This window comes from Gigantopelta aegis, chromosome 3 (assembly GCF_016097555.1).
Source record: "Gigantopelta aegis isolate Gae_Host chromosome 3, Gae_host_genome, whole genome shotgun sequence".
In the NCBI taxonomy this organism is placed as follows: Eukaryota; Metazoa; Mollusca; class Gastropoda; order Neomphalida; family Peltospiridae; genus Gigantopelta; species Gigantopelta aegis.
In genome coordinates this window covers 38,416,416-38,560,594 of record NC_054701.1, presented here as the reverse complement: position 1 = coordinate 38,560,594, position 144,179 = coordinate 38,416,416, and the positions used below count along the sequence as shown (strand labels likewise).

Sequence of the window (144,179 nt, the reverse complement as noted above, 5' to 3'; positions counted from 1 at the left end):
AGTCATTCATACTGCATACAAACATCCACAATTATATTGTTTAATTGTATCTGCCACGTATAGCATTATGATGTCTTTATGTCTGGTATTCTTAAAGATAGGAGAATCCAAAATGTTTGTGCTATTAATGGGATCACGGAATGACATGACATTTAAAAGAGTAAATGTAACCAAACAGATTTCGAACTACTGCTTAATTCCTTCATGTTTTATACCAAACATCAGACACTGAGATAGAATTTAAACTACTCGGTTCCTTTGTTTTATTTTAAAATTTAATTATGAAGATGTGATATGTGCTGCACAAATATAAATATCTACCAAATGTGTCATTTGCTCGTTGTCTTTTTTTTTTTTTTTAAATTGGTTATTTGTCATTTTAAATATATATCTTGCAATTGCCATCATGGCGCTTTAGCAACAATTTAATGTGAGGATTTAAAATTGATTTGATATTTGTGACACAGTGTTATTCAATTCAAAACCGTGTTTACTGTGCCAGTCGCAATGTTGCACACATGTATTCGACCTTTCAAATGGGATTGTTTTAACAGTTATATATTAATTCACAAACCAACCCATGCCAATTTGAAGTTTGCTTTGTTTAACACCACCATTGGAGCACGTTGACAAAGTAATCATCAACTATTGGATGCCATGCCAATTTAAATGACAAAACACATTAATAATAAACTAATACTCGTAATAAAAATGGCAGGCTGTTGGTCCTTAAACAAAATAATTTAAATGTAAGACTTTGGTTTGTCAGAATTTAAGACGGACAAAAGACAATTGTAGAGGCAAATACAATGTGTTTTAGCCAAAAGAAAAAAAGTAATAATAAAAATAAAACAAAAGTGACAAAAGGGGCCCAAATTTTTAAAATTAGCTTTTTGAAACTTTTTAACTACATGTATTGGCATATTCATCATTAATTCATTGCTGGCTAGAAAACACTAGTTTAAATAGTGAAAGACTACTTCCAACACAATCCTTAGGATATATTAAAATAACACTGATATATTGACCCAGTATCCCATATAATAGTGTCCCATAGACACAGTTATTTCTGATATTGAGAATTGTGGTACAAATGGTAACATGGGTGAAGCTGCCATTCGTTGACGACTTAAAAGAGATCTGCACACATATCTAATTGATAATTGAGAACAACTGTTTATTGTAATTTAAACAAAGGTTCCGTCTTCAATAAGAACATTTAAAATGTTGGATCTATGCTTTCTTCTTATATTTGCATGAACAGATTTCTCCAAACACAGGAAACCAGTAAACCTTTAAAAAGTATTTGTGTAAATATATATATATATATATATGACCAAAATTAGCTGTTTAAAAGATAATACATTGTATCACATTCCATTTATGACCAAGCCAGCTTTGTACATAATCAGCTCATAGCTTATATTATTCTGAACTTAAAGGTATCGGTATTTTAGTAGCAAACACATTTTACTGTATTATTTACTACAACCTATATGGTAGCAACAAAAATAAATATAAACTGATTTTTGAAAATGAAGTGTCAATATGATCATCATAATAGGATGCCAAACCAAACTATACGTATCATAAATGGTAACAAACTAACCCGTATGAAATTAATCATATAAATAACACAAAGATATAGAAATTAGGATTTTTAAAAGAGCAACTGGAATAGTATCTATTCTGTATAATAAATATGCATCACGTTTCATCATCTGTGCAATTAAAAGTTAACAGATTAACTACTTATTCACCGTGTCCTCGTCGCACATTTCATAACATGCCAATATATTTAGCAGGACTAGCTCTGGGTGATCAGAAAATTTTGCCACAGTATCTCAAAAATGGAAAACCTATAACTATTTTCCAACAAAATATCAATTATTTCACAATTTTTTTTCACCAAATAAAAATCGCCAATTGTTCCTAAAATTCACAACTGGCGAATTTGGAGAGTGGCAGAGCTAGCCCTCTTTAGGGTAGAAACTGTGGCTTATACATGAAGTTATTTCCCTCCTCCAAATACTTCAATAATCCTCTTGTACATGACATTAAGACATCAAATACAGGGCTAGCTCTTGGTGAGCAGAAATATTTGCCAAATCATCTATCTAAACTTTAAAAAAATACAGAAATCCACAGGAAAAAACCAGAAGAGAAATTATTTGGCAAAATTAAAAAAATAAAATAATATAAATGTTTTAGTTGTTTTAAAACTTGCAACTGACAAATTTGAGAACTAGCAAAGACAGATCTGAAATGTTGAAATTTTGAGCTCACATTCAGTATTCTGTATTTAAAGCACTGCCTCGCAACAAATACAGAACATGCTGACATAATATTGACTTGACCTCGACAATAAACTTTCTCCAACCATTAGACTAAACCAGGTTTTAAAAAAAAATATATGCTGTAACCTTCAGGAATATTTTATATATAATATATATATATATACACACACATTCTTTAAACTTTATTTAAATAAAAATTTAAAACAAAACTGAAAAGAAAAAAACAGAAGAACAACGCAACCCACAAATTGCCTATCTATTGACCCAGAACAGGTATGGTTATTAGAGCAAAACATTTTTTGTTGGTTTAAAGATACCTGAAGGAAAAACTGACCTAGAGAGATTTAACTGTTGAAAAGTGTGACACTAAACATTTGATAAGATGAGCGAGAATAAAGCCAAGCTGAACGGTTATAATAGAGGGTGAAAACAACAATGTCTACAAGTACAATTATGAAGCTGCTTGTTCCTGTGCATGTGAAGAAGAAGAGTCTTGTGGCTTCATCACGTCTGGTAGTTCAGGTGGACTCGAAAGCTGTGCTATTTCCAAATTCTCCCATTCACCATCTACCAAAATCACAAAAAAAGAAGATAAGATTCAAAGATTCAAAGGCTTAAATGTTAAAAATAAAATGTAGGGAACCAAAAAGGAATTATGGGGCCATTTAACAATTACATAAAAGAAGCATTCTGAGAGTACCGCTAAAGCAACACATGTCCCCTATTGGGCCATACACATCTTTTTTTTTATCTCCCAAGGTCAAGGGCCAAGAGGTAAATCACTGAAAGTTGATCTGTAACAATACACAATAAGTCTATACACAAAATTTCAGATCAAAATTTTGAGGCACTGGGGGGGGGGGGGGGGGGGGGGGGGGGGGGGGGGGGGGGGGGGGGGGGGGGGGGGGGGAGAGAGAGAGAGAGAGAGAGAGAGAGAGAGAGAGAGAGAGAGGAGAGAAAGAAACATTTTTGTATCTCCAAGTTCAAGGGCCATAACTCTTGTGAAAAATGGGTAAATCTAGTTCAGGTATTACATCATGCCAATGTGTGAAGAAGGGTTGATAGGTGATGTCAATAAATATGACAATTATGGTAGTGGGTCTCTTAATGGTGTGGGAAGAAATATGCTGAGGTACTACAACCAATCTCTATCTCATGCTCAGAGGAATAATGACAGGAGTCTGTTACAGGGATGAAATATTGGATCCCTATATTTCACAATGTATCCAGGGACTAAAGGTCCACCGTCTTGGTTTCATCATAATAGATGACAATGCACATGGTTATTGGACTCTCTTGATACTTTGACAGCCGATGGTCCCAATTGTGATAACATGAAGATCTATCTTTTGTCAATCAAAACAATGAAAGTGTGCAATAACCATGCATACCAGAAGTAATTTCATGCTGCAACTGACTTATAGCAAAAGCAAATTACCTTCCTGTCTAAAAGCAAGACCAATTGTGGCTGGAGCTTGCGCTCTGGCTGTTGCTCCTGTGAAACCATAGTCACCTAAACTCTTATGATCATCTGACAAAGGCTGAAATTTAAAAAAAGAAGAAGAGAGAATACATTAAATATTATATAAAAGTAAGTAATTAATACATATATAAAAAAGGAGAAAATATGAATGACATGGCTTGTTCTTCACCACATCAGTAATTAGAATTTTGTAAAATGATAATTCATGTTTTACCCCAAGACCTGTTTTCATTAATTTGATTCTGTGTGCATTTCCATGAACACAAATATGCTTTTCCACATCTGCATTCTTTCAAGCGGATTACTATACAAAATTTTACATTGTTGGAGTGTAATTAATCGAGTGTATAAAAAAGATATGTATCGATGAACTCGCATTAATGGAAAACGGGCCTTACCCACAGCCACATAAAGACTGATCAGTACAGCAAACAACCTGTACAACCTGGGACAAATTACAAAATTAACTGATAAAACAATTAACAATTTCCTGTTATCTGACAGGTTGTATCAATAGTAGGCCTCTCCATTACAGGTAAGCAATGGGCTGGGGTTTTCTTCCACTTTGTACTTTAATTGTGATTATGTTATGGTATCGTGATAATATATAATTTAACATGAAATGTAAAGAGGAGAGAAAAAGAAGATGGAAAGGGAACAGGGTGCTAGATAGAGTATGAAAACTTATTTAGATGCATGTAACTGCTTTCCTTCTTTGAAAGTTTGCACGTCGTGTTATTAGTTATCTGACGAGTAATGGGTCTTGTGAATAATGGATTAATTTTTTGCTCCTTGATACGTAGGGAAAATGGTATATGGTTTTTAGAAGAAAAAAACAAACACATTTCATACCTGATCATCTTTGAAAAGCTTTTGATTTTCTGGCTCCACTTTGCACACACCTTCTATAATTTTCTTTACTTCACCTAGTGATGTCGTTTCTTTAGCGTCTGTGAAAATGGTTACCTTCTTTCGTCTGATCATTAAAAATACATCCTGCAAATAGAGCAAACACAGAAAAAAACTTAATACATTTCCAACAGCAACTTGTAATTATTAAAATAAATTGTTGATGAGGTAACAGCTATTACATCCTTACTCCATGCCATTCAATACAATTTCTATGTCAAAATATATTCTGTGAAAAATATAACACTGTTGAGATAGTCATGTGACTACTACTTTTAGGGAGTGCTCTCATCTGACCATCGGTCTTCCACTGTGTGGTCAATCTGCGACAGTTTGTTTGATGATGACGCCCGAAAAGCCTGTTGATGGTAGACAGGTGTACCCCAAGGTGCTGTGCAACTCTTGGCACACTCCATCCTGCTTCCAACACCCCAATGCTCTATTCCTATCATCTGTACTTAGGCACGGCATTTAAATAAAGTGATTAAGTGAGCATTTACAAAAATAAATCCAACTGTTCTAGCTTCTATTAAATTTCTAGTTAAAATTAATGTAAAACATATAATTAAGTTTTAAACCCATAACTACTCAAATAAAAAAAATTGAAAAAGAAATTCAGTATAAATAAACATATTTCTTTACAAATTACCATTAAATTATATAGATTAAATCTGTTTTAATACAGGGGTGGATACAAAATGCTAGAACAGCCAAAGTATGCAGCTTGAGTTGCATTTTCTTTGGAGTAAAATATAATACAGTACAAAGAGACTAAACGTAATAAACAAGTATAGGAGTGGCAGTCCTCTTTGTGGCAATACAAGAGGGATGAAATTTCCAGTAAAGGAGTGGTTGTACTCCTACAGACGAGGCACCAGATAGAGATCCATGGAATCATCCATTTGTTTGTCTCTTCCCATTTGAATCTGCACTGTGCAGACATGGCCCTGATCATGTATTACTGTTTTGTCATTCAAATTACCTTGGATAATCCATCCATTGCCTTAAAGTTACATTCTCTGGTTACCATATTATAATATCATGTACAAATGTGAAATACAAGCTCAAATGCACTTTTTAAAAAGTTGTGTGTGTTCACTATGAACGGATATCATCAAACGTATACGCTTGATTCGTCGCCTGTGCTGCCATAGCTTGGCAAAGCACAAACGACAGCCAGTTGTCATTTTCAGTTAACACGTGTGTTTGCCGATTTCAAATTGTAGGGTTCGTCTCAAAAAATTAAGAGAGAAATCTTGTGCTGTACGAAGAACGTTCAGTTGAGGATACGGTACTAGTCTTTAGTTAAAACCAGTTTGATCTTGACAACGTATTATCGACAGTCGTACCTTCCTATTTCAGAATTGATATTTTATAAAGTGTTAGTAGAACTTTCAAAGTTTAGTTTGTATACTAGTAACACATTAATCATGTATATATTTTTAAAATAAAATATACTAAAGTAGACAATGAATGTTTTCACTTCTTAATTTTACGTGTTAAAATCGACAAATTCAAATAAATATATATTATTTCGTTTGGAAAGGGTAAAGTTGATGGGGTGTGTGTGTGTGTTTAATGACATCAAAGATAAAGCATATTGATTTAATAATCATCCGACCCCATACAACCGTAAATAAAATGTGTTGAGTGCGTCGTTAAATAAAACATAGCCTATCCTTCCTTCCATCTGCTGTTGGATGTCTAACATTTGGTAATTTTGACATATAATCTTAGAGAGGAACCAGGTGCATGTGCAGGGGGAGGCTATTGGAAGTTGAAACCCTTACTTGCCCAAGCTTAAAAAAAATTGAAATGTATTTTTTGGGGGAGCATGGCCCCATATAAACTAGATTAAATCTAGACAATACTGAATATTGGGCACAAAAGATGATTTTTAATAATGACATTTTCCTGCGGTACACAGTAAATCAGGAAAATATGTTTGCTAGGTTTGTACTCGAATAAGAGTGGACATGAATATTTATGAGCAAAATGAAGCTGCATGTGCGACATATGTCTGTAAGGAGAAGCACGTGTGTGCATAGTTCATTCTAGCTTGTGTCTGAACCAGTAACAGCCAGATATTCGTGATTTAATTATTTACATAAATATATATTTTCCAAAGGTTTTCCAGTCTTTTTCTCTAGTTTTTTAACCTGGCAGTAAACTTGTTATATGAAAATAGATTGCGTTTGTTAGGAGTGGAATGCTTATGGAATTTATGAAGATTTGTTTATTTATGATGTACACAAAAAATAAAAAATAAAAAAATAAAAAATAAAAATAAGCCAGTTCCATGTAGTTTCTCGGTCAGCCTACAAGGCATTTTGGAGTGTTGTTTTATATTAAGAGGATGAGTTTTTAATCATATCTATTATACCACGAACCGGCAGTTTCTCGCTCAACAACAGTACCGTTTATTTATTTATTTATGTATTTATTTATTTATTTGGATTTTATTTGAATTGGCTTTTGCTATATTTTCATTGATGATTTATTTGCATATTTTCGACATGTGTATATCTGGTTCCAGTGTACACTGTTGCTCAATTTATCTATTTGTGTCCATTTATTTATATTTGGGTTGCCCAAATGCCCTATTTTTGGGTGGTAACCTTAAATTAAGCCGTGGCCAATTCAACCAATAAACACAATATTTTGAATTGTTATCTTTGATAACATATAGTCTTGAAAAATGTTACGTATATCGAACACAGTACCCTCTTCCTCTACCCCTAGAGCGTTACGTAATTAGTAACACACCCGTACATGTAATGTGTATGCCAACAGTGGCCACTGTCAAAATTTCAAGGCAAATCCCCCACTCACCTACCCCTGGAAAGGCGTTGTACCATACCTCTATGGATATAAATAAGTTTTGGAGATATGAGACGACCCCTTAATCAAGACAGTTAAATTTATTCAAAAATTGCGAAATATCACGTGATCTCTTGTTGGGGAATTCTATACTTGTGATAAGCCAATGAAAACCGAGAACGGTACGAGCCTGTCAAAAGTGTCCCACTTTCAAAATCACGTCTTTGTTTTTGACCTGGACAAGCCAGCGTAGTGAAACCAATGCGGAGTGCGGCGTCATATAATATATATGCACAAAACGTAATTGGATTTTCTGTTCTATATGCTTAAATAATAAAAATATTCCAGAAAAAAAGATTTAACCTATGCAGTTTGATGGTACTTTGTAAATAATTTTCTTTTTAATTTATACTGAACTATTTTCTACTTCAGTAAAATGTAATGTGTGTTTGTGTTGGTGCATGCACATGTGTTCGTTTAATTTGGATATTGTAAATGCTACAGCAGTAGTCTAGAATAAATATAGAAATAAAAATAAATCTGAAAAAACCCCCTAAACAAACATTTTACCAAAATATACAATGTACTCTTTTTTTAAAAATCATATTACAAAGCATAAAAACGTACTTATGGTTATTATGGTAATCTTTGGACGGGTATATCACCATGTAATTTTTGGTTTCAAGACTTTAGATCTGATCTGTTTTTATTTCATGTTCTATATCAGATCTGTAGTTCGCACCAGCACAGATGCGGTGTGTTTAGTCACATCTGATTCAGTGTCAGTGTCTTTCTTTTTTAACTTGCACTATACTTGGCAGACCCTAAAATCGATAGTCACCAAACGGACTATCTTTGTAAATGTTTTAGTCGCCTTTCACCACAGTTGGCCGAGCAACTGTTAATTTTCAACCCTGTCAATAGTAACAAGAAAAACAGTTATTTCTACACTATGCAGAATCATTGCTTATATGATCTGCTTCAGTCACTAATAAACACTGCATTATGATATTCCACAAAGAAAACTTGTGTGTGGTAAAAGTGCTTATCAATAATAAAAAAAAAAAATTCTGCGAGCTAAAAACAATGTGGTGTATATATGCAGTATATCCTTGTGTAATCGTGAACCGGTCTATTAATGGGAATTGGTTTCTGCACATGTATTTGCATTGTAATGTACAATCCATTTGATGAAATAATGTTTACCGTGTTCAATTTATTATCAAAATCAACCAACAAATGTTAATATCCACGCCACTTTCTGTTGTAATGCTTGTCATAGTCCGTTGACATTCTTCAGATACACCCGTTAACCAGGCTATTCTTTTTCAAGAGCGACGCGTGTCATGTGATATCACCAAAACCATATGCAATGAATCTACAAAGCAGACGAGAATTTGACCATGACAGCAGTGTAAGTTTGTTTAATATTACACGTTATTTAATATATTGTGTCGTGCAAGATAGAGATTGTGAATACATTTCCCATATTTTGAATGTCTCGCCTACTTGACTTGTCTTTTCCTCATTTGTGCACTTTGTTTTGGTGAAGGTTTTCTTAATTCAACTAAAGCATTCTAAAGCATTCTGATGTCTGGGATCACTCATATGTAGATTCCTTAAAAACAAGTCCTATGTAAATAGACCAGTTTATGGGGGTAGTCCGGTTCACGGTTGTCACAATAATCAATGATAAACTCGTTCATCGTTAATGCAAAGTTGGCTTTAAAATTATTAAATTTAGTAACCAGAACAAATTTAAAATGCTTTGAATAACCTATTACTATTTCTTTTTGTTAATTCCATATTACTAAAAGATGATCAAATACGAAATATATGTATTACCTATTTAGCATAGGCTTTATGAATTTTCGTAAGGTCCAAAACTAATTTTAAGCTAAACAAAAACTATTCATTTTATTTTATGTTTGTTGCCAACGACTGTGGTAACATTTTTGAAAGTGGATATCTGAGGTTTTATAAATTGAATTTATTTGAGGATAACATATATATTGTGCCATTTTTGGTTGTAAGAATAGTTAATGTTGTCCAAAGATCGTTAAAACGGGTATAATTTCTTATCCGATATATTTCGCTTACCATCTCCAAATCCGTGTAGGAACAACGACATCAAACGCCACTGGAGATAACGCATGCGCATATTCACAGTCATACTACCGGAAGTTAGAGGTTAGGACGCTCAGGCGTAGGCGGTTTCGGCCGTAGGGAGAGCTAGGTTTGTCCGGGGGGCTGCCCCCCCCCCCCCCCCTCGCCTTAGCAACACTAAGGTTACCAATACCAGTGTTGCACCTCCTTCAACTACTAAATATTTCCTGTGATGGGAACCCAACCTTTCCTACCAACCTCCCCTTCCTCCCCCACTGACTAGGGCTAATGTAAATAAGTATGAGACTCGGCCTTTTTTTTTTTAATTAGACCACCCGATCCAAAATGCTACCAAAAAAATTGGTTAAGTTTTATTATATTAGGAATGCGCACTAAAATTAATTAAAGTCCCATAATATATTATTTTGGCTGTAAAGTTTTAAAATTCTCCCCTATATTTCTGTCCCGGACCAGTTCACTGGCTATCCAGAGAACGGGCCTGGGATGGACATGCTTGAAACCCCTGTGGTATATAGCATGTAAATAAATATTGGAATAGAATAGTCATTTCGTACCATCATTTCGTACCATAGTCATTTCGTACCATAGTCCATTTTGTACCTTCTTTTTACCATCTCGTACCATAATGTTTGGTCATTTCGTACCATAGTGGTTTCATACTCTGTATCTTATTTTTGTCATGGTATGCCACTTCTTTTTATTGTTGACGAATAAACGTTGACATGTAAACATACCTTGTAAAGTGAGCAAAGGTTTAAATGAACATATGTATATTGCCACTGATGATCATTCATATGATACGAGACTCACCCCCCCCCCCATCTTATATAGGCTTACGTCCTTACCCACTGTCGACAGATTCTCTGCCTATGCTTGCCTTATTGCTGTTGGATAAACAATCGTTATAATCAAGTCACATCACCATGGCCTTTGTTTATTTTATAAAACCATAATTCGTTTGTTTATATCTTCGTGGGTAATTAAGGTTTTTCTGAGATCAGCTTGTCTCAGAAGATCTTGATATGTTATTCTAATACAAAGCGCTCGTTGGTAATTAATATAATGATGAACGGAAACGTTTGAAGATAAAAGTAATAAAAGTAATATATAATATTTTTCTTGTTATTTGTTTGTTTGTTTGTTTCTTTCTTAAGGGTGGGGCTTCAATAATATTTTTCTTGTTATTTGTTTGTTTGTTTGTTTCTTTCTTAAGGGTGGGGCTTCAATATAGCTGCATTAGCCTAATGTTTATTTATTAAATCAGTAATTCGACATTTTACTATCAATCAGTCAACTAAGCTGCACAATAAATTATTGAGGTACAAAATGACCAAGGTACGAAATGACCAAGGTACAAAATGACCAAACAGACATGGTACGAAATAACCATGGTACGAAATGACTAAGGTACGAAATGACCAAATAACTATAGTACGAAATGACCAGGGTACGAAATGGTAAAATTGGGAACGAAATGACTATGGTACGAAATGACAATGGTACGAATTGACTGGTTACCTTCACGGAACACATTCTTGACTTTTCAATTTATCTCCCTTAGACGTCCGCTGAAACCATTCGGAACACCTCGGCCGATTACGGATTATTAAAAAAAAAATCAGGGGTGCACATGACTGAAAAAGGATTTTACATGTTCCCAAAAGTATACTTTATTTAAACCCAAAATATCATTAGCACTATCATTGGTAAGCATAAAAACGAAAGATACTTTTTTTCAAAGCAGATTGCACCACGTTTTATAATGGTGGGATAAACAAAAAAGTTAATTTTGTTTAACGACACCACCAGAACACATTGATTTATTAATTATTGGCTATTGGATCTCAAACATTTGGTAATTTTGACATATAGTCTTAGAAAGGAAACCCGCCACATTTTTCCGGTAGTAACAAGGGATCTTTTATATATGCTGCACCATCCCATATACAGGATAACACATAGCACGGCCTTTGGTTTAAACAATATTTATTAGCAAATCGAATTTGGGATTGGCCAACAGGCAAGTGCCTATATTAAGGCCTCTCCCTACATTTAACAAATATACATGTTATACATCAAGATGGCTAGAACAATATTACAATAAAGATAACACGGATAGTTGGGGGAATAGAAGAGAGTGTGTCGAAGAAACAAAGAATAAATAGCAAACAGTTAGAATGGTTAAATGGTTAATTGATCTCGAAACGCTTACTATTAATAAGAAAATTCTGAACAGATTTAAATATAGAGATATTATCTTGGACACTTAAATTTGAATCTCCAAATAGCAAAGTATGACACTTGAGATTATAATAGTTCAGTAAATAGGTATTGCGAGCTGCAACATATATTGGGCAAAAACATTAAAAAAAATTCTGCATCTTCAACTGGATGGCCACAAATACAAGAAGGGTTATCTGTCACATGTCGTACAAATTTGTGACCATTCAAATCACTGGTACCCAAACGGACTCGGCTATGTAGAATCTGTTGCCATCTATCACCTTCATAAAAATAAGATGGAACAGCAGGGTCGTGTTTGTTCATTTGTATTTTAAACAATTTTAATGAAGAAGAATTTCTACTATCAGGCAACAGATTATTCACTAATGTTACTGCAGAAGGAAAGAAGGTGTTTGAAAACAATTTTGTTCGACAAAAATATGTTTGTAGGTTCTCCGCATTACGCATATAGTATTCATTACGTTCTGCAGCAGAGCGAGGTAGTTGTAAGGTTAAAAAAGTTGGTAACATGTTATTTGAAAGTTTATACATCATACAGAGTTTATGTCGCTTTCCTCCTTTCTAGTAAAGGTATGAAACTGGTTACTCTATATAACAATTGGTGAGATGTTCCTCTAACAGCACCACAAATTGTACGACGAGCATCTAATTGGAGATTTTCAAGGGTGTTTGCCTGATATATAGTACAGCTGTCCCAAATTATATCTGCATAGTCAAATATGGGAAGAATAAACGATCTGTATATTTTGTCTAATGCCTTTCTAGATAATCTGAATTTGAATGAACGAAGAAAATTTATCATTTTACTGGCCTTATCCACAATATCTTTTATATAACAGTCCCATTCTCCAGATTTTTGAAACGTTAAACCCAAATGTTTATGAACCTCAACCTCAGATATCTGAATATTGTCTAAGAATAATCTAGGATTATCAGTGTTTACATTTTTACGACTGAAAGTCATTGTTTCAGTTTTATTATGACTAAGTTTTACTAACAATGTTTTGCCCATCTATTAAGACACTCTAAGTCTGTGTTTAAAATTTTATAACATGCATTAGGATTTTTAACAGTTATATATAGCGAAGTATCATCAGCAAACAGTCGTATATTTGAAGTGATATCACTTACAATATCATTTATATATATCAAAAACAGAATAGGACCAAGGACGGAACCTTGGGGGACACCTGCAGGGACAGTCTTGATATGAGAAATAATACTACACGCTGTTCCCGATAGAATAGATAACTTTCAAACCATGTTAATAATTTTCCTTTTATACCAACATTTTCCAATTTGTGAATTAAACCTTTGTGCCAAACTCTATCAAAAGCTTTACTTATATCACAAAATACTGCTCTAACTTCCTTTCCTTCATCCATAGATTGACAAATAAAGTGATACAAATCCAGAAGCTGGTTTACAGTTGAATCACCTGGAATAAACCCAGATTGAAATTTTGTTATAATATTGTTAGTTCTGAAGAAATGTGTTTAAAAATGCATTTTTCAAAAAGTTTAGAAATATTACTTGTTAATGAAATTGGTCTATAATTTGAAAGTTCGTGAATACTACCTTTTTTGTAAATAGGATTTACATTAGCAAGTTTCCATACAGATGGAAAAAAAGGAGTGGTACAATGATAAATTAAACAGTCGTGTAAGGGGATAGGAGAATTCTTTAGCTAATAATTTCAGTAATCTATTGCTAATAAGGTCAGGACCCAATGATTTGGATACGCCAAGTGAATTTAGGATGTCCTCCACTTCAGTTTGCTCTAGCACGGCCTTTCAAGTTTGATATAGGTGCCTACCATCGTGGTGCACTGACTGGAACGAGAAATAGTCTAATGGGCCCACCGACGGGGATCGATGCTAGACCGACTGCACATCAAGCAAGCGCTTTACCACTGTGGGATAAACAAGCGAAAATGCTATTTTGGACGGAGGACAGAACGATCTTAACTACCGCATGTATACACTTTAATATTCCCTAAGTTTAACTTTGGATATTGATTCACTATGTTTCACTGTTGAAAAAAGATTTGGTCAGGCACTCTGGATCACGTGAATAAGTCCGCCATTTTGAATTAAAGATGTCGGCCATTCTTACAATCCCCCCCCCCCCCCCACCCACCCCCACCCCCCAAAAAAACAACCCAAAAAACAAATACAGATGAAATTAATATAATGTAATCGTCAAATTCTTCTTCACGTTCCATCCTAAAATAGACATCTATAATATTAACAAACTATACCAAATAGAATACCACAGGCGCCACAGTTAAAGTCCATGTACGGTTAAAATAATATATGCATTTTATGAACCAAACTATGTCCACAAATATGCCACCTGTATTTACCGAAGAACGTTTATGGATAATTTTCGATAACTTTTACGTCATGTTGTATGAAAATGTCGTATTGACTGGACATATTTCAACCACGTTGACCAAAAATCAAAATTTATCTCCTTGTAATTTGTTTAATGCTTGTGGTTTTATTATTATAAATATATATATATATATATATATATATATATATATATACAGTAGAATCTCATTGGCTCGAACGCCCAACGGTCGAACCTACCGGTATTCTCGAACCAAGAACAATGTCCCGATTTTTTTCTCTATTAAACCCTTTTATTTTGGTGCTGATTGGTCGAATACCCCTAGGGTCGAACAGAAGCTTTCTCTCGAACCACTTTATTAGTCCGAACTGTAAAATTAAACATATATAGCTCGAACGACTAAGTCTATCCGAAGAAATACAAAAATTATTTATAGTTATTTTAAAAAATTTCATTGACCCTTTCACGTCAGTCACAAAGTAAGTTAATATAAATTCGGAAGTGGAACGAATTAATCCTAGATCATATGCCGGCTTCTCATGTTGTTTATTTAGCACCTATCGGTAATTATCTTTCTAGTAAAGATAATAGTACTACGATAATCATGAGCTGAATGAACCTTGCATGTAACACTAATCAATTGGTGAGCCTAGTTAGGCCTCGCCGGTTTACTTTAATCATTTTAATCACTACTCTACGCATGAGCGTCGGCATATTTTGTTTTTAACTTGAAATACAGGAGAGATCAATGCAATGTAGTGATTGCAACAATAAAAGGTAAAGGGCCTCCGCCTGTGCTTCATGCACTTTCATTTGTTTCTCAACGTTCTCAATATGTCGCAAAAGATTCTACAACAGCATAATAAAGAACGATTTTTTAAATTAATAAATATTTATAAATACAGACTACCAGTGTGTTTGTTATTTGTTTATTTAACGGTGATAAATAATAGTTACAAATATGTATCTCATCCGACATTTGAAGGCGACTTCGTTACTCATGAGTCAATCGGACGATCTCGCCCAAGCCAGTTTTACGGAAATATGCGAGGTGTTCCGATTGGTTTTTGTGTCACAGAAGCACCCGACAACGACCGAATGCATGGTTCGAACTACTCGATGGGTCGAACAGACTTTGATGCACCGACAGAGTTCGAGCCAATGAGATTCTACTGTATATATATATATATATATATATATATATCTGTATCTATATCTATATCTATATCTATATCTATCTATCTATCTATCTGTCTGTCTATCTATCTATCTATCTATCTATCTATCTATCTATCTATCTATATATATATATATATATATATATATATATATATATATATATAATATATATATATATATATATACATGTATATATATATATATATATATATATATATATATACATGTATATATATATATATATATAATTTAAAGTATTTATTTGTTTGTTTATTACTATTACCGATATGTTTATTATTTTATTTTATGTTTTGCATACTTAAAAAACACATTTGCATGGACAGACCATCAACTGCAAATTTGATTAATTACACTAAAGGAAAGTCATTAGGTTTGACCCATATAGTTGCAAATTTAGGTGTCATATGTCTGCTATTCAGTATATTTAAAAAAAAAAAAAAAAAAAAAAAATGTCCTGGAAAGCTTTCATACAGATGTTTATGGCGTCATACTTAGTAACTGAGTTAGGTATAATTGGAATGAATCTGATATTTCTCAGTAGATGGTGCTCGTTGACTGACTGATCCATGCAAATGAAAGTATAGTCTTCAGTGTATCATTATGTACATTAGGCCTATAATATATTATTACATTCTTTAATGTATCATTATACAGAGGCGGATCTGGGGGTGGGGGTGGGGGTGGGGGCACAGGGGCCTGCCCCCGTAAATATTGTGACAGTTATCATTTAATTATATATTAATTTTCTTTTTTGTTTTACGATACCCTCCAAACCTCCCCCAATGGTCCTTTGGCATTCCACCTCATGTCATTGCCCCCCAAATCGATTTTCTGGATCCGCCACTGTTATATACATTATATTATTACAATTTTTGGATATGATCTGATGTTTTTCGGTACTCATAGAGAAGAACATCTGTGATTTGCTTTTGTACATTGGATAGGTAAAACAAATTTTGTCTTCAATGTAGTCAGTCATCATTTGTGTATCTTGTACTTGCTTATTTCATATTCTTACAAATTTAATTCATATCATGACGGGACATTTCAAGACGAAGCTCAACTAGCAATACTTTGAATACGTCTTGTTCATTGTGTCATCGCCATATTTCACAATCATCGTAATTAATAATTCGTCCTGCATTCCTTTTGTATTGTAAAATGTACTTGTCTGAACCTCATCTAAATTAATAGTAAAGCAGCAGACTGGCAAAAAATCCTCTAATTTTCGAGAAGGTGCAACCGGCATTACATTTGTCATCATTTATCAAAATGTTCATCTTGAGTCTGTAGATTATGAAAACCAATGATAACATTGCATGAATTTAGTGCGGGCTGAGATATTGACCTTTATTTGGGGGTACCCCCTCCCAGAATTTTAGGGAAATGAAATCTCATGAAATCAACATAATCAGTCACAGTATCCTTATTATTTAATTTAAATAGCTGAAATTGTATGATGTTATAAGTTGTGTACAATTAAATGTTACTGTGAAGCTTAATTAAAAAACTTTAGCATAACAAGAGTTATTGCCCTTGATGAAGTTCAATTTTATGATTTTAAGCGTTCAAATGCATACTGGCTGTGGCGTGGACCTACTCAAAATCTAATGCTCATATTGAGTTTTAAATCATATTTATATTGACAAGAAACATTGTTCTTAATATAAATATCAATAAAATACATTAAATATGAAGTTTTTTGTATAATAACAAATGCTGTAACGCCGGTTGCACCCCTTCCAAAAATATCGGTCTCAGCTGCTCTACTATAACTTATATTGCATGAAGGAAATCGCATTTTGTTTACATATCCAAGGCCCAGAACCAATGAATCATTGCAAACACTACAGATGACGTCTGTTAGTCGAAAATAACTCGTGTAAATTTGTAAACAAAATATGGAATTATGTAGGAAATATAACAGAACTAAAAGGATTTATACTGATTAACCAATGCACTACACACTATTAACGTATTTGCAATTCATCATGTTCCGAGGCAACTATCTATTAGGCCTTTTAACAATTTTCGTGTTAGAATAATTCTGGCGATCAAGTACATCAAAAAGCACCGAACATTAGGCTATTAATATGGAAAAATATATAATTGATTTCTAGATCCTGCTTTGACTTGGAAAGTCCATATATTCACTGCAACCAAGTTTGTTAGTGAGCACCACCAACTGACAGATATATCAGATTCGATGAGAGTGCGACATCTATATGAAACATTTCCAAGACATTCTTTCTTGGAAAAATCGTCAAAGTCATTATTTACAGTGTGACAAACAAGTATCTTGTATAGTGGACATCTTTACCGCAAGTTATGACAGAGCTGTAGCTAGGAATGTTTAAAAAAAAAAAAAAATTGGAGGGTGAGGGGGCATGCATGGAAAGAAAGAAATGTTTTATTTAATGACGCACTCAACACATTTTATTTACGGTTATATGGCGTCAGACATATGGTTAAGGACCACACAGATTTTGTAACAAACATGGAAGACGCAAGCTACTAAGGGGTCCGGTGGCGTGCCCACAGGACATTTTGAAATCTAGAGGGTCTGAAATACCATTTTGAAGCCATTTCAGGGAGATTACGTACTTAAAACGTTAATATCAATAACCAGTAAATAATTTTTTTTTTTTTTTTTTTTGTGTGTGTGTGTGTGTGTGTGTGAGAGGAGCAACTGCCCCTTTACCCCCCCCCCCACCCCCCACCCCGCTAGCTACGGTCCTGCATGATGTAATATTTAGTGGCTTTCCTATACACTGTTTTACCGTGTAATCGATCAATCATGACAAATGTCCAGTCGATGGTCTGCCCATATAAAAAGTGTATTTATTTTCTTTAACGACATCACTAGAGCGCCTTGATGTATTAATCATCAGCCAGTTAATATGACATTTTTTTCTATGCCAGAAAACACCAGGCTGAGTCAAAGTTAGAAGTGTACATAACTTTAAATAACAGTTAGTACCAGGTCTGGTCCTGTCATTGGTGACTGTAATCAGTGGCGGATCCAGAAAATCCATTTGGGAGGTGGTGTGTGTGTGTGTGTGTGTGTGTGTGTGTGTGTGTGTGTGCAATGACATGATGCGGAATACCAAGGGAACTTTGGGGGAGGTTTGAAGGGGGATAGCAAAAAAGAAAGAAAATTAGCCCCCCTCCTTAAATCCACCTATGGTAATTGTTGTAAAAATGGGTTTTTGTCTCGCCAATAAATGTATGTATGCATCCAGTACCTGTTAAATACCCTTGTTTGACATACGTATGAGATACCTGTACAATTAAGTAATACAATTTTGTGTGAAGCTATGGGTGTTGTAACAACATCATGTTATATAGATAAGAGCCATTTAAAAAAATTAATACATTGTAGATTTATATTTAAAATGTCCACTTTTCCTTCATTTGTCTCATAAAATCGCTATTTTAATTCCAAAATGACGTTTTTGCACCAAATTAATTTATTAGTTATTTTTATATTTTGTTTAGCTACTTTTATAGCAAGAAAGAAATGTTTTATTTAACGACGCACTCAACACATTTTATTTACGTTTATATGGCGTCAGACATATGGTTAAGGACCACGCATATATTGAGAGAGGAAGCCCGCTGTTGCCACTTCATGTGCTACTCTTTTCGATTAGCAGCAAGGATTCTTTTATATGCACCATCTCACAGACAGGGTAGTACATACTACGGCCTTTGGTATACCAGTCGAAGTGCACTGGGTGAAACGAGAAATAGCCCAAAGGACCCACCGACGGGGATCGATCCCAGACCGACCACGCATCAAGCGAACGCTTTACTACTGGGCTACGTCCCGCCCCTACGCAGGAAGGATGAAATAGTTTTGTGTCGTGCACGCATCGGTCATACATACTTGACTCATTCATTTAGCTTGAAGAAGGATCCTCCACCTCAGTATGAGCACTGTCAGTGTACTCTGACGGTACGCCACATTATGCTGGAGTGTCCTCATCTCAAAGAAACTCGAAAATATATATTTGGACAAACAAATGTGATGGAATCATTTCGATTCCATCGAGATTTTGTATTACAATTTTTACGCGATACTGACTTTTACTCTAAATTTTAATATTTTAGTTTAATTAATAAAATACCTTTCATTATATCATGGTTAAGGACCACACATATTTTGAGAGGAAACCCGCTGTCGCCACTACATGGGCTACTCTTCCGATTAGCAGCAAGGGATCTTTTATTTGCGCTTCCCACAGGCAGTATAGCACAAACCATGGCCTTTGTTGAACCAGTTATGGATCACTGGTCGGTGCAAGTGGTTTACACCTACCCATTCACTCAGGGTTTGGAGTCGGTATCTGGATTAAAAATCCCATGCCTCGACTGGGATCCGAACCCAGTACCTACCAGCCTGTAGACCGATGGCCTACCACGACGCCACCGAGGCCGGTACTACTACTGGGTTACGTCCCGCCCCTAAATATCACGAGAACGCTTAAAAGCAATTAGCTTTTACTTACGTGAGTAAATTTACTCATAAGCAAATTTACACATGGGAGTACATGTTATGCATGTGTTTGGGGATTAAGAAAATTATATTCACTTGAGCAACACCAATCTTTATCAAAAAAAATTTCCAATATTTTTTTTCATAGCATTTAGGCTACATATGGTTCATTAAAAAATATAATACAAGTTTACAACTGTAGTACCAATCACCCGTGCATGTTTCTGTGTAATAAGGAATGGAGTTATCTCTCTTGCACCAAGACGCTTGTACATTTAAGATTAGGATTAGTGTTCGTTTTCAGAATTTGTTGCTATATATTTTCACATTATGTTTACTTAATTTTATCGTTATATCGAAAAAAAAAACCCACATAAAAATATACTATTTTGTCGTAAAAACGTTTTAACATTATGTCGTTATGTCGATGGCAGTTCTGTGCCACCATAGACATCAAACAGACACTTGAGCGGGAATTTATGTAGAGGAGGGTTTAGATTCGGGGTTGGGGTGGGGTGGGTGGGGTGGGGGGGGGGTTTATGGGGGGTGTCCACCCCTGAAACATCCCCTCCCCTAAATACGCGCCTGCCACACTGGTTAGTCACCATTAATTTTGTCGTGTAAACCGCTATATTATATTGTATATTATATTGCTATGCATGTATTACATATTTACTATTGACTTTTATTATAACCCGTTGCTACTTGCCATTCCTCGCAATGTGCACATTATATTATTTTATTTATAAATATGTATGTATGCCTACAAAATGTTTTTGGCAAAATAAAATGTATCTAATTTTAAATTAAAACTCGCCGCTAATTTGAATCTAATTGAAACTCGCCGCTAATTTGAAGTAGGCCTAGTTTCAATTTAGGTGCGACTTGGACCGGTGAATTGAAACTCGGTTTGACAGTTTTAAATTTGCCGAAGCCTTTAAACCGTCAATTTGAAACTTGTCTAAAAAAATTAAAGCCTTAGAAAATTTTGTTTTAAAAATTAGCGGGTTTTCTCTGATGACTACAATTCAGAATGACCAAAATTTTAATGTGTGACATTCAACAGCCGATGATTAATTAAATAATGTGCTCTAAACAAACTTTAAATTTAATTTAATATAGTCCGGTAATAAATAAATAAATAATAAAAAAATTTACATTCTTAAATTTGTTTTGAATTGTTTATTTGATGATTACAAGAAGGTAGACCGAATATTTCTATAAAACAGACAAATCATTAAAAAATAAATATAAAACATGAAATAAACCTTTACAGAGACAGAGATATTCAGTCTAACAAGAAGGTTCACCTCTGTAGTAATTAAATAACTCAATGGTGTGAGGTCGTTTGTTATTTTTAGAACTAACTGATAACTGAAGAAGAAGAAGAAGAAGAAGAAGAAGAATTTTATAGCATCCGGCCAAACAAGACATTCCAAAAATTAAACATTCTAAAATATATAAAAGCCCATTGTGTAGACTTCTAAGTAAAAAGATACCAATTTTGGCTCTGGCCCATGGACTACTAAAACTAGCAGTTACGTAGTCCTCTCGATATTGTGGTAATTTGTTTTCAGAGAATATTTTTTGATATAGAACTTTCATTGAATTTTATGGAGTAGTAATTATTAATTAATAGTGATGTGTATCTTTAAGCGAATTAATATAACATAGACAGAAGGAACTACGTGTGTGTTGTTTTCAGGCGCGTGTGCAGGGGAGAGTTTTGTGTGGGTCGAAAGCTCCCCCCCCCCCCCCCCCCCCCGCTCGAGCAAATTTTATCTCTTTTGTTTTCAAAATATTTTCCGGGGTAGCATAACTCAACGCTACCCCTCCCCCATAAAATTCGTTCGTTAGTGTCGACCCTCCACCGCTGAAATCCCTGCAAACGCGCCTGATATTACGACACCAATAATAAAACAGTATTATACAGAGCACAATGAATTGTCCGACTACTGAATGTCAAACATCTGGTAATTCTGACACGTATAAGTCTTGAGAGGAAACCAGAAACCGTTTTCCATTAGTAGCAAGGGGTATTGTATAATTCCTTCTCACAGACAGGGCATCACATAGGCCTACTACGGCCTTTGATATACATGTGGAGGGTCACTGGTTGGGAGAGGGTAGATTCAGTCAGAGAAATGGCCAACCGAGGGGAATCGACCCTTTATCAAGCTTATGCTAGGCTCAGACTACCAACTGTCACGACGGAGTTGGACAACTCAACAGCTGAGTTATAAATTCCCACACTCCCAACTACTTACAATAGGTGCGCTTAGATAACGACTAATCTGTCGTGGGAATTATATACGACGAGAATCGAGTTGTAAGAGCGTTCAGACTAGCAACTAGACAGTTGTGGACGTCGTGAGAACGACGAGTTGGCAAGCTACGTCATGACGGTTGGTAGTCTGTTCCCAGCATTAGGCGAGCGCTCTACCGTCTGAGCTATAGTTCCCGCCCTACGTAGAAGGATGTTCGGACTCCTCTCTTGAGACGACTCTCAATCTGTTGTTAAATCCTATGAATTTGAACAAAAAAACCCTCTTACAATTGATTGTCTTTTAATACATGAAAAATAAAACAAAGCTGGGAAGTATTTGTAATGGGTTATTAGATTATGACAATTTCAAAGAATCGTTTTAGTAACAGTGTCTTGATAGTCCATTCCATTGTATGAGTAGTTACTATAAACTATACTAGAAAGCCATAATATCCCACCTCTCTCCCGGGCTCTATTTCTCTCAGTCTCTGTCTGTATGTATGTCTGTCTCTGTCACTCTGTCTGTCTGTCTGTCTGTCTGTCTGTCTGTCTGTCTCTCTCTCTCTCTCTCTCTCTCTCTCTCTCTCTCTCTCTCTCTCTCTCTCTCTCTCTCTCTCTCTCTCTCTCTCTCTCTCTCTCTCTCTCTCTCTCTCTCTCTCTCTCTCTCTCTCTCCCAGAGGAAGTGGACAGCGGTCGTTCCAATAAGTTCTTAATCAAATAATTTTAAAAGCAGATGTAGAAATGTTAGGGGAGGGGGTAGAAATATATGGTTTTAAATGGTCTCTGGTAGAAGAGTGTGCATGGGCGTACATAGGGGGGGTTCGATGGGTTCGACCGAACCCCCCCTGAAATCGCTTTTTTTATAATTTAATATATCTGGCATTGATATCTGACATTATTATATTTACTCAACATAGAAATATATGCCCAATATCTCTGCAATCTATTTTGGAACCCCCCTTTTCAAAACTCAACATAGAAATATATGCCCAATATCTCTGCAATCTATTTTGGAACCCCCCTTTTCAAAATCCTATGTACGCCCATGGTGTGGGCCAGTGGAGAACCGCTTTAACAGGCCTATGTATATTGCATATCCATTAACTTTTTAATGGTACTTTTTATACATTAAATATTGTATCATGTACCACATTAAAAGTATGCTATATATCAAAGTGAAAATTCTACCTTCAACATGGTTAATTATTTATTCTAACACAAATGGTGTGCGATGCCGAATATAATGTTTTGGAATTGCCTAACACCCAAATCCCACACCATATAGAGACGTCTCCAGAAAACAAAAATCCACCTGTAAACCCCAAAGGACACCGTTTCGTATTTTACGAAAGTGGGTGGCAAATCCTACCTCCCCCAACCCCCCGCTAGGACCGGTCCTCATCCAACTACACCTGCGTGGCCTAGAAATACTTCCCAGTGGAGAGCGTTGTTTTTCTCTACCGTTATTCAGCAAACAACTTGTGCGTAACAGAAATAGTAACCCAAACCACCTACCGTATTTCGATCGGTTCGCGGTTTGATCGGAAAGGTCATGGTCTGTTCCGGCACTTATGTTTCGCTCGAATCCTACATGGCCGTCCCATGAATACAGCACTTGGAGGTAAGGGATGGGTGTAATGCTCGTGAAGAACAAATCGTTTAGTTATTTCCAACCGTCCACAATATATGTACATGTATTAATCTTGCAACATTCAGCACATCCAAGACAAAAACCTAAAACCTCTTTTAAAATACTCTATTCCCCAGCAAATGATGCTAATTGCAAAATAATCGTTCACGGAGTATACCACAAAATTATGTCAAGGCTCATCTAATCAGTCAATCAATCAATCAATCAATCAAGCAAGCAAGCAAGCAATCAATCAGTTAATCAATCGATAAAATATGCAAAAATAAATAACAAACAAAGAAACGAACGAATGAACCAATGCATAAATAACTGAACGAAACATAACGGAGTTGCCTAACACCCAAATCCAACACCACCTCAGGCGCGGATTTATTAGGGTGTGTTGGCAGTGCGCACCCCACTCCTTTTAGATGTTTGATTAGTACCAGTCGATGGAACACTCATGAATGCTCGTTACGTTGTATTGTCTGTGTTCATATATATATATCGGGTGAGGGTGAGAGAGAGAGAGAGAGAGAGAGAGAGAGAGAGAGAGAGAGAGAGAGAGAGAGAGAGAGAGAGAGAGAGAGAGAGAGAGAGAGAGAGAGAGAGAGAGAGAGAGAGAGAGAGAGAGATGGAGAGAGAGAGAGAGAGAGAGAGAGAGAGAGATTGATGGTGGATGGGAAACAAAGATCGATCAAACACAGACCCCATCTTGCTAAACATGACAAATTTAAAACCTCAACATATGAGTGTTCCATCGACTGGCAGTAGTCAAACACCTAGACACTGCAACCAGGACCCGAACACCCATGCTACAATCCAGTGTTTAACGACTGAAAATGCTTATAGAAAGAAAGAAAGAAAGAAAGAAAGAAAAAAATGTTTTATTTAACGACGCACTCAACACATTTTATTTACGGTTATATGGCGTCAAAAATATGGTGAAGGACCACACAGATAATGAGAGAGGAAACCCGCTGTTTTGAAACACTGTTGGTGTTTTGTTTGTTTTTCCAAGTTGCACCCCCAGACTAGTCAGTAGAACAATTCGACCCTTGTGCCCAGTTTGGTGATTTCTTGAATAGCCGTTGATCGAAATGTCTGTTCATTGTTATACCCCCTATGGTGTCACCGGTGCCCAGTCTTTCAGCCGTTGGTCGAATACGTCGGGTGTCGGTAAACAGAAGCTATTCATGAATAAATTGTAACCAGATTTTACGACTGTTCAACGCGACTTCTGGAATTTCTCCGGGACAGATAAGTCGGCGGTGACATATGGTCGGCCTATTTCTAAGCCGCCCCAGTAAATTACCAAACAAGGTGATGAAAATATCAGTATAGTTTGTAGCAAGAAAGAAAACATGTACAGACTTGTCCAACCACAGCTATTAGAAAAAACAGCACGCACTAACGATAATTTTACATTAAAAACAACAACAATAACAACAGCAAAACAACAACAACAACAACAACAAAAAACCCACCCAAAACCCCACCCACCAATAACAAAAAAAACTCCACACCAACAACAAAAACAAAATTAAAAAAAACAAAACAACAAACAGCAACAGCAACAAAAAAAACCCTACCAACCAAACACTATCTAGACTTTCTGTTCAGTACAGAAATTAACTGTTTGTGGTTAACAACAAGGAGTAATATAAATGGTATGTGCTGTAGGTGGTACCGGGATGCGAACCGAGTATCCACCAGCGTTAAATATGATGGCTACGCCACCATGACCACACTGTATAAAATAACTAATAATAATAAATAATAATAAATGAAAAACAAAACAAAAGTAAAAAACCCCATAAATATCGGGTAATCAGAATCTTTATTTTGTTTTCACCCACTAAAAGCACTCTACATTTGCTGCCGTATGTTATTGTATATCCAGTCATTCAGTTAGGAAGGAAATGGTTTATTTAACAACGCACTCAACACATTTTATTTACGGTTATATGGCGTCAGACATATGGTTAAGGACCATACAGATAATGAGAGAGGAAACCCGCTGTCGCCACTTCACTGGCTACTCTTTTCGATTAACAGCAAGGGATCTTTTATATGCACCATCCCATAGACAGGATAGCACACACCACCGCCTTTGATGTACCAGTCCTGGTGCACTGGCTGGAGCGAGAAATAGCCAAATGAGCCCACTGACGGGGATCGATCTCAAACCGACTGCGTATCAAGCGAGCGTTTTACCACTGGGCTACGTCTCGCCCCTGTAGACATTTAGCAGTTAAACGATATATATATATATATATATATATATATATATATATATATATATATATATATATATATACATACAAATTGACAGAAATAAACAAACAACTGTCCCTTTCATGATAACACAAAAATGACCGTCTAAACGGAAACGAAAATGACTCTATATGATCGTGTCTTTATGTTGTGTATACCCCTCCCTCAATAATTTTAGGCCGAGTGCGTCCATGTAAGCATGCCCATTGGCCTGTTTCTCATTGCAGCCAGTGCACCACGACTGGTCTATCAAAGGCCGTGATATTATGTGCTATCCTGTCTGTGAGATGATGCATACAAAATATTCCTTGCTATTAATGAAAAATGTAGCGGGTTTCCTCTCTAAGACTATTTGTCAAAATTACCAAATGTTTTACATCCAATAATCGATGATTAATAAATCAATGTGCTCTAGTGGTGTCGTTAAACAAAACAAACTTTCCACGTAAGCATAAGCAGGATTTTGTATTGTGGGTTTTATATATAGACCAAGGCATTCAACACGGGACACTATCATCTCTTACTCTCGATTACGCCCGTGTAACCAACCAACCAAAATATTCCGTATTAATGTCCGAATAATTGTTTACAACAGCAGTAGTAAGTTACAAAACCACATATACGAATGTGGGCCATTATCGTTTATTCACTTTGATATCCAGGCCAACCCAGTTATATAAAGAACAAACCTAGATGTTAAATATATATTATGTATGGTGGGTGATTTGTACCAGGACGTTTTTTTTGTTGTTTTTGGGGGTTTTTTTGGCTCTTGTTACTTTTTAAGTACAACCCCTACAATGTCCCACAGCAATCGGCAATGCCGTGGAGTTTTTAATTCATTTTTTCTTCTGTGGACTATATTCGATTCGATCCCCGTTGGTAGGCCCATTGGGCTATTTCTCGTTCCACGACTGGTATATCAACAGCCGTTGTATATGTCAACCTGTCTGTGGCATGGTGCATAAAAAAACCTTGCTACTAATGAAAAAATGTAATGGGTTTCCACTCTAAATCTAAACGTCAAAATTAACAAATGATTAACTTCCAATAGCCGATGATTAATTAATCAATTTGATCTAGTGGTGTCGTTAAATAAAACACACTTTTGTCTCCTTCTGGGGCGAGACGTAGGCCAGTGGTAAAGCAATCGCCTAATTAGCGATCGATTTAGGATCGATCCGGTTCGGTAGGCCCATTGGGCTATTTCTCATTCTAGCCAGTTCTCTATAGATTGTATAACAAAGGCCGTGTATTTTCCTGTCTGTGAGATAGTGTATATATAAAAACAAAATCCTTCGCTGCTAGGGGGCGGGACGTAGCCCAGTAGTAAAGCGCTCTCTTGATGCGCGGTCGGTTTGGGATCGATCCCCGTCGGTGGTCACATTGGGCTATTTCTTGTTCCAGCCAGTGCACCACGACTGGCATATCAAAGGCCGTGGTATGTGCTATCGTGTCTGTGGGATGGTGCATAAAAAAAATTCCTTGCTACTAATGGAAAAATGTAGCGGATTTCCTCTCTAAGACTATATGTCAGAATAACCAAATGTTTGATATCCAATAGCCGATGATTAATAATCAATGTGCTCTAGTGTTGTCTTTAAACAAAACAAACTCCTTTGCTGGTGTCACGGGGATTCTATAATACCCGTAACTGAATAAAACACGATTGTCCAAATATCTCTCCTAACTGTATATCTATTAGATCTCTCTGTAACGGGCGGTTATACCCTAATGTGGCTCGTCTAGGTATGATCAGAGATAAGATCTTATATAAAGTATATATTATTATAGCACGTTTAGTTCACTAGAAAACATAACAAAAACACAATACACTTTGGAATCTGTATTAACCTACGCAGACCAATGTACTGCCGCAGTAGGTAGTTATTAATAACAACAATAATAACAACCAGGAACTGATCACTTAATTAGTTAATCTCTAGGTGTCTAGTTTACACAATATGCTAATCACTTCACCGTGACACAACAGACACGTGTTGATAATTGAGAAACGCTAACACACACACGTGCGATAATGGAGAAAGAGCTTCCAGGGGAACTTAATTAATAAAGAATTACCACACTATTCCTAACTGGTTAATTTTTATATTAACCCTAAATACTCATTCAATAACCTTGTAATACAGAATTAATACTGGTACCGATCACAATAAAGACAATAACCTACAGTTTAATAGGTCCTCTAGGATACTGGTTAAGCTTTTTATAAATTATTTAGGACAGTGAGCCTACAGATTACTGTACGTCAGATGACCGGCAGCACCGTCTAAAATAATATGGTATAATACAGTATTAAAATATTTAAAAGTCACATCAATCACATCAAGGTTATACACAGAGCAGAAAATATATATTTACCAAAGTCCCGTCTGAACTAATATAGATCGTTCAGTGGACGACGACCGTTCCCCTAGATACCTCCAAATGTTTCTCACTGATATCTCTAAAATCCTAGCTATTTATTCAAAACTCTCAGAGACAGCGAATATCGCCTGGGGGTACAAGGCGGTACCTCACGTATCATCTGAATTCCACAGCGACCAAGACGGCATATTTCTTCTCTTAGATCGCCAGACTCAATGACGCCAAGTCGCCAAATCACGGTTGTAAAAAACCGCACTCGCGGAGGTATTACGTAACTACTGGCCACAAGGCTCCGCATCTGGGCTGGGTGTGTATTAGAAGTACAGCTCGATGACCGTCGCGCAAAGGTATCACGTAACAAGTTGCCCACCTGGGCTAAGTGCATTTGGAACTGCACACGGCCCTCTAAAACAATTAATATCGCCACAGGCGAAAACAAATTAAGAGCATGTTCCGTCACAGCTGGTAATTAAAAAACGTAGCTCATGAAGTGGTAGTCCGACTCCAAATTATATAAAATGTGTGGAGTTAAATAAAACATTTCTGTCTATCTATTGTCGCTTTGGAATAGAGCAACGCCACAAATAATGCGACAAATCTAGGTGATGGAGTATTATAGCGAGAATGATACAACCCAAAGTGTCGTCTCCGACTAAGTTGTGTATAAAGTAATTAATCTTGGTCACCGCTACTCTATTTGTACAATGTATTTTATGTGTGTGATATGGACATCTAGCAGACAAACATTTGCACGATCTGAAAGACCTGGTGATAGAGAGAGAGAGAGAGAGAGAGAGAGAGAGAGAGAGAGAGAGAGAGAGAGAGAGAGAGAGAGAGAGAGAGAGAGAGAGAGAGAGAGAGAGAGAGAGAGACACACACACACACACACACACACAATTACCATCTCTATTTCTGAAGATCAACGTTTATAGACATTTGAATATGTATAGATAACTAATAAGAATGGTTTAATGAATGTCTAACGACACCCCAGAGAAAAAGAAAGTACATGAAACTGATTATTGTATACTAAATAAAATAAAATAAGGAATTACAAATAACATTATGTACTAACGGTGACTCCTGGTAACATAACTGAAAGATGTTACCCCAACTAAAATGTATCTACGTCGTATGTGTTTGTATAGTTAATTTACGTTTCATTAGTAGATTTCTGTTTCGATAGTATTAATTTCAGTTAACGGCCATCACAAAGGGGTAGCCAATAAAGTGTCTTTAAATTGATCACTAAGATAATGTGGAATATCGCCTTGTGAATAAAAAAACCCCAACAACATATAATTCAGAGACCACACAAGCTACTGGCATTTTCTACTTTAGATCCAATGATTTACACATTTTAAAGTTGGACCGCTGTATTTTAATTAATACTGTTATTATGTAACAATATGGGCCATATTTCAAATGTGGTTTTCATTTCATTAAATGTGTATACAGTTTGTAAACTTCCACAGTAATAAACCTGTTTTCTGCAAAGAGATAGGCAGATAATTGATTAAAGTTTCACCTCATTACAATAGAGTAAAATGCAGCATATACATGTACATACAAGCAATATACATTATAACAATGTAATGAGCCACTCTATACTGAGTTATGAGGGACTGTTCGCTAAAAGTATCTAAAAGACAAATAAAGAAAACAACCCAAAATAATACAGTTATTTAGAATATTTACAGTGTTGGGTTCCTGATGTAAATAAAACATTAAGATATACAGTAAAACCTGTCCTAGTGGCCACCTGTAATCAGCGGTCACCTGCCGTAAGCGGCTACTTTTGTCCCTCCCAAACCATTTTTAATGTAAATGCACTCGCAATAAGCGGTCACTTGTCTAAATCGGATCCCAAAGCGTTAAAATACCTGTATTAAGCTGACACAGTAAATGTTGACTCTTAGATGAAAGGAATATTTTAACAACAGGTGCAGAAAATAAGCGATCTTCACACCTTCAGGAATCCTGGTACCCATTCAGTCCCGATACCTCTACTGTATATCAATTAAGAAAGTATGACCAATTGTCCCTGGGTAGGCTAACCTTGACGTTTGTAGATTCATTCATTATGATTATACACCGCATGAAGTAGTAATTAAATAATTAAATGGAAAAACGAACACAAACTTGTCGAGAGCGGTTAAATTAACAAATTCCAGTTGCGCATTATTGTTGAAGGAAGCGACATGTCGAACGTTGATTTATAGTCAACTATGGACCACACAACCATTAATTAGCAGTACAGATAGTAAAAGAAAGAAACAACAACATACATTTTAAAGACTACATACATGTAGCAACCTGTAATCAGCGGTCACCTGTCTTAACCGGCCATTTTTCTCTACCCCCTTGGGTGACCGCTTAAGACAGGTTTGACTGCATACAGTTAAATATACATAAGCCATCTCATAGTATATAAAATAATATATACAAGGGACGCCGGAATCGGAGGAATAAGCAGGGAGCACTACCCTCAGCTCTGGAGATTATACACCCCACACCAACACTCCCGCACCACCTACACCGCCTACACCACCATCTGAAAAGCAAATTACTATATTACTGGCCCCACCAGTTGCTGGGATCTTCCAACGCCTAACAGAGCTATGTTCAACTTTATAATTAATTATAATTCTTAAATGGCGCGTTAAGTGGGTTTCTGCATGACAGGCCTATCGACCTATTCATGAAAACGCGACATGGCACAAACCAGCCACCATAGTTATTGGTCCGAGTATTCTCAATATCTCATAACACTTGTGGAAGCAATTCGGTCACAGGCCACGTTTTTAAAACTACTAGTATAACCTTACACTTAACACGAACTACAGCCAGAGACTCAGGCACAGCTGTTCATTTTTCCCTATGCATACATAATATTTACAGCTGCCTCCCCCTGCCCCTCCCCCGCCCCCCTCCATCCCCTCCTCGTATGTTTCTGACAGTCTACAACAAGGGGTTAGTCTACTGACACGCTTTTGTGGTTCGGAGGCGCGCAGAACGGATAATGTGACATAGTTTTTTGTTTTGTTGTGTGTGTGGGAATATCTACAGCAGACAACGGGGACACGCAAGACTGGGATAGCGTCACAGTTATAGTATATATGTCCACGATCCATAGATCTCTCATATAACAGATAATATTACTAGTCTTCAAAAATCTCCCACATCCAGAACTTGGCGCTGTGATAAGAATCGGAAAATAGGAAATTTAAGTCCATTGTTACTAACGTCCGAGGAACTGGACGAGCATTCGGCGGGAGAAGCTGTTTATAGTTTATATAAACAGTGACAGTGACCAAATATTCCACGGGGCAGACGATGATTGCTTCTTGTTTATAAATAATCGTTCTGGAGTAATTACATTTGTATGCAGTAGTTCTCACATATGTGGAAAATATTTCTTGGAACTTAATACTCTTTTGTTTTGTGGTTTCATTCGGGGCTTAATAACTGTTTTGTGGTTTCAACAACCTTGGTAAAAAAAATTCGTGCGGCCAGTCAAATCGAGGAACATGTCTGTGAAGTACACCTTGCGTAGAATACTGGACTGCAAGACGCTATGGATGGCAATACTTGTGCCACTGCTTGTGTTGCCGTTGCCGCTAATGTACCCAAATAGCGTAAGTATTGAATGATTTTCTAAATCAGTAGACTAATGTTTTACACTAATGGCCCTAAGTAACCGCCTTTACGACTACCATTATCTTAAACGTTTTATGTCCATCGATGTTTACGGGTGAGTGGGTTTACCGTTAGCCGATGATGTTTATATATAATTTACAATAGTAGACGAAATGACTGGTTAATAGAGCGCATCCGTTACCTGAACGTTAATGCTTAAATGATTTTATTACTAGTATCTACTAATCCTACCTCTGTTATTAAAACACGATGTAATAATTGGGTTGGGAAGAACAAATACATCGCTTAATCCATTTAATATTGTACACATTTTAAATGTTGTTTTTCTTGTTGTTTTTTTTGTGTGTTTTTTTTGTTTTGTTTTTTTAGTTTTGCATACAGTGCACTTTTGTTTTTAATGGTTTGATGAACGTATTTTATTGTATTAACATACTCAACTTTTATTGTTTGATTAATGTATACATTTTTTAAAATTACGTGATTCGTACATGTTTTCTTAAAGTTTACTGCCGTTGTTACTACATGTTTACAACATCCGAAACAGTTTTAGATGACTAAAATTTCTTATGAAAGATATCTGTTTGTTGTTCTCATGTTTGTAGTAAGTAGCACATACCGAATTTTACCTTCCAATAATTTTGTACGTATGAAAAAAAATATCATGAAATAAAATGAAAAATTACTGAGCACACAACTTTATCACATAACCGCAAACACTTTAGATATACAAACACTGGTAGCCAAAACGACTCGGAAACAACTTACAATGGCTTGAAACTTAGGAGAGTCCCTTTAACGCACACATTTTTATAGTTTAATTAGCATATAAAAATTGGTTGATGTACATGATTTAACATACATATGATCTTCTATTAACATATACATCTTTTATTTAATTAACACACATTGTCATTTAAAGTACACTTATTTTTATTAATTAGTTTTGTTGTTTTGTGAAAGTAACGTAAATTGTAAACATCCTTGTCGTTTAATTAACGTAGGCCTACACGTCTTTATATTGTTTAATTTAATTAACGTATTTCATTTAATACTGACTTAACATACGCTTCGTTTATTGTTTAATTAACGTACATTGTTTGAGTCATTTATTTTGTTGTAAACATGCACATCTTTTATTGATTTATGTGCACCTATGTACGTGCCTTTAAAGTTCTTATTTGAATAATTACATGTTTTTCAATGAAATAAAATCATATTTCTTCATTTTACATAAAGAATAAGTAGTTATGGGCGTTATCCTTAAAAGGACATTCCTGAGTTTGCTGCAATGTAAGATGTTTCCGACTAATAAAATATTTCTACGATTAAACTTCCATATTATATATATTTTCTTATTTAGAATATCAGTGTCTGTATATTCAATGTGTTTCTGGTCGTCTTAATATTTGTAAGAAGCCCAAACTGGATTCTGTCTTCAAATAATTTCGTACGTACGAAAAAATTATATTTTAGGAAATAAAATGAAATTTAACCTAGTAAAAATATTAGAACGATCAGAAACACGTTTAATATACAGACAATGATATTTTATGCAGAAACATATAACTGATATGTTATTACAATCGTTAAAAAGGCTGTTAGTCGATAACATCTTAAAAGTTGCAGCAAACTCAGGAATGTCCCTTTAAAAAAAGAAGTTAAATATGAAATGTAGCTTTACAGAGACGAAGAAGTTTGTTTTGTTTAAAGACACCACTAGAGCACATTGGCTTATTAATCATCGGCTATAATTGGATTTGGTCATTAAATGTTTGTTAGAGAGAAAACCCGCTCTATTTTTTTTTTATTAGTAGCAAGGGATCGTTTATATGCACCATCCGCCAAACAGGAGAGCACATACCACGGCCTTTTATATACCAGTAGTAGTGCTGGAACGAGAAATAGCCCAATGGGCCCACCGACGGGGATCGATCCCAAACAGACCGCGCATCAAGCGAGCGCTTTACTACTGGGCTACGTCCCGCCCGTTTTTACGGAGACAGATATATTCGGTCTACTTTATCTTGTGAATGTAATCTCACATTAGACTGGATACAGTTCTTGAACGGGGAACTTCGTGAGGCTTAAAAACAGGATAAAGCCAATCACCTACGTCATTTAATTGATTATTTTTAGAGTGGGGATATCATCTTTATCCTTAACTTTCGACATGCTCATGCGATAATTGACCTCGTATTTTGAACACAAATAATAACAAAAAGTCCGCGTTTGGTTAGATGTTGTTATTTCAGCTCCAACGTGGATAGTTATTATGCAGATAATTTACAAAATTGGAATAAAATATTCTGTAAGGAATAAATAACATACGTATTCCAACGAGAAGTAGGCGGGGTGTAGTCCAGTGGTATGTAGCGCTCGCCTGATGCGCGGTATGTCTAGGATCGATCCCCGTCAATGGTGGGCTATTTCTAGTTCCAGCTAATGCACCACAACTGGCATATCAATGGATGAGGTATGTGTTATCCTATATGTGGACTGGTGCACGTAAAATATCCCTTGCTACTAATGGAAATAATGTAGCGGGTTTCCTCTCTAAGATTAAATTACCAAATGTTTGACATGTAATAGCCGATGATTAATGAATCAATGTGATCTAGTAGTGTCGTTAAACAATACATACTTTTTAATCCAATGAGAAATATATCCCAGAGCACATAGCAACATATACATATATACACTAATGTACACTCACAGACCGTTCAGCAGTAACATAGTGTACATATTTCCTTACAACAAAGGGTATATATGTCAAATAGCGTCCATACCTAAAGGATCTCTTCTAAAAATTCTATTACGATTACATACAATAAATATTTTCTTAAAACAATAGGTATACATGTATATGCAAGTCCAAAAATTCAAATATAAACAAATATTATTTCATTCATTTCATTTCGACATATTTATGTTTATATCCAATTAACGTTCAAGCACGCTATCCTGGGTACACACATCAGCTATCTGGGCTGTCTTTACAGGACAGTGGGCTAGTTGTTAGTGAGAGAGAGAGAGAGAGAGAGAGAGAGAGAGAGAGAGAGAGAGAGAGAGAGAGAGAGAGAGAGAGAGAGAGGAGAGGGTACCCAATGAGTCGTTGAAACTCGCTCTGGGTGGGAGCCGGTACCGGACTGCGAGCCCTGGACCTACCAGCCGATGGCTTAACGTCATCATCAGTAACACATATTAATATGCAGCTAGGGCAAGCCATAGCAATACACATGTATCAACGTTACAGTCTTGGTTTCCTAGCTCACTGTGGCAGCGTCAGATTAAGAATCAACTATAATTGTGTTATTTTGTTGAGTCAGGTGATCGTCGAAATAGTGACTTAAGATAATTACATACATTATGTAATGAGTGTAATCTCAATATTAAAACAATTAAAACAGAAGAGAAGAAGAAGAAGAAATATTGTATTATAGTGTCACACGCTATACATAAATCATGGAATGTAAATATGTGTTAAAAAGGTAAAAAGGACAGCATCCAAACATTTAAAATGATAAAATATTTAAAATCAAATGGTGCTAACTTCTAAGTAAAACATAAGACATTATGTGTTTATTATAAAATACAATATTGTTGCTAAAACAGATGTAACTGACACGATGTCTACACGCTGGCAATCCTCCCTTGTCCAAAGAAGACAGTCCTCGTGTCTTGCAGACGTCTGCTGACTGTGACACGCTGACAGAAACTAGCTTTTTTTTCCCAGCATGACATTCAGAATTCATGCCCATTAGGCTATTTCTTGTTCCAGCTAGTACTCCACAACTGGTGTAACAAAAGCTGTGGTATGTACTATCCTGTCTGTGGGATGGTGCATATAAAAGATCCCTTGCTGCTAATCGAAAAGAGTATGCCATGAAGTGGCGACAGCGGGTTTCCTCTCTCAATATATTTATGGTCCTTAACCATATGTCTGACGCCATATAACCGTAAATAAAATGTGTTGAGTGCGTCGTTAAATAAAACATTTCCTTCCTTCAGAATCCGTGACTATCCACCAACACATATCTTTGTTAAACAGCGTTTGCTTCTTGATTACATTTTGGTCGACATCTTGTTTAGTATGTACTAAATCATGCCGGTGTATATACTAGCATACATTTTCTCTTTATTATTGATATATAATAAGGTTGGCTATGTGGCGGGTTTCTTCTCCCATGCTCTATATCGCATGCCCGTAGGAGCGATAACTGGATGGGGACACAGTCTCTAGTGGAGGGGAACATAGTCTCTAGTGGGGTGTAATCGCCGCATTTTTATCTTAATTGCATAGAGTAGAACACCCCCACCAAAAAAACAACAACAACAACAAACAAACCGCAAAACCCCGTATATTTCGTCCACGAGCGGAGAAGGGGGGGGGGGGGCACAGACAGCCCGCCCTACCCCCTTCCCCGGTTCCTACGAACTGGGCCCAATTTCACAAAGCATCGTAAGCCTAGTTTTGCACGTAAACATAAATCTACGACTAAACCACAATTCTTATTACTCTTAACAGTACAACTAACGTAGTTTGAAGTGCAAACATTTAATTTTCTTTGGTCTTTATAGGTAGTACTAAACCAAATAACTTCCGGCTGGGTCAAAGTTCGAGGTGCACCCAACTTTTGATAGAGAAGTGAACACCACAAGTCCTGTGATTGGTTATAAATGTGAGTGTGTTGGTTGTGAAAAATAATAGTTTCATCTGGGTAAAAAAAATGTGCAAGTTTATTTCATCTAGTACCAATGTGTCAAGTAGCCTTGTGCTTGAAACATGTATGGGGTACCTGTGAAAAAAAGTACTCGAATTTTGTGCGAAACTAGGGTAGTCATAGACGCTACCCGTTATCTCAGAAACGAGCAGCTTGACCCCCATTTTTTTCTGATTCACTTTAAGTGTAAGGGGTGGTAGTATTTATATCCGTGGCGTTTATGTCGGTTGATACGTTGCAGGTAGGAGTTTTAGCCACATATGTTACTATTGTCGTCTATGGGATTTGATTTGGTAGTATACACCCTAAAATGCTCCATCTTCCATAATGTTGTAAGTTTCTGCGTGGAATCGTTGCCAAACACGTGTAAACGTATGACCTGAATAATTGCTAGTCGCAGACGTAAACTTTTTTAACTTACGATCTTTTTGTGAAAAAGGCCCCAGTATCTTGGTTTTATGACCCGAAACAGTGAAAGTCGCGTAACGGCTCTCGACTGAGTGATGTGATGAGGTGTCACTTGGAAACCACTACTCGCCGGAAAGATGGCAATCATAGTTCTCCAGAAAAAACCCGCGACGATTCCAGATCACGGTCAGGTCAGGGCAAGGTTACTACTGTTTACCCAAGGTTTTCCAGCAGTTGCTAGGAAACAAGACTGCTAACAGTAACGAATGCCATATGGTCGGCGTATGTACACAGCGTCCGCAACAAAAGACACACTTCTCCTTAATGTTCATAATCACCGCCTGGAAAAAATAGTCCCTTCATGACATTCGTCTAACTTGGAGGAGCGAAGGCCGAATACGCTTGCAAATATCTTCCTTTTTCGTGTTTGGTCTTTGCTCTGCTATATTCAAATGGAAACACTAGAAAGCTATTGATAATAAGAATAATATATTTTAATTGCTCGTCTGCAAAAGACACCAAATGTGGAACTTAAATGTTTATAAACCCCACCTTTGTGGTCAATCTATGCTGATATTCTGGGTGGGTTTTGTTTTGTTTTATTTTTACTTTTATTTTGTTTTTTTAATTCTCAATCATCCCCCCTCCCCCCCCCCCCCCCACCACCACCACCTACTCCAAAATATGCTGTTCTGAATTTTAGCTGCCGTTCACCAAATCGCCGAAAAGCTAATTCGAAAATAAATTTAATACAATTATTTAAAGACCCTTAAATTTGTTACATTTTGTTTGGTTTGACAAACTGATAACTGAACTTGGCTGAAGACTTTGTGCCCAAATTCATAAAAGTGGAAGTGATCGGCCTCGGTGGTGTCGTGGTAGACCATCGGTCTACAGGCTGGTAGGTACTGGGTTCGGATCCCAGTCGAGGCATGGGATTTTTAATCCAGATACCGACTCCAAACCCTGAGTGAGTACTCCGCAAGGCTCAATGGGTAGGTGTAAAACACTTGCACCGACCAGTGATCCATAACTGGTTCAACAAAGGCCATGGTTTGTGCTATCCTGCCTGTGGGAAGCGCAAATAAAAGATCCCTTGCTGCTAATCGGAAAGAGTAGCCCATGTAGTGGCGACAGCGGGTTTCCTCTCAAAATCTGTGTGGTCCTTAACCATATGTCTGACGCCATATAACCGTAAATAAGATGTGTTGAGTGCGTCGTTAAATAAAACATTTCTTTCTTTCTTTCTTTCCAAAGTAGTAGTGATTTTAGGTCCAGTTTGAACACTCAGTGCTGTTAGCAAAAATACATTTCTTAAAATAATGTATTTTAATATTTAAAAAGAAAAAGAGAAAAAACAACGAGCGCCCTTGTAAGTCGACTAAATCGTACCAAGTCGCGTTTTCGCGTTATCATTATTATGACCACGGCTTTTTGTTTGTGTTGCATGTGATATATGTCAGAACGAGGCCACAAACGACGAATGAAAGAAAAAAAGAAGAAATGTTTTATTTAACGACGCACTCAACACATTTTATTTACGGTTATATGGCGTCAGACATATCGTTAAGGACCACACAGATTTTGAGAGGAAACCCACTGTCGCCACTACATGGGCTACTCTTCCGATTAGCAGCAAGGGATCCTTTATTTGCGCTTCCAACAGGCAGGATAGCACAAACCATGGCCTTTGTTGAACCAGTTATGGATCACTGGTCGGTGCAAGTGGTTTACACCTACCCATTGAGCCTTGCGGCAAACTACGAATGATTGCAACGATATCGGATTGTGATATCCCTGGTGTAGCAGGGGGTTGGACATGGGGATCATGTCACCTAATCCCATCTCTTTTCTACCCCCACCACCTTTTATTTTTGCCCATCGCTCCATAACACGACTCGTAAACAATGCAGTTGCTCACCAATATACAATCCTGGCTAGACCAGTGTGTAGTATGAAGGAATGGTGTCAAAATACTATCACACGCGAGACATACAGAAATGGAGAACAAAAGCAAACATCTGGATGTACATGTGATGCAATTAGCTCGAGTGTCCTCTGTCCCTGACCTGCCTATATTATATTTTCACATATAAACAGAACAGGACTAGAGGACACTGCCTTGAGCTATGATGCAATGTTCTCATATCTCACTCGGTCTAACCTTTTATTTATTGATATTTATGTTGGTGCTTACATCCAATTAAGGTTAAAGCACGCTGCCCTAACTCTAACTGGGTCTAACCTTTCATTCATTGATATTTATGTTGGTGCTTACATCCAATTAAGGTTAAAGCACGCTGTCCTAACTCTAACTGGGTCTAACCTTTCATTCATTGGTATTTATGTTGGTGCTTATATCCAATTAAGGTTAAAGCACGCTGTCCTAACTCTAAGTGGGTCTAACCTTTCATTCAATTAGATTTATTTTGGTGCTTACATCCAATTAAGGTTAAAGTACGCTATCCTGGGCACCCAACTATGCAATCTGAACTGTCTGGCCAGCACATTGAATTAGTGATTACATGTTAGTGGTAAGTGAGAGATAATCGAAGTCGGTGTAGTGGCCTTACACCCAACTACACATTGAGTCGTTCAATTCGCTCTGGGCGGGAGCCGGTACCGGGATGCGAACCCAATACCTACCAGCCTTACGTTCGATGGCTTAACCGCTAGACTACTCGTCTAATGAAGTCGGTCCTAACCTTTAAAGCGGTTTCCTTTCCATGCTTGGATCATCGATCTTTCTGACCTTAATTTCGACTAAAACATCTGGCGCACCACAGCTTGTACTTGTATTGATTCTATTTATAGATCTTCTGTAATTGTACAATGTTTTGGTAACATCATACATATTATGTTTACATCTATAGGGGACAAATAAATCAATAATGTTTTAAATTAATCTTTAAAGTTAAATATTAAGGTCACCAACCCTTATCTAGGTGACCTATATTCTGTCGTTTTACCACCAGATGAAATGCACAGTTACAGCAATTTTACTGTCCACACAGTTAAAGGGACACACCCTAGTTTTTAAACACTAACACATATTTTTGACTATTATAACCGTTTTGATAACTTAAATCATACTTTACTTAGATTTTATTGTTTAGATTATCAATTTCCGTACATTGGAACTGTTCTTGGTCGTCCTGGTGTTTTAAACATCACAAAATGCATTTCTCATTTTTTTTAAAACGCACGTGCGTCTGAGAAGTAACAGTTATGGAGTCGAGTTTTAGTCTATTTTTAGAGGGTATTTCGCCATTTCAAAGTCACAGACTCATGTTTTACTGAATTGTAACTTTATCCAAATGTGTTACAGGTTAGTAGATTAACTAAACATAGTGTTAATTTTCACGGGTTGAAACTAGGGTATATCCGTTTAATATAAATCAAGGCTGAACCAATGGGTGTGGACGTCGGTCTGACTTCTTCAGAGTTTAAAGTCACAAATGAAGTGTCATTCCGCTAATCTAAAATAAAAAACTAAAATTAGTACTACAAACAACATAAAAGTTCCATACTTCAGATCGAAAGATGATGGCTTTTGGCATAGGGAAATCGGGCAACTAACCAATTCAGCCATCATTCCCTTTATTTATTAGGGTTCATCAGAATTTCGCAACTGATTTACAGGGTAGAGACGCTAACCTTCCTTTTAAATAATGCCAAATGAAATGTTTCATCTTTTTTTCTTCACCAAACTGAAACATTAAAAGGGCTTAGAAATTATCTTGCCTTGGATATCAGTAACCACAAAGGCACCCTTTACCATTATTTGATAGTTTGTCATTTTGACACGCCAAATTTGGTAGGTTTCAAAAATATATTTAATGAATTTTTAACCCATATATTTATATACATACATGTAAAACGGTTTTATTTCCACCCACTGGGTTATTTTCCTTAACAAACAGTGCTCTATCACTATAAAATCAACGAGGCTACGGTAATGTTCCATCCTTTCATCAGAGAAAATAACTATAAAACAACCCTTGGTACTTTTCGGAAATAGTCTATATAGCTGTCTAAACCAAATGCTTCAATTAACCTAATAACTGCTGATTATGCTGATGTGTCATTCCTTTAAAGGGACATTCCTGAGTTTGCTGCAATTTTTAAGATGTTATCGACGAACAGAGATTTTTTAACGATTGTAATTACATATCAAATATATTTTTCTGCATATTATATTAGTGGCTGTATATTAAACGTGTTTCTGATCGTTCTAATATTTGTACTAGGTTAAATTTCATTTTATTTCGTAAAATATATTTTTTCGTACGTACGAAATTATTTGAAGACAAAATCAAGTTTGGGCTTCTTACAAATATTAAGACGACCAGAAATACATTAAATATACAGACACTGATATTCTAAACAAGAAAATATATTTAATATGTAAGTTTAATCGTAGAAGTATTTTATTAGTCAGAAACATCTTATAATGTAGCAAAATCAGGAATGTCCCTTTAACTTATTCCATAACATTATTGATGCACAGTCCACAAATATTTTAAAAAGCATTTCAGGGTTGTTGGAGCAATAGGGGGAATACCCCATTTGTACCTACACCCATTTATTAAAATGAAAAACAAAATTCAGTTTGTTCCAGAAAGGAAAGGGAAGGAATATTGGAAATTTGAGAGAAAGAGAGAGAGAGAGAGAGAGAGAGAGAGAGAGAGAGAGAGAGAGAGAGAGAGAGAGAGAGAGAGAGAGAGAGAGAGAGAGAGAGAGAGAGAGAGAGAGAGAGAGAGAGAGAGAGGAGAGGAAGAGAGAGAGAGAGAGAGAGAGAGAGAGAGAAGAGAGAGAGAGAGAGAGAGAAGAGAGAGAGAGAGAGAGAGAGAGAGAGAGAGAGAGAGAGAGAGAGAGAGAGAGAGAGAGAGAGAGAGAGAGAGAGAGAGAGAAAGAGAGAGAGAGAGAGGGGAGAGAGAGAGAGAGAGAGAGAGAGAGAGAGAGAGAGAGAGAGAGAGAGAGAGAGAGAGAGAGAGAGAGAGAGAGAGAGGAGAGAGAGAGAGAGAGAGAGAGAGAGAGAGAGAGAGAGAGAGAGAGAGAGAGAGAGAGAGAGAGAGAGAGAGAGAGAGAGAGAGAGAGAGAGAGAGAGAGAGAGAGAGAGAGAGAGAGAGAGAGAGAAGAGAGAGAGAGAGAGAGAGAGAGAGAGAGAGAGAGAGAGAGAGAGAGAGAGAGAGAGAGAGAGAGGGGAGAGATGGATGCTAAAGTCACTTCTCATAGGATAGTATTATTACATAATAACGGTCCTTTGATAACCTTGAGTTAATCGATGATGTTCCATCACACTTCAGGCAAATAATCTATCCCTGAACTATATCCACTCCCAAAATGTTCTCTAATGCACATAACATCATTTATGATTAAAAATCTTAAAAGTCTGATAAATCTCCGACCCTTATATTGTCTTGTATATATATATTATCCCTTTCTCCCACCACCACTATCACCACCACCACCACAATCACGACGACCACCATCACCACCGCTTAAAATTTCTCCGGCGCTACTCCTTAATTTGTTTTCCCCATACAACCCATCCAAAGGCGAGCTCTCTGAACATAATATTCAGCCCCAAAATGTCCGATAATGTACATACTCCTAAAGACATTTGATTTGTTTAAATACAAGACAATTTGTTCTAGAATGTTTTAGACGATTTAGGAGAATAGTAAAGAATTCCGTAAAAACACTTCGTAGCTATTAACAGATACTCTAGCTTTAGTTGCTTTGACTGTACATGTTATGTCCTCATTTGATTTGGCAGCAATTCCGAGTTCCATTGACCAGAAGTTTATTTATTCCAAGTGTACGTTGTGTAAAAGATCACTGATCGATGCTATCCTATTACAAAGCTCCTCTGTGTACGCAATTCTCTTAATGATTATTCGATCGATTCTCTTCTTTTTTTCTCTCTTATGTTCGAGAAGAGACTCAAACCATTTTAAAAGTTTTTGATTATTGGTTAAAAGGCACTTACATTATTGATCTCAACGAAAACAATCGACTGACTGGCAGCGAGTATTTATGACATGCCGATAATGACGCTTCCATTTGTTTTGAAGACATATAGATACAGGGTAACGAATTAACGTAATAACTCATATTAATCAGTTTGTTCATGTACGTTCATAGAGGAGTATGGTTTGATGGAGAGAAGAAAAGAAAAAAGAAGGGAGAAATTTATATTACTTTTATGTCCTCAATCTAAATTCTATTTGGGGAAAATTGATAGGAGTGTGATTATATTACTTTTGTTAGAACCGTAAATATAGGGACTGAGGCAGACACACACACACACACACACACACACACACACACACACACACACACACACACACACACACACACACAAAAGGGGGGGGGGGGAGAAAAAAAGAAGAGAAAAAGACGCCAACGAAGAAGAAGCCATTTTAGTTTAGAAGTTTCCATTTTGTGACTAGCTGATAGTCATTTCGATTAATCGGGTTGGCAAATATCACTGTTAATAATAGATGTATAAAAATAGATCAATATATTACAGTCTAATCTATAAATTAATAAAAAAGAAGGGGCATGATAAAGATCGATAGACCCATTCTCTCTTATTTTCCGTCCCAACCAGTGCCCCAGGACTGGTACATCAAAGGCTGTGGTATGTGCTGTCATGTCTGTAGAAAAGTGCAGATTCCTTGCTGCTAATGGAAAAATGTAACTGGTTTTCTCTATGACTTCTGTGTAAAAAAAATACCGAATATGTCACATCCAGTAGCCGATGATTAATACATCAATGTTCTCTAGTGTTGTTATTAATAAAAAGGAAAGAAAAGAGAATAAGGAAAATAAAATTAATGAATGGAAGTTTAACGACACCCCCGCACAAAAACATATAGAGAATAACACATGAGTGGCCATTAGATATCATTTATCTCACGAATTGTTTTATAATGTATCTAACGAGCGAAAGCGAATTTGATACGTTTTTAAACAACGAAATGTGAAATAAATGGTATCTAACGTACACGAATGTATTATTCTATTTCTTACATATCCTCAAAAACCAGGTTTTAAGCAAATTTTAACATATTTTTCAACTAAAAGATATTTACAACCCTTTGCACTTGTAGCTGACTTACGCGTCACAGACTCATGATTGTCAGGTTAACTATACGTCACAGTCTAATCAATTTCCCTCGTGTAGTTTTTCATTGGATGTATGGCATTGGTGACCTGGTCATCACCTAGGAGCAGCCAGTCGTATGTCTTGAAATTGTTAACACACGTACATGTGTTAACAAGTATGTGTTATCATAAATAACGAATGATGTTCTCACCAACTGGTCTGTAAGAAACATTTGGTGTCAGAAGAAACATTGAGAACAGCCTATGTATTGATATGGTTGATATAAGTATTCAAGGTAATTCTGAACATGTTGGCCACGTGTTATCTTAAATTCAGCTTACAACAAATGCCAAATTACAGCAAGGTCAGATAATTTATTACAGAACACAGGTTCATAAAGTTAATGTATGAATACATACTGGTTGATTTAGAGCACATGCGATTTAATGTACATTTCCATAGCGCGTGTTTATCTTACATTAGTGTCGCTTAATTTAGTAGAGACACCCAAGCAAATCAACAACAGGTGCTCATTTCGGTTGTTTTGGAGCATGGGTAGTTACCTTGACAGAGAAGAAAGTGCTCGGAACACTTCGGCAGATTCTACGAATCAAACCTTGGACTTATAACAGTTGTCTAACTATATATATATATATATATATATATATATATATATAATATATATATATATATATATATATATATATTAATTTAAAGGGACATTTCCGAGTTTGCTGCATTGTAAGATGTTTCCGACTAATAAAATATTTCTACGATTAAACTTACATATTAAATATATTTTCTTGTTTAGAATATCAGTGTCTGTATATTCAATGTGTTTCTGGTCGTCTTAATATTTGTAAGAAGCCCAAACTGGATTCTGTCTTCAAATAATTTCGTAAGTAAAAATTATATTTTAGGAAATAAAATGAAATTTAACCTAGTAAAAATATTAGAACGATCAGAAACACGTTTAATATACAGCCACTGATATTTTATGCAGAAACATATAACTGATATGTTATTACAATCGTTAAAAAGGCTCTGTTAGTCGATAACAAAAGAAGTTAAATATGCATTGTAGCTTTACAGAGTCGAAGAAGTTTTTTTTTTTAAAGACACCACTAGAGCACATTGATTTATTAATCGTTGGCTATAATTGGATTTAGTCATTAAATTTGGCACAAACGTGTAGCAGGCTTTTTAATCGTAAAGACCAGGATGCAAATCGATGTGTAAGTGGTGACCTATCACTATCCGTAACAGTAACAGTGTGTTTGCGTAACCTCTCTCGTGTCCCGAACCCTATTGCCCTGTTTGCATCTAAACAAAAGAGGGTATCCGTGTGTTGAATTTTCCAGGTAGCTGCAGTGTGTGCCCAGGAGAGCGTGCTTGAACCTTATTTGGATATCAGCACGAATATATAAGTTGAAATGAATGAATGTTTTTACAGTTGTCCGTGGCTATGGAACATTAAAACAAAAATTGCATTACACCCCATCCCCCACTTTCAGTTCAACTTATTTTCGTGCTTATATCTAATTAAGTTTCAAGTACGCTGTCCTGGGCACACACCTAAGCTATCTGGGCTGTTTGTCCAGGACAGTGTTGTTGTTAATTGTTAGTGAGAGAGAAGATGGTGTAGTTGCCTTACACCTACCCACTGAGTTGAGTGGGAGCCGGTACCGGGCTGCGAACCCTGTACCTACCAGCATTACGTCCGATGGCTTAACCACAACGCCATCCAGGCCGGTTCATCCCCCACAATCATCTCTAGATCCGTCCTAATCCGCTAAACTAGGAACAAACATGATGTATAGATACTGGTAATACATATACAGTAAATGGATGGCTCAGCCTAGTCTGTTTACTCTCCGAGACAGGTACTCGAGGATATTTACTAGTAAGGGTCATCGCCCTTTTATCGTGAGAATACGTCCAGTGTTCCTGATGTACTTCTACGATGACCTGCAGTTTTTAAAATATCACGTTCAAGTTATTAGAGACTTGACTTTTAAAGAAATTAATTCAGCTGTGTCAATTGACTCGACAACATGACCGAATTTTTTGTTTGTATTGCACTTACCGAAAAAGAAAGAAAGAAAGAAAGAAAGAAAGAAAAAAGGAAATAGAAAGAACGAAATGTTTTATTGAATGATAAACACAACACATTTTAATTACGGTTATATGGCGTCGGACATTTGGTTATATTAAGGACCACACGCATAATGAAAGAGGAAACCCGCTGCCACCAGCTACTTTTATTTGAACAGTACAATAATTTTATATGCATCATCCCACAGACAGGATAGCACATATCACGGCCTTTGTTACATCGTAGGGTAGGGTTTTGTTTTTTAAACAACACCTCAGCATATTTTAAACCATGGCTATTTTGTGTTTAACATCAAAAATATGTTTGTTTCGACACCTGGTCAAAAGAGAAAAAGAAAATAAACTATATAGCTACCTGCAGAATAAACAGCCTGGGGCCTTTTATATGCCCTTTATCATAGGCAGGGCAGTACGTAGCATTGTTTTTTATATATCAGTTTTGGATCAGTGATTAAAAAGTGGTTGGGGGGGGGGGGGGATCAGACGATCGATACTGCGACCGAGAGCTCCCCATGAAAAGAAGGAATGAAATGTTTTATTTAACGACGCACTCAACACATTTTATTTACGGTTATATGGCGTCAGACATATGGTTAAGGACCACACAGATATTGAGAGAGGAAACCCGCTTTCGCCACTTCATGGGCTACTCTTTTCGATAAGCAGCAAAGGATCTTTTATATGCACCATCCCACAGACAGGGTAGCACATACCACGGCCTTTGATATACCAGTCGTGGTGCACTGGCTGGAACGAGAAATAGCTCAATGGGCCCACCGATGGGGATCGATCCCCCACCGACCGCGCATTGAGCGGACGCTGTACCACTGGGCTACGTCCCGCCCCTCCCCCCACCTCATGAAAAGAAACCTCAGGATCCACCACCATTTTCTAGACAGAGAATATAATTGTTTTTAACAGTACATTGTTCTGAAAGTACAGTAACCTACATGAATATCTAACCCCAATACAGTCGACGAAAAGATTACCATCCTCCCTCCAGCTACTCAAGAACATAAGTTGAATGGTTAAACACTGGATTTTCTGGACTTTTGTTTTTTAATTCTATTGTATAAAAACGAAACCAATAACCTTTGAAACAACCAAAAACAGTCTACTAAACATTACTGTTTTGCTCTGTAGGTGCTAGGAAATCGCGTTTTCGGTTCTTTAAAAATAAAAATGTCGCGGATGAACACCCTCACCCTCTCCCGCATCCCTTCCTGAACATGGCAGGACGTAAATACTATACTGTGTGTGGAGCTGAGATGCAGCCCAGTGGTAAAGCGCTCGCCTGATGGGCGGTCGGTCTAGGATCGAACCCCGTCAGTGGGTCCACTGGGCCATTTGTCGCTCCAGCCAGTGCTCCACAGCTGGTGTAACAAAGGCCGTGGAGCACTGGAGCCGTTTGTAAAATGGTATGCATACATCTTCCTTTGCTGCTGATCGAAAGTAGTAGGATATGAAGTGGCGACAGCGGGTTTCCTCACTCATTCTGTGTGTGGTTCTTAATTTAATCATACGTACGACGCCAGGCGATCGCTTTAACACGTTTACCACTGGGCTACGTCACGCCCGGCAGACAGATGAATACACAATTAAGTAATGTTTTTCCTCAAGGTAATGTAGATGGACAGCGATCTGATATCGAACATAACACAATAATTGACGAACATCTCTTGAGCATTATAGTATTCGATTAAAACGTTTCAAAGACTCTTTAGTTAAGGAGAGTATTTAGTGGGTGTGAACCTCCCCCTCCACTCCTTATGGCGGCGATATATCTCTTACCAACATTGCTCCTTGTTTATAAAAAAAAAACCTAATAATAATAAAATAAAAATTAATAGTATTGACGTCAACACTTAGCTCTTTGTTCCTAAAAATTAATTGACGTCAGAACACGCCTAGAACCATCATTCACCTCCCACTTTCATGTCGCGTCCCACCTTTCTACGGAATCTTGTATCTGTCCCTGTGTGCGATATATGCTAAATAAGCAGTTTCAAATTACACTGGGTTGAGGTTAGACACGTGGAAGTCGTAAAGATAGCAGTCATCAAGTCGAGACTGGAACAGCCAATTCCCAGAGTTGTTAGAAACGGAAGTCTGTTTGGCGATTGTTTATAAATTAATTAATGTTATGGTAATTCAGTGCTATACACAGAAACTGTTTCAGTGGCAAGTAGAAAGAGAAACAATGTGTTAGTAGTGTCTGTTAAGTGTCTAACATACGGTGATATACAGAATGAATGAATGAATGAATGAATGTTTAACGACACCCCAGCACGAAATATACATCGGCTATTGGGTGTCAAACTATGGTAATGCAAATAAATAAAGTGAATGAATGAATGAATGTTTAACGACACCCCAGCACGAAAAATACATCGGCTATTGGGTGTCAAACTATGGTAATGCAAATAAATAAAGTGATGATCAACATCAATATAAAAATTCAAGGTTTAAACAAAAACAGTGTAAGGAACTGTGCAAAAATACAAATACAAATATCACAGAATTTTACGGACACCGAATTTTACTCTAAACTTCAATTTGTGCTGTATTGGCCATTCTCAAAGAGAATGTTACACCCCTGCACCACGGTGAGGTTACAGCACGCGCAGGGGTGATATACAGTGAAACTCCTCTAAACCGGACACCCTTGGGACCACGTAAAAAGTCCGGTTTTTTAGGAATCCGATTTAGAGAGGTTCTCTTATGTACAGATATTTAAAAAAGGGCCGCGAAAAACGTTCGGTATAGAGGGAATTCGGGTTTACAGAGTGTCCGGTTTTGAGAGGTTTCATTGTATACTTTTAGTTTAAAGACATTTGTCGGGACCCCACGAAACCGATTAAAAGTTTCAGGCAGTGTTATGACAATCCACCACTGCTGGCCACTTAATATAAACACTAGGATCGATCCCCATCGGTGGACCTATTGGGCTATTTTTCGCTCCAGCCAATGCACCACGACTGGTATACCAAAGACCGTGATATGAGATATCCTGTCTGTCAGATGGTGCATATAAAATTAAAAGTCCTGTCCTTAACGGAGGAGCCAGCGGAAGTCGACACCTGCTCCCATGACAGGCGTGCCCTACAACAGTTTGCTCTGAATGCGTACATAAAACCCTTTGATCATGACCAATGGAAAAATGTTGCGGATATCCTCTCTAAGACTAGATGTCAAAATTACCAAATGTTTGACATTCAGTAGCCGATGATTAAGAAATCGATGTGCTCTAGTGGTGTCGTTAAACAAAAGAAACTTCAACTTTTAACTTAATATAAACTTCTTCTTCAGCGTTCGATTGGTTGTATTATATCCTTTGTCCCGTTAGAGTCGCAAAAAGGGCTGTCAGGCATAGAGCTTTAGCAGAGCCCCACAGCTTGGCATCCATCGTAGTACCACAGGCCAGATTTGTTGCCTGTCTCTGTTATAGAGTGAACAATACTGAAACCAGTTCCCAGCTGAGAGTGAGAGAGAAAACCCCGAAGAGGCTGCATGTACCGATTAGCAGCAAACCTTAAAGGAATACTATTTATGCACTTGTACACGGATAGGACAGCTCATACCATGCGGGACGTAGCACAATGTGATGCACGGTCGGTCTGGGATCGATCCCCGTTAGTGGAGCCACTCGGCTATTTCTCGTTCCAGCCAGAGCACCACGACTGGTATATCAAAGGCTGTAGTATGTGCTATCCTGTCTATGGGTGCATATAAACGACCCCTTGCAACTCCTCTCTAAAGACTATAAGTCAAAGTTAACAAATGTTTGACATCCAATTAATGTGCTCTAGTGGTGTCGTTAAACAAAAACAAGCTTTAACTTTAACTACCGACTGACCTAGCTCCAGGACATTCCAGTGTTCAGTTCGACGGCTTAACAACTATGCCGATATATACGCGTTGAGATAAGTTTCCGTTATAACGAAAGTACAACTTCGCTCACTAGCTCGTATTTTAATTCAAAATCATGCCATAAAGATTAAATGGCATGTGGCAAGATACTGACATATTTTAATGTGCTGGTTCTTTTTAAAATGACCCCATCCGGTAAAATATTTACTTTTATCAGGTTTTGATGATGCTAGGTTTAAACATCAAGGAAACAACACTGAAGCTCTTTTGAAAACGTGTGCAAATCCGTTTAGGTGATAGTTTAATGAAAGATAATACACTAGACAACTCTCATAAATGTAACATCCAAAAACGCACATTAGTAGGAGAACAGAACAGAACAGAACAGAGCTTTATTACACTCAGGGCCATCGTTGGATGGTATTTGAGGAAAACAAAAATTAAGTAGTTTTGTTTAACGACACCGTTAGAGCACATTTATTTATTAATCATCAACAGCTATTTGCTATTAAACATTTGGTAATTCTGAAATATCGTCTTAGAGAGGAAACCCGCAACATTAGTTTCCATTAATAGCAAGGGATCTTTTATGCACCATCCCACAGACAGGACAGCACACAACACGGCAATTGATAGATTAGTCGTGGGGCACTTGCTGGAAAGAGAAATGGTCCAATGGGCCTGTCCCACCGACGGGGATCATTCCTAGACCAATGGTGCATTAGACGAGCGCTATACCACTGGGATACATCTCGCCCCTGTCATTTGAGGAATATACTATAATATACATGTACTATATACTATATATAATAAAGTTTTAAAATTTGTTTTGTTTAACGACACCACTGTAGCACACTGATTAATTAATTAATTATCGGTTATTAGATGTCAAATATTTGATAATTCTGACACGTGGTCATCAGAGAAAACCCGCTGCATGTTTTCTAATGCAGCAAGGGATCTTTTTTATACCCTTTCCTGCAGACAGGTAAGCACATACCACGACCTTTGACCTTTGACCAGTTGTGGTGCTCTCGTTGGAACGAGAAAAACCCCGATCAGCTGAATGATTTCTCTGAGGTTGTTCGATACAGCGACGCAAGCCAACACTCAACCGAATGAGCTAAATCCCGCCCCTGTGTATAATATAACAAAATGAAGATGGCAGCGCAGTTAGTTATTTAAGCAAACGGGTTTAAAAGTATGAGATGTCGAATGGGACAACTCCAACGTCGCACGATGAAATCGGCATCGTAGAGATATGATTCCGCGAACGATATTTGTCTGGCCGACTTCACAGGCCTACGTAGCGTAGTTAATAGCGTAGTTGTTAAGCAAAGTCAGTTTGCCGGTAATGGTTCAATGCATATTTCATACTGCAACTACTACTTCTGACCCTACTGATTACGAATATTACAAGATGCAAGAATTTATTTGCCATTTAAAACGAGATATTAGCGTTTAAAGTTCGTAAAGAGAAAATGACCCGCGCGGCCATCCATAGACATTCGACGTAAGCGGTGCTCGTTTTGAACGTAAGGTTACCTGAAATGACGAGCAGATTATTCCATATTTTCGATGAATCTACCAACTAAAAACATAAATGTTGCGCTGAGAAAATCAAAATGTCGGCCATCGGCGGGAAAAGAGATTTGCGCGCAACTATTGCAGATATATTATAAGCACTCTCAACGGAATCGAGGACTGCTCCGAAGGCATCAACGTCCGACATTAAATCTTATTGTACGACTGAATCGCAGAAATATGTGATCCCGGCTTTAAAATCTGATTGAAATCAGCTCTACTAGTAATAGATATTGACCACTGGAAATGATTTCAATCAGATTCGCCGGTTTTAGAGTTTAAAAAAGTGTGTTCTGTTCACTGGACCCAGCCAGTGCACCACGACTGGTGTATCAAAGGCCGTGGTATGTGCTATTCTGCCTGTGGGATGGTGCATATAAGAGATGCCTTGCTACTAATAGAAACAGAATTAGACGTAGTAGCCGGTGACAGGCTTGTACTACAACGGCTTGTTCTGAATGTGCACGTTAAAACCTATGACCTGACTTTAATAGAAAAATGTAACGGGTTTCCTCTCTAAGAATATATGTCTGAATTACCAAATGTTTGACATCCAGTAGCCGATGATTAATAAATCGAAATGCTCTAGTGTTGTCGTTAAACAAAGCGTGTGCTACTTTTGTATATAACAAATAAAATCCTATACGTTACAGTATTAAGATATTGGTCTGGAACTACTATATGCAAACGTATCATCTAAAATATGACCATAGGTATGAATAATGCAACACCTAACCCAAAGTAATAACTGAATAAAGTGACACCTTTCATGGCTCATTTTCGAGATAACAGGATCTTGTTACAACCACCGTCAATTCCGCACAAAGTGGTAGTGCTTAGGTTTACAGATACCCCCTGTATGTTTCAAGCACAAGTGTACCTGACAAACTGATACTACATAAAATAAAACTGCATGTATTTATTGCCTAAATAAAACTATACTTTATGCAAACAACCAATGTCATATTTATCACCAATGGCATTAACTCCTCAATTAAAAGTTCGGGTCACTTCAAACTTTGCATCAACGGAGATGCTATTTGGTGGAGTACTACCATTTAAGAGTACAAGACGGTGGGTTGTGGGGGTAGGTAGGTACGAATTCGAGCAAAAACGATGATGGAAATGTTCAGACAAAATAAGATGGCTTCACTCTAGGTTTTTCCATAATTTTGCTCACAATATAAATTGTAATCCTTATAAAAATCCGTAGTGGATCATAAAACCTGTAATAATAGTAATGCAAGTAAATATGAATAAACGTTGTTAACCAGGTTCGAGCAGTTTCGTTCCGAGCAAAAAACAGTCTGCACCCCCCCCCCCCCCCCCCCAACCCCTCCCTGCAGAAATGGGTGCCCTTTCGCTTATATCAAATTAAAAGTACGTGTTCACTTTGAGAACTATATGACATTGCGGAGTAGTAAATACAGCAATCGAATAGCAGTACATACTATTTATTGTTAAAAATCACCGCGCTGTTTTGGATTTCTATCTTAGTTTTACATTCTGTGTAGTGTCTAGCAAAGTGAAATTCAGCACCCTGTACATAAACCATTTAGCACATTGTAATTAACAGAATACCACACTACATAGATACCGTTTAGTTTACAGCTTTATGTTTTTAATCATTCATCACTCATTTGTACGTTAGATGTATAGCTGCAAACACACTATTAATAGTATAAATGGAATCCTCGCGGAAACTATTTGTGATATACCGGCTCCACCCTTACATGAATGATTAGTTTCTTGATCTCAGTTGAGGGGGTTGAAGGCTACTACACCACACAATCTTTTCTCTCACTAACATCTAACCAGATATATATGGCCAGACTAGGACCTTAAAGGTGCAGTTTTAGAGAGTAAAAATAGATACTAAATTTAGTTACCTACAAAACTGCAACACACATTTGGATACGGTCATAACAAAGAGAAACTAAAGTCTGTGATATTTAAACAGGGAAATACCATCTAAAAATAACTAGAGTTATAACCATTACTTCTCAGATGAACGCAAGTTTTTAGAATTATGAAAAATTGGATTTTGGGGCATTACAAAAACTTAGATAACCAGAAACACGTCAAGTGTAAAAAAAAAAAAAAAAATCTAAATAACAAAATATAAGTACTTCTAATTTAAATTATCAAAAAATGGCTTTAATAGTGAAACATATTTTGCAGTGTTTATAAACTAGGGTTTAAAGCATTACAAAATTGTATGTATCTTAGATGCAAAAATGTGCTTATTTCTAAAAGTACAAGTTGTTGTTGCTGTTGTTGCTGCCGTTGCCATCGTTTTATTGTTTTATCGTTGTATGGTTGTATGGTTGTATGAAATAGTATCACGTGTTACACATAGCCAGTACACCACCACTGGTATAGCAAAGACCGTGGTATGTTCTATTCTGTATGTGGTGCATTTAAAATATCCTTTTGGTCTAATAGAAAAATGTAGCGAGTTTCCTCTCTAAGACTATATGCCAAACTTTTCAAATGTTTGACATCCAATAGCCGATGATTAATGATCGATGTTCTCTAGTGGAGTCGTGAAACAGAACAAAGTTTTTTTTTAGTGTTGCACAGTCTTATTTTAAATATCTGGGATGTTACAAATAACAATAATATCCACCTTAGGTTCATGTCCAACTATTACCCAAGCACTGCTTGTCATTAGCCTACAAGGGCATAACTTTTAAACGCTGCCTATAAATTTCCCGCAGCTTGTTGACAAAGATATCCACAAATGTTGTGATCCTTGATATAAATACTTTTGTAGGCGTGACTTTTTTAAACAGCACTCTGGGTTCATTTTATCCATCTGGCCCTCCTTGGTGTAATGTATGAAGAGGAACCAGAAATGCACGTTACATACACGTGACATGTCCAAATAGATTAATAGTCATTTGAAGATTATGTTAACTTTATACACAGAAGCAACATAGCCTTATTTTTAAAAAGACCTGAAGTTAGCAGGCACTGTTCACCAAACAGAATCTGAGCTGGTCAAAGTTCGAAGTGCACCCACTTTACATTGCACAGTTAATGCTTCCAGCCCTGCCACTGGCGACGAATGTGAAAGGGTTTATAGCTGTCATGAAATATTGTTTCATCTGGCTAGTATATTCCCGTGATTTACTTTCAACTAGAAAAGGTTAAAATTTGTTTTGTTTAACGACACCGCTAGAGCACATTGGTTTAATAATCATCGGCTGTTAGATGTCAAACATTTAGGTAATTTTGACATATAGTCTTAGAGAGGAAACCCGCTACAGTTTTTTTTAAAGTAACAAGGGATCTTTTATATGCACCATCCCACAGACAAGACAGCACATACTACGGCCTTTGATATACCAGTCGTGGTGCACTGGAGGGAACGAGAAATATCCCAAATGAGCCCACCAGCGGGGATCGATCTTAAACCGACGGCACATCAGTCGAGCGCTTTACCACTAGGCTATTTCCCACCTCGTCAACTACCGGCCTCGGTGGCGTCGTGGTTAGACCATCGGTCTACAGGCTGGTAGGTTCTGGGTTCGGATCCCAGTCGAGACATGGGATTTTTAATCCAGATACCGACTCCAAACCCTGAGTGAGTGCTCCGCAAGGCTCAATGTGTAGGTGTAAACCACTTGCACCGACCAGTGATCCATAACTGGTTCAACAAATGCCATGGTTTGTGCTATCGTGCCTGTGGGAAGCGCAAATAAAAGATCCCTTGCTGCCTGTGGTAAAAGAGTAGCCTATGTGGCAACAGCGGATTTCCTCTAAAAAAACATTGTCAGAATGATCATGTGTTTGACGTCCAATGTGCTCTAGTGGCGTCGTTAAATAAAACAAACTTTACTTTACTTTTACCTCGGCAACTAGAATGCCAGTGTATCAGCTACTATTGTGCTTGAAACATGTGCGAGGTTCAACTGTAAACAAAATGCAAAATTGTGTGCAGAATTTGGGGGAGTCAAGGCTGCTTGCTTCCTATCATAGGCGTACGGGCTCCCATTTTGTAGGGGGGGGGGAGGCAAATCTTCTTTTTTTTTGCCCGAATGAAACAAACATTGATTCATATTAGTATTACTGTCAAACAGTTCTATAGGATTAGAAACGAATTACTGCACACTATGACATGGATTACAACTACCTTTACGGGTAGAATGATGTAAATACATAATAATTCCCTATTGCTTTTTCCGAATTTACTCCAGCACTAGGGGAGAAGTTGACCCCCTCTCGCTCCCCTGTTTCGTACGCTAATGCTTCCTGCTATGTCCGAAACGAGTAGCTTACTCCTCATTTTGTTTCTGAGAGAGAAGTGGTAGTATTGTTATCTATGGTGTATATATAACGACTAAAATGCTACATTTTAGCAGTTTTACCCACAATCATATATGTTATTATTGTCGTCTATATGATTTGATTTGGTGGAATACACCCTGAAGACAAAGACGTCAAATTAATTAACTCAAAGTACAAATTGCACAACTAACTAGACAATTTTATAGTTAGTCTCGAACACATGTGTCTGGAGATATAATATCAAGACTCCATCATATCGCCGACTGTCGTTCATCCAAGGTATGATTTATGGTTGTCCTCTGTTTCACACCTGTTGATTGATTAAACAGTGTATTCATTTCCTTTATTTTGACAGCAGTAAAACAGGTAACATAAGACGAACCTGTCATTGACGCAGTAGCTTTCTCCGATTTATAAAACATCCAATTAAGGTTCAAAAACGTATAACAGCATCGGTTGTATATCGCTGGTTAACTTAAGGCTGGTAGGTGCTTGGTTCGCATACCGATACCGGCTCCCACCTAGATTTGTAATGACTCATTGGGTAGGTGCAAGGCCCCTACACTCACTTCTCTCTCACTAGCCAGTAAAGCACGGTCCTGGCCCCGTGCTTATAAACCTTAAAGTCTAGACTTTAATAAAGTCCAGACTTTAACGTCATGGCAACGCCATTCAAATAGCATTACGTTAAATTCTGGACTTCATTAAAGTCTTTGGTGTAAGATCTTCAAAGTTAGGGGACTAGTGTTTAAATATGCAACTGCTGCATCATCAAAGCCAAGGGGCGGGACGTAGTCCAGTGGTACAGCGCTCGCTTGATGCGCAGTCGGTGTGAGATCGATCCCCGTCGGTGGGCCCATTTGGGCTATTTCTTGTTCCAGCCAGTGCACCACGACTGGTACATCAAAGGCCGTGGTATGTGCTATCCTGTCTATAGGATGGTGCATATAAAAAATCCCTTGCTGCTAATCGAAAAGAGTAGCCCGTGAAGTGGCGACAGCGGGTTTCCTCTCTCAGTATCTGTGTTGTCCTTAACCATATGTCCGACGCCATATAACCGTAAATAAAATGTGTTGAGTGCGTCGTTAAATAAAACATTTCCTTTCTTAATCAAAGCCAATTCAAATAAGTATTTATTTCAAAGTAGTCTTGTGAAATACTGCACCTATCCATCGGGATATTTAACAATAGTTTACCACCACCACCACCACCACCACCACCACCACCACCACTGACATCTCGTTCCAGCCAGTGCACCACGACTGGCATGTCAACGGGCGTGGTATGTATCTCCCTGTCTGTGAGGTGGTGCATACAAAAGATCCCTTGCTGCTAATCGAAAAGAGTAGCCCATGAAGTGGCGACAACGGGTTTCCTATCTCAATATATGTGTGGCCCTTAACCATATTATGTCTGACGCCATATAACCGTGAATAAAATGTGTTGAGTGTGTCGTTAAATCAAACATTTCCTTCGTTCCCGTTGCACAGTGCGTCAGTCCCGGGCTGTGCACGTGCAGTGTATATTTTATAAATCAAAAAGCCGCCAGCTTGTTCTGCAACGGGTGTGCAAATACATACTTTCTAAGCAGTGTAATACGGTCCGATTTTAATCCTTAATAGTGCATTTTACAAAAGCAAGAAAGAAGGGAGGGACGTACCTGAGCTGAACTGAACTTTATTTACACTCTGACCGTAATTCAGTGGCATAGCGAGGGGAGGGGAGAGGGTACGGGGGCAATGACCCCCCCCCCCCCAATCAACCTTTTTTATAAAATCATACATAGTTTGGGTTAGCCCCCCAATAGTGGTTTGTCCCCCCCCCCCAATATACATACATAACATAACATAACATAACATACATACATACATATATACATACATACATACATACATACATACATACATACATACATACATACATACATACATACATACATACATACATACATACATCAATACATACTAGCCAGTGCCAGGTCTGCCCACTGTTTCATGCACGTAAGCGGGATCGACCGCGTAGATTGTAGGCCCCATGCATATGGTTGAGTTAAAGAAACTTCCTTTTTTATGGAAGCTTCGATAGCTCAGAGCGTATCGTGGTTAGTCTTGCAATTTTCGGGCGAATCGGTGCCACAGGTTCGAGTCCCAGCAACGGCATGGGACAATTTTTGAGGCCAGAAAGGATTTAATTATCCCCTGTGCCAGTGCGTTAATATCTATGTATGTAATAGTCAACCTCGACATACATACAATATATAGATATTCATACATCAATACATACTAGCCAGTGCCAGGTCTGCCCACTGTTTCATGCACGTAAGCGGGATCGACCGCGTAGATTGTAGGCCCAATGCATATGGTTGAGTTAAAGAAACTTCCTTTTTTATGGAAGCTTCGATAGCTCAGAGCGTATCGTGGTTAGTCTTGCAATTTTCGGGCGAATCGGTGCCAAAGGTTCGAGTCCCAGCAAAGGCATGGGACAATTTTTGAGGCCAGAAAGGATTTAATTATCCCCTGTGCCAGTGCGTTAATATCTATGTATGTAATAGTCAACCTCGACATACATACAATATATAGATATTCATACATCAATACATACTGGCCAGTGCCAGGTCTGCCCACTGTTACATGCACGTAAGCGGGATCGACCGCGTAGATTGTAGGCCCCATGCATATGGTTGAGTTAAAGAAACTTCCTTTTTTTATGGAAGCTTCGATAGCTCAGAGCGTATCGTGGTTAGTTTTGCAATTTGCGGGCGAATCGGTGCCACAGGTTCGAGTCCCAGCAACGGCATGGGACAATTTTTGAGGCCAGAAAGGATTTAATTATCCCCTGTGCCAGTGCGTTAATATCTATGTATGTAATAGTCAACCTCGACATACATACAATATATAGATATTCATACATCAATACATACTAGCCAGTGCCAGGTCTGCCCACTGTTTCATGCACGTAAGCGGGATCGACCGCGTAGATTGTAGGCCCCATGCATATGGTTGAGTTAAAGAAACTTCCTTTTTTATGGAAGCTTCGATAGCTCAGAGCGTATCGTGGTTAGTCTTGCAATTTGCGGGCGAATCGGTGCCACAGGTTCGAGTCCCAGCAACGGCATGGGACAATTTTTGAGGCCAGAAAGGATTTAATTATCCCCTGTGCCAGTGCGTGGTCTGCCCACTGTTTCATGCACGTAAGCGGGATCGACCGCGTAGATTGTAGGCCCCATGCATATGGTTGAGTTAAAGAAACGTCCTTTTTTATGGAAGCTTCGATAGCTCAGAGCGTATCGTGGTTAGTATTGCAATTTGCGGGCGAATCGGTGCGACAGGTTCGAGTCCCAGCAACGGCATGGGACAATTTTTGAGGCCAGAAAGGATTTAATTATCCCCTGTGCCAGTGCGTTAATATCTATGTATGTAATAGTCAACCTCGACATACATACAATATATAGATATTCATACATCAATACATACTAGCCAGAGCCAGGTCTGCCCACTGTTTCATGCACGTAAGCGGGATCGACCGCGTAGATTGTAGGCCCCATGCATATGGTTGAGTTAAAGAAACTTCCTTTTTTATGGAAGCTTCGATAGCTCAGAGCGTATCGTGGTTAGTCTTGCAATTTGCGGGCGAATCGGTGCCACAGGTTCGAGTCCCAGTAACGGCATGGGACAATTTTTGAGGCCAGAAAGGATTTAATTATCCCCTGTGCCAGTGCGTTAATATCTATGTATGTAATAGTCAACCTCGACATACATACAATATATAGATATTCATACATCAATACATACAAAAATACATACATACTTTTTATGGATGATGCCTCAATAGTTCAGAGCGCATCGTGGTTAGTCTTGCAATTTGCAGGCGATTCGGTGCCACAGGTTCGAGTCCAAGCAACGACATGGGACAATTTGTGAGGCCAGAAAGGATTTAATTATCCCCTGCGCCAGTGCGTTAATGTCTATGTATGTAACAGGTAGGTATTCATACATCAATACATACATACATAAATGTACATCCATAGTGTGTGTTTCCACTAATAGTGTGTTGCCCCCTCCCCAATATAAAATCCTAACTAAGTCAGTATTATAATTCAATGGCATATGAGGTACATTGTAAAAAATATAAGTAAATAAATGACAAAATGGCACATTCGTCATAATAATGATGTACATCAAATAAAATTATTCAAACGTGTAAGATCAATCAACATCGGTGTGCCCATTGGGTTATTTCTCGTTCCATCCAGTCCACCACGACTGGTACAACAAATGTCGTGGTATGTGCTATCCTGTTTGTGAGATGGTGCATACAACAGATCCTTTGCTACTAATGGACAAATGTAGCGGGTTTCCTCTTTAAGACTATATGTTAAAATTACCAAATGTTTCACATCCAATAGCCGATGATAAATAAATCAATGTGCTCTAGTAGTGTCGTTAAGCAAAACTAACTGAGTTTAATTTCAATGCCTACATTTTTTTATTTTTTTATTTTAAAGCCACACTCAGACTGTTTTCTCATATTCACATAAATATTTGCTAGTTCTAGTTTTTTAACTAGTTGTACAGAGTTCTACACGAGCTGAAAACCCGATAAAAAAGCTAACATGAAGAGTACCACTTAATCAGTGCTTATGCCACAACAATGGAGTTAGAATAAATAGTCGTTTGTCTGGCTGTAAAAATCATAACGCCATCACCGTCCACAGACACGTGTTTGGCATGCAAACACGCTGATATAACAGGATGCGCCCAATGTGCTCTGTCCTTGGGAATAATTTACACTCGTAATGAGACGAAAACGTTATTGTGCGACTGGCATTCCTTTCATAATACACATCCATACCGTGTACATATCTGGCAATATGTACTAGAAGTATTTAGTACTGCGTTCTTATTCATTGTTGTGTACGAAAAATCTAACTTGCGTTGCAGATGCATGCACACATGTTCTTGCACGGAACGACTGTGTACATAGATTTTTTTTCTATTTTTCTACATGCATGCTATTACTTTGCTGCACAAACATGTACAGCATTATACTTGCTAACATGCATTGTTTATTACGTAGTACATTGTTTAGTAATAGTACGTGAAATATTATACATGTGTGTACATGACATTTGTAGTTATTTGTTGTTTTGCAGCACAGTACATATCGTTTTTTAGATGTTTATGCGTAACCTCTGTGGCAGCGGTAGGTTTCCTTTCTCATTTTGTAGACAAAGTGTGGAAATAAACATAGTTAGAAACTAATGTGCTGCGGTGTCGTTAAACAACCTCTTTCCCCTATTTTTCAGTTTGTCAATAATATATATATATATATGTCAGTCATTCAAGCAGTTTCTTTCTCCCTCCCTCCCTCTGTCTCTGCCTGCCTGTCTGTCTGTCAGTCTGTCTGTCTCTCTTTCTTTCTGTCTGTCTGTCTGTCTGTCTCTCACTCTCTCTCTGTCTTTCTCTCTCTCTGTCTTTCTCTCTATCTCTTTTTGTATCTCCCTCCATATCTCTGTGTTTCTGTCCGTCTCCCTCTCTGTTTGTATGTGTGTGTGTGTTTGTGTGTGTGTATGTATTTGTGTGTGTCTCTGTGTGTGTGTGTGTGTGTGTGTGTATGTGTCTGTGTCGTGTGTGTGTGTGTCTCTGGGTGTGTTTGTCTCTGTGTGTGTCTCTCTGTGTGTGTGTCTCTCTCTCTCTCTCTCTGTCTGTCTCTCTCTCTCTCTCTCTCTCTCTCTCTCTCTCTCTCTCTCTCTCTCTCTCTCGTGTGTGTGTGTGTGTGTGTGTGTGTGTGTGTGTTTGTCGGCTTTTTAGTTAGTTAGTCAGTCAGTCAATATGTATGTATCCAATAGCTGATTCCGATGATTAATAAATCAATGTGCTCTAGTGGTGTCGATAAACAAAACAAACTGCATGCATGTATGTATGTATGTATGTATGTATGTATGTATGTATGCACTGTGTATGTATGTATGTTTGACAGTTCTATTTATCTATCTGTCTGCATGTCTGTCTGTCTGTACATCATCTACACTATTCGTGTCGAGGAACATGCATGCCATATGCGGGTTTCCCACACTTATTTCGAGTAGGTCTTGTCGCAGTGTAAATATTATGTTTGTTTTTCTCTCTAGAAATACCCTCGTCGCCCAGAGGCCTGGGTTTTACAGTACTGATACTATGTCCTGCCATTGACACCTGACCTTGAGCGATAGTCTTTCAGCGCGGTCACGTCGTGTGAATCCGGCTTTTGTAATAATCCTGACCACCTCAATACATCAGAGTTTGTTTTGCTCTTGAGGCCAGGAAGGAGGGAGGAGACCAGTGTTTGTTGAGCGACGATATCGCGACTCGTCGGTTATTAACAGGTTATTAGGTAACAATTAAATAAAACAGAGAGATTTTCGCAGGCCCGTATAACGTATCGATGTTTGAAGGGTTCAGTGACCGGCCTCGGTGGTGTAGTGGTTAAGCCTGGGTTCGCCTCCCGGTACCGGCTCCCATTCAGAGCGAGTTTTAACGACTCAATGGGTAGGTGTAAGACCACTGTACCCTCTTCTCTTTCACTAACTACTAACAACTAACCAACTAACCCACTGTACTGGACAGACAGCCCAGATAACTGAGGCGTGTGTCCAGGACAGCGGGGGGTGGGGTGGGTGGGTGGGGGGGGATGGATGAAGAAATGCAATATAATCTTCAGGTGGGTCGGGGGGGGGGGGGTACGAAAATGCCTGGACCCCCGCACCCAACGGCCGTTGGTCGGAATATAAATAGGAGCCCCAGAAATGTTTAGTTTTGGTGGCCTCAAACATACAATGTTTAAGCATCCAAGGAAATAGCACTCTAGTGGTGTCATTAAACAAAAAATAGCAATGTTTTAGATTATATCTTTTGGCTATTTTAAAGGCTTTTTTTCAATATAAAGCATTATTATTGTTCTCATGTCAATCCCCCCTCCCACCCCGTTTTCTTTAGACCTGTTCAACAATTGAGTATTAAGGTTTTTAAAAACTTAATGTTATTATTATAGGGACATTCCTGAGTTTGCTGCAATTTTAAAGATGTTAACGACTAACAGTCTTTTTGACGACTAATTACATATCAAATATATTTTTCTGCATAAAATATTAGCGGCTGTATATTAAACGTGTTTGTGATCGTTCTAGTATTTGTACTAGGTTAAATTTCATTTTATTTTCTAAAAAATAATTTAGTTTGGGCTTCTTACAAATATTAAAACGACCAGAAACACATTGAATATACAGACACGAGCCCTTTTAGGACTGACCCCCTTCAGTAAACCATTTAGGGTTTTTTTTTAAACCCCGTTCCAGTCAGTGCCCTTGTATTGGTGTATCAAATGCCATGCTCTGTAAAGTCATGTGTGTAAAAAATATATAAATATAAATTATGTTAACCCGATATCGGATATCGTATTTTGTGTAAGTATCCTGTTTTCGTGTTTTTGATCATGTTTCATTTTATTTTTGTCTCTCGTAATTCAGTAACATAGGCCTTGTGTGTTTTTGCCGTGTATTATATATTTTGTGTGCGCGGCGTGAGTCTGTCTTTCTGTCGTCTGTTTATTTGACCTCTAGCCCGAGCGTCCTCTAACCCTGTCCTGGTTATGTGACAAGGCCAAACAGTACTTTATGTAACTGACTGTCATTTATTCGACAACAAAACGATAGCCAAGTAAAGTCACTAAAATACACTTAGTTTCCTAAATCTGACGCTACAGACATTTAGTTGTATCATGTTCGAGTTTATTCATAACATTAAACTTACATGTTAGTCACTGGTACAACTGCTACAAGAAGAAACTCGACACTCACATCCTAAACCGACTTGCGTTTGTATTAGTCGGAAACAAAGGAAAGGAAAGGAAATGTTTTATTTAACGACGCACTCAACACATTTTATTTACGGTTATATGGCGTCAGACATATGGTTAAGGACCACACAGATATTGAGAGAAGAAACCCGCTGTCTCAACTTCATGGGCTACTCTTTTCGATTAGCAGTAAGGGATGTTTTATATGCACCATCCCACAGACAGGATAACACATACCACGGCCTTTGATATACCAGTCGTGGTACACTGACTGGAGCGAGAAATAGCCCAATGGATAGTTGGAAACATATAAGTTAATTTTATGAGTGAACTTAAAGTATACTAGTATTATAGGATACTTCAGAAATATTTATGCAGTACACTCAATATAAATATAGACCTTTTTTAAATATCAACTTTCTATTACAGGCCTATATATTTGATGTGAATGGGCCAGGGTTTTATACTGTGGAGGGGTGGTGGGGTGGACATACATTGGGAGGGGTACCCACACTGTCTATGATTCGTGTTATGAAACGACAGGCAAATATAAAAGATAACGTGAAAAAAAAAGGAGAGAAGTTTAATTAGTTGTGTGTGTGTTTGTGTGTGTTTGTGTGTGTGTGTGTGTGTGTGTGTGAGGGGTGAGGGTGGGTCATGATCCCCATATTGCTCCACGGCTACGTCAGTGAAAGAGGCCATCTATGGGCATGCTTTCCTTGTATCTGAAAAACAAAACAGCAATGTTTTAGATCAATGTTTTGTTTTCCTCCAAAGGTTTTTATATTTTATTTTTATACTAGCATACAGGACACCAAAAAAGTCATATGGTACTGCAATAACACTGCATTCATTAGTGACGCATTGCCAAACTGGTGTACCTATATTTTTCTTTATACATGATATATATGACAACCGGGATCAGCAGCTTCAAAGTTTTTGTAAAATATGATTATGTGAACGTGAAAATGTATCCGACCTTGAGTTACATATGTTTGTCATTTGTGATAGTATCGCATGTTAGCACGTCTGTTTACAACAAGCTGTGAAATAAGTTAGGTTAGTGACCGCGAAAATACTGGTAGATCCTTTGTTAGCAAAGTTTTTATTTGGGTTTGTGTGACGATTGTTTCGAGGCCTGACAGCCGGAATTGGTAATGTCTAAAGTGTTCAGAGTCCAGACAATGTCTTTGAAACACATTCTGTTATTTAAAATAGAGACAGTGTTACCGGTATATATAGTAGAGTGCTCACAATTTTATAAATTACTTCGCTCATGTAGACTTTCTTACCTTTGACCGGCCTCGATGGCGTCGTGGTTAGGCCATCGGTTTACAGGCTGGTAGGTACTGGGTTCGGATCCCAGTCGAGTCATGGGATTTTTAATCCAAACCCTGAGTGAGTGCTCCGCAAGGCTCAATGGGTAGGTGTAAACCACTTGCACCGACCAGTGATCCATAACTAGTTCAACAAAGGCCATGGTTTGTGCTATCCTGTCTGTGGAAATCGCAAATAAAAGATCCCTTGCTGCTAATCGGAAAGAGTAGCCCATGTAGTGGCGACAGCGGGTTTCCTCTTAAAATCTGGTGGTCCTTAACCATATGTCTGACGCCATATAACCGTAAAATAAAATGTGTTGAGTGCGTCGTTAAATAAAACATTTCTTTCTTTCTTTCCATATAACCGTACATAAAATGTGTTGAGTGCGTCGTTAAATAAAACATTTCTTTCTTTCTTTCCATATAACCGTACATAAAATGTGTTGAGTGCGTCGTTAAATAAAACATTTCTTTCTTTCTTTCTCACCTTTGCCACCCAATAGCCGATGTATTTATTGTGCTGGGGTGTCGTTCGTTCGTTCGATAATTCGTTCGTTCGTTCGATTATTCGTTCGTTTGTTCGTTCGTTCATTCGTTTGTTCGTTCGTAAGTTCATTACATGCATTCATTCATTCATTACATTATTTCATTCATTCATTCCATTATTTCATTCATTCATTCCATTATTTCATTCATTCATTCATTCATTCATTCATTATATTCATTCATTCATTCATTCCACTATTACATTCATTCATTCATTTCATTACATTCATTACATTCATTCATCCAACCATCCATCCATCCATCCATTCATTCATTCATTCATTCATTCATTTTTTCTTTCTTTTTTCATTTATTCATTCTCATAAAGTCTGGTTATCAGTACTTATTCAGTTTAATACCCGGTTCTCGTCTACATTTCCAACACCAACCACAACCACAGTATTAAACCTAGCACCAGCTGTCAATACTAACCCTAACTCCCAGCACCCAACTCTAATGCCAGCTTCACCATGCTAAACAATAACCTCAACCTCAATCTCGTATTCCATCCCCAACCTCAACTCCATACTCCAGTCCTAATCTCAGCCCCGTACTCCAACCTCAGACTTACCACATCCACAACCTCGACTTTATCCCCATCAGAATCCCCATCTCAATTTCCATCTTATCCTCACTCACGTGTTAGATTTCTAAAAAATCGATTATCGATTACATGTTATACTATATTTTGTTGTTTCACGAATAGAAAGAAATGTTTTATTTAACGACGCACTCAACACATTTTATTTACGGTTATATGGCATCAGACCTATGGTTAAGGACCAAACAGATTTTGAGAGAAAACCCGCTGTCGCCACTTCATGGGCTACTCTTTCCGATTAGCAGCAAGGGATCTTTTATTTGCGCTTCCCACAGGCAGGATAGCACAAACCATGGCCTTTGTTGAACCAGTTATGGATCACTCGTCGGTGCAAATGGTTTACACCTACCCATTGAGCCTTGCTAAGCACTCACTCAGGGTTTGGAGTCGGTATCTGGATTAAAAATCCCATGCCTCGACTGGGATCCGAACCCAGTACCTACCAGCCTGTTGACCGATGGCCTAACCACGACGCCACCGAGGCCGGTCATTCTATGAATAATTATTGCTATAGTATTAAGTAGATTGCAGAATATAAAAACGGTATGATAGTGATCGGCACCGATTATATTTTATAGGTTGTACGATATGAATACAGGGTGTTAATGGTCGACGTCAGTAATCGATTATTTGTGTGATAGTGATTATCGATTATTTGTTATAATTTATAGGTTGAACTATACGAATATAGTGTGATAGTGACTAGGGCCGATTATCGATTATTTGTTGTATTTTGTAGGTTGAACTATACGAATATAGCGTGGTAGTGACAGGGCCCGATTATCGATTATTTATTATATCGTGTAGGTTGAACAAAATAAATATTGAGTGATTATGGCCTTGAGCCGATATCGATTATTTGTTATTAGTCTATATTTTATAGTTTACACAGTGATAACAGTGTGATGATGATCGAAACCGATTATCGATTATATGTTGTAGTTTGTAATTTGTATGATGAGAATACTGTATGCTTATGATCGGCTTCTATTGTTGATGGCATATTCTATTTTGCAGGTTGCACGATGTGGGTACTGCGTAATAGTAATTGGAACTTTCTGGGTGACGGAAATCATTCCCTTGGCAGTGACATCACTTCTTCCAATTGTCCTCTTTCCCTTGTTTGGTATAGAGGATGCCACCACGGTCTGTGCCAGCTATTCAAAGGTATAATATTGGTAATGCTTGCGATAATGGTGATGATTATGATGGTGATGATGATGATATTGATGATGATGGTGATGATGATGGTTATGATGATGATGGTGATGATGATGATGATGGTGATGATGATGATGATGATGATGTTGATGATGATGATTATATTGATGATGATGTTTGATGATGATGATGATGATATTGATGATGATGTTGATGTTGTTGATGTTGATGATGGTGTTGATGATGATGATATGATGATGGTGGTAATTTTATTATAGTAAGAGACCCTATGTTTAAAATATATCAAAGTACGTAAAATGAACTGTCCATTTTTAATAGGTTTCAAACCCATAACCACCTAGTAGGCGCACTTATTATAAAATTTCTTTCCTAGTAAATGAAATTATTTGGTTGTAATATTTATGGACAAGCTGTTCAAAGTAAAATCGTCAGAACAAAAATTAATATTGTTGACGGAAAGCCGCCATTCTGCTTCTTTGACAAAGCCACGTTTATATTGTGTCCTGTTGTTTCTCCAGGACACGTTGATGTTGTTCATGGGAAGCCTCATTCTGGCTGTGGCAGTCGAACGCTGGAACTTACATCGACGTCTAGCGTTACGGACCTTGACCTTGGTTGGCCCCGAGCCTCTTTGGTGAGCTTGCTAACAGAATACCTAACAGAATCAAGCCTTTCAGGAACAGGGTGAGAGCTGGATAATGTGCCCTCACGATGACGGGTTTTTTTTGTCGTACTCTATATTGCAAATTGTGTCCCCTTTGGCTAGAGATTGTAACCCCTCCCCCCCCCCCCCCCCCCCCCCCCCCCCCCACCCCCCCCCCCCCCCCAACTCTAGATATCGTTCCTACAGACCTGATAATACCGTATCCCATATTCTTTGCGTTTTATATGTTTATTTTAAAAGGTTATTGTATGAATACATTTTTTGTTTTCTCTCCTCCAGGCTGATGCTTGGCATCATGCTGCCGTGTTGGTTCCTGTCCATGTGGATGAGCAACACCGCCACCGCTGCCATGATGATGCCCATCGTCGGCGCCATCTTGGAACAGATCAAAACGGCCAAACGCGCAGGTTGATACCTATTTTCTATACTACAATTACCCACCGGCTTTGGCTGCGAAGTAGTTCAGTCATCGGCCTAAACTGACGTAAAGGCGACACCACACGATAGCTTAGCAACCGATGGAATCGTAATTTTGTCTTGTAACTGTGGGCTATTCTCGTACGAGACACTCGTATTGTGTGACGTCGCCTTTAAATATGCTATCTCAAAGTTACAGTGCCACATTTGGCTGTTTTTACATTTATTGCCGATAAATGACCATAGATTAATCTATCTCAAACATAATCTTTGTACAAATAACTCGGAAATATCGAAATTACAATCTGCTTGCACGTCGTGTAAACATAATTGCGTTCAATACAACCCCAGTTCTTCCCAGCAGTAAACGTCATTTTTTTTTCTATGGTTTGTATTACAATTTTGTATTTATTTCTTAACATATTGTTTTTTAAATTCCACACAAAAAATAGTGCTCTTTTGTTATTTTCTTACGTCAAATCAAACTGAAATTATTTACAGAAAACACTGTCCATGGAGGCTGGGCAGGACTATAGAATCTCGTGTCATTAAATCTTATGCAATCAGGCCGTCACAGACAGACGAGTTGCACAAAACTGTACTGCAAACTTGTTTACATTATTCTTCTGGAATAACATTACAAATAAAAGTGCTCGCATCAATTGAACACGTACAATTCTGTCGTCTGACCTGTGAAAATACTGCATTAAAATATGTTTTTTTCCTACTATTAAATTAAATTATTTGGTTATAATTAGCTATAGAAAAAACCCCGTTAGTAGTTAGTTTTGATGGACCGCCACCATTGTGCAACTGTGAGATTGCACCTTTAAGGGTAGTACATATTGGGTTTGTAATCCCGGTACTAGCTTCCGTCCAGAGTACTCCGAAGGAAGGTGTAAGATCACGATATCAGCTCCTCACTCACTGACCACTAAGAGCTAAACACCTGTCCTGGACTGTGCCCAGAAAAGCGGGCTTGAACTTTTATTGGACACAAATTAGAAAACCAAGATGAAATGAAATAAACTAGTAACATTGCTTGTAACAAAGCAAAGTATTTACAAGTGTGATTTGTAGAAGTATATAATATACTGACTAATTTCAGAGGCGCCGGAAGAAGAAATAAAACTAGAGATCATCGTAAACCCACCAGACGAGAAGAACAGTTCAGGTGAAGCAACGAAGGAAGCAGAAAAGTACGTAGCAGTGGGTACGGGTATACCAGTATTCCTTAAAGGCGCAGACCCTAGTTTCAACCCGTGAAAATGGACACTTAAGTATGGTTAATCTACGAACCTGTAACACATCTGAATAAAGTTACAGTAGAATGAAACAAAAGTCTGTGACCCTGAAACGAGGAGATACACTTAAAAAGAAGACTCAAGCTAGTCTCCATAATTAGTACTTTTCGTATGAAAAATACATTTCGTGGTACTGGAAACACTAGGGTGGAAAGAAACACTTCAGATATACCACAAAGGTGAATCTAAACATAAAATCTAAGTTATGTCTAATTTCAATTATTAAAATAATAATAATAATAATAATAATAATAATAATAATAACCCGGCTTAATAGTGAAAAATACACCTTAGTGTTTAAAAAATAGGGTATGTCTTAATTATGACATCACAGACACAGTACTAGTACTAGTACTCTTGTGCGCAGGAAACCCGCGTGTCAGAACCAGTGCCAATAATATTATGATGGATGTATTTTGCACCACAAAGTCTGACCGTGACCTGTCTATCAAACAGTACGTACAGGATGCAGATGAGCAGAGGGGCGGGATGTAGCCCAGTTGTAAAGCGCTCGCTTTATGCGCGGTCGGTGTTGGATTGATCCCTGTCGGTGGGCTCACTGGGCTATTTCTCGTTTCATCCAGTGCACCACGACTGGTATATCAAAAGCCGTGGTATGTTCTATCCTGTCTGTGTGATGGTGCATATAAAAGATACCTTGCTACTAATGGAAATATGTAGCGGGTTTCCTATCATAGACTATATGTAAAAATTGCCAAATGTTTGACATCCAATAGCCGATGATTAATAAATCAATGTGCTCTAGTGGTGTCGTTAAACAAAACAAACTTTAGATGAACAGCTTTAGTCACTGGTGTTGGCAGATACCAAAATCGTGTCCCATTACTGGCTACTGGATGTCAGACATTTGGTAATTTTAATATATAGTCTTAGAGAGGAAAGCCGCTACATATTTCCATTACTAGTAAAGGATCTACTTTATGCACCATCCCACAGATCGGCCTTTCATACACCAGTCGTGGTTCACTAGCTGGGACGACAAATAGCCCATTGGGTTCTCCGACGGGGATCGATCCCAGTCCAACCGCGCACCAGGTGAGCGCTTTACCACTGGAATTTGCGCTTATTAAGACAGTGGGAAAAGAGCATATAATAATACCCTATGCTGTTAACGAGCAATATTGAAAATAATGTCCTGGTGTACAAATAAAACGCTGGACTTAAACAGCATTAACTGACGTATTGGCGTATCGGCGTATCAAAATGTACAAATTTGGCCGGATGTAATATAACTTTAGTAGTTAGCCTATGAAACGTTTTAATATTTGGCCATATATTGTAAATTTTATTTATATATACTGAGAGAAAGAAGGAAGGGAACACGTGTTATTATTAACCAAATTTGAGTCACCATTAGTGTAGTATTGTCAACCTGTCTGTCTAAAGTACAAATATGTAATCATGTGGGAGTGAATGTCAGTAACATGGTTGACTTCCTAATACTGTAACAGAAGGGGTGTTTTGATTGCAGTCTTAAGCATGCGAGACAGAGGGCATGGGGTGGTGGGGGGGGGGGGTGGTGGCAACTCTCCCCTTACTGCTGGAGCAAAACCTGAAATTCGGGCAAATATTATAGAGATATTCAGGCAAAATGTTCTAACCTGAGGCTTTTTTTACCATTTATTTCGATCATTCTACCTTCAAAATTAGTTACAATCTAGTGTGTAAAAATGAGTAGTGATTCGCTTGTAACCCTATATAGCTGTTCAGCAGTAATGCTAATATGAATAAATATTGTTATCCAGATTCTGGCATTTTCGTTAAATTCGGGCAAAACCCAGCCTGCCCCCGTACAAAAATGGGAGCCCGTACGCCTATGATTGCAGTCATTTTTTGCTGTTAGTGTCGGCATAACTCCTTATTGTTTTCCATCAGTGAACATTTGTCTTCGATTTCTTAACACTAGACCTACTTATACAAAAAATATTCATTTTGTAAAGCTTGCATATCACATACGTTACACAATATCTGGTCATAAGATACTGTGTTTGTTACCACCGGGCCTACTAATACAGAATAATATTCATTTTCTGCATATCCCATATGTTACACAATCTTTGGACATAAGATCCTGAGTTTGTTACCACTAATACAAAAGACATTAATTTTCTAAAGCTTGCTTATTACATTAGTTCAGGCATGGCGGAAGCAAGTAGACATTGGGGGAGGCTGACTGAGATCGAGGGCACAAAGCAAGGTTTCGGGGGGTGGGGGGGGGGGTCGGGGGGATATACTCCCCCGTAAAAGTTTGAAAACTAGATGAAATGCAATTGTCTGTATTCTACAAGTTCATCTCTGCCTTATGATTTATTACCAATAATATTTTTGATTCAGAAGTGTTTATTTTTTTTAGAGTGGTCCCCCAGGCCCCACTTCTGCTTCGTCGTGCCTATAATTACACAAAATCAGAACTTAAATTTCTGTTTGTTTTTCAGAATAGACATCCACAAGGAAGACGCTGAGTTCCAGACTCTAGCCAAGTCGTTTTCTCTGTGCACGGCGTTTGCCGCCAACATTGGAGGGATGGCCACCCTGACCGGAACACCCCCCAATATCATCCTTAAGGGCCAGGCAGACATGTACGTTTCATATAGTAGGTCAATTCAGAGGCAAACCCCAAAGAAAATGTTTAGGGGCGCTAAACCCGGTTTTAGCATATTATAGGTAATTATTTTCAACGTGTTTTACGGACTATGGCAGTGCTGGTTGTGACTGTGGTTAGCTAGGCATTCATTTATTGGTCGTATGGTTGACGTCGTGAGCCGTCGGATGATGTCGTAAGCCATGGGGTGACATCGTGAGCCACCGGATTATGTCGGAAGCCATCGGGTGACATCGTGAGCCACCGGATTATGTCGTGAGCCGTCGGATGACATTGTAAACCGTCGGTTGTCATAAGAATCGGCGCATATATTCGATCCCCGTCAATTTAAACTCAATGTCGTATGTACATGTATTATGTTTTCACATCGGAAAACGGTTGCTTTTCTCCCTCACCTCCACTCCGATAAAAACAAAAATAGTTTGTTCGCTTCTATGCAACGTACACTACATGTCGATATATTTACGTTTTCTTTCTTGTAACGTTAGTCTCACAGATGTACGACGAGTGATAGTAGGTGACTGATAGGTTGAATGAAGGCTGGGGTTTGGGAGGAGGCACCAGTGTTCCCAAATACCAAGAAAATATGGACTTTGAAGGAAATAGTTTATAAAAAAAAAAAAAAAAAAAAAAAAAAAAAATCGCACCCCCTGCCCCCAAATAAAAAAAACAAGAAACACACCAATAAAAGAACAAAACAGAATAAAACAAAACTTAAAGGGACAGACCCTAGTTTCAACCCGTGAAAATTAACACTAAATTTATTTAATTTACAAACCTGTAACACATTTGGATAAAATTACAATTGAGTGAAACACGAGTCTTTGACGTTGAAATGGTGAAATACCGTCTAAAAATAGACTAAAACTCGACTTCATAACTGTTACATCTCAGACGCACGTGCGTTTTTAAAAATATGATAAATACATTTTGTGATAGTTAAAACACCAGGAAGACCAAAAGCACTTCGAATGTACGGAAATTGATAATCTAAACCATAAAATCTAAGTAAAGTATGATTTCAGTTATCAAAAACGGCTATAATAGTCAAAAATATATCTTAGTGTTTAAAAACTAGGGTATGCCCCTTTAAACCTGAACAGAAGTTTATTTAGCCTACTTATTAAGTGATTCGGACAAAACATTCCGCCTTCCCCACCTATATGTATATATATATATATATAGTTTAACCCGCGTAGGTCCCTAGTCAAGCTTAATTATAAGTGCACTTCAACTGGTCCCCAAGAACTACCTGTAGTGTACATGGCAATTATCGCTAGCTGAAATATAATCCCGAACGATTTTCAAGATTTATATGTCACGGATGGATACATTTATACTGTGGATCTTTGTGACTGTGACATCGAAATACAATGCACTGTCAAGAAGCGCTTCACGGGTGTACATCCATTCAAAATTCTTCGTGCGACTTTAAAGTCATAATATTGGGTATATATAATATTTAAAGCTGCAGTCTCGAGTGTATTTGTTAATATTTAAAGCTGCGTATCGATATTATTTTTCTGGAGTATAGGCGACGGGAACGGAAGTTGGGGTGGGCTGTGGCGTAGCGGGTGGGGATGGGGGTGGGGGTGGGGGAGAACCCACGGGGGCAATGTTCCCCCATCAAACTTCTTTTTTTTTTTTTACTGTATTAAATTTTATAAAATCACACATACATACATAGTGTGTGTTGCCCCCTATATAAAATTCCTGGCTACGTTAGTAGGGATGGGGCAGGGGGCACTGCACTAAAGATAGTACATTGGGCCCTCAGCGGAAAGTCAACGTAATATGTTTTCCGATTCTATTTTTAACTGCCCCCCCACCCAGTTATTTTTGGCTAGGTACGATCTGATTATTTTGTCCAGACAAATAGAAAACTCCCATGCGTTAGTATCCAGTTATTCTCTCCTTATTGTAGGGGCTAGATATAACCCAGTTGTAAAGTGCTCGGCTGGTGCGCGGTCACTTTAGGGTCGATCCCCGTCGGTAAGCCCATTGAACTATATCTCTTTCCAGCCAGTGTTCTACAACTTTTGTAACTGTAACAAAGTTTGTTGTACGTACTATCTTAACTGTGGTATAGGGCGTATAAAAGATGCCTTGCTGTTAATTGAAAGGAGTAGCGTATTGAATCGCGGCTGTGGGTTTCTCACTAATTATCTCTTTGGTGCTTCTACCGAATGCTCGACCCCATATAACCGTAATTAAATTATTATTTTATTTTGTTCTCTCCACAAGATTTTACTAATTTATTAATTTATTAAATGCGTCAATAATACGCCATCAGTTATTTCCCTTTAATAGCACTAGCTTAAAAAAAATCTTTAAGTTACAGCACAAAATTTAATTACCGATATCCTCAGCAAGACATCGCGGCACCATCGTGTTGGGTTTGCCCACAATAAATATAGATATGTTACCCAACCTGGGAAATGGATGATGGATGGGGTAAGATAATTATCTGGCCTGGGACCCCATAGTCAAAGGCGGGTGCAGTTAGGTCAGAATTTAAGATAGGACGCCAGGCATGAAGTGCTTTTGATCAGGGAGACAAAGAGCCCGATTTTCATAAAACGGAACACGATACTTGTAAATACAGTATGTCATGGATATGGAGTTACAGTATGTGTGTATCGTGATATATATGTATATATATATATATATGTATGTATATATATATATATATATATATATATATATATATATATATATATATATATCAGGTGATTAAAAAACCCAAAATCCGTCACACTTTTTGAAGTTGATAAGCGGAAAAAGTATTGAACGCAAAACCTCGAAAATCAGAGGAATAGCGTGGTCTGTACTTGGAGGGGGGGGGGGGGGGGGGGGACTCCATTTGTCTGTATCTTTTCTGGATACCGATATGAATAGCCTAATATTACATTCTAAATTTTGCAAAAGGAAATCTTAAAATTTTTGAGGCACAATTAACACCTGAAGCGACAAAGAAGTGCATTTTATCCTAGAACAAGGAGTATGGAAAGTAAGATAGTTGGACAATCGACTATTGTATTTGGTACATACTGTAAATGTTTAGTACGTTCTCAATAGTATATCTGATGTTGACATTATATAATTGTATCAGGCGCCATTTTAAACGTAAATCGGACAGACAGCCAGACTGATAGACAGACAGACAAATTCTATATTTATGTCTCACTTTGTGTACAGATTAAAATAAAAACAAGAGTACAGCAATAATACAACAATACAGCAATAAATACTAATTGTACTATTAAAAGACTATCAGAAATATTTTTAAAAGTATTATATTTACAATAAATCAAATAAAACTAAAAACCATAAAATATGTATCATATATTATTTATTTATTTTTGTATCTGTTTTCAATAATACGCACATTCATTCGTGCCCGTAAAGACGTTTCAAAATTGAAACTCGTGTTAATACAATGTTTTGTGTTATATTAATTAATTTTCGCCACTTCTCGAATACATAACTTGCACGTGCATAACATTTAAAGTCTTCACGTTGTTCTCTTTTCAGTTTATACAAGAAGTACGGCGCTCCTGGCGCCAACATCAACTTCGCCAACTGGCTGATAATGGGAGTGCCCCTCTCCGGCGTGTGTTTCATCGTCTGCTGGCTCTGGCTCTACATCTACACAGTCAGGTCAAAGTAGGCGTCTGCTTGAAAACATTTTTTCTTTTCCTTTTTTTGTGTGTAACTGTGATAATATACATTTCGTTTTTATAGACACCTGAAAGATAAGGAATACCAGACAGCCTAGTTTCCGAGATAATGTACCGGGGTTTTTTTTTTTTTTTTTTTTTTTTTTTTTTTCGCATAATAATATGCACTTGGAGCTATGGCAAACACCGTAACGTCGACAAACACATTAAATTATGAATTGCCGACAGAATTGATAATTAAAGAAGATTTAAGTAATATGAAATTTTACGATTATAAAAGCTGTTTACATTGCAAACGACAATATCGTTTTCGTTAATTAAAACCGTATCTCTCACCAAGGCAGAACAGAAAGGGTATTTTGGCAAAGTCGTGATTGTTTTCATGGATCACTGTCAGGTGTCTCATCTATAAGAGAACTTCCACCCACAGGTCATCCTTTACAGGATACTACATACTTCTTGCCCCGCCTGTAAGAGGACTACCACTCAAAATGGAGATACTTTACAGGACGTTGCCGCCTTCTTGCGCCACCTGTGAGAGGACTGCCACTCCCAATGGCGACCCTTTACAGGACGTTACATCCTTCTTGTGTCGGCTGTAGGAGGACTGCTACTCACAAGATTATTTTGCAGGACGTTAACCCTTACGCCGCCTGAAGACTGCCACTCCCAGAAGGTTCTTTACAGGACGACGTTAAATTCTTGCGTTGGCTATAGGAGGACTGCCACTCACATATATATCTGTGATGGTATGCACTCGCATGCAACCTGACTACACCAGTGGAATTTCCCCATAATTCCTTACTTCAGTGCAACCCCAAAACAATTCCAATAACTGATTGCTTTTTATAAATCATGCACTGTAAACTGTCCCCGAGGTTTTGTCCAAGGTTATTTTTCTATATGAATCTTATTTCCGTTTTCAAACAATAAAAACGGTATTATAATATTAATCACTGTTTCTTTTTTAAACTTCTTTATTCCTGTATTTAGAAATTATTTTATTACTTTTAAGATGTCTGCAGTGCTGTAAGAAGAACAAGAAGTCGTATGAAGGTGTGAGGTCTGCACTGGAAAGAGAATACAAGAACATGGGTTCTATGTCGTAAGTCACTGTTACCATTCACTGCATTCCAAAATAACGTATGAAACAGGTGGATGTAAGCATATAAGCCCCTGTTTCATTTTAAAATCTTACTATACCGGTATACCTAATGATTACGCACAGTAATCACACCCTAGCATCCTCACCCCAACCCCCCCCCCCCCCCCCCCACAAAAAACCCAAACAATCTAGATCTTCTAGATGTAATTTATATAAACATCATTTTTTTTAACATAATTGTTACATTTCTGTTTTTTAAGAAGTGGATAGTTTTAAGACCAAACCATCATACATAACCATGTTTTCTATATACACACACACACACACACACACACACATACACACACGCGCACGCGCGCGCACGCACGCACGCACACACACGGTATATTATAATATAATATATTTAATTTATTTATGTAGAATTCTTTAATTTTTTTCTTTTCAGATTTGCAGAAGTCATCGTTCTCATTAATTTCATTATTTTAGCTTTTCTGTGGATCACAAGAAAACCTGGTTTCATACCCGGCTGGAGTAGTCTGTTTGCACCAGGGTAGGACTCTTTGTTTCTAAATTTTAAACAACTTACCTGTGATGTTTGTTTTTCGCACAATTCTTTACACTGTGATTTAACATAAAACAGACTGTTCAGTTTACTGCCATTGTTAAATTGTTTCCAACTGATAGAAGTTTAAAAAAGAAAGAAAACAAGAACAACATATATATTAATTACATTTTCTTGTTTAGAATGTCAGTGTTGGTATATTCAATATGTTTCTCATCGTCCTAGCTCTAGTGGTGTCGTTAAGCAGACAAGCGTCTTTCTTCTTCATCGTCCTAATGTTTGTAGTTTCTAATAATTTCGTACGTGTTAAAAATATATGACTACATGTATAACGAATTGAAAAAAAAAAGTAAAGTTTGTTTTATTTAACGACGCCACTAGAGCACATTGATTTTTAATCTTATCATCGGCTATTGGACGTCAAACATATGGTCATTCTGACACTTTAGAGGAAACCCGCTGTCGCCACATAGGCTACTCTTCTTTACGACAGGCAGCAAGGGATCTTTTATTTGCGCTTCCCACAGGCAGGATAGCACAAACCATGGCCTTTGTTGAACCAGTTATGGATCACTGGTCGGTGCAAGTGGTTTACACCTACCCATTGAGCCTTGCGGAGCACTCACTCAGGGTTTGGAGTCGGTATCTGGATTAAAAATCCCATGCCTCGACTGGGATCCGAACCCAGTACCTACCAGCCTGTAGACCGATGGCCTGCCACGACGCCACCGAGGCCGGTAAACGAATTGAATTAATAGTTCCATCTACTATAAACATTATAATGATTAGAAATACATTGCATACAGACTTCAATATTCTAAAAGAATGTATTTAGTATGTAATTGTCTCGCCTTTGTGAATTGAAAAGGTTAATTAGATACAGGTATTAGAAACTGACCTAAACGCAAAAGATGAAACTTGGTTTATAGTTGCACATATGTACAAAACAATTTTAAAATTTATTAAATTAAATGTTTATTTTTTTAAAGTTTAATTTTTTCAAGTAATATTTTTAGACATACAATGAGATGATCATATATGGATAGGTGATAGTGACACTGAATAAGTGTCAAGCAAAAAACCCCATAAAAACACTCCCCCCTCCCCCCCTAAAACACCAATAAGTTTATAGTAGGCGAGATATTTAATTCTGCGGAATTCTTCTTGTAGTCTTTAAAATCGTTGTTAGTCGGAAATATGTTTAATAACATTAAACTGAGGACCGTCTGTTTAACTACTGAATGTCTTTGTTGATGTCAGTTAACTATACATTTCATATCTATACACATGTACTTACTCTCCCAACCTCGTTAAACTTTTCTGCATTATTGAAAAATATATTTCTTTACTTATGAAAACAAATTAAAACGATCGAGACAGGAAAGTGAGACAACAGTTTTCGACCATTTTCAACATAAAACTAAAGTGTTTATGAACTAAACAAAATAATGAGCAATAATAATGTTATAATGATGTTATCTGCATCGACATTTTGAAATAAACAAAACTATTGAACAATAATAATGTTTTAATGAAGATATTGGCATCGACATTTTAAAAATGTTTTGAGCAATAATATTATTATAATGATGTTATCTGCATCGACATTTTGAAGAAAAAAAAATCGAACAATAATAATGTTCTAATGATGTTATCTGCATCGACATTTTGAAAATGTAGGCCTTTTTGGATGTGGAGTTTTTTATTTTTAATATTTATTTCCAAGAATGCAGAATAAATTTTTTAAATCCAATATACATGTGTGTACATATTTTATATTTATACACATTTAAAATACAATCAGGTAGAATGAAGTTACAATGCATATATACTTAGGGTATCTTTTTATAACACATTTTTATAACATAACATAATTAATTAATTTTGATGTCGAAATGTGCGTGCGTTTGAGATAGGAACACTTATACGCACGCGCATTAATGACAGTAACATTGATACGCATACGCATTAATGGCAGTAACACTGACGCGCATGTTCTTGTGTAATAGGTTCACTTCCGATTCAACCTGTGCTATTTTGATATCAGTTCTTATGTTTATTCTTCCTGCCCGGCCAATATCATGGAGAGGATCATCAAGGAAAGACCTGATCGGTGAGAAAAAAGTTTTTGTTTTTAATTGGGTTAAAGGGACATTCCTGACTTTAAAGCTAATAAAATAGACAGTAATATGGATTAGTAAACTCACCTGTAATACATTTGTGTAAAAAAAATCAATGAAAAGTGCGAAATTGAAATACTTACATAGAACAATACTTTCGGGATTCCCCATGACACGATTATTTGAAATCCTCGCGGAAAGGTGAAGGTCAAAGGTCGCAGTGATGACGAGAACACAAATTTCCCATAATGCAATATTCAACATGGCTTCGGTGAGTACACGATTTTGGGATGCAGTCGATTCCTCCACTGGACAATTTGTCCACGGACGATTCGTCCACTGAAAATTCGTCCACTGAGGAACTCGAGACGATTCGTCCACTACAAAAAATCAGTTCCGGACGATTCGTCCACTGGGTTTTTATTTCCCCAGTACATTTCCATGGGTGAAAGTTTTTTTAATTTTTCTGGGTCTATAAGGGTCGTTTTTCCTAATCGTGTAAATCCGTTGAGATTTTCATAGGGGGGTGGGTAGGGGTTATGACCCAACTTCTCCGATTGTTGATAGATGATTACTCCAAAGTTCAACAAAAAGTTCGATTCTACAACCTAGTTTTAGCAATGATTCAATCCGAGAAAGTTCCCCGATCTAGCAGATGCACATTTCAGTAAGTGCGCGTTTTTTTTTTTGGGGGGGGGGGGGGGGGGGTTACGGAGATCGCCGATCCATTCGTTCGATTCCGACAAAACTGACTCAATGCGATCACCAGTCAACGGAAACACAAAATCGCAGTCCGTGAAACGAGATCCGGAAAGTTGAATCAAGTCGCGTCTAAAACAACACGCTTTGTTTGAATGACATTTGTTGTTTTGTTGAATTGTTTTTTTAATGTACATTTAATTATATTGGAATTGAAGACAACGAGTTTTTATTTTATTTCGAGGTTATTAGGCATATGGGGATAACATGTGACGAGGGAGGGTACAGTGGATATAATGTACGCCATTGAAGGAGAACATGACATGGGCGGGGGGGGGGGGGGGGGTAATAAAGTCTTCCGACGCGGAGGCTTGCATTACCTATTTACCACATCGTGACATGCGAGATAATGTACGAGCGAGTGGACGAATCGTTCGGGGCATGATAATGAATACAAACAGTTAATAAAAAATGGATATTAATGTTGAATTCTAACTCTATTTTACTTTTTTGGTTATAGTATACCACAAAATAATGTTAAGAAACGATTACAATGTCAAAGAAATAACTATTAATATGTATGAAAAAAATGCAGTCATCGAGTGGACCAATCGTCCGTGGACGAATTGTCCAGTGGACGGACCGTATGGAAAGCACGTTTTTAATGTTATTTATTTTTTAATATTGACGTTTTGCATTGATTACCAACGACTTTCCATTTGTTTCCTACAAATCAGTAGTATTACACAAAAAAAATTCTGTAAACTAAGCGATACGAATGGACGCATTTTAAAAGAAACAAGTAGAAATGATGCCGATAACAATTCCAAGATTTCATAATAATGTTGTTTTTTTTCATTTTTTTTTTCAACTTCAACAACTTTTTGATCTTGTCTCTTTTCTATTGCCTTCGGCTTGGCAAGCCTTCTGATCGTTTTGGCATTTAGGGTTAGGGTCACTTGTACTTATAGCTATAGATCGGAACTTTGTCCATTAGTCAACTCGCCCCAACCCAAGCATTATACTCATAATACTGTGATGGTGCAATTTTATGGGTATCTGGTCGTTTCGGCCGGTTGCTAGTCACTTCGTACCTTGGTCCTTTCGTACCATAGTCATTTCGTAGCTTGGTTCTTTTGTACCATAGTCATTTCGTACCTAATTTGGTCCTTTCGTACCATTGCAAAATTGAAAGTCATATCGTACCCAATCTAATTACGTATATAAGATGCAAACACCACCTGCAACTGACTTTATAAATCATTAAATATTTAATTTTGTCCCTAAAAAAAGATCAAGTCATTTCGTATCATACACTGAAACAAATTTGTTGTTAATTTAAGGGCGTTTCTGATCAGCAAAAAAAAAAAATTGTCATTGTGTATAAGTAATAAACATGAGCAATTGGCTGATTTGGTAATCGATAGGGTAGTCAATGTTTTCAGTGGTTGTTATTGTTTATTTCTTAAACAAATAAGATAATAAGTAATAATAAGTAATATTCGACCATTTCAGCTGGTAACTGAAAAAAATTGTTCATATTTATTTATTTATTTATTTATTATTAGCATATTTATTAATTATGAATGTAAAAAAAAAAAACTTTGGTCAATTGGAACTAATTTCAAAAAACATCGAAGTTGGCCATAGGTAGTACATACCAAATACGGCTCTTGTCAGGTAAAATGGAAATAACAGTTGACAGGTGTTATGGTAAATCAATAACGATATGCTGCACAATAATGTGTTCTGATTTTCAAACTGTCAAAGTAAATTTAAAAAACAAAACAAAAAAACACTGCTTTTATGCTATGGTCGATTCGTTTTTTATATACTGGTATGAAATGACTATGGTATGGAAAGACTTCTCACAATGGTACGAAATAACTAAGGTACGAAATGACTTTTTGCAATGGTACGAAATGACTAGGGTACGAAATGACCAGGCAGCATGGTATTTACATGTGCTCTACGTCACAAAAAGGTCACGTGATGCGCTTCAAATGCATGACAAGTCGAAGGGAATCCGCCGTCTAAAAATAGACTTTATTTGACGGTTAAAGGAAAAAATAAATTGATACGTACGAAAAAATATTTGGCAAAAATGCATACTGAGCTACTACGAACATTTGGGGGACCAAAAACACATTGGATATACAGATATAGATATTCTGGACAAGGAAATGTAAATAAATTGCCATTCTAACAATTAAAAAAGGTTTTATTAGCCGGAAACAACAAAGTCAGGAATGTCCCTTAAATTAAAATGACAGACCCTACTTTTTAGAGCTATTTAAGTATTAAGAGCTTTTGGGGGTGTTTTTCCTTTTAACTAAAATCGGACATTACTTATCTTTTATTGTTCAGAATATGTATTTTCGTACAATTGTTTCTAGTCATCCTGGTGTTTCTAATACCACGAAAAAACATTTTCATGCCTTTAAAAACGCACGTACTTTTGAGAAAATACAGTTATGGATACGAGCTCCAGTCTATTTGTAAGGGTATTTCCCCATTTCGACCTCACATACTCTTGTTTTACTCTACTGTAACTCTGTCCAAATGTCTTACGAATACCACAATTAGTGTTCATTTTCATTGGTTGAAACTAGGGCCTGTTACTTTAAGATAAATACTTTAAACTATAGACATGTAAATCCAACAATATGCAGGTAATTCCTGCAAGTGTATCATATATTAGGCGAAGCTATGATGAAGCAATTGCTTTAATTATTATTTATTCAACTGATTTTTCTAGGTATGACCCTACTTTTAACTAACACATTATAAATACTGAACAACAAAAGAAACGCATATATATGTATTAATTGATTTTTCTTTAATTTCTTTAATTTATTTAAATTTCGGCTTGAATCCCATTATGGTTTTTGTCTTTTAAAATAATCAGTGTCTTGTGAGTCGTTTAGGCCCATTTACCCAATAACTTTTTTTTAATGAATAAAAATACATTAAACTATTTGCGTTTCGTTTGGTTGCACACCACCTTTTACTTTTGCATGCGTTTTAATACACACCCTGAGTTTCTTTTGCATGCATTGTAATATAAGTTCTATGTCGGAATATATCCTATTAAAAATAGGCTACGACGGTATCGAGAGGAGTATGTCACTGTTACTTTTAGAGAGTCATCTCCCTTGCTGACTCTCATGCAAAAAGTCAACATAGGCTGACCACGCACTTTTTCACATAGCCACCCTTATGACAAAGTACCGCCTCATGTTGCTGTTCTACATGTGCCAGGATACACCTTGCACAGTTGTTAACAGTTGGTACTAAATATAATAAATATCTTCAAACCAATGGGATATTTAAATACTAGAGAGGTCAGCCTACTTGTAATCATGAAAGAACGATTTGACAATGCATTTCAACATTTCAACTATTTACTAAACCGGACTATATTAAGCTGTTACAACAAGTAACAGTGTTCTAGCCAGCATTTTGACAGGATTTTGCGCCAATTTACTAACGTTTCTTTGGGCAAATGCTGGATATGATCGAACATTGAGTATTCAATAAAATTCATACATAACTGATATAATACTGAACTACCGGTTGTAATGTTTGCCCAAGTAATTCACTATTATCATATAACCATTCCCCACAGCTAGTATACCTTACAATTTTGGCAATTCTAAATTCTTATTAGAGTTCCCCTACTTTTTTTTTGAGTACTGGAGTCGTGTGTTTTCTTCCAGCCGGTGCATTCAACCACTATGAACCTATTCTAAACTGGAAGATTGTCAACGACAAACTGTCTTGGGGCGTCCTGCTTCTAATGGGAGGAGGCTTCGCACTGGCAGACGCATGTCAGGTTAGAATTATTGGTTTTCTTACACACCCGTTGGTGAGAACATCATTCGTTATTTTCCATAACACATACTTGTTTACATATGTACGTGTGTTAACAATTTCAAGACATACGACTGGCTGCTCCTAGGTGATGACCAGGTCACCAGTGCCATATTATATCCAATGAAAAAAACAGCACGATCGAAATCGATTACACTGTGACGTATAGTCTTAAAAAAAAAAATTTTGTGGACATATAAGAAATAGAATAATACATTCGTGTCCGTTAGATACCATTTATCTTACAATTTGTTGTTTAAAAACGTATCAAACTCGCTTTCGCTCGTTAGATACACTTTAAAACAACTCGTTGTGAGATAAATGGTATCTAACGGACACGAATGTATTATCTCTCTATTTATTACATTCGCTTATAGTGCACAAGATTTATACTACGAGACTACTGCAAGTTATATTATATTAAGCGAGCTTCCATTTCGTATCATATTTATGTTCCGAATTAAATAAGTTTCAGTTGTCATGAGGAGGGACATAAACATGATACGAAATGGTAGCGAGCTTAATATCTTATTTATTACAACTAATCGATTTTAATTTATGTCACTGATCTCGTTTGGTTGACGTTCCGGTAAGGTATGGCGTCGAAGTGCTACGTCTCACTTGACACTCTAGTGGGACATAACACTTTGATATGAACCAAGATATGTTTAACCATATGGGTAATAATTCTCTATATTTACCTTGGTCTCAGTCTGCAAGGAAATGTTTTATTTATCGACACACTCAACACATTTTATTTACGGTTATATAGCGTCGGACATATCGTAAAGGACCACGCAGATATTGAGAGAGGAAACCCGCTGTCGCCACTTCATGGGCTACTCTTTTTCAATTAGCAGCAAGGGATCTTTTATATGTACCATCCTACAGACAGGATGATACATACCACGGCCCTTGTTACACCAGTTGTGGAGCACTGGCTGGAATGAGAAATAGCCCAATGGGTCCACCGACGGGGATCGATCCTAGACCGACCGCGCATCAAGCGAACGCTATACCACTGGACTACGTCCCGTCCCTTAGGTCTCAGTCTGTTATGTTGTCATATTTAGTACCCATAAGTCACTGGTCAGCAGTGGTTTAGCGAGGGGGATGAGGGGCACAAAGGAAATCCCCCCTCCAATCAGACCTTTTTTCTTCTTTTTCTTTTACTGTATTAAATTTATAAAATCATACATACATACACTGTGGGTTGCCCCTCCCCCCTCCGCCAATAGTGGCTTGCCCCCCCCCCCCCCAAAAAAAAAAAAATAATAAAAAAAAAAAAAAATCTTGGTTACGCCAATGCTGGTGAACAATGCTAAATCATCCAATGGAAGAATTCTTTACACCATTCCATTAATATTTTCTCAGTAATGTTAAATGTTAGACTATTGCAGTGTTTTACCGTCAACTTAAAAAAATAATTTACAACGTTTTGCTATTTTTATCAACTGTGGCAAATGCAACGACTTTTGGGTCGTTCTGGTGTTTGCATTGTCATTAAATTTTATGGGGAAAGAAAGAAAAAAATTGTAAAAATGTTTGTATCTCAAAAATTAGGGTTAAATGCTATAAGATGTTATGTTTGTATTACAGACATCTGGTCTGTCTGCGTGGGTGAGCGGCTACCTGTCATCACTGGAGAGTATGCCGGACTGGGCCATTGCCATGGTGCTGTCGCTGGCCATTGCCGGGGCCACTGAGGTGACCAGCAACTCAGCCACTGCTACGCTGTTCCTGCCAATCACCGGAGAACTGGTACCAACTGTTTATTTATTTTGTCGGTCATTTGGTGAAATGAAAGAAAGAAACAAATGTTATATTTAACGACGCACTCACCACATTTTATTTACTGTTTTATGGCGTCAGACATATGGTTAAGAACCACACAGATATTGAGAGAGGAAACCCGCTGTCGCCACTTCATGGGCTACTATTTTCGATTAGCAGCAAGGGATATTTTATATGCACCATCCCACAGACAGGATAACACATACCACGGCCTTTGATATACCAGTCGTGGTGCACTGGCTGGATTGGTGAAATGATTACAAATAACATTTGGCTAAATTAAAATTAAACGATTGATGAAGAACTTCAGTGTCTGTGTGTGTGTGTGTGTGTGTGTGTGAGTGTGTGCGTGCGTGCGTGCGTGCGTGTGTGTGTGTTTGTATGTGTGCATGCGTGCGTGCGCGCACCCCAATGGAATAATGATGCTATATTTGCTGTATTGCCAAAGGCTTTAAAAGATGAAAGAAAAGGGGCGGGGGTGGGGGGGGGGAGGGGACTAGTATCTTAATTTATTTTTTAACTGAGTTGGGCGTGGGGCGGGGACAGTGCACATGTACTAACATACATCTATGACAACTTAGCCAATTGCCTCTTTGTTAAAATTATTCCAATGCTTCGCTGAAACGCGGCAATTTGCCTTGAACAGTATGTGTCACGTTAGGTAGATGAGTGCGAGTGCGAATAATTTGTACATGCTCATATACCACTAGAGTTTCGAGCATGTCCGTCCCGGGGCCTGTCTCTGGATAACCAAGGGCTTGTCCCGGGACAGAAAAAAATTAAGCGGACAATTTTAAAATATACATCCAAAAATTAAATGTAAAGGTAGATGAGCACAATTATATATTCTTACATTTTATTCTGTGTTTTTTTCAGGCGGTGCAACTGGGCGTAAATCCACTGTATTTTATGATTCCATGTGCTATATCGGCTTCGTTAGCATTCTTGTTGCCAGTGGCAACACCTCCAAATGCCATAGCATTTGCTACGGGCTATTTAGAAGTGAAAGATATGGTAAGTACATAAAAGGCAGATAGAACTATTTTTTATTTTTGTACCTCACTCTTGTAACGCTTTGTCTAATTTATACAACACTTTTATAACAACTCCCACTCAAGGATACAGTTCATCATAGGCGTACCGGTTCCCATTTTTGTAAGGAGCAGACTTTTGCCCGAATTAAACGAAAATGCCCGAATCTGTATAACAACATTTATTCATATTAGCATTACTGCCAAACAGCTACATAGGGTTGCAAACAAATCACTACGAATTTTTACATGGGTTACAACTAATTTCGAGGGTAGAATGATGGAAATGCATGGTAAAATGGTCTGGGGTCAGCACATTTTGCACGAATATCTCTTATCAGTTTTGCCTGAATTTGAGGTTTTGTTCCAGCACTGGGGGGGGGGGGGGGGGGGGGTCAGTTGCCCCCTGCCCCCTGTCTCGTACGCTTATGCAATTCATTAACGCAAACCAAGAATTATTTATTTTTTCATTGTTTCTGACTTTTTCTTTTAGTTTCGTCTTCCTTTTTTTGTTACTGTTTTCAGAGCTCTACCATTGAGTTACATCCCGACAGAACAGTCAGAATATTTAAGATTATACTATACTAAATAAAATCCCATAGGCGACAATGTTAACGTATGTAGTTAAAACACTATATTTCATATATCAACCAAACTATGACCCATAAATAGCAGTACTCCAACCCCTTTCTCAAAGTATTAACTGAATTAACCGGATGGTTTTACAACGCCCGTAGTTTCGCAATAATTTTTTTTTAGTACTTAGTTTTACAGGTACCCCACACGTGTTTTCTAACACAAGGCTACTTCATAAAGTGGTTCTATATGAAATAGCATTGCATAAATTATTGCCCAGACTAACAACAAACACTGTCACATTTATCACCAACTGCAGGACTTGTGGTGTTAACTGCTCTATCAAAAGTTCGGTGCACTTCGAACTTTGACCCAGTCAGATGTTATTTGGTTTAGTACTACTTTAAACGCCGTCACCAGTGGCGGATCCAGAAAATACATTTAGGGGGGCCCAATGACATGAGGCGGAATGCCAAGAGAACTTTGGAGGAGTTTTGGAGGGGGGGGGGGGCGGGTCGTAAAAAATGAAAATTAATATATAATAAAATTAATACTGTCGCAAACTTTAGGGGGGCCCCGGACCCCTGCCCCCCCCCCCCTCCGATCCGCCTCTGGTCACTGACTTTACCTAGATGCATTTCTCTTTTCGTTTCAGGTTCTTTCTGGACTTCCAATCAACATCTTTGCAATTATTGCCTTGAACGTTGCACTCAACAGTTATGGTGTGCCCATCTATAACCTGAACCAGCTACCGGCCATATTCAACAAAAACCTGACGACAACGACCCCTGCATTGCCTCTTAACGTCGTGCTACTGAACGCTACTAATATGCCGTGACAGTCTGTTCGGAAACACCGCTGTGTCGTGCGAATCACAAGAAAAAGGCGCCGGTTAACTCAAATTCGACACAAACGCCCAACACAATGTCTACCAAAAACGTACACACATACACATTTGTGCACGCACATAAACCATACACACAAATTACATATATTAAAGGCTTTTGACAACACTCATGTGCACGCACATAAACCGTACACACAAATTACATATATTAAAGGCTTTTGACAACACTCATGTGCACGCACATAAACCGTACACACAAATTACATATATTAAAGGCTTTTGACAACACTCATGTGCACGCACATAAACCGTACACACAAATTACATATATTAAAGGCTTTTGACAACACTCATGTGTACGCACATAAACCATACACACAAATTACATATATTAAAGGCTTTTGACAACACTCATGTGTACGCACATAAACCATACACACAAATTACATATATTAAAGGCTTTTGACAACACTCATGTGTACGCACATAAACCATACACACAAATTACATATATTAAAGTCTTTTTACAACACTCATGTGTACGCACATAAACCATACACACAAATTACATATTTTTAAAAGTTTTTTGACAACATTAAAAACCAAGAAACGGAAACAGGGAAACGTGCACAAATATTATTGGGAATTATTGTCGATTTATACATTTCCAGTATTAAACTGCAACAAAAGCTTTGTAATTTATTCAAATGAAACCTGAATAAATTATAGGTGTCATAAGAGTTTATTTGTGACACGGTCAATATTGATGAAATGCTTAAACTCAACCAAATCTTCTAGGACAAAATGGTGACTTGAAAACCGTTACAAAAGCAACACAGACATCGCCACCATCAACCCTTACAAAAACAACATAAACACCACCACCGACAATAACAGCAACAATTTATTCCGTATTAAGTGACATAAAATGTTTCCCTTAAACGTACAGATTTGAGCCAAAACGTATGAATTCCGAGGTGTTGCCTATTCAGTTATCAATCGTTTTGCCTCTCTCCGTTTTCTGTCTTGGTCACAAGCTTTGGTCTAGACTAGGACCCGAGCTTATAAAACTTTAAGAGTCTAGACTCAAATCTCTAATGACGTCACACGTGTGAATTCCAAGGTGTTGCCTATTCAGCTATCCATCGTTTTGCCTCTCTCCGTTTTCTGTCTTGGACACAAGCTTTGGTCTAGATTAGGGCCCGAGCTTATAAAACTTTTAAGAGTCTAGACTCAAATCTCTAATGACGTCACACGCATGCAATTTGTGTGGCGCTGCCATGGCAATAACCTCAGACTCTATTAGAGTGTTGAGTTTAGACTCTAAACTTTTTCTAAGCATCAGGCCAGAACTTGTGTCCACAACATGCGTGCTTTATGACAAGTAGTTGTGAACAAGCACGTTAAAATAAATTTTCATTTCTGGACTTTAATTCATTCCTTTATACTTGTATTTTGAATACATTTGCATATATGCGTTTTTATAATGTACATGTATTCTGAATGCACGTACATGTGTTTACATAAAGACAGGTCATCATTTCCATTATGTATTTTGAAGACATTTGCATGTTTCAAAACAAATCTTCGTTTTCATTATGAAAGCGAAATATTTTACTGTCTGTTAACAGATACGGTTTGTGAATTATTATTTTTTTAAAGATTTGTTTTATTTTTGTTATAAATTTAACGAATATTAGTGGTGGATACAGGGTTTTGTGTAAGGGAGTGGGTCGTGCTGAGTGAAATCTGGTTAACATTTAGATGGGGCGACTCCCTCTACCCGACCGGTCTCGGTGGCGTCGTGGCAGGCCATCGGTCTACAGGCTGGTAGGTACTGGGTTCGGATCCCAGTCGAGGCATGGGATTTTTTATCCAGATACCGACTCCAAACTCTGAGTGAGTGCTCCGCAAGGCTCAATGGGTAGGTGTAAACCACTTGCACCGACAGTGATCCATAACTGGTTCAACAAAGGCCATGGTTTGTGCTATCCTGCCTGTGGGAAGCGCAACTAAAAGATCCCTTGCTGCCAATCGGAAGAGTAGCCCATGTAGTGGCGACAGCGGGTTTCCTCTCAAAATCTGTGTGGTTCTTAACCATATGTCTGACGCCATATAACCGTAAATAAAATGTGTTGAGTGCGTCGTTAAATAAAACACTTCTTTCTTTCCCTCTACCCGTCCCTAGACATTGGCGTTACATTGGGACGATGGGACGATGGGACGATGTTCGGTTCCCAACACCACAAGGTGCAAGGAATATATGACCAGTTTTTTAAAGCATATCTTGTGTACAAAAAAGTGAAAGTCAAATCAAATTCAAATGCAAAATAAAACATTTATTAAAGAAGTCGTATACATAGGCCTGGCATAATAGTTCTGACACACACACACACACACACACACAGAGAGAGAGAGAGAGAGAGAGAGAGAGAGAGAGAGAGAGAGAGAGAGAGAGAGAGAGAGAGAGAGAGAGAGATGGAGAGAGGGAGAGAGAGAAAGACGCAGATACACACACAGAGACACATAGGCACACACACACACACACACACACACAGACACACACACACACACACACACACACACACACACACACACCAGAACTATTATGCTAGGCCTATGTATACGGTTCCTTTAATATTTGTTTGATTGTGCATTTGATATTTGTAAATTTGCACCCCCGTCCGTAGAAAAATCTTGCATCCACCCCTGATATTTTTTTAATGTATTGTATACATATGTATGATGCATTTTTATAACCATTTCTTCCGTTTGAATATATCATTGCAAATTGAGATGATTATGGCCAGTTTTGCGATGTATGCTATAGACAATATTATTCTACAAACTGTACGTTTGAAATGCAACGAATCAATGCCTAAGAAATGTTTATTATGCAAAATTTGTTCATTTCTGTTTTCCTACTCTTATTGCAAATACATTGTTATCGATGTCACATATATAGATAAGGGAGTGAGTCTAGTAATTTGAAAAAAAGGACCTATACCTGATCGTGTTGTTTTAGAAGTATGTGTAATAAATTATGTATTAAATCAGTATTATCCAATCGAAAGTATACATGTTAGTAGTTTAAATAGTTTATAATCGGGTTTTTTCAAGATAACGTAAAAATGTATATATTGTAGATCAGAAGTTTTAAAATTGAATAATCATTTTGAGGATTTAAATTAATATATGAATTCAAGTTTTCAAGAAACACCAAAAGATGACAATAATTATTAATATAAAAATTACTTACAATATACTGATGAACAAAAGAAACGCAAATATTAATGTTGTTTTCTTTAATTTATAGAGGGCTGAACATATTACTACCACTCCGTTTTCAATATTTCCATTATAATACGAACACACTCCACTTCGTGTCAAGCCCCAAGTTCAGCCAGCAAACTATTTGATTGGTTCCCAATGTGGCCATTTGGTTTACCGTGATGCGCACAAACCAGTCAGCCGGACGTTTTTCCGCTCTGTCTGGCTGAACGCAGCCCCGATGATCTCTTGTTGCAAACAGTTATTAATCTTTAAAAAGCGGTCTGATTGGAATCTAATCTTACTGTCGACTTCACAGTCAGTAGATCTGACTTTAGCCAAAGCCTTTTCGTGTTCATGTGACTTTACGACGTGTCCAGTCACTCCGATTGTGTTGGGTAAGTCTTGTTTAGCTACTGGCACTGTTTATGTCACATATGTTGTGATTGATTGGAATGAAATGTCATTTGGACAGAGGCCGTTAACAGCGATCACTAAACGTTTACTAGATCTGCTAACGGACCTTCAACGTGAGAGGCAGTAGGATCTGAATTTATTTAGATTAGGAAATACTATTGTATACTGTTAATGTTGGGCCCGTGCTTTAATGAGCCCTGTTACAGCGTTAATGGTATTTGTTTAGGGGAAAACATTACGACTGTTTAACGAGCACATTTTTATTTACGATATAATGTGGTTAAGGACCACACAGATAATAAATATTTTTAGGAAGGCTTCTGACAAAATAATAAAGTGCATGACACAAGTTGGAGTTTATTATTATAATCCTCGAAACATATCGGTCTGTCACTTTTGTACTCTAAAATTAATTTTGTAATGTTAATTCAGTAAATGCGTTTCTTACACACCCGTTGGAGAGAACACCATGCGAAATTTTTGGTTACACATGGCTGTTAACACATGTACGTGTGTTAACAATTTCAAGACATACGATTGGCTGCTCCTAGGTGAGGACTAGATCACCAGTGCCATGCAACCAATGAAAAACTATACGATGGAAATCGATTAGACTGTGGCGTATCGTTAACCTGACATTCATATGTCTGTGACGCGTAAGTCAGCTACAAGTGCAACGGTTGTAAATAACTTTCAGTCGAAAAAGATATTAAAATTTGTTTAAAACCTGGGTTTTTTTTTGGGGGGGGGGGGGATATGTAATCAATAGAATAATACATTCGTGTCCCTTAGATACCATGTATCTCACAACTCGTTGTTCAAAAACGTATCAAAGTGGCTTTCGCTCGTTAGATACATTTTAAAACAACTCGTTGTGAGATAAATGGTATCTAACGGCCACTCATCTATTATCTCTATATAAATGATTTCATGCGTCTGATCGATCACAGTGCCTACTATCTAGACGAGTGTCAAACCAAATTGTGTATGTCCTTCAACGTTGTTTGTTTGTTATTGCACTGCCCACTCCCACCCCCTCGAAACTGAAGCTTTAAACACACAGTCCTCTATTGGGTGCTCACTTGAGGTGCTTGCGTCGCAGGATCGAGCCACCTCGGTGGATCCATTCAGGTGATTAGGTTTTTTCTCGTTCCAACCAGTGCACCATAACTAGACAAATGCCGCGGTATGTGCTTTCCTGTCTGTGGGAAAATGCATATAAAAGATCCCTAGAAGATAGAAAAAAAGTATAGCGGGTTTCCTCTGATGACTATGAGTCAGAATTATCAAATGTTTGACATCCAATAGCCGATAATTAATTAATCAATGTGCTTCAGTGGTGTCGTTAAACAAAACAAACTTTAACTTTCCTTCTGAATACAATCGTCTTTTGCGGAGATTTAAAAATGAAGCGCAAGCTATGCTGTTTGGAACTTAAAAGACAACTTAGCTAACCACTGCCCATATTTAAAAAGTAATACTTCCCACCCACAAGTTGTGTAATTTAAGTCTTAGATGAACATAGGTCCGTATGTGACGAAGTAACAGGATAGGACTAGAGGTAGCCCGAGTACTCTTGACAGTAGAGGGTCAGACGGACATTTGGACAGATATTCAGCCCTTCTTTCTGTAGTGTGTGTGTATTAGTGATTAATATGTGGATTTTTAAAAATCAATTCACTCGAAAATAATCGATGTAACGGTATTTGACGTCAAACATAGGATTGTTGTGGTATTAGAACGGAAATATTTGCGGTGGGCAGCGATTGCCCGAAAATTACATAGCTTGGTCTCTGTCTGTAGGGCTGAATATCTGTCCAAATGTCCGTCTAGCCCTCTACAGTCAGAGTACTGGGGATAGGCTAGAGGATACTCGAGCTAAGGTTAACAACACTTGTTTAGTTCGCAGTCATGGCCAAATGTCTCGATACAGTTTTATTAATAACATCGATTTAATCTTAATAATAGTCGAATAACAGTCTGTTGTTTTGTTTAACGACACTATACTGTAGTACATTGATTAATTAATTATGGACTATTGAATGTCAAACATTTGGTAAATTTGACACATAGTCATCAAAAATAGTTCATATTTGTGAAAATGTAATCATGATTGTAATCATGATTACTGGGCAGTGTAATCGCAATCGTAATCGATTACTTTAATTTTCCTTGTAATCGTAATCATGACATTCTTAAGTAATCGTAATCGTAATTGGTTACTTTTGTCATGTAATCGTCCCAGCAATGGCGTAGCCAGCACGAGACCGACGAGGCGCGTGCCTCGTCTGGAATTTCCCCAGATTTATTTTATTTTTCCCATGACACTGATATTTATTTTACAGGTCTGGGTCTGCCTCGGCATTTTTTCCTCTCTGGCTACACCCCAGCCCAGTAAACTTGGCCGGAGTACAGCGGCCGTTTTACACAAAAAGGGACTACATTTGCATGAGCTGGAATGACCCACCCCCCCCCCCCCCCCCCCCCCAAAAAAAAAACCCACAAAAAAAACACCCAACCCCAACAACACAACAACAACAAAAAACCCACCACGTCTTCAGTGTTAACAAATAACACGTTTGCAAACTACATACTCTTCCCTGTCAACTTCAATCTTACAACTGCCATTTCAAAGATGTCTTCCTTAAAATAATTACAGTCAAACAGCAGACTACTTGCGATGTTATATTTCTGGATTTCAGTCAACCAAACTGGGAAGATAACTGTGATCTGTGGCCAGGTACCATCATCTTCCTTTCATATCATATTTGTTTAACTAACGTCAGGCGCACAAATCCGGTCTAGCGAGTGACTACGATCGCTGGCCCTCCTGTAAATGGCTCAGACCAAAGTTCAGCTGGTCGTTTTTCGCTTTAGCATGTTGGCAGACTATTTAGACTGGTTCCTGAAGTGGTCCTTCTTGTAACGTAAAATTAAGTCAAGCAAGCGTTAGCAACAAACGGCTAGCTGAACTTACTCAAGGGGCCCATTTCTCAAAACATCGTAAGTTTACGTCTGCGACTAGCAGTTATACCGGACATATATTTACAAGTGCTTGACATCTATTTAACGCAAACATTTTTATATCATTACAGAAGATGGAGCATTTTAAAGACACAAAAAAACGAAATACGTGTACTTTTAACTATATTTGTTGTACTATAATAGTAATAAAAATTGTGGAATAATCGTAGATTTACGTTTACGTGCAAAACTAGGCTTACAATGTTTTGTGAAATTGGGCCCTGGACTGCATTCATCGATTTGATTGGTTCCTGTTGTGGTCGTTAGGTTAGTGAACGTTTTTGATTGGTTCCTATTGTGGTCGTTAGGTTAGTGAATGTTTTTTTCTCCGCGCTGTTTGGCTGACCTTGACCCGAGTTCACCAGTTTGATCTGTTTTCAGGTCGATTACCTCAAAGGACACCCTCACCTACTACCTCTTTGTTAAATAGACTTTTTAAGGTAGATAGTGTAGCTTATTTTTTAAAATACATGTATACATGTATACAGCTATATGCAATGAGCATGAAAGAAACCTGAATATTACTTTAGTGTTCTTTAATTTATTTAGTTAACACTTTAGACCTATTTTGACGGTCTATTTACCGAATTAATTTTTATCATAAAGAAAACAAAAACGTATCAAAATATTCGTGTTTTATTTGTGGTTCAGTATAAGATGTCGCGTGTTTGTGTCTATATGAAAAAGCAGACTTATATTTGCTAAAATATGAATAAACAAACCATTGATATACGGGATTTTGTTATTATTTCCATTGTGTTATTATTTCCATTGTGACTAATGCTGGTCTACTATTTAAAATAAATAATCTATTTTCAAAAAACGGGGCGGGACGTAGCCCAGTGGTAAAGCATTCGCTTGATGCACGGTCGGTCTAGGATCGATCCCGGTCGGTGGGCCCATTGGGCTATTTCTCGTTCCAGTCAGTGCACCATGACTGGTATATGAAAGACCGTGGTATGTGCTATCCCTTGCTGCTAATCAAAAAGAGTGGCCCATGAAGTGGCAACAGCGGGTTTCCTCTCTCAGTATACGTGTGGTCCTTAACCATATGTCTGACGTCATATAACCGTAAATAAAATGTGTTGAGTGCGTCGTTAAATAATAAAAAAAACATTTCCTATTTTCAAAAACCGCATTTCATTTTCATAGTAATCAAATATATTAATTTAACAGACTTGTTGACCACTCACTAGTTATGTATTTCTTTATTGTTTTAAAATGATGTTTATGTTTATAGAGGGTGGGATCGAAACCCGTCAGTGAGCCCAAGACTGGCATGTCAGTGGCCGTGGTATGTGATATCCTGTGTGGGAATGGTGCATATAAAAAATCTCCCAACACTGTATTTGTAGTTTGTAATGGCTGAAATTGTATTTTTGTAATGTTATATTTTATGTCATTCAGTGAAATTTTTACAGTATGTAACATCATCTCGTAGAGAGGCATTTATAAAGGCTTATTGCCTGTCTGCCGATCCACTTCATTTATTTGAATAAATATTGTTTAAAAAAGAAGAAAAAAAAAGATCTCATACTACTAATGGAAAAATATAGCGGGTTTCCTCTCTAAAACTATATGTTGAAATTACCAAATAGCCGATGATTAATAAATCAATGTGCTCTAGTGGGATTCAAACTGACAGAGAGAGAGAGAGAGAGAGAGAGAGAGAGAGAGAGAGAGAGAGAGAGAGAGAGAGAGAGAGAGAGAGAGAGAGAGAGAGGAGAGACACACAAAAAAACCCCTACATAAACGAAACTATTTTTTATTAACGTTCAAGGGTCATAACAAAATTTCACGGTAAGCCTCCAACGGTTCCTTCGACCTTCAGACTGTTCTTAGGACACTTGTAAACTTTTATCTGAAATTACAGACATAAAGAAACTCTAAATTGTAAACATTTCTGAACAAACTGCATTTACCTTAACAACTCTTTGAGATTAATTAAAAAACGACACACATTAACCAAAATGGGGCGGGACGTAGCTCAGTGGTAAAGCGTTCGCTTGATGCGCGGTCGTTTTGTGATCGATCCCCGTCAGTGGGCCCATTGGGATATTTCTCGCTCCAGCCAGTGCACCACGACTGGTATATCAAAAGCTTTGGTATGTGTTATACTGTCTGTGGGATGGTGCATATAACAGATCCCTTGCTGCTAATCGAAAAGAGTAGCCCATGAAGTGGCGACAGCGGGTTTCCTCTCTCTATATCTGTGTGGTCCTTAACCATAGGTCCGACAGCATATAACCGTAATTAAAATGTGTTGAGTGTGTCGTTAGCAAAGAAAGCCGACATAAAATGTTAACGAGGTACTTTCTGTTTTCAGTGAAAACGTCTTGGGAAAACAGGTGTGTGTGCAGAAAATTGTGCAGTATATGTGTGCGTGTGTGCGTGCGTACGCGGCTGTGTGTGTGTGTGAGAGAGAGAGAGAGAGAGAGAGAGAGAGAGAGAGAGAGAGAGAGAGAGAGAGAGAGAGAGAGAGAGAGAGAGGTACAGACTGTCGAGAGCGAAGATTTTACGGGTTTTGAGTACATTTTCTCCAAATACACTGAAAACAAAAAATCGTCTTAAAGCGGGTAGGGTGGGGATTCGAACCCCAAAATCAAAATGCTCCCTCTGCACACTGTTTACGCCAAGTGACAACACAGTAAAATTTTGATATTCTCCACCACAACTACATATGATTTTTTTTTGCAAGCTGAGTAAGACATTCGTATTAAGATACTCACGTTGTTCATAAGCCCGACGAAAGCGTCCCCATCACTGCATGCTGTGTTTCCAATGTAAAATGGCTCCGCTCTAGACACCAAGGTACCTGGAGGAAAAAACCCAGACAAGACACATTACAGCACTGCTGTGTAGTAGCATTACACAGGACACAGGGGCTGATAATAGAATTCGATAAAAAGGAGGTGCAAACGTATATAGTAGTGTTTTTGTTTTTTGTTGGTGGTAGCTGTTGGGAATTTTCTCTTATTTCATTTCATTTCAACTTATTTCCGTGCTTATATCCAATTAAGGTTCAAGCACGCTGTTCTGGGCACAGAGAGAGAGAGAGAGAGAGAGAGAGAGAGAGAGAGAGAGAGAGAGAGAGAGAGAGAGGGTGTAGTGGCCTTATACCTACCCATTGAGCTCTTAAGAATTCGCTCTGCGTTGGAGCAGCTACCGGGCTGCGAACCCTGTACCTACCAGCCTGTAGTCCGATGGCTTAAGCACGACGCCACTGATGACTCCTAAACAACTCGAGGGCGAGATTTAGCTCAGTCGGTAGAGCTCGCCTGAGGTGCTGAGATCGTAGGATCAAATTTCCTCGGCGGCCCCATTGGCGTTTTCCTGTCCAGCCAATGTCTCACGACTGGTACATCAAAATCCGTAGTGTGTGCACGAAAATAAAGTTAATATATTTCGAAAATTACTGTCATGTCAGTCGGACATGTGATTAATTTGGTCAAACGGTACTGCCTGTAATCTCGTGGAATAATCTATTAGTACCATTATGTATATCCATCAGAAAAGTTAGTTTTGTTTAACGACACCAGCGATCGTTCTACCGACTAAGCCAGATTCCACCTCTACCTATTAGAAAACGCAAACACTCTCTGGACTGTAATCGATGACATGACATTATATCGGCAACTCAGTCTGGTTTTGATAACTACATATATTATTATACTCATACCTAATTTATCTGGGAAATTAAATATATAGAAATATAGATCAGTAGATAACCAATTGTTTCCCAATTGTAACTGGTATTTAGGAAAGAAATGTTATGTACTTTTTTGTTGGCAAAACTCGACTTTGATATACTGGAAACATTATAATACCAGAAACGCTTTGAGTAAAGTGAATTTACTCAATTCAGTTTGAATCCCATTAGTTTTTGTGTCTATTAAAATTAGCAACGTCTTGTAAACATTCTAAACTCAATATGACCGTCTATTACTGAATTAATTTTATTATTAAAAATATATTAAAATAAAACATGTTTTGTTGTTTGATACACAAATATATTTATATTCCAAGCAAAACAATATGTCCCACATATGTTGTTTTTAGAATGCCTTGAGATATTGAGCTGAAATTTTGTGTATATCTTTATCGTGTACAGTTACAGAATAAATTTGACTTTCATGGCGATTTACCCATTTTTGATGGAATTGTGGCCCTTGAACGTAGGAGATATGAAAATTTGCTTTCCGGACTTTTTTCAGAAGGCCTTAAGATATTAACCTGAAATTTTCTGTATAATTGTATCATGTATTGTCACAGAATAAGTTTGACTTTCATGGAAATGTATCCATTTTTGACAGAGTTATGACCCCTGAACTTAGGAGCTATGAAAATGTGTTTTCCGGTCTTCTGTTTTACAATGCCCGAAAATATTGAAGTGAAATTTGGTATATAGCTTTATCATCATGTACTGTTACTGATCAAGTTTAACTTTCATGGCGATTTACTCACTTTTTACAGAGGTTTGGCTCTTGAATTTAAGAAATACGAACACAATTTGGGTCACTAGGGGACATGTATTGCTTTTGCAGTACTCAGAATGCTTGTTAAAACATGCTACAGTTAGTAGAAGCTCTGAAGGATACTCCAGGTTGAGTCAGATAGCAGAAGTGTATGCCCAGGAGAGCGTGCTTTGAACTTCAAATTAAAAAGCATGAAAATTAAATTAAAAGGAGAAAAAGGTTACCTGCTATGGGTGCAGATCTGGACGTATCGTCTACTTGTGACGTTAACACAGCGTTGTCGTAAATAAACGTCACCTTTTTCACGCCGCCAGGCTGAAAGACAAAACACCACACATACAGGAGTTGTTACAATTCGTGAAAATAAAATACACATACAGACACAAAGAGATTGTGAAGAAGCATGGTTCGAAACATAAAATGTGTAACACACCGCAAATCGCCACATATCGTCTCGGACCAGAAAAATAGTTTAGAAGTTTCCCTAACCGTACGGACTCCAATTTTGGGGAGTGGAGGAGGGGGGCAGGCTGATTTTTGCCAAAATTAACTGAAAATGCCCAATTCTGAATAACAACATTTACTGGTATTAGCAATACTGCCAAACATCTATATAGGTTTTAAACGAATCACTACGCATTTTTACATGGATTACAACAAATATTGTGGGTAGAATGATGGGAAAATATCATGAAAAGGTTTCAGGAAAGTTCATTTTGCACGAATATATCATGAAAAGGTTTCAGGAAAGTTCATTTTGCACGAATATCTCTTGAATTTGAGGATTTGCTCCAGTTCGGAGGAGAGTGGACGTGCAGTCTCGTATGTTTATTGGAAGTTTCGTTATCCCGTCATAGAAGTGATTCAATGAGTAGTTTTTCGTTCTCGTTTTCGAAGTCATATACTGCAGAATGTTGTGTTTCGAAGCACAAGGAATCAAAATCGGCAATCGAGCTTTTTAAGTTCAACGTAAATGGCGATAGGAACGTCGAAGAACGCATACAAAAGACCATGGTGCCTCTGTTGGTCAAGTTGGCAATGAAAAACATACTAAATAAATAATCCAAGATGACCATTATTTCAAAATGAAATGCTGATACTCAACCGAGATCCAGAGCCTGATTCCTGTAATGAGCGGACTACGAGAACGGAAACCAGCACGCCCGAACTGATGACGTAGACCACGAAAGTGAAAGAAAGAAATGTTTTATTTAACGACGCACTCAACACATTGCATTTACGGTTATATGGCGTCAGACATATGGTTAAAGACCACACAGATATTGAGAGATGAAACCCGCTGTCGCCACTTCATGGGTTACTCTTTTCGATTAGCAGCAAGGGATCTTTTATATGCACCATCCCACAGACAGGATAGTACATACCACGGCCTTTGATATACCAATCTTTGTGCACTGGCTGGAACGAGAAATAGCCCAATGGGCCCACCGACGTGGACTGATCACACACCGACCGCGCATCGAGCGAGCGCTGTACCCCAGGGCTACGTCTCGCCCCACCACGAGAGAGTGAGTTATTTCTCATTAAATCAGTTCTCGGAGGTGATAACGAAGAATCTCTATTATGTTTCCATACACTTCAACTTTCCCGAAGCCGAGCCTCTGCTACTGTCATCCCATGAGGTTAGTTTTCGACGATATGCGGCTATCTGTGACGTTACATATATTATGGGAAACAGGATTAAATTACCTATGACAAAATTCATAAAATGGAACAGTGGTCTCAAAGTGATTAAACGTAGGCCTACAAAAAAAGAAGAAGAAAAAAAAACCAAAAAACAAACAAACAACAAAAGCAACCCTTCAGAACCCCATACCCCCCCCCCCCCCAAAAAAAAAAAAAAAAAAAAAAAAAAAAAAAAAATCCTCCACACAACAAACAACAACAAACAAACAAACAAACAATACAACAGCCTTTAGAAAGCCGCTACTTGGTTTTGTTGTTGTTGTTGTTGTTTTTAAATCTATTCACTAACCTTGTATGGAACATTTTGCTGGAAATAGTTTGGCAACCCTAGATCGACCTTGAACTCGACGTTATTTTTATCAATGGCGATCTCCAAGGACGGGCCTTGGTCGGGGTTACAGTTGGAGATGAGGATCTGCCTCTGGGTGAGGTAGCCGGCCTCCTGAAACTCCAGGTACACGCTGAGGCCGTCGCGGAACTCCGCCATGTTTAGCGTGTTGATGAGCAGCGGCTGGTACTCCGTGTCGAACAGGATGCTGTTGTTCTGAATCAGGTGGTCCTGCAGGTTCGATATGGGCACGATGGATCCCAGTTCCGACTTGGAGGTGGCTATGTTGCGTCTGTAACTTATGATAACGTCGGCACGACAATCTTAAAAAAAACAGAACAAGCATCACTGATTAAAAACAAAAACAAATCTTTATTGTCCCAAAGAACCTTGGACCGTTACTACGTGTTCCTATACCACAAGGGTTTCAGGCATGTCTATCTCCGGGTTCGATCTCTGGCATGGCCAGGAATCTGACATGGGAGAGAAATTGCCCCAGAGAATCATAAGGTAATGTTAAGAGATGTCACTGATGTATTACTAAGACTGCTTCAAATGTTATACGAGACAGTTTTAAGTGGCACATAACCTAATGGGTTGCAAAATGAATAATTGAAAATAAATTAACGAAAATTAAATTGAAATTCGTGTTCACTATATAATATAAACAGCAACAAGCATGTCATGAAATAATTTGGTTTTAATCATGAAATGCGTCACCCCAATTCCGCCACTTTCCTTCAGTACCATGGAAACGATGACAGAAAGATTTCTACCTTTTATTATTATTATTATTATTATTTTATATATATTTTTAATAATTTAGAATTATATTTCAAATGATTTAAAATATTAAGCATCATTATGATAACACCATGTACAAAATAATTAAAGACAAAGCATTGCCATATATAAATGAACAAGCAAACAGACAAAACAGACACGAAATGAAGCAATAGCAAAATAAGGTAAAACGCTCAACAGTTCAACACAATATAACACAACATAGCACAGCACAACACAAAAAAAACACCGTATTGCAATGCAACGAAATTCATGTAACGTAACGCAAAACAACGCAACGCAACGCATCACAGCGCAGTGCAACGAAACAAAACAGCACAGGACAGCACAGGATAGGACAGGATAGGATAGCACGGAATACATTTTGTACTCACTGTAAGGCACGGGTCCGGAATGCTCACACTGACAGTCTGGCCACAGCTTGAAGTATGTTCCTCCTGGACACAACATGGTGGCCAGGCTTCCTGGTGGGTTTGTCAGGTAGAAGCGCGGCGAGTTGGGCATCTCCCAAAACTTGCAATCTGCGTAACAAACGAATCAACACAACGATGTACTACAATGCAAACCTTATTAGGGTTCTCTCCTATTGTAAATGTTTCTTTGGGACACATCCTGTACATTTGGTATACTAGTAAATTAGAACGGTCTAACCGGGCTCGGTGGTGTCGTGGTTAAGCCATTGGACATAAGACTAGTAAGTACTGGGTTCGCAGCCCGGTACCGGCTCCCACCCATAGCAATTTTTAGCAACTCAGTGAGTAGGTGTAAGACCACTACACACACTTATTTCTCACTGACCACTAACACTAACCCAATGTCCTGGACAGAAGCCCAGATAGCTGAGGTGTGTGTCCAGGACAGCGTGTTTGAACCTTATTTGGATATAAGCACGAAAATAAGTTGAAATGAAATGAGAACGGTCTGTCCACTCAGTAATGCCTGTTAGTAGGTCAGATTGTTCACTCAGAAGATTTTAACTGTCTATTACATCATGTCTGCGTTAACAGACATGTCCACTCCGTCGTGTCTCCGTTAGTTGATATTTCCATTCCGTCGTGTTACCGTTATTGTCTAACTGTCCAATCCATTGCGCCGTCGTTAATATATCTAACTGTCCACTCCGTCGCATTGTCATTAATAGATCTAAATGTCCACTCAATTGTATCGCCTTTAATTGATTATTACGGTTCACCCCATCATATTGCCTTTAATAGATATTACTGTCCACTCTGTAATATTGCTATTAATAGATCTAACTGCCATTTTCGTTCTCTCTCTCTCTCTCTCTCTCTCTCTCTCTCTCTCTCTCTCTCTCTCTCTCTCTCTCTCTCTCTCTCTCTCTCTCTCTCTCTCTCTCTCTCTCTTTTTCTGTCAGATGCGTGTGCAGGGGTCGGTTTTGATCATTACTCACCCCCACCTTTGTTCAATAAATGTTTCTTTCAATATATTTTTCGACACGCATGACTCGACCTCCCCACCTATGAATTTTCTCGCCACAGTCCCCCCCCCCCCCCAACTACTAAAATTCCTACACACACGCCTGAGAGTAAATAATTGTGGTGTGTGACCATACGTACTGATTGGTCGGCACTGAACGTCGAGCACGTCTCTTCCGGTTGTGCTGTAGTGACATATCTTCGTGTTATTTTGGGTTGGAGTCGGTGTCGTCGTATTGCTGTTGACGGAGGTCGGTGGAGTAGCGGTGGGCGGGGCACCAGTGGAATCGGTGACAGGCTGGTTGGACGACTGTGTGGGACGGGTGATAACACTCGCCTTGGTCGTAGTTACGGGTGGATCAGCTGGGGTAAAAAAAAACATAAAACAAGACAATTAATATACTCCCCACAAGAAAACACGCATTATGAGAGTACTGCTAAAGCAATACATGTCCTCTACCGAACCCAGCAATTTTAGCCTAACATCTCAAGACCTTCTGAAAAAAAGGTCCGGAAACAAATCTCCTAAGTTCAAGGGCCATAACTCCGTCAAAAATGGGTAATTTGCAATGATAGTCAAACTTGGTCTGTAACAGTACATTATAAAGATATACACAAAAGTTCAACTCAATATCTCAAGACCTTTTGGAAAGAAGTCCGGAAAACAATTTTTCACATCTCCTAAGTTCAAGGGCCATAACTCCATCAAAAATGGGTAATTTGCAACGAAAGTCGAACTTGATCTGAAACAGTATATTATAAAGCTATACACAATATTTCAGGTCAATATCTCAAGGCCTTCTAAAAAAAAAACATCCGGAAAAATATATGTGTGGGACGGACGGACAAAAGGACGGAGATGACACTTGCAGTCCCCTCAGATTGGACCGGTAGAAGACTAACAAGCAATTTATAGTCCTTCTCATCCTCCATGAACATTGTTAGGGTTTTTTGGTAAATAATTTTAGTTTGGTTTGATGTGAGAAAAAAAATAAAAATGTTTTGAAAATACACCCCCCCCCAAAAAAAAACAAAAAAACAAAAACAAAACAACAACACAAAAACCAAAACCAAAAACCCAAAACAAACAAAAACTATTTATGTGATAAATTTAGAAAATAATCTGTTCTGAAATAAATAAGTTGTAAATACGTACCAATCTGATTAAAATCAATTCCACTGGTTAATCCAGTAGAGCTGATTTCAATCCGATAGAGTACGTTAATCTTGTATTATTATATTATATATGTAGAACTGCTGTATTATTATATTGCACATACTGTAACTATGTGCTCATGTATCACTTGTTATGTGATCTGAGTGTAAATAAAGATGGGTTCTGATGAGTACACACACAGTAAGGAAACGACGTTCCCTCGGGATGGGTAGGACTACAAGTTTGTTTTCCATAAATCATCTTTCCATGTATGTCGACTTATTTTGACAATATCAATATTATACACGCATGCCTGTACACACACCCTCCAACACCAACACTATTCCCACCCCAAAATGTCAGTTACATAAAATGAACAATTGAATCTAACACATTGCATTTGCAATTAAAAATATAACAAGACGATCATAAGTTGCCTGTTTTGTTTGTTTGTTTTTGTGGGTTTTTTGTGGATTGTTTTGGAGGGTAACTATATATATACATTATATTAGTTTCAAAACATGAAGAGGACTATCCTGGGTTTATAGTCCTAGCAACAAAACCAAAAGAAGTTTGTTTTGTTTAACGACATCAGAAGAGCACATTGATTTATTAATCATTGGCTTTTGGATGTCAAACATTTGGTAATTTTGACATATATAGTCTTAGAGAGGAAACCCTCTATATTTTTTTGTTTCATTAGTAGCAAGGGATCTTTTATATGCACCATCCCACAGATAGCACATACCACGACCTTTGATATACCAGTCATGGTGCACTGGCTGGAGCGAGAAATAGCCCAATGAGGCCACCGATGGGGATCGATCCCAAAGCGACCGCGCACCAGGCATCCTTTTTTCAGTTTTTAAAAAAACTATCTTACGGTACCTTAACATGCTTTAAATATAAAGCATTATATGGATATATGCATTTGGCTGAATTATTTCACATTTCGTATAGCCGTTGGAAGAAATAGTCAATTCGTACATACAAACTTATTTTAGACGATACTGAGATACTACAAAATATTACGACGAACAAGAATGCATTGTATGCAAGAAGTTTTAGGTAAATTGTAATTTTAATAATGTAAAAAATATTTAATATTCCGAAAAACTTTTAAAATGTATACAACCTCAGGATAATTCCTTATAGTTCGAATATATTTTGTTAATTTAATCACTTCAAACAGATCAGCAATGGTAATGGTCTTACTATCGCACGCCATTCTTCGATATCGTTTGTCTACAGTCATTAACACACGCCAAATATATTTGTTTTTTGTGTGTGAGAGAGAGAGACAGACAGACAGACAGAGAGAGAGGGAGAGAGAAAGAGAAAGAGAGAGAGAGAGAGAGAGAGAGAGAGAGAGAGAGAGAGAGAGAGAGAGAGAGAGAGAGAGAGAGAGAGAGAGAGAGAGATCGCAATTTTACAATACGTGTATTTAAACACTTACTGGGTTGCGGATTCGGATTATTTTCACATCCGCAGTTCTTGAAAATCTGGTTACTGGCGCATGTCAGCTTGATGGTAATGAGATTGGTAAGCGTCGGATGCTGAATCTGGATCGTGTATTCCCGAGCAAAGCCAGCAACTGGCTTCATCTGACACTCTACAAAACAACATAGCATCATCATTATACTGGTCCGTAGAAGCGATATGCCGTGTAGAGTCGCACGTTATAGCTGGGGAGGGCTGGGGGAGGGGTATTATTAGTAGTAATAAAGAAAAATACGAAGTAGTAATAGTAATAGATGAAGAAGTAGTAGTAATAGCAGCAGTAGCAGTAGCAGCAGCAGTAGTAGTAGTATTAGTAGTAGTAGAAGACAAAGTAGTAGTAGTAGCAGCAGCAGCAGGCTAGCAGTAGTAGTAGTGGTAGTAGTAGTAGTGGTAGTGATAGTAGTAGCAGCAGGTTAGTAGTAGCAATAATAGTAATAGTAGTAGGTTAGTAGTAGTAGTAGTAGGTTACTAGCAGTGGTAGTGGTAGTGGTAGTAGTAACAGCAAGTTAATAGTAGTAGTAGTTGGTAGTAGTAGTAGGTTACTAGTAGTAGTGGTAGTAGTAGTAGTAGTAACAGCAAGTTAGTAGTAGTAGTAGTTGGTAGTAGTAGGTTACTAGTAGTAGTGGTAGTAGTAGTAGTAGTAGTAGTAGTAACAGCAAGTTAGTAGTAGTAGTGTTAGTATCAGTAATAGGCTAGTAGTAGTAAAAGTAGTAATTGGTTAGTAGTACTAGTAGTAGGTTACTAGCAGTGGTAGTAGTAGTAGTAGTAGTAGTAGTAGAATAAATAGTAGTAGTAGTGGTGGGTTAGAAGTAGTAGTAGGTTACTAGCAGTGGTAGTAGTAGTAGTAGTAGAAGAAGAAATAGTAGTAGTAGTAGTGGTGGGTTAGAAGTAGCAGTAGGTTACTAGCAATGGTAGTAGCAGTTGTAGCAGTAGTAATAATAGAAGAAGTAGTAGTAGTAGTGGTAGTAGTAGTAGTAGTAGAAGAAGTAGTCTTAGTAGTAGTAGTAGCAAAGTAATAACAAGAAGAGGAGACAGAAGAAAGCATAGTGTTCTGACCGACATGACAGCACTTTGTTTAAAATAATGGTCATTACATAGATGTTAAACATTTACTGTATAAAACAAAATAAAACAAAATAAGCATGGCAATTAAAATAATTGACCCGTAACAGTCCCTGTATACATACGCACATGGTTAAGTAGTTGATTTACCTGCATGATGAACACACTCCAGTTACTACTTTTAATAATAAAAAAGCTTCCATATTCGTATGGATTCATGTTCTAACTTCAAAATGCCTTTTGTAAAGCTGATGAAATAAAATAATACTGGTATTTAACTGGCTGTTGGTTTACTTGTTTTAAGTTTAAAACCGGCATCAGTTTGTGTCAGAACAGCAGAAATAAATCAATGGCAAGAAACCAGCTGGATGTATGTACATGTATCCTAATCACTTTAAATATAAATTTTTAGTGTAGTATGAAAACCGGCTTCAGTGGTGTCGTGGTTAAGCCATCTCAGACTTGAAGGGACATTCCCGAGTTTGTTGCATTGTAAGATGTTTCCGACTAATAAAATATTTCTACGATTAAACTTACAGGTATATATTTTCTTGTTTAGAATATCAGTGTCTGTATGTTCAATGTGTTTTTGGTCGTCTTAATATTTGTAAGAAGCCCAAACTAGATTTTGTCTTCAACTAATTTCGTAAAAAAATATTTTAGCAAAATAAAATGAAATTTAACCTAGTAAAATATTAGAAGGACCAGAAACACGTTTAATATACAGCCACTAATATTTCATGCAGAAAAATATATTTGATATGTAATTACAGTCGTTAAAAAGTCTCTGTTAGTCGATAACATGTTTAAAATTGCAGCAAACTCAGGAATGTCCCTTTAAGGCAGGTAGGATCCGGGTTTGCTGGCAAGTACCGGTTCCCACCGAGAGCCAGTTTTAACGACTCGTCACATGATGTCCGAATTACCAATGTCTGCTATACTGTTAGAAGTTTATTGTGTTAGGTGTATTTCACTAACCACTAACCACTAACAACTAACCCTCTGCCCTGAACAGACAGCCAAAATGGCTGAGGTGCGTGTCCAGGACAGCGTGCTTGAACCTTAATTGGATATAAGCACGAAAATAAGTTGAAATGAATGAATGAAAGTTTGATAAAACGTATTTTAATTATAAACAAAAGAAGATAATACACAAAAGGGCATCATATATCACGATCTTTGATATTCCAGTCTTAACAATAAGAGAATATCAATGTATCTACATGTATATACATGCACTATACTAACATATGCCATGGAAAATGTATGTTCCATATAAACACAATGACTTTAATCGCAAAATGTTTAAATTTATGTTTTTATAACATATTTACAAGATCATAGCCGTACGGGATCCTGTTTTTGTAGGGGTGCAGGCTTGGTTTTTGCCCGAATTAAACGAAAATGCCAGAATCTGGATAACAATATTTATTCATATTAGCATTACTACCAAACAACTATATAGGGTTACAAGCGAATCACTACGCATTTTTACATCGATTACTAATAATTTTGCGGATAGAATGATGGAAATACATGGTAAAATAGACTTTTGCCCGAATATCTGTATCTCTTTTGCCCGAATTTGAGGTTTTGCTCCAGCTCTAGGGGCCAGTTGTCTCATACGCTTATGCATATATCATGATCTTTGACATTCTAGTCTTAAAAATAACATAATAACAATGTATCTACAGAAAATATTGGATACACAATGTCATGTTCTATACTAACATATGCTGTGAAAAATGTATGTTCCATATACGCAGACTGACTTTAATCGCAAAATGGGTATATTTAAATTTATATGTTTTTATAACATATTCACAAGGTACAAAATAAACAATTTAACATTATAATGGCTATCAACAGACATCACAACATATTTTACGCTGTTACCACAGAGCATTTGGTGGAACGGAGAAAGAGCCTTAGAATTATTTAAAAAAAAAAAAATACAGAAAATAATAAATGAAAAAATAATAAATGAAGATGATTTTAAGCTTAGCAAAGTAAATATAAAATATGTACTGAACAAGAAACGAAACGCGATTTTTTCCCCATGATACCATTAAGTCGATAAACAGACTGTGTCTGTATGTATGTATTGATGTATGAATATCTATATATTGTATGTATGTCGATGTTGACTGTTACATACATATATATTAACGCACTGGCGCAGGGGATAATTAAATCCTTTCTGGCCCCACAAATTGTCCCATGCCGTTGCTGGGACTCGAACCTGTGGCACCGAATCGCCCGCAAATTGCAAGACTAACCACGATACGCTCTGAGCTATTAAGGCATCCATATGTATGTATGTATGTATGTATGTATGTATGTATGTCTATCTATCTATCTATATATATATATATATATATATATATATATATATATATATATTCAACTTTACCATCAATCTGAGCTTCTGCTGATAACATCCAAACAAAAAGGAACCCAAGACTCAAAGAGAGTCGCACGAAATACATTTTCACGGCCGTTTACCTGGGAAGAGAAAGAAACAAAAAGTCCGTACACAAGAGTATTCAAGACGAAAACACAGTTTGAAAATAGCGCAAGCAATACATCATCTCAAATTCCCTCGAGTGGCACTAAAGTACTAACCGTTCTTGATGACAAGGCATTTGAGTTCATCTGTCTGTTAAAACTCCGCTCTGCATGATATATCTGTGCTAGAGGACATTCGTTTTTAATATCACGGGCTATAAATAAGTGGCACACCGTTTCGCGATATTAGAGTTAAGAATTTTATGCTGATTGATGAGAAAACAATGTACAGGCAGGTATGTACGGTTACGAAGTCCCCGCTGGTTCCGTACAGGGTCATGTGAGATATGCGTGCTTCTCTCATCACCGGGTATATAGGACAAAGCTTACCCATGAAAGAAGCACCGGCCTTGGTGGTGTCGTTGTTAAACGATCGGACATAAGGCTGGTAGGTACAGGGTTCGCAGCCCGTACTGGCTCCACACAGAGCGAGTTTTAATGAATCAATGGGTAGGTGTAAGACCACTGCACCCTCTTTTCTCCCACTAACCACTAACAACTAATAACTAACCCACTGTCCTGGACAGACAGCCCAGATAGCTGAGGTGTGTGCCCAGGACAGCGTGCTTGAACTTTAATTGGATATATATAAGTACGAAAATCAGTTAATGAAAACAATGAAAGAAATCTATGTATTACATTTCTATCCCACATGGGATATCACGTGATTGTGCTTAATATGACGTCGTTGGTTATATAATGTTCTGTTAATGGTCATCAGACAACAATTCTCTAAATCGACATTTTGTTACTAAAACCTTCATTATAAAAGCTATCTTGTTAATTTGTAGTGTTAAATTATATTTATATAACACATGAAACAAACACGGCAAATTCGATAATGTAGTTTATTTATAATAAAATGGTCAAATAAAAGGTTTCTTTTTCAGCGATCTTTGTCTGTTAGTGTTAAATAATAGTGTATTTACTGAATGGATGAGAGAAAAAGACTCCATCATATGCAGTCATGTTGGATAGAAAAAGTACACCCACGGTGGTCGAAATTTCCACCACCTCGGGTGTACGTTTTCTATCCCACATAAACAGCATATGATGGAATCTTATAATATACACGCAAAGTGCTTAACCAGAACATTAGTTTTAAAATCATATACTTTTATTATGAGCCAATGGTAATTTAGTCATTAGTGTATGCTGTAATAGTCTGTTTGCTGACATTGTATCATGCATGCTTCTAATTAATGTACGGTAGGCCTTTCTACGACTAATATATACTAAATACATTTTCTTAAGTAAAATAATGCGTGTTTGGTCACCCTAATGTTGGCAATAGCCCAGACTAGATCTTACTTCTAAATAACTGTGTACGTATAAAAACAAAAGCAAAAACAATATATTTGTAAAAATATGGTTCTAGAGCTACCAACAATAAGTCGACCAAAATATATTGGATATACAGACATTAATATTTAAACAAGAAAATGTATTTAATACATTGGCCTAAGTCTAGTCGTTAAAAAGTTTCCAATAGTCGGTAGCGTCTTAACAATGACATTAAACCCAGGACAGTATCTTTAAAGTTCCTGTTTCTATAATATTTTAATATGAACATTTCGAATAATTGGCTGAACATCAAACGACTGGAATGCCACTGATGAATTATCGTGTAAGAGAGTATACACATGTATGTATAACACGAGAAGAAAAGGTAAAGAATATAGTGCTGAAATTGCCTCGTATGATCGCACAGCTATCGCAGCCAATCAGCGGATTGTATGTGAATATAGTTCTAGTTAAGAGAGTGCCTCTTCGATTTATTTTATTTTATTGGGATTAGAACTGATTTGAATGTTAGGTTATGTCGTGATGAAAGGGAGACAATACCCATAATTATGATGTAAAATAAGGCTGATTCCTGTATGAAAGCTGAATGCCATATTACGTAGTGTGTTGCCTGTATAATGAATTTAATTAGAGTTGCTTCCCCTTTTTTACCCCTTGAAGTAAAGACTGATAATACTGTAAATTGTAAGTGCTTGAACCTTAATTGGATATAGGCACGTTAATATGTTATTCAGTCCAATCCAATAAATTGTTGATGACGAACTTGTTTTTGTTTTGTTTTGTTTTGTTGTTTTTTCATAGGTTCACAGGTGCTAAACTCTTCTTCTAAGGTGAAAACTTAAAAAAAACTAACTAAAAAAACCCCACAAAAACATTGCGGTTTAATTACTACATATGCAAATGTAAGAAAACTCGACTATGTGAAAACAATATAGATACCTTGTGCATCTTATTAACAAACTGCAGCAATTACAAACAATACTTCTTTCTTAACTTGTAATAACGACAAGACTTGCGATTTGCATACGCTACTGATGATATATGTGAATTTCGAAAACACTCAACATTATTAAAACTGCAGTTGTGTTTGTATTTTGATTTAGTAAGATACTTTATAAGAATGGAGAAGGGAGTGGCGGCAGTATTAGCCCTGCCAGTGACTGAAGCATACATTATTTTTGATCCAGTCACAACATGAATGCCATCATTTTAAGATGTTTAAGGCTTAGTAAATATGCGTTCATCTCTCTGTCTTTTTTAGAGTGATGACGCCATATAACCGTAAATAAAAAATGTGTTGAGTGCGTCGTTAAATAAAACATTTAATTTTTAGAGTGAAAGGGTTAAAGAATTGACTGCTATGGTGCAAATTCCACTTGTACATAATCCGTATGCGTATCCGTATCCGTATCCGTACACGTACACGTAATCCACAATGCATAGACTGATCGGATACGCCCTCGCCTACAGAGGACGCACAAATGGAATCATTTGCATAGAAAGTGATTGATGCGCAATTCGCATTATTGATGACGTAGACATACACGCATGCACATTATGGACAAATGGAATTTGTGCCTATTTCAATACAAAAATTGCATCAAAAACCTGGAGAGAATTTATTACTTACTTTTGGAGCTTCAAAGATAATTTTATTTATTGAGAAGACAATTTAGAAAGCAGATATTCAGACCACAAACAGATCTAGAGCATACATATCCGCTTGTTAACATTATTTCGTTCATTCATTTATTCAATTTATTTTTGTGCTTATATCCAGTCAAGGTTCAAGCACGCTGTCCAGGGCACACACACACACACACACACACACACACACACACACACACACACACACACACACACACACACACACACACACACCTACTTCAGCTACCTAGGGTTATCTTACATTATTTTTTTCCTCCGGCCTGTTTATCAAACCCACTACTATTACTAAACTCGTGACATGTGTTTCAGTTTGTGACAAAGACAATATCATTAATTTAAAAGATATGACTGAGAATGACACACCGATATATCACGGCGTGATATCCTACGACAATTAAAGGCAGTTAACCGTGAACGTGCGCATGGTAACCGTGACACAGAAATGCACGGTAGAGGAATGTTTGTTGAGACAGGAGCCTGGGAACCGTTGGGCCCTAGAGGACCAGTGCTCACCCCCACCCTCACCCTAACCCTCACACCCACTTGACAAGCATAACATTTATCTTTTGTCCTACTACATTTGTATATACAGTTGTACAAGTGGTTATATCTATATAACGTCCTGTCTGTCTTCTTTACTGCCTACCTGTCTGTCTGCTTGTTTGTCTGTCTGCTTATCTGTCTGCTTATCTGTCTGTTTGTCTGTCTGTTATCTATCTATCTCTCTATCTATCTATCTATATATATATATATATATATATATATATATATATATATATATATATATATATATATATAGAGAGAGAGAGAGAGAGAGAGAGAGAGAGAGAGAGAGAGAGATCTGCTGTTTGTTTGTCTGTGTGTGTGTGCGTGTGTGTGTCTGTATGTATGTATGTATGTCTGTCTGCATGCCTGCCTTTCTGCCTGCTTGCCTGCCTGCATGCCTGTCTGCCTGCCTATCTATCTAGGTCTATAAAAAAAGTTTTAATGATATTGGTTTTGTTCCATTTTTATAGTTTTTGTTAATTTAAGAAAACAAAAACAATACAAACTAATGACAAATTTTGAGAATATAATGTTTTTACTAACCAAATGTAATGATTTGTTTTTCATTACAATACATTTTCCGGTGTGCATGCATTTAACTGTATATTGCAATCCGACATCCGATATTTCATTTCATTTCAACTTATTTTCGTGCTTATATCCAATTAAGGTTCAAGCACGCTGTCCAAGGCACACACCTCAGCTATCTGGGTTGTCTGTCTAGGACAGTGGGTTAGTGGTTAGAGGTTAGTGAGAGAGAAGAGGGTGTAGTGGTCTTACACCTACGCACTGAGTAGTTAAAACTCGCTCTGGATGGGAGCCGGTACCAGGCTGCGAACCCTGTACCTACCAGCCTTATTTCAGATAGCTTAACCACGACACCACACCGAGACCGATGGTAAAGTCAATGTGCCTTGATGGTGTTAAACAAAACAAACATTTATTATATACAGGTATGAACCATGTAGACATCTTGGACCGAATTTACAAAGCCTGTTTATGTGTTAGGGCGGGACGTAGTCCAGTGGTAAAGCGTTCGCTTGATGTGCGGTCGGTCCCTGTAGGTGGGCTATTTCTCGTTCCAGCCAGTGCCCCACAACTAGTGTAACAAAGGCCGTGGTGTGTACTATCCTGTCTGTGGGATGGTGCATATAAAAGATCCATTGCTGCTAATCGAAAAGAGTAGCCCATGAAGTGACGACAGCGGGTTTCCTCTCTCAATATCTGTGTGGTCCTTAACCATATGTCTGACGCCATATAACCGTAAATAAAATGTGTTGAGTGCGTCGTTAAATAGTAATTTTTAAAAAATACATTTTAGTTTATGTCTTAAACACATGTAACTACACACATTTATAATGTTTAAACACCTGTATTTAAGAAAACAAAAAACAGCGTTGGTAAATTCGACCCCTTACCTTCAGTCCAGCTTGTTGTCTTGCTGTCTGATTTAAAAATGTCTTGGGCGTATTTTATTCTGCGACGTCTGCGACATAAACACAATTTAACGAAAGGACTCTTTAGACGCTAAGACAGCGTGTCACGTTTTGCCAACACCCACTTCTCGCGTCTGTCAAATATCAACACTCTTGACGTTCCCTAGTTTGGCGCCGGAGTGGCGTTGACATTTAAGAAAAAAAATAAAAATAATAATAATAATAAAAAAATTAAAATTAACATAAAACCACAAAACAACAACAACAACATTACCAATATTTATTTACATGCTTATATACCACTAAGGTTTCAAGCATAACAACAACAACAATAAAAACAACACAAGAAAGAAAGAAGAAAAGAGAAAGAAAGAAAACGTCTGGTAAAGATGGGATACTAAAAGAAGATACGCAGAGAACTAATTTATAGTACATGTATATTATCTTGACATCATCTAGGATAGATTATTACAGACAAAAGAAATGGAATGTGCTCTGTTTCACATATGCCCCACCACCCCCACCCCCACCCCCAAAAAAATAAAATAATAATAATAATTAAAATAAATAAATAAATAAATTGTTCGTAAAAATCGACACCCAGTTTTTTTTAGTTTTTTTACAGTGGTTAAGCAATCGGACCTAAACCTGGTAGATAATGGGTTCGCAGCCCGGTACCGGCTCTCACCCGGAGCTAGTTTTGACGAATCAACAGGTAGGTGTAAGGCCAGCATGCAAACTTCTCTTTTACTAACTACTAACTCACTATCCTGAACAGACAGCACAAGTAGCTGTGTGTGTGTGGGGGGGGGGGGGGGGGGGGGACCATGACAGCGTGCTTGAACCTTAATTGGATAAAAGTACAAAACTAAGTTAAAAAGAGAATGAAATGAAGTGGTATTTTCCCAACTGCTTGACTTATGTATACATAAATAACTTATGTAATAATTGGTGTAAAGCAACGTTTCCTAAACTTGGGAAGGGCCCGTCTCAGAATTGGCAAGGGTAATCCCCTACACCTTCCCCACCCCCATCACCAAGTCACCCCAGAATGGGACGCGAGAATATTGTAGAGGAATGGTTCTGTGGGTCACTGGACTAGACTAAGGGAACTGTCTCAGTTGACTGCCATTGTAAGGTATTGTGATTAACAAAGACGTTTAATGACTAAAATGATATTAAATATATATACTTTTCAAAAACAGTAGGGGAACCTGAAATATTAATGTTAATATCAACTATTAGACCGAACATATGTTTTGACCACAGACATTCTAGTAAAGAACGTTCAGGTCTGTTTATCAACATACCGAAACACATTACATAGTTTGCACATGCATCACGCAGCTGCCCCGTACACGTGAGTGGGGTATCATTCTCGATTTTGACAATTTCCAGGAAGGTCCATTAATCACTGTGGAACATTATTTCTGTCAATCTTTTTCATTCTGTTGATCATACAGTTGTTATTGTTTTGTTTTTAGTAATTTTTATTGTTTAAATTTGCGATTTACTGATAAAAAAACCCCGTCAATTTTCACATTTCACTTCTGACCCCAATCGTCCTTCAAGGTCTTTAGTGGTCATAAAACCTACTATAATACTGAACTACCGGTTGTAATGTTTGCCCAATTAATTCACTATTATCATATAACCATTCCCCACAGCTAATATACCGTACTATTTTCGCAATTGTAAATTCTAATTAGAGTTCCCCTACTTTTTTTGAAGAGTATATTTTGTTTTCTGTGTAAAATATCAGTGGCTGTATATTAAATGTTTCTGATGATACTCCAGTATCTACTAGATCAAACTTCATTTTATTTCATAATACATGTATACATATATATATATTTTATTTTTTTTTTTTGGGGGGGGGGGGGGGGGGCACCAAATCCAGTTTGGGTTAGTTACAACCATTCGGACGATGAGAAACACATTAAATATACATACACTGATATTGTAAACAAGAAACTATTTTCAGTTTGCAGTTTTATTCGTTAAAAGAGTTTATTGGTGGGAAACATCTTACAATGGCTTCTAGCTCAGGACAGTCTCTTTAATGGCCTGTCAAAATATCGGGGGGGGGGGGGGGCAGGGGGGAGGACGTCAGACGTTTACTTGTTTGGAGGGGCTGGACGTAGCCCAGTGGTAAAGCGCTCGCTTGATGCGCCGTCGGTTTGGGGTCGATCCCCGTCGGTGGGCCCATTTGGGCTATTTCTTGTTCCAGCCAGTGCACCACGACTGGTATATCAAAGGCTGTGGCATGTGCTAACCGGTCTGTGGGATGGTCCATGTAAAATATTCTTTGCTACTAACAGAAAAATGACGCGGGTTTCCGTTTTAAGACTTAATGTCAAAATTACCTAATGTTTGATATCCAGTAGCCGATGATTAATAAATCAATGTGCTCTAGTGGTGTTGTTAAACAAACCAAACTTTAACTATGTTTCTGTCTGTCTGTCTGTCTCTAGTTCTGGTGAATTTTTTTTTTTTGCATTCTCCAGAGCGGGCGGTCCTTCATCCCAACCCAAACCCTTTCCTGTCCTGATTGGAGGAGCCGCCATGGGTCGACACCTGCGCCCATGACAAGCGTGCGCTACAACAGCTTGCTCTGAATGTGCATGTCACGGGGATCCTATAATACCCGTAACTGAATAAAACACGATTATCCAAATATCTCTCCTAACTGTATATCTATTAGATCTCTATGTATCGGGCAGTTCAAAAAACCCGAGTGGCTCGTCTAGGTATGATCAGAGATAAGATCTTATATAAAGTATATAATATAGCACGTTTAGTTCATTAGAAAACACAACAAAAACACAATACACTTTGGAATCTGTATTAATACTACGCTGAAAAATGTACTGCCGCAGTAGTTAATTAACAACAACAAATAATAACAACCCAGAATTGATCACTTAATTAGTTAATCTCTAGGTGTCTAGTTTACACAATATTCTAATCACTTTACCGTGACACAACACACACACGTGTGATAATTGAGAAACGCTTCCAGGGGAACTTAATTAATAAAGGAATTACAACTCTATTCCTCACTGGTTAATTTTTAATTAACCCTTAACTACCCATTCAGTAATCTTGTAATACAGAATTAATACTGGTACCTATCACAATAAAGACAATAACCTACAGTTTACCTAGGTCCTCTAGGATGACTGGTTAAGCTTTATATATATTAGAACAGTGAGCCTACAGTTTACTGCGTCAGATTACCGGCAGCACCGTCTAAATAATATTGGTATAATACAGTATTAAAATATTTAAAGTCACATCAATCACATCAAGGTTATACAACAGAGCAGAAATAATATATAATTACCAGTCCGGACGGACAACGTTCCCCCTGGAAGCCTTCCTATGTTTCTCCCCCATATCTCTAAAACCCTAGCTATTTATTATAAAACCGAATATCGCCTGGGGGCACATCGCGGCACCGAATACCTACAAGTGATATTTCCACAGCGACCAAGACGGCATCTCTTTCTTAGAAGCCTAGACTGTTCGTCGCCTAGTTCGCCAAAATCACGGTCGTAAAAACCGCACTCGCGGAGGTATTACGTAACTACTGGCCACATGGCCTCCGCACCTAGTCTGGGTGTGTCTTGAAAACAGCACGACCACTGTCGCGCAGAGGTATTACGTAACAAAGTGCCCTCTAAAACAATTAATATCGCCACAGGCGAAAAGAAATAAGAGCATGTTCTGTCACAGTGCACTTTAAGCACTATGACCTGACCTGATCTGACGATCTGACGTTAGCACCCCCCCCCCCCATCTCTTCCCTCTCTCTCTCTCTCTGTCTCTGTCTGTCTGTCTGTCTGTCTGTCTGTCTCTCTCTCTCTCTCTCTCTCTCTCTCTCTCTCTCTCTCTCTCTCTCTCTCTCTCTCTCTCTCTCTCTCTCTCTCTCTCTCTTCAATGAAATCAAGTAACACTGACGGCAAAGCTTACTCCGTCGAACTAGTTGAAAAGTGTTGGGTGGGATAAGGTGGATAATGCGAGTATCTATTGAAATGTGCCCTCCGTTCTATAAAATAACTCGTGTCGGAGAAGTGGTGGAGGGAGGAGATGAGCAATGGACTGAAATAGCTTCAGGTCTCACCCCAGACTCATTTATTGATCGGGTGGAAGATAACTAAATTCTAAAGTTAATTCCCATTTGCAACTCCAATATTAAAAAAAGAAAAGAATGCCTACCACGTGCATTACGTAATGGGAATATTTTAGTAATACACACAACAAAACTAAGAGCTTTTTTACTTCCTTCTCTTTATTTCCATTACTATATAGAAATGTTAAGGGTTTTGTCATGACTTAGAGCAGTAAAAAATGAATGGCTATCTTGATGGCTTTACGCCAAATGAGTATTTTTCATTCTTATTGTATGGTTGAATTTTATTGCCATTTCCGCAAGGATAGCATTGGCAAAGGCTAATCGCCTACCCGGAATTAGAATTACTGGGGGAATACGACCATTCAGGAAGAGATATTTTGTGGAATACGTAACTTAATCATATTAGGCTGAATTTACGAAGCCTGTTTGTCTTAAATGCAAGTGTTTAAAGTAACAGATCCTAGTTTTCAAACACTACGACGCATTTGTCATTATTAAAGCCGTTTTGATCATTTAAATTAGGGGTACTTACATTTTATTACTTAGAATATTAATGTTCATACACCTGAAGTGGTTCTGGTCATCCAGGTTTTTGTAATACCCCAAAATACATTTTTTATAATTCTAAAAACGCACGTTCGTCTGAGAAATAATGGTTATCGAGACGAGCTCTAGTTATTTTTAAACGATATTTCCCCGTTTAAACATCACAGAGTTTAGCTTCTCTCTCTCTTATAACATTATTCAAATGTGTTGCAGGTTTGTAGATTAAAAGAAAGAAATATTTTATTTAACGACGCACTCAACACATTTTATTTACGGTTATATGACGTCAGACATATGGTTAAGGACCACACAGATTTTGAGAGGAAACCCGCTGTCGCCACTACATGGGCTACTCTTTCCGATTAGCAGCAAGGGATCTTTTATTTGCGCTTCCCATAGGTAGGATAGCACCAACCATAGCCTTTGTTGAACCAGTTATGGATCACTGGTCGGTGCAAGTGGTTTACACCTACCCATTGAGCCTTGCTAAGCACTCACTCAGGGTTTGGAGTCGGTATCTGGATTAAAAATCCCATGCCTCGACTGGGATCCGAACCCAGTACCTACCAGCCTGTAGACCGATGGCCTAGCCACGACGCCACCGAGGCCGGTAGGTTTGTGGTTTAAATACACTTAATGTAAATGTATTAGTTGGACGCGTGTAAGACGGGATTCGTAAATTCGTCCCATTATATGTACATTCTTGTGTGTCACGGCAATATTTCGATACTAATTACTTCATTTTCTTATGAGATGTTGGTTTCAATGGCTGAAATCATGGTTTTAATGTTAATAACAGAAAGTAATTAATAAATATATAACGTTTTGTCACTCTTATTACATGCATATTCTTATCTTCCGTCAAAACCTGTCTACAATAAAAAGCACTGAGCTTAAAATATACAGTTTCATAAATAGACATAGACTTAATTTTGACAGTTCAATCCATCCATGATATTAAACTCCTGAACACGAGCTATTTGTTATCTAGACCGGCGGAGATTTTGAAATTGTTTTCCCAGAGAGAGAGAGAGAGAGAGAGGAGAGAGAGAGAGAGAGAGAGAGAGAGAGAGAGAGAGAGAGAGAGAGAGAGAGAGAGAGAGAGAGAGAGAGAGAGAGAGAGAGAGAGAGAGAGAGCGCACAGATATGGAGAACTTTTAAAACCCAGAAATTGTAATCTTTAATGTGCTTGACACCACCCATTTATTAATATCACATCAGCCCACCTAACTTCAGTTATCTCGGGCCTCCACGTTAAACACCCTTTCTTCCTATGGGCTAGTTCGGTTTATTCTTCCTAGGCTAAGTATAATTTCCCGGTGTCAGTTACCAATATTCCTACAACAGCACGCACGTATTTTGCTTCCAGGAAGAGAGGGACACGCCAAGTCGATATCTAGCACGGTGAGATTATATTAACACGGATTTCACGTTCGAGTGGTCAGGAATCGCATTAACCAAGAAGATCCGGGCGTGTCCACGGCGTATTAAGACCATATGTCACCGCGTTTTGGTCATCGCCATTAAAAACGCGCACAACATGCAATGACGGCAACGATAGAATATAATTGTGACGTGGGAAAAATCCCCAATGCATTGTCACCGAATAGTATTATTTACTATTTATAAAAATAATAAATTACAGGAAGAAAAAGGAAACAACAATCAACAGAGATATAGACAGACAGACGGACAGGCAGGCAGACGGACAGACGGGTATGTGCGGAAAATTATCCTTCCGTCATACACCGTTTGTTTCTTTGTTTCTGTTTATTGTTTAGTTGGTTGGTAGTTGGTTATTTGCTCTGCTTGTTTGTTTTTATTGTTGATTTTTAAAATTATTATTAATTGTTTTTGGTTTTTTTGTTGTTTTTTTAAAGTAAGGAGGTAGGGAGCATTAGTTCAACACCCTTTTCCTTTAGCATTTTGTGATACATTCCATGACCCTATTTAATTTAGAACATATTACATAACTACACTATTTTTGTTGTTGTAGCAGCTTAAAACTGTTTCAAACAATTAGGTTTTATAATTTTTATCAACTTTTTGCATTTCTTTGACATCACATTTTTGAACACATATATGTGTAATTAAAAAACATCACTTGGTAAAAATGTATACCAAATATTAAAGTAATCTATGAAAGGATTCGAAAATGATAACTAACAAAATAAAAAGTAGTGTCGGAAATAAAATAAAAATTATTTTCGTCGATTATTTCTTACATATTAAACAGACAAGTAAATATTTTGTAAATATCTATTTAATGATAGTCTACCTAATTTAGCTTTTACTTGTTTTGGCTCTCATTGATGTACAAGGTGGTATTTATTCTTGAAATTAAAGGAAAGATGTCAGTAAACAGGTGATTTGCGCACTTTGTTGGAACAGACTATAACAAATTATGGTCAATATGTGTCAGTTTCATTGCTATTACAATATGTGAGGGACCGCTGATGACGGTTTACCCAGGTCTATACCTCTCCCAAATAAAATATAAAGTAATTAACTTTTGAGCAAAACTGTCAAGAACCATTCTGAGTTTGTGATCTATTATCCTGGTATTAAAGGTGCTATCTCAAATTTGCATAATAACAACTATTGCAAACCATGTTTTTATTAAATTTTGTATTAACATTAAAGACTACACCTTTAACTATATGCCCATAAATGATTATAGGAAATAATTTTATCTACTAGTAGAAAATACGTTTTTATTGGAGAATCTTTATCACAAACAGATGCTCACATATAACTTCTGATATGGCACCTTTAAGTGGTTGCAAGATTGTATAAATTTCTAATGTACTTATAGGCCTATTGAATTTATATTGACTAAATATGCTGATCATAATTAATAATTTATGCTGCAATTCAAAATAATCAGTTAACTTGCAGTTTTTAATTAAAAGTTTGTTTACAGGTAAATGAAACAGACACATATCGATCAAAATGTGTTATAGTCTGTTCCAATAAATTTCACAAATCTCCTGTTTACTGACATCTTTATTTTAATTTCAAGAGTAAACACCACCTTGTACATCAACGAGAGCTCAAACAAGTAAATGCTAAATTAGGTAGACTATCATTAAATAGGTATTTACAAAATATTTACTTGTCACTTTAATATGAAAGAAATAATTGACGAATATCATTTTAATTCTATTTCTGACACTACTTTTTTTTTCTTTTTCTTTTTTAATCTTACTAGTATAAGGAATCATAAACGTAAGACATTTCAGAATGACTTTGAACTAACATTGGGGTCTGATGAATGGCTCGGATAGTATGCGGTTTCAGTACTCGTTTTTTTTAACACTAGTATCAATAATGAAAGGTATCGATGAAAATATTATTCTTGGGGCTGGGAAAAACGATCACTTAGTGAAGGCCAAGCCAACTGTAAAGGTCATTTTAATCGAATATTAACCCAGCTTAACTGTGTAACTTAATAACTAAATAAAATTCTGAAAATGTATCACAAAATATTCCTAACATAATTTACCCTAGAAGATGTCTGTAAACATAGAGGATAAAGCAGAAGTGGAAACGTGGTCATATATGAATTTTAATCAAGCTCAGTCGGTAGAACGCTAGACTGAGGTGCTGAGGTCATAGGATCGAACACCATCAACGGATTCATTAGGTTTTTTCCACAATCATTGCCCTACGACTGGTATATTAAAAACCATCGTATAAGTTGTCCTGTCTGTGAAAAAAAACTACATATGAAAAGATCCCTCAGTGGAAGTTAGTGCTAATGGAAAACTATAGCGGGTTTCCTCTTAAATCTATAACATTGTGTCAAATATTAAAGGTTTGGTGTTCCGTGGCCGATGATATTTACTAGTGTGGTGTTGTGGTGTAATTACAAGAAAACAAAAGGTTTAACTTTGTTTTGATTTAAGATTACTTATTTACTGCAAAAATAAACGAACAAACGAACGAACGAATGAATGGATGGATGAAAGAATGAATGAATGAATACAAGAATAAAATATCGGGTATTAGGAATCTAACAATGATGCATATCGCTCCAAAACAGAACAATTTTATTTCTAATATTTTTGTTAGAAGCATGTTCTTTCTTTTTCTTCCTTTTTTTCCTTGTTTTTATTTTCTTTATCTTTTTATTAGCAGTCGTGCAAATTCATATTTTGTTTGGTCGTTAGCCAGTGAAATACGTGTTCCTGATTGCCACATAATGGGGTAATTTCCAGCAGTGGCCAATAATAACTCATTGGGGTATATATAATCCGGGTGGGAGCCGAGATCAGTGAGTTATTACTGCCGTGGTCCCCAAACCGGCATTCAGTGTACTGTGGTATGTTCACATTCGCTTACTTCGTTAATGAATGGGTCACTCACTGACCGACTGACTAACTATGTATGTGTGTCTGTCTATCTGACTGTCTGTCTGACTATCTGTTTGTCTGTCTGTCTACAGGTATGTGTATCTGTCTGTCTGCCTGCCTGCCTGCCTGTCTGTCGTTTGTATGTCTGTCTGTCTGTGTTTATCTGTATGTATGTATGTATGTACGTATGTACGTATGTACGTATGTACGTATGTACGTATGTATGTATGTATGTATGTATGAATATCTATATATTGTATGTATGTCGAGGTTGACTATTATATACATAGATATTAACGTACTGACGCAGGGGATAATTAATATATGTGTGTATGTATGTATGTATTGTACGTACGTACGTATGTATGTATGTATGTATGTATGTATGTATGTATGTATGTATGTATGTATGTATGTATGTATGTATATATATATATATATATATATATATATATATATATATGTGTGTGTGTGTGTGTGTGTGTGTGTGTTTGTTTGAATGTATGTGTGTTTGAATGTATGTGCGTTGGTGCGTGTGTGATATAAACCCATTTATATTGAATACTTTGGAAGTTAAATGTATACCACTATAGTATTTCTACAATATAAATATACTGCGGGTTGGATGCTTTAAAATTGATGAAAGTTTTGGGGATTTTTAAGGAGAAGTGAAAAGGAAGAAATTTTTACGTAAAAATGTTTCTAGCCGACACTTTTTGTTTGTTTAAGTTTGTTTGTTTTTGTCTGTTGTTTCTTTTTCAGTTGTTGTCTTTTTGTGTCTGTTGTTGGGTCGTTTGTTTCGTTGGGCTTTCTTTTTCTTTCTTTTCTTTAAATTATTTTTGAGATTTTGTAGATTGTTTTGTTTGCTTGTTGTTGCTGATGTTTAAATATAATCAATATTTATAATGTCTTTCAGATCATTTTCCTAACAACCTCAATAATGATTATGATGATGATGATGGTGATGGTGATGATGATGGCGATTCCTGTATCAGAAAGCGCACCTTGTCACTGCGCGGATCCTCCAGACATTCTGTTACTGAAGTCAGAAAACATGGACGAAATGGTCTTCCGCTGGCTTCAGGAAGCTGGGCTCACAAATCTATCTCACACACCGGAGAGCGACTACAGCGTCCTGCTTGAAAAAGTCGCCAGTTCCACGTTACTAGGAGTCAAAGACTGTCCGAGTCGACGCGGCCATCCTCTGGGAACGAAGGATTACCAGAGGGCAATATGTCCCTGGCATTACGTCCTTGACATCGATGACGACCGGGTGCCGAGGGTCATGGTGCATGCGCAGTGTAGTTGCGAGAAATGCCGATTTCTGTCAGGACGTCATTCCGGTTCCTGTATGCCCATTTATCAAGCGAGACAGGTGCAGCGTCGGGTGCGTTGTAAGGAGGATGGTTTTTACGAGTACGTAGATTTTAAGGAACAGGTTCCAGTGGGGTGCGCTTGTGTGAGGGCTGCCATTTCACCGTCAAGAACATCTATGCACAGTCCTCCTTGATGATCGGATTTTAACTGTTTGAGAAGGGTCGACATTCATTTTATGGGCTGTGAAGCAATCTTTATTATTTCTCAAATTTTAATTTGGGAGCAAATGTTAGAAACTGAGAAACAGTTATAGAAAGTAGTTTGGAAATTAGACAACTAGTTTGACATTTTTCAACAAAATGCGGAAACTTTGAAACAATTGTAATTTATATTATCACTCCTGAAAATGATGAGACTTGGGGTAATTTGGACTATGTTCAAAACTGAGGTGGAAAGCAAAAGATGTTTGTGAAAGTGAATATCAGAAAGCATATTGTTATTTTTGAGTGGCGTCTGCTGCCTGTCTTCTATCGATTTCGAGCCTGGAGGAAAGACATATTTGTGTCGCGTCATCACTGACTTGTTATTGACGTCGTCGTCTTTGGGTGTGTTTTGTTTTGGTTTTTTAAAATTGTTTTTATTTAATCGTTTTGTTTTGTTTTTATTTAATAATGAGACTAGTGGACGTCCATAACAGTATTTCTCAATAGAACGTCAGTCGACAATTAAAATTATTTTACACAATCTAACAGACTTTCTAAATTCACTCGGTATTGGTTTGCTTTTATGTACAGTTCTGGTATAAAACAAAAGCCGCTGCCATCTCTGCACTCCCTTAAAACAGATATTTTACTAACCTACCCATCCTATTAAAATGATAGAATAGAAATTTAAAAATTGTTCGAAATCACTGGCGCTGGCATATATATCATGCGCCTCGAGTAGTCCACAGTCTGTACAAACTTCTCTTAGACGAGCCTATTAAATATACAGAGATCATTCCAGTGACTCTAACATATTCCTATAATATACATACATGAATATATATCAGACATGGTGTAATCGTAATCAGTAATCGTAATCGATTACAATCGATTACATATTTTCATGTAATCGTAATCGTAATCGATTACTCTGTTTGAGAATACCATGTAATCGTAATCGTAATCGATTACATTGCTAATGTAATCGTAATTTATGATTACTTCCGTGATTACTACACTAGGATTATATATTAATCATTATTACAGCATCCTACAATATACATGTATCTTTAAAGTAATAAAGTTATTACCTACTAGCAATGTGAACAAAGTATGTAAGTTAGGAAAATATTTATACAAAATAATAGGAAGGCGTGATACTATGGTTACTTAGTTTTAAATAGAGTTCTGTACACATATTATTATATTCTCAGTAGTCTATTTTATACCAACACCTTCCATTATGTCTGTAAATGGTTATATTATGTTATAACGTACATAAGCTTATGAAAACATGCCTATTAAGCAAACCTCTTTGATATGCTTGGTAACAACTCAAGTAACAGTGCTAGTAGTTGGGTGCACTGAGTTTGTATCCTTTTAACATGTTTTTTTCTGGTGTCACCGGTAACAGTGACGTCACTGCTCAAACTCGATCTATTGTTTTCTATATTTTCATTTCGAGCTAATGTTGCATTTCAAACCATTATTATAAGTAAATATTTTTTTAAACGTATCTATGTGTTCATCTATAATGTGTTTGGTGTTTGCTATTTTTTTTTTATTCAAATAAAACAACGACAAAACTAATATCGAAAGAAACTAGGAGTCAGTTGCACATTGCCTAATATATAATTTTTATTAAAAGTTGTGACTTTTTTCGTGTAACGTTTTGTCCTGTTTTTTGTTTTTTTTTAATGGCTTTTTACCTGTCAAGTGAATCAGTTAATTTACAAGTTGACTGAAATAATTGATTCTCCAGAAGTCACGTGGCAAAATATTTTCTGAACCGGTAGAACACTAAAAAATATTCTATTCTTTTAATCTTTCTTTTTTAATTTGTGGATTATATTACTTTATATCAATGGTTACCTAAAATTGGAGGGAGGGTTATATATGTTAAATAACTTATTGCTGTGTGTGGATTTGCCTGCCCAGTCAAGCTTACAGACAAGAGATTAAGGTTGTGCACTGTCCGTCTGCAGTCATTAAGACTAACAAAAGCAAAGAGTCTGTCACAGTACAGCCGATCGCATTCAACACTTTTGATGTATTATTAAATGATCATAGTTGACAACTCGTACCTTTGATAACTGTAAACTATATGTCTTGTTTTATGTGACACTGATTCGGCGATTAAAGGGGCATGCTTTGGTTTCTTTTAGCAGCTTGGGGATTAACACGCATGTAATTACGTTTTGTCGTTAAATATAATAATATGTTTTAAATATTCATGTAATAAGTAAAGTTTGTTTTGTTTAACGACACTATACTGTAGTACATTGATTAATTAATTATGGACTATTGAATGTCAAACATATGGTAATTTTGACACATAGTCATCAAAAATAGTTCATATTTGTGAAAATGTAATCATGATTGTAATCATGATTACTGGGCAGTGTAATCGCAATCGTAATCGATTACTTTAATTTTCCTAGTAATCGTAATCATGACATTCTTAAGTAATCGTAATCGTAATTGATCGCCCCATGTCTGATATATATATATATATATATATATATATATATATATATATATATATATATATATTTTCGTTGGGTTTGTTTAGTTTTCTTCAAGGGAAAGTGGTTGGTTTGCTTTGTTGTTTTGAGGGGTTTGAGGTTGTTTGGGTAATGACTTCAGGATCTTAGAAAGCTAAATTGTCTCCCTCGTGTGTATATGCTGCATGCGTGCGTGCGTGCGTGCGTCTGTGTGTGTGTGTGTGTGTGTGTGTGTGTGTGTGTGTGTGTGTAAGCTATTCAATTCACAAAGTCCTCTCTGTAGTCCCGGGTTTCGGGGTAGTTGTCCCGACTATGTGCCCCGACCACTGTCCACGCTACTGGGAAATGGTCACTAACAGCGATCACACACAGTATGTCCAGTTTAAACAAGAGGTCATTGCAGGTTAACCGTTTCCACTGACCTAACAGCCAGTGAGCTAAGGTCATCTGTTGATTTCCCATGATGGTATTAACCATGTCAGGTCATGAGGCAGACATACATAATATATCTTAATCAACTATTATGACAGCGAGACTGGGGTTGACTGGATAGTTCTACATGACGGATTGTATTAATGATGAACAGGTCTACATCTGTTATTATGTGGGGGCGAAACGTAGCCCAGTGGTAATGCGCTCGCTTTATGCGCGGTCGGTCTGGGATCGATCCTCGTTAGTGGGCCCATTTGGGCTATTTCTCACTCCAGCCAGTGCATCACGACTGGTACGTCAAAGGCCGTGGTATGTGCTATCCTGTTTATGGGATGGTGCATATAAAAGATCCCTTGCTGCTAATCAAAAAGAGTAGCCCATGAAGTGGCGACAGCGGGTTTCCTCCCTCAATATATGTGTATTCCTTAACCATATGTCCGACGCCATATAACCGTAAATAAAATGTGTTGAGTGCGTCGTTAAATAAAACATTTCCTTCCTTTCTGTTATTAGGTAGAACGGAATTTATCTCAGTCGGTAGAGCGCTCGCCCAAGCGCTTGCGCAGTGGCAATACCATAGCCGCAGAGTGCTGATTTCCATTTGCTTGGCAATTGTAAATCTTTCAATCCGTTTAAGTTTAACTTAAATCTAGTTTTTGCTTTTTTTTCCCCCGTTTTCCAACCGGACAAGAATGACGGAGGACAACAACTCTGCCCAGACTACGTCGACTCCAGTCGAGGATCAAGGTGGTGAGTACGATCACCCTCTTTACCTCCACGCCCCAGGATACACCCCACCCCTCACGGGAGAGGAGATCTGCCGGGCCCTGGGCTCTATTGTAGACCACCTTTTAGCCGCCATCCCAAAAGGAAAAAACACCTGGGAACTGCACGTCGACTCGAAAGAGCTTCGAGATCAACTAGAGCTCACGGGAGTAGCTGTCAGGGGCAGAGCTTGCCAAGTAGCGCCACGTTTCCCAGGGGGTACGTTGGTGAGACTGAGGGGACTTCCCCTCACGGTTACCAACCAGTACCTTAATGCGGTGATGATAGCATATGGGTCTATCATAGTAGGCACTGACTTCTCTACGTGGAGAAACACCAAAGTCAAGACAGGTGAGAGGACAGTAAAGATTGACATAAAAAGGGACATTCCAGGGAGACTCAAAACGTGCGACCACCAGTGGTTCACGATTAGGTACCGCAACCAGCCTGAGTTGTGTTTTGGGTGTGGGCTTCCGGGCCACCACCAGTGGGATTGCCCCAAACGTCAGGTAAACCTCCTTGGCACTGACCAGGAAGGGCAGGAGGGACAGGCCCAAGAGGACAGCACCTCCCCACTACCCGCCCCGGGAGACCCAGACGAGGCGTTAATCATAGACACGGGAGTCACCCCGGAGATTGCCCCTGAGGGAGAAGAGAAAGATAACGAAGGAGAATAATCAGAATCAGACGAGAGCAGGAAAGAAAGAAAGAAAAGAGAGAAGAAGGAGAAAAAGGATAGAAAGAGGGACCTATCTTCATCTGAGGATAGCACCCCAGAGAAAGCGTGCCACACGCTCCCCACCCCAGCCCCCTCCAGGAAGAAGGGACAGAAAGCTGCCAAGACCTAGGTCTTAGAGGCTTTCACTCCACCCCTTTTCTCCCCCATACTTGACCCGGACTGACCAAGGACTCCGATTTTTGAACAACGCTCTTTAACCTAGCCCACGGTAACGATATGGACCAGCCCCCGGACATCCCTTTCGCTATGCGACCAGAGGTAAAGATATGTGTTTTGATTCTGTGTTTATTCAGTGTGTTTTGTTCTGTCTCTGTGATCATTCGTGAATTGCGTTGTGTGTTCGTTTTCATCGTTGGAGTTGAATTGTGCTTTTATGTGTTTTCGTGTGGAAATGTGTTGTTCCTAAGTGTACCCATGTTAACTGTGCTTGTTCTAGTGTTGTGTGTTTTGTGTTCATTCTGTGTTCATGTGTGTTTTTTGTGTCACCGTGGAGACGACCCCGGCCACCACCCCACCCTGCGACCTGTTAGGCCAGGGCTAGTGACTGACTTGGTGTGTACTGGGGTCCCCGAGACAGGACCTGTGTGTAAAAGTACTGTATATATGTTTGACTATGTGTTGTTGTTTCATGTGCTTTTTCATTATCATCATTATTATTATCATTATATGTTGAAATGTTGGCAGCTATCAGCACCCACTTGAAAATTGGCACACTAAACGTAAACGGCTTTGTGAATAGTGACACAAAGAGAGCCCTTATTCTTAATCAATTAAATAAAGAAAACGTAGACATAATTTGCTTACAAGAAACGCACTTTAATGATAAAGACAACATCAAAGATTTATTAAAAGAATTTAAAGGGGAATTTTTCACTAATTCATGCAATTTTGGTCGTAAATGGGGAGTGGCTATCTTATTCAGAAAAGGGTTAGAAATTAAAGTATTAAGCTCTCTTAAAGACGCAGATGGGCGCGTTCTAAGTTTACTTTGCCAATTTAAAAGCCAGGTATTTAACATAGTTAATCTGTATTGTCCAGTGAACCCATGCCAAAGGGCTGAGTTCATTGCAAGCTGTGTAAATTACTTTATTACAACAGATGACCAACGTACCGTGACTAGCCGCTTTCTTTGTGGCGACTTCAATTGTGTGGACAATGTAACGCTCGACCGGACAGGATCTAAGAAGCAGGAGCTTAGGGGCACTATAGGGGTTAAAGAATTAAATAACATTATAAACGAACATGCACTAACAGACGCATACACATATTTATACCCAAACAGAACCTCCTACACATACCACAGTAAAGCTTATAAAACATACTCTCGCATCGACCGAATCCTAATCTCAGGGCCTGAAAGAAGCTGGTGTAACTCAGTGCGTATATACTGATCACAAGCTTGTTTGGGCTGACTTCACCTTTGACAAAAACAACAACGGACCTGGACTATGGGCCTTTAACAATAGCATTCTGAAAGACAAAAACTACGCTAATTTAATAAATGATTTTTGGCAGACTTGGAAAACAAAAAAAAGGGGATTATGAGGATCTTTTGTTATGGTGGGATTTGGGTAAAGTAAAAATAAAAACTCTGACCAAGGACTATTGTAAACAAAAACGCAGGACTGAAAGGACGTACATATATAACTTAAAACAAGATGAAATTTTCTTAACACAACTAGACGAGTTAGGACACTTGGACGATTATTCTGAATTATTAAATGTACAAAATAAAATTAAAAGCTACGAACAAATACAATTACAGGGTGCTAGAATTAGGGCCAAGGTCGACGAAATAGAACAAGGTGAAAGATGCACTAAATTTTATAAAACCTTATACACTTCAGAAAAGACAGAAGTTTCGGCACAAAATTATTTATTAAACAAAATGACAAAGACATTAAACAATGAAGACAGAGATGCATGCGAAGGGGAAATAACTCTTGACGAAGTCTCATCAGCTCTTTTGCCAATGATAAATCGCCTGGCTGTGATGGATTGTCTGCAGAATTCTACCGGAATTTTTTCGGCCTTATTGGTAGTGACCTGGTAGAAGTAATTAATGATGCGTTTAGTAAAGAAAAATTAACTTTCACCATGAGGCGCGGTGTAATCGTTCTAATTTGGAAAGGCAATGAAAAACAACTTCTAAAAAATTGGCGCCCGATTTCGTTACTAAATTGCGACTACAAAATTATCACAAAAGTTTTGGCCAGTAGAATTCGAGATTTCTTACCAAAAATTATTCACCCAAATCAAAAATGTTCAGTAAAAGGCAGATCAATACATGACGGTGCGTCATTGATAAGGGACTTAATAGAATACGTTAATCGTGAAAATCTACCGGGGTTAATTCTTTCTCTAGATCAAACCAAAGCTTATGATAGAGTAGAGTGGGATTTTATATTTAAAGTGCTAAAAAAAATTAACTTTGGACCAAATTTCATAAAAATTATTAAGACTTGTTACACAGATATTTCATCTGCGGTAAAAGTCAATGGACATATTTCAAATTATTTTAACCTATCTCGGGGTATTAGACAGGGATGCCCGATCAGCACAGTTTTATATATTTTAGTAGCAGAAATTTTGGCGGAAGCTGTTCGGGAAGATACAAAAATTAATGGAATAATTCTACCTGATGGCTTCGTTAGCAAGTGGGTGGGCTACTCAGACGACGGCAACGCGACCCTATCAGACCTAGACTCAGTTAAACGATTGTTTAAAGTTTTAAATATATACGAACGTGCTTCTGGAGCCAAAGTCAACCTTCAGAAAACCACTGGTTTCCTAATGGGGAGACTTAGGTACGAGAAAGATACGCCTATTGATATAAGATGGACAAACGAAAAAATCAAAATCTTAGGGTTTTATTTTGGTAACGTAGATGTTTCCGCCGATAACTGGGAACCAAAAATTCAAAAAATTAAAACTATTTTAAACATTTGGAGTAATCGTAAATTAACCTTACATGGTAAAGTAGTAGCAGTAAATTCGCTTGCCACTAGCGGCATTTGGTACCTATCTAACGTTTTGGAATTACCGGGAAAATATGCTAAACAAATAGATACAATTATTTTTTACTTTATTTGGAGTTACAAAAAACATTTTATATCAAAAGAGCAACTTCAACTACCTAAGGAGTTAGGCGGGTTGGGTGTCTTAAATATTCGGCTAAAAATTAAAGCACAAAGAATTAAATTTGTAAGTAGATTTTTAAGCCTAGAGGGCGATGGCCACTGGAAATCTTTAGCGGATCACTTTTTAGGCCAATACAAAAACTTAAATATTGAAAGACATGTTCTAAAATGTAAAATTATAAATAAAAAAGCTAATTTCATCTCAATGCCGAATATCTACAGGAAAATACTCTTAACTTGGAAGGACCTTGACATTACTAGAGACACTAACAGCTACCAACAGATAATTTATGAACCGTTACACGAAAACCCTTTTATATCAAACAAAACATACACAAGTATACGTAGAGAAAGACTAAATTTAGTCAAGGACATTTGGGACTCGGGGACGAACGACTTTTTGGACTTCGCTGGTTTCTCAACTAGCGCGGTATTTTATCGCCAATTAAAAGACCTACAGGACAACTTTTCGCCGACATTACTACGGACGCTACAAAATGAAGACCCCCTTGATGGTGACTTAGACGCCATCTTTCGTATCAACATAGGTGACACGAAAAAAGACGTGACAGACGCGAAAACTAAAGACATATACGCAGTCTTGTTAGTAAGAACTTACAAAGATGCATCATTTAAGACCAGGTGGAATATAGCCTTTAATGAAACCATAAACTGGCAAAATATTTGGAAAACATTAATTTCGGTTTCATTGAAAATCCCGACTATGATTTAATTTATAAAATGATTAGAAACGTAATTGCAGTCAGAAAACATCTATATGACTGGAAGATTGCGTCCACTCAGGAGTGCCTTGTGTGCAACGCAGTGGACTCAGTCTTGCATGCCTTTTTTCACTGCAACAAAACAAAACTATTTATAAAGCAAATTGAACCAATCTTCAAAAAACTTTTCGGTAATAAATTTCGCTTGAACCCGTACGCCATGATTTTTGGCATAAAACATAAGCCTGGAGATTATGCATCGCAGTTAGGAATTTTTCTTTGGAGTAAAGCGATAAGGGTAATATGGACAACTAGAAAATTATTAGAGGGCGATAAGCCATGTAACGAAATGGCACTTTTCAAACATTTAGTTTATTCAAGGGTTGAAATAGAATTTTTTGCCGCCTTAGAGCGGCCCAACAAAAAAAAAAAATTCTTAAGACACTGGTGTTTCAAGGGGGCCATTGCCTCGTGCAATGATGCCTTTGACATTACATATAAACTATGATAAAAAATGGCAAATTGCACCAAATGTAGAAAAATAGACCTGGACCCCCCGGCTTGTAGCTTTGGGGGCCAGGTCCGCAAACCAGGTTTATATATTGTAAATACACATCACCTAAGCCATATACACTAATCACAGTAAAGAAAACAAAAATACAAACATGCACTAATTAAAATGTATATTATTTTGAAACAAGCACTGACACTTATATGTATATCCTTATTGGCCACATTCAAGGAGAGCCTGGTTGATTGTAAATAGGGAGGTCTTTTCTGAAATAAATGGGGCACCCGGCATGTTCGGGACCTGCCTGAAATGTAAAAAAAAAAAAAAAAAAAAAAAAAAAAAAAGAGCGCTCGCCCGAGCTGCATGAATCGTAGATCGAACCTCCTCGGTGGACCCACGGGTTTTTCCCGTCCTGACTAATGCCCCACGACTGGTATATCAAAGGCCGTACTATGTACTGTTCTGTCTATGTAAAAGTGCATATAAAAGATCCCTTGTTGCTAATGGGAAAATGTAGTGGGTTTTCTCTGAAGACTGAATCAATTCTTTGACATCCATTAAATTAGTGCGCTAATGTTGCTATATTATTAGTAGTATTAACCTAAAGCTGTACTCTTCATAAAACTTGACGTTCAGGTTGTTGAGGGCTTATCGACACTGAAAGTCGAACGTGCGTGAGGCGAGTGGTTTTGTTTGTTTTTCGAGTGCGTGGGGGTAGGTGGGGGGTTGTGTTTTTTTGTTTGTGTGTGTGTTAAGAAAACGTTACTTGCAATGAGAGTAATCAGTGAGATATTGCGAGAATTTTTTTTCAAGATGTCAGATTTTTGCTTATGTACCGTCATACAATTTCGATCGACATACGTTTTCGATACTTTGTAACCGCATGTATCGCGAGATATTACGTCACCATTAACCTGAACATGAACAACGAAGTGTCTGTTTTTGTCTCAGTATTGAAAATGCTTCAAGTCAAGCTGCCAACTTTATGTTTTAATTAAAATACCACAAATATTGTGCATGTTATCAGTTTTTCCTAATGCTATATTTTGGTACTGATGAATGCTTCACATAGCAAATCCCGGTATCACAAATCCCTGCAAAGTTATCGTCTGCAACGCTGACATATGACCTGCCAACATTAGACGATATACCACGTGATCACTACACTGAACAATAAAATGTATGGCAGGCAGGTTGGGTTACCTCTCATGTCATTCACAGCAAAGTTCTTTTCAGTAATTTCTGGTTGGGGCATGTTTAAATTTACATTTACTACAAATCAAGGTGGTTTGGTGGAGTTAGATGTTTTGAAAATATATAATTCTGTACCTCTGTCAGAGTACTTAAGGTGGCAATCCGAATTTTGGTGTCGTTGATACTTAGAACAAGAGGCTTAGACATTAACCTAGGACAAAAACATAATGTAAATATGTTTTCAGTGAACACTGTTTATTGGTCTGAAAATTATTCAATATTTTTTACAAGTTACAAACATTTTATGATTTTATTTTCAAAAGACGATTTTGATGTAAAGACCCTATACGCCCATAACAAGGACAAAACTAGACAACCAATGAAACTGTCGAAAACATATGACGTTTGTCAAAATATAGCGGAAACACCTGTACGACTTAGCGGCTAGTTTTTGGGGTTTTTTTTTTTAAAGGAAAACTTGGCGTTCATGGGAAATTATCACTGTTTTTCACAATAAACTAATGTGACTCGAGAAAGGTAAAGTATTATTGTATGTACGAAGTATTGTTTTTATTATATATATATATTTTCTTTGCTTATCGTATCGAAAACATATGACGCCAGGATACGTGTATGAAAAACAAAAAATTCTCATTTCATACTACTTTATGTAAATCTGTTTTGTGTGTTTATTGCATATCCCATTCAAGTACAGGAACTGAACAAAAGCATTCTGTTGGTTTGACCAGGAAAGGGTTAATATTCATAAAATACTATCAGTATAGACTACATTTCTTTGTACAAATTCATGAATAAACATTTCTACAAACAAAATCAATGCCTGTGGTCTGAATACTTTACAAGAAGTGGAGAGAAACTAATATTTGTAATTATTTTGGCATAGCCGGAGTAAAAGGGTTATTATCTTGAATTTGCCACGCTTTGCGAACGGTCAGCCCAACCCCTTAATTCATGAAGGGTTAAATCTAGACTCTTTATATATATATATATATATATATATATATATATATATATATATATATAAACAGCAAAGAAAACCGGCAAATGCAGGTTCACCTAAAAAATCAGCCTATTGCTCCCGCGTGTCGATTAAGGCAATAAAAATATATACCGCATAAATTCAGCGCTTCCGTATACCGCACCCCTGTAATAACCAACGGTTATTAAAGAAATTTTGTTTCGTTTAACGACACCACTGGAGCACATTGATTAATTAATCATCGGCTATTGCATGTCAAACACTTGGTAATTCTGACTCATAGTCATCAGAGGCAGAGGAAACCCGCTACATTTTTTTCTAATGCAACAAGGGATCTTTTATATGCACTTCCCCACAGACAGGAAAGCACATACCACGGCCTTTGATATACCAGTTGTGGTGCACTGGTTGGAATGAGAAAAACACCCAGTTAGTTGAATGGATCCACTGAGGTGGTTCGATCCTGCGACGCAAGCACCTCAGGCGAGCACTCAAACGACTGAGCTAAATTCCGCCCCGGTTATTAAAGAAGAATGAATGAATGAATGAATGTTTAACGACACCCCAGCACGAAAAATACATCGGCTATTGGGTGTCAAACTATGGTAATGCAAACAAACAAAGTGATGATCAACATCAATATAAAAATTCAAGATTTAAACAAAAACACAGTGTAAAGAACAGTGCAAAAATACAAATATCACAGACAGATACTGACTTTTACTCAAAATTTCAATTTTGTGCTGTAATCGCCATTCTCAAAGAGAATGTTACACCCCTGCACCACGGTGAGGTTACAGCACGCGCAGGGGATTAAAGAAGAAAACAAAACAGGAGTGAGGCTGTATTCAAATGATAAAAATTAAAAGTTACACCTGTTTTGGTTAACGACACCACTAGAGCGCACATTCATTTATTAATCATCGGCTATTGGATGTCAAACATTTGGTAATTTTGACATTGTCTTGGAGTGGAAACCCGCTACATTTTTCCCATTAGTAGCAAGGGATCTTTTATATGCACCATCTCACAGACAGTATACCACATACCACGGCCTTTGCTATAACAGTCGTGGTGCATTGGCTATAATGAGAAATAGCCCGATGGGCCCACAAACTGGGATCGATCCCAGACTGACCGCGCATCAGGCTACGTACCGCCCCTTCAAATGATGAACATTTCAAAATAGACTTTAGATTGTAGCTTTAGCTTCTTCAGCCGACCGGCCTCGGTGGCGTCGTGGCAGGCCATCGGTCTACAGGCTGGTAGGTACTGGGTTCGGATCCCAGTCGAGGCATGGGATTTTTAATTCAGATACCGACTCCAAACCCTGAGTGAGTGCTCCGCTAGGCTCAATGGGTAGATGTAAACCACTTGCACCGACCAGTGATCCATAACTGGTTCAACAAAGGCCATGGTTTGTGCTATCCTGCCTGTGGGAAGCGCAAATAAAAGATCCCTTGCTGCCTGTCGTAAAAGAGTAGCCTATGTGGCGACAGCGGGTTTCCTCTCCAAATCTGTGTGGTCCTTAACCATATGTCTGACGCCATATAACCGTAAATAAAATGTGTTGAGTGCGTCGTTAAATAAAACATTTCTTTCTTTTTTTAGCTTCTTCAGCCAGTCTCCAAAACCTTTCAGTGGAATTAAAGAGCTTTGATTTTACTATGAACACAGCAAATTGAATTGAAGATCTCCTTAAATAATACTCTCACCATCTCTGTTAAAATAATTAACTAACTAAACATTAATATTTATTTAGCACTCGACCATTAGAAATTCACTTATAACAATAATCTGAGTTCGCACGTAAATGGCAGAGAGAATGCATGCAGTACAATAAAATAAATAATGGCAATGTTTGTAGGATTGGGGGGTTTTGTTCAGAAAAGCTGCTTATTATGGAAGATCGTGAGAAATAGAAGCCAGAGTTCTGAGAAATGGGTATAACGATATTTATAGGTGAACAGTTCTAATGGATACTAAACAGTGTGTGTTAATGTTTATGTTCTTGGAAACACTATTAGGTAAGAAGTCATTTTATGTATATTTCAATACCAAAAACAACCCCGATAATGTCCTATCAGTATACCAGGAGCAGAATGCAGGGCGCTCGCTTGAGGTGCAATAGTTCGTAAGATCGATCTCCCTCTGTGGACGCATTTTTGGATTTCCACAGCTCCGTTCGATCCTCTACGTCTTAAATGTCAAAGACCGTAGTAAGTGCTATCCTGACCGTAAAAAAATGCATATAAAAGAGCCTTGTCATTACGAATAATCTATTTATGTCTCCTGCATGCTTTTCTTACAACTCTCTAGATCAAATGTCACTGTTGCTATATGTCAGGACCCCAATAATAATAATAGTTTAAAATGTACTATGGTGCCGTTAAAAGCATACAATCATTTTATTTGTCATTGGAATTTGTTTTACACAACGATCACGATATAAATCCAATGTATTCAAATTTGAGTTATTTTTATCTAGGTTAAAAATTCCTGAACCGACTGTTACCTTCGGTAGAAGTGTATCAGTTATGTTCCAGGAAAATATTTTAGATTTAAATAGGTTTCAGATTTGCAGTTTAAAAAGCAGGTAGTTGATCAAATCCCAAGTCAAACAATGAGGTCAAAATCAGTTCAGCGTACATAATGTTCCTAATTCATGAAGAGGGAATTCCTAACGGGATTTTAGCATACTTGATCACAGGCAAAAACAAATTAAGTAAAACGTATCTTATCGAATTCACCTTATTTTTGCAAGCATTAAATACATGTAGATATTTTTTGAAATGAAATTAATGGCAATGGGTCTATTGTAAGCCTATTTTATATTTACATGGAATGTTTTGTTAGTTACATAATAATGTGGCTGAAGCTGCTACATGTATCGTTTTAGTCAACACACATATCATAGATTTAAATACTACTACCCATCGTCCTTAAAGTAAAAGGAAGGAAATGTTTTATTTAACGACGCACTCAACACATTTTATTCACGGTTATATGGCGTCAGATATATGGTTAAGGACCACACAGATATTGAGAGAGGAAACCCGCTGTCGCCACTTCATGAGCTACTCTTTTTCAATTAGCAGCAATGGATCTTTTATATGCACCATCCCAGACAGGATAGTACATACCACGGCCTTTGTTACACCAGTTGTGGAGCACTGGCTGGAACGAGAAATAGCCCAATGGGTCCACCGATGAGGATCGATCCTAGACCGACTGCGCATCAAGCGAACGCTTCACCACTGGGCTACATCCCGCCCCCGTCCTTAAAGTAAATCAGAAAACGGGTGTTAAGCTGCTCATTTCAGGAAGCGTCTTAGTCTACCCTAGAACGGGTGTTAAGCTGCTCATTTCAGGAAGCGTCTTAGTCTACCCTAGATCTGCACAAACATTGTCATCCTATTTGTAGAAGAACCCCTGCACTTTTCAAGCTCAATAACTGGTACACTGATACTAGTTGAAATTAAATTACAGACATTTTCTGACAAAACGAAACAACATTTTATGTCCTGTTACAGATCTCACCAATGGAAGGCTACCAACATAAAATAAATTAATTTATCCATCAAAGAGGCTCGGTCCTACGACCCATCGTTCTTCAGGCGATTTCAAATTCGTTCCTTCGTTCAATATGCTATTCATTCATTTCAGGCATTTGTCCAAACGTCAGTTTCGTCGAAGATACCTCCAAGAATAAATGTTATTTCTTTTCCCAAACCACAGCGACGTGGCAGGATGCAAAGATACAATGTGAAGCCCAGGGCGCCATGTTGGCTAAGCTGGAAGATACGATGGACCACCAGTTTGTGATCCAATACCTCGGGTGAGTTAACTGAGAACTTTCAGAAATTATCTCCTCGGAGGTGAGGGTTGGGAGGGTATTAGCACAGTATCAGAATTGAATTTGCATTCTGTCAGTATTAATTCATTTTAAACACTACGTGATAATATCTAGTCCGTTCCATCATTCCATAAAAAGAAAATTTTGTAAATAATTTCAGTTTGGTTTGACGTAAGAAGAAAAGTAAGTGTTTTGGAAATAAAAAAATAATTTTTTAAAATTATTTTTGTGTGCAATTTACAAAGCAATCGGTTCAGAAATAAATAACTTGTAGTAAATTTCATAGTATGAAAAAAGGCGTTCCCTGTGTGATGGACTATAGGCCAGGGGCCTAATTCACTAAACTCTCGCAACTTTGCGATCTCGCAGTGCAATGCTAATGACTTGCAAAGAGGATGCTTTGTTGTCTAACAGAGCCTAAGAGAACTTTGTGAATTAGGCTCCAGGATTCAAAACCTTTTGTATAGTGTGTCACTACTAGTTATAATGCCGCATTGGACATCATAGAAAAGTGTATTTTTAGCCTTATAAACCATCATCGGAAGTGAAAACTGAACTTGTCAGATGTAGTATACAGAATGATACGAAAGTAATGCATTACCACATCTGAAAGATACGTTTGTTATTACTAATGTTCACGATGCTTACGATAGTGACTGTAACGAATTTTTTATTGGATCTTCTGTTATTCATTGTAAGGAATTATTTGATTATGTAAACAGCGTTAAACATTATATACAAGGAATCCAGAATTTGTTTTATTGGATCTTCTGTTGTTCATTGTAAGGAACTATTTGATTATGTAAACAGCGTTAAACATTATATACAAGGAATCCAGAATGTGTTTTAATGGGTCCGGGACATATAGGTTGGCGTGTGTCTTGGTTGGGAGTGGAATGGAGGTGGGGGTGGTGGACGTTTGTGCAGCAGCTCATTTGAATATGGACAATTAGTATGAGCAAGACCAAATGTAAGAAACAAGCAGTTAGTCATCAAAATGGCTGAGCGGTGCTGGATTGACTCTCTATTATTTCGCCTCTAAGATAAAGTGAATCCCCGAAGGTCTACAGAAGCTGAAAAAAACAGTGCTGGGATTTGAAAATCAGAATTTCGATAATACGAAGTTTTTCTAAATACATTTTAGAAATACGACCCATTGAAAGATGGAGAGATCTCGAACACAAGCCTAAGTGTTTATATGGATGATAATGCACTTAGAAATACAGAATATTTCATCAGATGTATCAAAATTGATATTTCAAGCAAATAGGTATACGTCTAAAGTCTTCACGGTTGGAAGAGGAAACGGGATCTAGCTCTGTCGGCAGAACGATCGTCTGAGGTGCACGGAACGCAGGTTCGCACCACCTCGGCGGACCCATTCACCGATTGGTTTTTATCCCCTCCCAACCAGTGCCACATAACTGGTATGTTTTGTCCTGTCTGTGTGAAAATGCATATAACTAATATCTGGCTGATAATGGAAAATATAGACAGAATTACCAAATGTTTGATATCAAGTAGCCAAAGATTAATACATCGATATGCTCTGTGATGTCATTAAACAAGTTTGGAAGAGGACCGTAGGACTTGGTGCTCGATCAGTGAATACTCTCCTTTCTTTATTTTCGTTTCAGGTCAAGCCGCACATTCTGGATTGGTCTGAACGACATAGCGTCCGAAGGGACGTTCGTATGGACAGACAACACCCCAAACACTGGCTTGGATTTCTGGTATACAGGACAGCCAGATGGCGTAGCAGGCCAGAACTGTGTGAGATATCGTACCAACCACAGATGGTTTGACAGTAGATGTGAGAAAAAACGGTATTTCATTTGTCTATCTCCAGCATGTAAGTCGTCCTACTTTTTTCTTAATTCCTATTCATATACTTACGTTTTATTTAAAACCCAATAGCGAATGTGTAATATTGTACTGGAGTGTCGTTGAACATTTATTCATTGATTCATTCCTTTTTTTGCGTTGTCATCTAAATGCATTCGATCCCATGGCCCATGTTTTGACGTGTTGAGGTAGCCTGTATGTCTAAAACTATTATTTAATATGGATCACTACCAAAGACAGATGAGCTTGGCCAAACTGCTAGTAGGTAGGCGTCTCACAGAAGTGCAAGGCACACTCTCATATAATAAACGACCAAAAACCAAATTGCCAGAGCGTTTGAAGAAGAAGAAGAAGAAGAAGAAGAAGAAGAAGAAGAAAAAAGAAAAAATTACATGCGCAGATCTGTTGTTTTCAACATTCAGGGAATGAAAGCACTAGTGCTAGTTTTAGACAAAAATGATGGTGGCAACAAGCCTTTTCCAACAGACGAGATACTATCGGAAATAATGAATTTTGCCGTACCTAGATACGTTAAATCACTTGGCCAACTGGTATATCTTACCTGGAGACAATTTCACAAAACATCGTGAACCGCATTAACAAAGCCTTTGTTTTGTGATACACGCGTGTAACTAAATACATTTGTTACACACCCGTTGGTGAGAACGCCATGTATTATTTTTGATAACACATAGTTTAAACACTACGTGTATTAACAATTTCAAGACATACAACTGGCTGCTCCTAGGTGATGACCAGGTTACCAATGCCATACGTCCAATAAAAACAGCACGTTGGAAATCTATTACACTGTGACGTATAGTTAACCTGGCAATCATGCGTCTGTGACGCGTAAAGCTGTATCCTAACCGGATGCGTGCGACGCGAGCGACGCGACAATACATCTATCCTAACCAGACGCGACCATAACGACAGTCTTCTTTTAAAAATTGTTATCAACACTTGAAACCGCCAAGTAAAAGTTGTTTTGATTAGTTAATATATGTTTGTCGCTCGTGTCGCGCGACAAAAAAAAATAGAAACAATTCCTATCGGTATTTTGTCGCGCGCTCGACTACATGAATCTGTCGCGCCGTACGCGTGCGGTTAGGATGCAGCAATTGAAATCAATGGTTTCTAAAAAAAAATCATCGTTGTTTAAAAACGTATCA

At 37.7% G+C, this 144,179-nt stretch overlaps 4 protein-coding genes across 5 annotated transcripts in view; 2 read left to right on the top strand and 2 right to left on the bottom strand.

Moving 5' to 3' along the window:
- The window catches only part of LOC121368011 (elongin-B-like), a 10,225-nt gene extending 479 nt beyond the window's left edge, over positions 1-9,746 (bottom strand). The window contains exons 1-4 of one of the 2 annotated variants that reach the window (XM_041492520.1): positions 9,610-9,746; positions 4,633-4,776; positions 3,736-3,838; positions 1-2,864 (exon numbers count right to left, since the gene is read on the bottom strand). The exon at positions 1-2,864 is cut by the window's left edge and continues 479 nt beyond it. In XM_041492520.1, the coding sequence (XP_041348454.1) occupies positions 2,749-2,864; positions 3,736-3,838; positions 4,633-4,776; positions 9,610-9,612 (366 nt within the window). In that variant the 5' untranslated portion in view covers positions 9,613-9,746 and the 3' untranslated portion in view covers positions 1-2,748. Of the gene's footprint in view, positions 2,865-3,735; positions 3,839-4,632; positions 4,777-8,715; positions 8,826-9,609 lie in introns of those variants that run through there. The other variant, XM_041492521.1, reaches the window with a different exon arrangement.
- Positions 9,747-32,021: 22,275 nt separating this feature from the next.
- Positions 32,022-90,914, top strand: LOC121390122 (solute carrier family 13 member 5-like). The gene is made up of 14 exons (XM_041521860.1): positions 32,022-32,132; positions 67,579-67,728; positions 68,262-68,377; positions 68,687-68,814; positions 69,933-70,023; positions 72,585-72,728; positions 76,286-76,417; positions 77,447-77,536; positions 77,982-78,086; positions 80,108-80,211; positions 84,637-84,752; positions 86,390-86,551; positions 87,461-87,598; positions 88,847-90,914. The coding sequence occupies exons 1-14, from the start codon at positions 32,025-32,027 to the stop codon at positions 89,027-89,029; spliced, it is 1,767 nt and encodes a 588-aa protein (XP_041377794.1). The 5' UTR covers positions 32,022-32,024; the 3' UTR covers positions 89,030-90,914.
- A 6,584-nt stretch (positions 90,915-97,498) lies between these two features.
- LOC121368010 lies at positions 97,499-115,891 on the bottom strand. The gene is made up of 9 exons (XM_041492519.1): positions 115,723-115,891; positions 110,631-110,722; positions 107,112-107,267; positions 104,641-104,862; positions 103,438-103,584; positions 102,221-102,582; positions 100,449-100,539; positions 98,479-98,564; positions 97,499-97,610 (listed from the first exon to the last, which is right to left on the bottom strand). Exons 2-9 carry the CDS (start codon positions 110,704-110,706, stop codon positions 97,545-97,547), a joined length of 1,206 nt encoding a protein of 401 aa, XP_041348453.1. The 5' UTR covers positions 110,707-110,722; positions 115,723-115,891; the 3' UTR covers positions 97,499-97,544.
- Positions 115,892-125,719: 9,828 nt separating this feature from the next.
- LOC121368631 (interleukin 17-like protein) lies at positions 125,720-126,289 on the top strand. The gene has a single exon (XM_041493370.1). The coding sequence runs from the start codon at positions 125,720-125,722 to the stop codon at positions 126,287-126,289; it is 570 nt and encodes a 189-aa protein (XP_041349304.1).
- The last annotated feature ends 17,890 nt before the right edge of the window (positions 126,290-144,179 follow it).

Bases quoted from the DNA above. Each gene is read 5' to 3' on its own strand.
- LOC121368631 (XM_041493370.1), top strand. From the start codon at position 125,720: ATGATTATGATGATGATGATGGTGATGGTGATGATGATGGCGATTCCT.
- LOC121390122 (XM_041521860.1), top strand. From the start codon at position 32,025: ATGTCTGTGAAGTACACCTTGCGTAGAATACTGGACTGCAAGACGCTA. The intron at 32,133-67,578 runs GTAAGTATTGAA...TCTATTTTGCAG, and splicing joins CGCTAATGTACCCAAATAGC to GTTGCACGATGTGGGTACTG. The intron at 86,552-87,460 runs GTACCAACTGTT...TGTTTTTTTCAG, and splicing joins TGCCAATCACCGGAGAACTG to GCGGTGCAACTGGGCGTAAA.
- LOC121368010 (XM_041492519.1), bottom strand. From the start codon at position 110,706: ATGTATTTCGTGCGACTCTCTTTGAGTCTTGGGTTCCTTTTTGTTTGG. The intron at 104,863-107,111 runs GTAAGTGTTTAA...TTTTTACCCCAG, and splicing joins TAATCCGAATCCGCAACCCA to CTGATCCACCCGTAACTACG. The intron at 100,540-102,220 runs GTTAGTGAATAG...TTTGTCTTTCAG, and splicing joins AGCAAAATGTTCCATACAAG to CCTGGCGGCGTGAAAAAGGT.